Consider the following 144,179-nt stretch of genomic DNA (forward strand, 5'->3'; position numbering starts at 1 on the left):
GTAGAATGCAAGAGCTCTCAAGAATATATTTATAAAATATTGTGCGGGAGGTAAAAAAAAAGTAATGTTTTACTGTAGTGAGCTGGTGTGGCACCCGTCCGTCTCCGACAGGACCGAGCTTCCTCCAACCCCAGCGTGGGTGGAGCCACCGGGTCACGGCCCCGACCCGGAAGTATAAAAGCCCGCCAGCAGAGCTCAGTGAAGTCCAGACTGCCCAAGAGAGCAGATGTCCCGGGCTGAGCTCCTGCTTGGGAGACAGCCACAGGCCGCCTGCTATCTCCCTGCACTGATCAAGCCTACCTCTCGCCAGCTACCCCGAGGAGGACTGGCCAAGCCACTGAGGTAAGCCCCGAGGGGGAACAAGGAAGTAGCCCGGGGATAGCCGACCCCAGTCAGGCTGCAGAGGCCTGTGAGCCGATGTCAGTGTGTTTCGGTCAGGATACCCCACTGACCGGCAGCGGCAGTAACCGCTGCTAGGGCCCCGGGCTGGAATGCAGTGGAGTGGGTGGGCCTGCGTTCCCCCCTGCCACCCCGCTCACGGGTGGCAAGCTTCCCCCTCACCCAATGCTCAGGTGTAGGACCCTGGGCTTACCTTAACTGCTTGTTTGCTCAGCCCCTGCATCCAAGGGCCTGAGCTGTGACTGTTTGTGCCCTGCCCTGACCCAGGGCCTGGGCTCCTCAACTGCTTGTCTGCTCAGCCCCTGCACCAGAGGGCCTGAGCTCCTTAACTATTTGTTTGTTCAACCCCTGCCCCAAAGGGCTTGAGCTGTGACTGTGTGTGCCCCGCCCTGATCCAGGGCCTGGGCCTGCTTAAACTGCCGATTAGCGCTCAGCCCCTGTCTAAGGGCCTGAGCTCCCTGAACTGCTGGCCGCTCAGCCCCCGCGTAAGGGGACCTGAGCTTTGATTGTCTGCGCTATAGTGAGCCGGTGTGGCACCCCTCCGTCTTGGAGGGTAGAGCCCCAGCGCGACCCGACTACATTACCCATTTTGAAAAGTATATTTTACTCATTTTGAAAATTTACAAGAGTCTATTATGTGCCACTAGACTCCAAAGAAATCAAAAAGTTCTGTACATTTTATTGAAATTATATTTTCATGGAGTTGACATGCCAAATCTGTGCCTTATGAAAGTCCCTTTGTGATGTTCCTGAAATTGCAGGCAACTACCTCTTTAAGGGAGACAAGAACCTGGCACTCCTTTCCCTTGCTGGTTCTATTCAGTCACAATTGTGTAGCAGAGGGTGCTTTACACTCTGATAATGGCATCTGCTGTGTTAGAATTACCTACAAGGAGAACTTGGTGTGGAAATAGGAATGAGAAAATACAGAGATGAAACCTATGAGCTGAATATTCATGTGCCAGGACACAGCCCTCTATAGGGAATGAGAGCAGTAGACTTGCTGGGGCCAATTCAGGCCCATGGCCTTTGTGGCAACTAGGAACCAGGGCACAGAACTCCCTTGCCACATCTTAATCTATTCCAGAAAAGTCAATCCTATTGTTGGATGGCTGCAAAGCTGAAGGAGCTGGCTCTGTGTCTGGGGGTGTGCTATAGTCAAATCATGTGTCTGAAAAGGGGCCACAAGACAACTTTTAGTCTGTTAGTCAGTGATTTAAGAAATTAAAGGAGATCTGCATTTGGGAAATGTCACTATCTTAATATTTATAATTGTATTAGAAAGCAGGCGCAAATTCTGTCTTCAGTTATTGATTTCAGTAGTGGTGTATTTGTAACTGTGGGTACAATTGGGACAATACCATTATCTAACTACCCTGAATCTTGGACTAGTGCAATTTTTGAGGAGTAAAAACTTAATTCAGTGAGCATCTCACTTGTACGACTCTCACTGCAGAATGAGCCTAATTCTCGTCTGACTTACAATGGTATGAACTGTATTAACTCCATTGACTTCAGTGAAATTATTACTGATTTATAATTGGGTGGGTGAAAGGAATATAAAGTACAATATTTTTTAAAAAATTGGGACCAGACTAGACAGTCTTTGGTACCTAGCAAATTTCTAATTAATTTTTCCTTTATCCCTCCTGTAATCACCAGGCATCCATACCACACAGGATTCCAGTTCTGGGGTCTAAAATTGAGCTCTTCATGTGTTTTATGCACCTGTCTAGGTCCTGAAATATTTTGGGGCTATCAGATATATTTTCCTTATGGTATGCTTCTGACTTTCTTCCTACAGTTGACATATTTGGAATGGGCCAAAACAATATAAAATTTAATAGTAAACTACAGTTAAACATCCCTAGAAAAACAAACCACTAACAGGCCACTCAAAGGTGGCATCATTAAAAAAACAGAAGGATCATGTGTCCAAACAATAATAGTCTAAGCTTTCTGTAACTTATCTCACTAACTGCATGTGAACAATTGGTTCTATTTGGGGCATGTATGTGCATAACTCTTGTTGCATCAAAAAGATGGGTGGAGAGTGGGTGGAACCAATTTTCTAAGGCTTGATTTTTTTTTTTCCAATCCTGTCTCAGACAAAATTCCCATCAACTTCAACTGAAGTTCTGTTTGAGTAGGGAGTATTGGAGCAGAACCATAATTATGCATTTCTAATTTTCCAAGGGAAATTGTGAAAAGTTTTCATTGTGGCTAGGTACATGTAGATGAGTAAGTAATTTTGAAAATTGCATACTGCCTTTGTGTACTGAAAATTGTCATAAAATTGTCATATAATAGTCATATTATATATTGGTGTATTGCAAATTTAAGTCTTGCTAGTCTCTATTCACTGGCTGTAGTTGCTGAAATGCTTCTACATCTTTGAAGTGGAATTTGAAAGAAGATCTTCGTAGAGGAACCTAATTCTGATCTCAATTACGTCTGTGTAAATCAGGGGTAACTCTACTGAAGTCAACATTGAACTACTCTGGTATAAAATTCATGTAAGAGCCAACCTGGTTTATCAGAAGGCTTCTCCTGTGATATTCCACAAAGGGTAAATACAATGGCATGATGGGGTACAAAGTCTCTATGGTCCCCAGTAAACAAGGAATTAATCCCATCTTCCCTTTCCTTTTTCTTCCATGAGCTTTTTAGGTGTGGGTTTCTGGAGATACAGAAGGAAAAGAGGGGCTGGTTTATTTTGGTTGTAACTCTGTTCACTTGTATTACATTGTTTGATTTGTTTATAAAGATTTTCTCCTGCTAAATAGGCCTCTTAGTGCCTATAAATGGGCTTTGTCTGTGCTCACACAAGTGACTATCTTTCTTGGTTGTCATAGAAAAACAAATTCTAAGTGTAGGTACCAAGCAGCAGGCTATATTTTAACTCTCTAAAATTTTAGAAGTCAGACACTTGGGAGCTTTCCTCTGCCTGTAATAGCTCAAATAGCATAGAAATGATAGGGTTAGAAGGCACTACAAGAGTCATCTAGTCCAACCCCAGCCAAGATGCAGGATTTGTCCTATCTAAGCCATCCAAGACAGATGGCTATCCAGCCTCCTTTTGAAAATCTCCAGTGAAGGAGCTTCCACAACCTCCCTAGGCAGTCTGCCCCACTGTTCTTAGAGTTAGGATAATATTTAGCATTATCCATAATTACATCTTTGTGGAAGTGGTGCTATCCCCTGCCCAAATTCTATTGCAGTGGGTGACTTCATACCTTAGAAATTTTAATTTGGCATAAAATTTCATGAGATTCCTTATTTTTACTCTGAAAACTCCTTGGTTGCTTGGTTCTCCTAGTTAAGAACCACTCGGGTTTCTGAGAAGGCTCACGTTGATTTCCATAGGCTATGGATCAGGCCCCGAGTCTGGCAAACTAGGTCTACATTTTTGGACTGCAGCTCTAAGTGCTGTATGTAAAATTGCCTGACAGGGATGTTGCCAAATGCTGAAGAAGCGGTAGTGCAGAGACCTAACTTTTCTTTTTTCCCCTTTATCATTCTAGAGCCACCTCTGAGTCTTGATTTAAGTCTTGATTCAGTGAGATACTTAAACAGTGGTAAACTTTAAGCATGGGAGTAGTCACATTCAATAGTACTTAAGTATGTGTGTAACTTTAAGCACACAAGAGATACCAGTGACTTCATGTTTTAGGGGGGTTTGCCCGTGGTATAAATTGTCATAAGGGTAATTAGAATCTCAAGTAAAAACAAATGTGTTCTTGGTCTATATTGAGTCTGTCATTTTTATCAATGGAAGAGAAGGAAGTATGTGGCCAATTTTGATTTTTTTTTATTGATGCACAAACTATTGAGGGAAGTCACTGTATTTTTTTTGAGAAATCAAAAACTTGAAATGGGCACATTACAGACACTTTTCTAAGGAGAACTGCTTATATTTGTTTTCCTTCAGATCAGTGGCAATAATAAACCATGCATAAAGTTTATTAAGCCTGCTAATTTTCTATCATTTCTAGGAGCTATATATTTTAGCCATCTGCTGTAGATGACTTGTACAACCTCACACTAAAACAAATAAACAAAAAACAAACTGAAGTGCCCGTGCAACTTGCCAAATAGATTGTGGATATGCTTGATAGCTACAAGGAGACATAAAAAAATGGATAATAATGCAAAGCTTTACAGCATATCTTAAACATCTAAATTGCTTTACGTCCCAAACTCAAGATAGGTATGCAGTAGAAAATATGTGGTTCCATTGGTGTACAGGAGATATAGAGCCCATGCAGAGGGGATTCTGTCTGCAGCTTCCTGCATGGTACAACTCTGGTGGCTCTTCAATGTCACATGGCGGGCAAAAGAGTGTGCGCTGGGAGCATGGCCACTCGATTTTCACACAAAGCAAATTCAAATAACTCTTTCCGACATCACATTTCTTTTTCATGCTTCTCTATTTCCTGGTCCCATTAACAATGGAAGCCAGAGTAACAAAATACTGGAAGAAAAACTGTTCTCAGGGAATTTCCGGCTCAGTAAGGAATGGGAAGTACTGGATGTATCACAAGACAATTTGTTTCTATGATACTTTGATTGCAGTGTTAGAAGTCTATATGGTTCAGCTAAGTTGGATATTGGGTAGTTACCCAAGTAGAACCATTTCACTCTTTATGATTTGTCCAGGATCATATACAGATAGGATTACTGTTTTTTAAATTTTGTTCTCTGGAACAAAGTCATCTCACTATGATGTCTTGACATTTGCATCATAACTTATTAGTGTTATGTCATTACCTCTTACATACAACATCATGGTTGTGCAACACAAACACCGCTACATCACAAAATAGCATTCTCTAACATTGTCATGTTGCAATTTAATGTCACAAAGTGATGACATTGTAAACATCTGAGAAGATGTTTCAGGATTTGGTAATGCTTCAAAGGGGAAATTTTCCAAGTGGAAGAATGAAAGACCCAAAATCATTTGTTGCAGGGAGGTAGATAGCAGAACCCCCAAAAGCAAACACTATAGTCCCCTCTACCTTTAATGAACTAAGATATATAGTAGTACACTATATGGAAGCGTGTAGGCATGAAGAGAGACTGGCAGGGCATGGCCAGTGGATGTGCAAATTGCATGGCTCAATTAGCCCCAAGCCCCAATAGGAGATACTCAGACCATGGTCTCAGCAACTTTTATAGACCATGGCATGCATGTGGGCATTGCACCAGAGATAAAGATTTCTCCCCTAAAGTCCTGGCAGCTTAATTTAAGTTGATGTAAGATGGCTCTTTCAAAATTTGGAGTGTTCCTCATAACTTGGCATGAATGGAAACCCCATATAGAATCCTCCTTTGAATAACACAGCCTTGAAGCATGAAGTCCTCACATCTTAGATAAGTCGAGCAGCAAACCAAAAAAATAAATCACCTAAACAATGGCAGCCAATGAAGGAAAATAAATGATTTTGGAAAATCAACACTATTCTAAAATGTACCTGAAAAGCAAAGTTTATTTTTCCTACAAAATGGAAGTGTTTTGTTCTCTTTGCATTTAAAAATTGAATAAAATGGTAACATGATGCGTATAGACAAAAGTTACAAATGAAAACACAACTACATCTCCAGAAGATTCCAAGCAAAATGACATTTGATTCATGTCAAAAGAGCATTACGTGTGTTTGTCTTGTGTTGTCCATCGCTTGATGTAGTAGAAGTGATTAAACAGTGACTGTCCTGAGGATACAATGTCTCCTTCAGGTCCCCCAGGAGCTGTGCAATTGCATACTGACTCGATTACAGAATGGTACCCATCATGTACAATTGTACTCTGAATACCTTTCCCCACACCTGAAGGAGAGCTCTGTGTAGCTCAAAAGTCTGTTTCTCTCACTCACAGGAGTTGGTCCAATAAAAATATTTCCTCACACCTTGTCTCTATAATATCCTGAGACCAACACATCTACAACAACACTGTATGCACAATTGTGTCCTTTAAGTTTACAATAACTGTGCTGGTGTATTTCTGCTCTATATTCATCCAGAGGCGAATTGTGAGCACCTTATAAAGGAGAGCAGTTACTCACCAAAGTAGTACCATTGACCCCTTGTGAGAAAATTGTACATGGCAAGTACATTTTTTGTCTAGACTGTGCCTGACTGTTGTGGTGTTTATACAAGGCAAGGAGGGCACAAGAAGCATCCCGCTTTGTACTCCTCTTCTCTCCCCAGCAGTTTGGCACAATCCTGGTTCCTCCTAGAGCTTTGTGGGTGCACACATCACAAACAGGACAAAAAAGACAAATTTTTCAGAACATAACAGGTCCATTGGTTCACTGTTACAGTTGGAAAGTGACAAACTGGTTAAACAAAGTACATAGATATCCAATGCTCTTGGTAGCTGTAGTAGAAGTCATTCAGAAAACATCTGGCCCTTTTGACTGGATGTTGACTATGACCAAAAACCTATAATCTTTTAAAGTCCCTTTGCTTCCTTAAATGCAAAATCACATTCTTTAGTCCATTTTTATTTTTTCTTTGCCTGTAACAGTTCATGTAAAGGTGCCAATACTGTTGCTAGATTAGGCAGAAATTTACCATAGTCGTTAAGCATATTTACCATAGTCATTACCTAAGAACGAATGTAACTCTGACACATTCTCTAGTAGTGGTACTTGACAAACTGCCTTCTTTTTTTTGGCAATTTCCTTAAGCTCGTGTCTTCAAATACATGCCCAAGGTATTCAATTGAAGGTTTGAAAAATCTCACATTTGTCTTGGCAGACTCTCAGTCCATGGTCTTTAAAATGTTGCATGATGGAATCCAAATTTTGAAGATGATCTTCTTGATCCTTTCCTGTAACAAAGATTTTATCCAAATAACATTTCAGAATCTTATCCGTGGCTTTCTGGAACAAAGCAGGTGTCTGTGATACCAAAAGGTAACCTGTTGTAACAATATATGCCTTTTTGTGTGTTGATTGATTCAACATCTCACAAATATTTCAAAATCTCTATTTGTAAATATGTATTGAGCAAATCCAATCTACTGAAACACTGTCCATCACAAAAGGATAGCAAACAAACCTTCAATATGAGGTGGTGGATACTGGTCTGAACATAAAACTGGGTTCAGTGTCACTTTGAAATCTCCACAGTTTTGGACTGAACCATCCTTCTTGACCACTGTATGATGGGTGTAGTCCCCTCACTGTCTGAAACCCGTGACAGGACTCCTATGTTCACCAAACAGTTCAAATCAACTTCTAACAGAGGCTTCAGAGCATATGGTACAACTCTGGGCTTGCAATAATTTGGCTGACCGTTTGAGTCAGTGAAGCTCACTATTAAGTCTTTCATCTGGCCAATTTCTTTTTCAAAAACTTTGGAGCATCTGTCTGGTATTTCTTGAAGATTTTGAGGTGCTTTCATGATCTCCTTGATCTCCGTCTAATTCACCTTGAGATTCTCAAGCCAAGATCTGCCAGATAATTGTGGTTACTTTCCTTCAATCACATACAAAGGTAAAATGTCTGTCCATCTAGGTGAGCTTTCACCTGGAATTTTCCTTTTGGAACTAAATTTTCTCCAGTATAAGTCTTCAACACTGTGGAGGTTTCTTCCAAGGAAACTTATAACAAAGTCTGGTGTTGGTAAATGCAGAAATCAGTGAAACAGAAGCTCCAGTATCAAGCTCCATTGATCAAGGGTGTAATCCAGATGCCATCTCTGACTCCAACTTCCAATAACATGTGCTAGGTTTTGGTCAGTGTCACTAGAGCTCTTGTCTGCTTTCATATTGTCAATTCCTGACTTAAATCCTTTCTTAGGTTGTCTTCATAAGTGTTTTCTTGGGTATACAGTTAATCTGTGTTGCTGGCTGCTGAACTGTGTGACCAGTCACAGTGATATGTCCTTTCTTCTGTACTAATCTGGCATGCCCAGCTATCCTCCTCAGTGTGCGTGGTTTGTTTCCATTGTCAACACAGAAATTCCTTATGTTCCCATGGTCCCCTGTCTTGCAGATTCATGAGATGAACTTCTCAGTTCATACTAAATTCCAGAGAATCCTCTGCCGTTTCCAGTGTAATTGCTACTTTGATGGCCTTCTCGAATGTAAACACTGATACAGTCAATAATTCTTCTGAATGTAGTCATTGCGTAGTCCTGAGACTAATCACACAGGGCATCACTCAATGTTTATCCAAATGACAATGCTCTGACAACTTCCTTAAAGCACCAACAAACTGCTATTGACTCTCCACATCCCAGATATAATTTTGCTGTCATCAATTAGGTAAGAGGAAAAATGTCCCTGGGTTGCTGGAGCAATTACACCATACCTGGCAGTTCCAGACACAGTAGGAGATGACACAACTCTGTCAGCAAGGTTGATACTCTGGAATGGTGTTGCAGGTTACAAATTGTGCAAAACTATTAAGGTACACAACCCATAATTAATCTTTTATTGAACTCACTAATATTGCCCACGACAGGTGCCATTTCTCTGTTCCTGTGTTGGACTTCACACCACTTGGGCACCTTCTGTTCCACAGGGAAATTCTCCCCCCACCACCCCATTGTGCACTATTTTCATCTGATTGCCCTCTGAGTCTGCTGCATGTGTGCTTACACACTCCTTTGGATATACTTGGACTCTCTTGGACTTTGGCTGTTTATAGACCCTCAGTACAGTCTAAGCTGTTTCTCTACCTACTTATGCGAGGTCAGTCAAGATGGCTGCTTACCTCCACTTTATTGCTTCTTTATTTGAACAGTTCAGGTAGTAATTTAAGAACTTTTTCTTTGTTCTCTCTTTATTTGTCTGCTTTCCCCTCACTAGCTAGCTGGTTCATGCTGTATCAGAAGCAAAAGCAGCAGTCTGTCATTCTGTGCCTCTAGGTGAAATTAATCCTTTTCTATAGCATTACCTGCTTACTTTTTTTTCTTGGTCAGACACTCATGGGATTTAAATTCCTCATCACCAAATGTTATATTTCTGGAGCCATCAGAGGAGGAGACAGATTGAGACAGACAGGTGCAAAGGGAGCTGATAGAAACACAACAGTCTGCTGTGGTGGTGGTATTGTTCTGAAACACTGAAACTAATAGGAAAGTGAGACTTTGCTCAGGGAGAGGAGAGTTTAGAACCCCCTGAAAATGTAAAGGGACAGGACGTGATGGGGGTGGGGAGGTGAGGCTTCCATTGCAGGCAAAGGCCAACGTTTTCAAAAACTGCCATTATTTTTTCAGCCTCAGTTGCACCCATTCTGAAATCAATGGCCTAAATGCACAGCTGTTTGTAGTATATTTGCTACACAACTACTTTGAAGTTCTAAGGACTACAGATGAAAAGCACTCAAAATACTAAATAATGTTATCATTATTTTAGTTTATTAATATAAATAATGTTATGTACTAACGACTGCCCGACATAGCAAAATGTGGCTCCTTTTTCATAGATTCACAGAACTTAAGGTCAGATGGCACCACCAGATCATCTAGTCTGACCTTCTGTATATCACAGGCCATTAACTTTCACCCAGTTAATCCTATATTCAGCCCAATAGCTTGTCTTTAGCTAAAGCATATCATCCAAATAGGCATCCACTCTTGATCTGAAGACAACAAAAGATGGAAAATCCACCACTTCCCTTGGCAGTTTGTGCCAATGGTTAATAACCCTCTCTGTTTAAAAATAAATACATAAATTGTTCCTTATGTCTAATTTGAATTTGGCTGTCTTCAGCTTTCAGCTGTTGATTCTTGTTTCTCCCCTACTTTAAAGAGCTCTTAGTACATAGTATTTTCCCCCCAGTGAAGGTATTTACAGTATAATCAAGTCACTTCTCCATCTTTTTTGATAAGCCAACAAATGGGCTCTTTGATTCTCTTGCCATAAGTTATTATTTGAAGGCTAGAGAAAAATTTTGTGGCTCTTTTCTGCCCCATACCTAACTGTTCATAAATAAAATCTGGCTAAAATACCAAAAAAAAATTGTTTGGGTAAATACCCCAATACTTTTTTTAAACTGGTATATTCAGTTTCAGGAAAACCAAGGGGATATTCTTATTTCCATTTACTTCAATGGGAAGAGGATGGTCCTCTATAATCAAATGCACATATTTTAAACTGAGAGAATAGTAGGCAGGTGTGTGAGGGCAACAATACTATCACAAAAGTGGGCAGAGAGGAAACTAAAATTCTTAACACTAAATTCTTTGATTTTGTTGTTTTTCACTTTAGCAGGGGCTTAACAGGTGTAACCGTTTGGCACTTTATTATAGGTGTCCATCTACTCTTCATGAGATACTTGTGGCAGAGAAATGTAGACAGGGTACAGAGACAGCAGCTGATGAGTGATTGATTAGATAATGAAAATGGAATCAAAACATCAGGGAGGAACTGTCAAAAGATGTCTTTCTCCCCACCTCCCTGATTTTGGTTTGGGTAGTTTTGTTTTTCAGTGTGTGAGAATTGCATGACAGATTTCAGGACTGAGAGAAAAGGCTTCCAGACAGAGGATAAATATTTGTATTATTTTAATGTGATGAAATCACTTTTATATAGTGCCATGTATGTACTTTGCAGCCCTGCAAATCCTTACTTACGCATTTTTTTTCCTGTTGGCTTCATTAGGGCTATGTCTGTGTGGCTTCAGAACTGGGCTCATAAAGTAGAATGTTCTCTGCCCCATGATTTCAAAATGTCTGTCATCTAGTTTAGGTCATCACCTTAGACCAGACTCCCATTGCCCTGCACCTTGTGTTGTCATTTTCACCAGTATAAAGTGAATGTAAACCATTTCCTGGATCAGAATAGTAGCACTTTTTTGCTCACTTTGCACAGAACTTTAACATTTTGTACCCACCTGTAAATAACTACACAAGCTGAAGGGTAATGGTGAATTGGGCCCCAAATCCAGTTGGACATTGGCTGTAATGTTAATTTCAATAGTTGGAGTACTCTTTCCAAGCCAATTCTGGGATCTACAGAACATATGGTAGACTATTTTCCAGTTGGCATCCTGAAATAGTCATCTTATTGAAGAGAGTCTAAAAACTATGCTGTTTAAGAAATATATTGACTTATCAATAAACCATGTGCTGTCTGACACTTATTAATCAATACCTATCTGGCAAAATATAACTACTAGGTTTATAATAGCACTTGCTAAAAGATAAACCCCTTAAGATGTTAGTGTACATGCAGTGATCATAAAACAACATTAATAACAATACAGTATTTACAATTCCTATTTAAAGATTACTAACCCAATACAGTAGTGGAGTTCATTGGTTAAAGTGGTAAATTCAATAAGATGTGTTAAAAAAACACTGCTTAAAATTAAAATGTTCTGGGTCTGTTGTTCATTATGAAATTTATTATATTCATAAGGAAATTGTTATGAAATTAACATTGGATCATGATTAAATATTACCATCATGGAGTATTAGCATTAATGAATGAGGATAATAACTGCAAATGAAAGGATGAAGAAAAGCAAGAAGTAGATATAATAATTAAGCAACTGAATTGTAAAATGCATCATCCTCTAGTGTTCTGTGAATGAGTGAATAAGAGATTCTGTTTTTCCTGCAATTGCTAAGTAACATACAATGAAGCAGAGTTTTAGAAAATCTGCAAAATCCCACAGACTGAATTTGCAGATTCTGAAGACTCCTGATATTTCATTGCAGTGACTCTCTGCTGACGCAGATAAATAATGCTGCCAATGTTCACAGTGACTTTCCCCTTGGGATAAGCCTACAGGAATTAAGAATTCTAGCTGCTTGGAAGAGTGAAGTTTGCCCAGACAGAAAGCATGCCCATACCATTTAAATCCTGTGTTGCCCTACTTCAGAGGGCAGTTCCATCAGACACTGTCATAGGCTGGTACAGAAAGGGCCATTGGAAGAAAGATGAGATGGGGAAGGACTCATTGATCCATGAAGTGCACAGCTGCTATTTTACCTATATAGCTATTTAATATATTTATCCTCACAACACACCTGTAGGATAAACAGTTATCCCCATTTTACAGATGAGACAGAGAGAGACTAAGGGCCAGATGTACAAAAAGGCACTTTAAAATGTGAATCAAAGAATCATAGAACCATAAGGTGAGAAGGAACTGCAAGCGTCATCTAGTCTAACCCCCTGCTATGATACAGAATTTCTTGCGTCTAAATCATTCAAGATAGATGATTATCCAGCCTCTTTTTTGAAAACCTCCACTGAAGGAGATTTCACAACTTCCCTAGACCGTTTGTTCCATTGTCCTACTGTTCTTACAGTTAGGAAATAGGTGCATTGTGAGATGAGCTGGTTGGAAATTTTCTGGCAAATGTTTTTGTCAGAAAATGTCTATTTATCAAAACTGAAGCAGTTTGAGAGAGGCTGACATTCAATGACTCTCCTGCTTTGAAATAGTTCTGACATTTTTTTAGAAATAATCTAACTGCCCTATTTGGACACTTGGAAATGAAGTTTTATGTTTTCGATATAAAACAACTTCCTTTGGAAACTTTAGTAATTTATACTAAAAACAAAGATCAAAATTAAACTGATTTTTGGTTCAGGAAAAAAAGACTAGATTTTGTCCCATTTCAGGATGGGGAAAAATATCTGAACTCAAACTCTCATGGGACAGGAAAACTGTTTCCAGCCCAGCTCTACTCATAGGAATTACAAAAGCACCTGAGCAGTAAGAGTGTCTAATTCCAATTCATTTCCAATGCCTATTTGCAGCCTGTAGGTGCCTAAACACCAGTGTAAATCTGGCCCTTGGCAACTTGTCCAAGGTCACAGAAAGTCTGTGGCAGAGCTGGAAATTGAATCTTGTGTCTCAAGTCCCAGGCCACCACTCTAACCACTGGAAAATCCTTCCTTCCACAGCCTAAAAACTGTTAGTAGATGAAGAAAAGCCAGAGTGCAGCTTCACAGCCTGCTGGTTTATTAAGAGGAAAGGTTTATATTCCTCCCCAGCCCAGAAGAGTTTCCCACACAAAGTCTGACTGTTCAAGCTTTGTATATTAGGCATGTGGGAAGAGGGACTGGGGAGTTAATTTCACCCCAAATGAATGTTGTTAAATGTCTGTTTACACTTGACTCTGTCTCCCATTCCAGACAATTAGCATCTTATTGTTGTCATGTCATAAAGCCATGGAACACAAAAGTCATTACTGGTGCCCAAAGTGTTTTTTCCTGCTACTGTATTATTTCTGCTCACAACCAGAGAGAGAGAGGCTGGACACATGATACCAGATCCTCTGCTGACAGTGATCTAGTTCCACTGAAGTTAATGGAGCTATACTGTCACATCAGCTGAAGATCTGACCCATGAGGAATTTATTCTCACAGAGCTACTTAGAGTTCCATAGGGAAAAAATGAATTAGAAGAAAATGTCAGGTAAAAGTGTTGGAGAAAAATAGGTTTAATTTGATTATATAATTCTCAATGTGGTAATGATCATTTTATGTAGCGCTATCTTTGCATGACCAGATGGATCCCAAATACTTACTTTGTCTCAGAAAAAGCCATGCATGTTTACACTTTCATCTCCACCCCATGTGATGTTCCCTTTTGTGCAGATCAGCTTACTTGTTTTTAGTTACTTAATTCTTTCCTCGACAGCCTATCGGTTTGCCACAGATAGAAAATGATGACTTTAGGTGGGAGATAAACAGCAAGAACAAATGAGCTCTTCAGAAAAAAAAAATCTGTTTCCTTGTAAATCTTTTGGTAATATACAGCAAGGAAAGCTAAATCATTAATCACATTATTTAAGCAGAATGAGAACGTCTGTCAAAGTTTACATTGGGTCTTACACTCCCCCTAATGCCTTTGGTGCACAGAGTAGCACAACTTGTCTAGTAGTGGATTAGGTCTTTGCTAGCATCAGGAAACCTATTACAAGTTCTTTTGCACTTGTCCCTGACAGCTTAGGCATGTGAAAGTGTTGAAAAACATTTTGATTAATTAAACCAATGAACCAAAAGATATACATTTTTAATGGGGGAATTAGGTATATTTTAATGTCTATGCACCATGCTGAAAATGTACTTAATAGCATCTATGTATAGCATGCTTTTGTCTCTTCTGTCAGAGTTGTTTGCCACCTACTGCTTATTCAGAGGGTGTTTTCATGGTTAATAGTGACATAACTAACAACTAAAAGACCTTTCTTGCTGCAAGAACATTTGAGTGCTTTAGGGTTTTGTTTTGTTTTTAAATGTTTGAGAATTAACTTAGGAATTTTGGAAAATCAAACTTTTTAACTACTTCCAAGCTAACATGAGCTACTGTTCATGACTAGATAGTTCATGATTAAGGGCTGGGAAGATATCTTCCTCAGCCGGGGAAAACTTTCATGATTTCATAATTAATACTTAGCACTTACATATATTCATCACTGTTAAAATCTCAGCATTTACTTGCCTTAGGGATGTGCAGTAACAGTGGAATATTCTTAGAGCCAGAGTAAGTAACACTGCAGTAGTGCAATCATTGTAGAGAAGCAGATGTTGAATTTTTAACTGCATCCACAATGGTTTATATGTCTTCAAAAGCACCATGCATATTAAGAATGCAATTATGTCTTTAGGCACAGCCCCTCATAAATGGTGGCACATAGTTATGAAATCCTGGGAGGAGCCCAGAGAAAGAATTGGGACTCTGACACAATTCCTCCCCTATTCCTCACCCTTCATCTTTTCTGGGAAGTAATCCACCCCAATCGTTAACTAGGAGCAGATTACTTCTCCAACCGTGTATTGGCTGTAGCTGGCTGGCACATTGTGTGGGGAATGTAATGTATTGAAAGCTTAGACTATTGTAACACAGTTATCTCTTGAATTCTCATGGGTTTTCCTACTTGTGCTTGCAGGCTAGTGGGCTCTGTAGGGAAGTGTGTGTTCAGTCTGCAGAAATCGGCCTAGAATTAGATGGGTTGTATTATAGCTCTCTCTGTTTTAGGATGCAGCCTACTTTCACTCTCTTGGTTATTGAGTTCTTGTGTGGTGTTGTTCTGAACTCTAAGCAGTAGTGTTAGGTTGCAACCTTCCAAAAAGAGTACTTTTTAAAATCTAACTTTTCTGTGTGTATGCCATCAACATAACAGGGACAGCCAACACTCTTCCTTCTTCCTCACCCTTCTCCACCCTCTCTTCACCCATCAGCTCACAGTAGGGAGTACTAGCCATGCTACACTTTCCTCTCCCTCCCCAACATCTAGGGTAGCCTCACAGTGGGGTGGGGACAGTCAACTTCCTCTTAGACCCCTGAGGGGCCATGTTAGGGCCAGTCCTAATCAATTAGAAATGTTTTGCTTTTGGAGCCATTATTATTTATCTCTTGAGTCTGTGAATGTTAGTCACATAGGTGTACTTATGTACTAGCATGCTGCACCTTCCTCAGTCTGTTGAACTGCTGATTGCCTGATAGCTGCTGAAGCTGCCAATACTATCAGCACATAATTCTAGCAAGTGGAGATTGCAGTAGCCCCCACAGATTGCTGAAGTGTAGGGGTTTTTTGGTGGCTTTTTTTTTTTTAAGTGCTAATTTTGAGTTCCTGGTTTGATTTGGCATGGGTTATAATGTGACTCTGTGGCAGTACTTTTTCGTAGCAGAGATCAAAATCTACTGTGTAGTCAGGCATCTCTGACTGAATAGCACTTTTCATTTTGCTTCTGCTGCCATTCTGACATATTTCACCATTCATTTTGATCATTTTTTTTTATAAGGGAGCTCAATTCACACCTTTATAAAACACCACCTTAAGTTGATTCAGCTGAGCAAGGCAACTCTGAATGGAAAACTGTAACACTGTTGTTTCAGAGAGGAGTATATCTGGAGAACAAGATGCCTAGATTGTCAATGTCCTGTAAATACAATAAAAAAATAATTTGTTTTAGTCCTAAAACCATTGAGTAAGAAAAGATTCAGTTCAAGGGGTCACAGATTAGACTTGCCTGTATGTATATCTGGATGAGTTTGAGAAAAAACGATGATCCCAAAAATATTGCTCTAGTAGAAGGCCAGGTTCTTATACTCTTAGTTGTTTTGAGTAGCAGCTCATTCCATGGTTTGTTCCTCTGACTTCATTAGAAATACACATTAAGTAAGTAAGTACTATTTTGTGTGGGTAGGGCTATCGGAAGCTAGCCCACAGCGATCGCTAGAGGATCAGTATGTGAAATCAATGGACCTACTTGAGTAAGTAAATGCTTATTAGTGTGAGCTCCACAGTAGGGCTGAATTCCATGAGTTACCCTCTCCCCAGTGTACAATTGAGAAAGTCAGTCTCCTAGAATGCAAATTGGAGACTTGTGAGAGGAGTCTTGTGAGTCTGACTCAAATCCCAAACGCAATGTTTTTTCATATTTTTTTCTCCATCATTCACCATTCTCTAACTGAATAGATACAGAGCTACACCAATTTGACCAGCTGAGGCTCTTGCCTCTCATGTGTCATAGGAGCAATATTGACATGTGATATAAATGGGTCTTCATGAAATATTTTGAGATCTTTTCTTATTTATTCCATATCTCTCCTCATGCATTCCCAGGTCAAGAACCGTTCATATTTTTGTTTGAGTTTGGTGGAAATAAATATGAGTATGCAGAGGCCACTGACATTCTCACTGAAAGCCGATTGAAATCAATGGGAGTTTTACCATTGACTTCAATGGACTTTGGATGAAACACTAAATGTGCAAAAGAAAACAAATACAAACACAAATAGATTACCCTATAGAACTGAAGAAGGTAGAATGCAATGGGGTTCTATATGAAGCCTTGCTACATTTCTAGAAATTACACTGGAAACCTATAGAATTGAATAGGACAGCATTCTGTCTTTAGATTTATTTTTTTATTTTTTTTGAGAATCCCAAACAATTCTATAGCAAGGATAGAATTGTCTATTAGATTCCACAGAGAGCCTTTATTTCTGTTTTGAATCTATTACCATCCCATAGGACTTTTCCCATAAGGAGTACCTTTTTTAGGTGGAAGGGAAGCATTTCAAACATTTAATGTATTAAGAGTCAACTTATTTTAGTGCAGTTGTTTGGCGCCAGATTCTGATAGCCACTGCAGATTCAGTGGGTGACTACTCATGGAATAAGATACTATGCAGTGTGAAAGATGGCCCTTGGAGATCAAAAAACCTTGGTAATGTAGGGCATGCTGATGCCACTAAGGGCAGTAACAACACTCCTGTTGATTCAGTGGATCAAGATTTGGCCATGACTCTGTAGGGCCAAATTATATTCTCCGATACATTCTTCAATCCAAAGCAGAATTTAGGTCTGAGTTATAATGAATAAGGATTTGGGAGAAGATTGAATCTTCAGACTGATTCAGAACCTCCTTGAACACTGGAATGATTTCCTCCAAATAGCTGTACAGTTAAAAAAATTTAGAGAGTTTTTAAATAATGCATTTGTCGTTAATATCTAATTGGTCAATGGCAAAAATTCCTTTATTTTAAATGTGATCAGGATCTGATCATGACTGTTTACTATATTGTCATGTTGAGGTTTTTTAATTGTCCTTGGAAAAGATGGAATGACAGGTATGTCAGTGAGTTATTAACATGAGATGAATCTTGCATAAGTGTTACCAAAACAGCTAATGTGCAATGTATTTGTTTAGTTCCCAAATAAAAATCATTTATTTAAAATCAAGTGAGTTATGTTTTTTCATATTTTTGCATCTAATGACATTTAATTTTTCTTGTCAAGTGTATAAAGCCTTGAAAATGTGTGTGTAGTGGAAAGCTGCAGACAACTAACTATTGTCTAGTGGTGCAAATAGAAACTACAGCAATATTACTTTAATTTTGTTTAACTAAACTACATACATCTCAATTGAACTGAAATTCTAAATCATAGAAATTGCCTAGTTTAAAGAAATGATGGGCAACTGATTGAGTGAATATATTTACTTTAAATGGAAGCCCAGTTAAGTTTAATGAAATAGTGAAACATTGAATTGAAGCTGGGACTGGCAAGAGTTAATGTATAAAACTATATTTTGCATTAACACTGTTTTTTAAAAAAAGGTTAGATTCTTTTTATTCTAACATTCAAACCAAGTGAAACTCCAGGGAATTATTAGTGGCATAAATTAAAAACAACAGATGGACTTGCAGTTATATACATAAGGACATCATTTCAAACAGTCTCCTGACAATTTCAGACATTCCAAGTTATTCTATTTAATTTCAAATGAAGAATTTTTATTTTTCTGAAGCGCTGCCAATCTCAGCAGGCCTATATAAGAAGATGATTTTAAAACATCCTGGGGTATATTTTTCTACATTTTTTTGAATACACTGACAATCATCTTATAAAACTGGTATAAAATGCATTCTGTTTGTTTTTTTTAAAGAATGCAAAACATGAGCACTCAAATCTTTCAAACTGAGGCAACTGGATTGAGGTGTTTTACAGGAATGATTTTTTTTTTTTTTTTTTTTTTTTTTTTTTTTGGTAGTCAAATACATTGACATGGTCTTTGAAGACAAAATATCAAATTTCTTTCTCAGAAGGAGAAAAAGAACCTTTCTGAATGTGGGTGTTGCTGAATCAGATCAAACCTGTCTGAATGTGACTAGCTAAGACACCTGGCTTGGAATCATCTTGCAAATCCAATACTAATATTGAAAGACAACAAAATAGTTTGTGAGCCACAATGGAAAATAGACTCAATATAGCTATAACCCTCTGTCATACTGACATGAATTTTCAAATGTCAATATCAACCATGAGAAAAATAACAAAGGAAAAAAAACCCTTTAAATTACAAATGAATCCTCCTGAATAAAGTCTCTTTTTAAGAGCATATGTATAAATGTAAAGTATTTAACATACGTTTATTTAAATACAAATACATTATCATAATTCTGTGTAAAATAGATGAATTGGCATTAAACGTTTGCATAGGATGGGCACAGTGTAGCAAAGTGTTCAGATACTACAATTATGGGCATGGTATAAGGGCCTAGACAGTTGGACACTGATGCTTGGAAACCTATAGAATTAACAAATCTAGTTGCCATTAGTAAGGATTGCTGGCTATCTTAATCACTCTTTCCAAAATAGGATAACACTTTTAAATTAGATGCATAATTGAGTTTTTAGGACAGTTCATTTAATGATTTGTAAATAAACATGTGTTTAGCTCTAGTTACATGAGTAGTCCCATTGAACCCAATGGAACTACTCAAATGCTTGAAGTTAAGTATGTATGATCGACTTTGTGGAATCAGGATCTTAAATTGATGTAACTTCAATGGATTTTCACTGATGTAAGCATGATTAAATTCAGGTGCACTGCACTGAGGAAAAACTAGAGCCCTCAGCTGGTTTAAAGCAGTGTAACTTCATTGAGATCAATGGTGCTATACTGATTTACACCAGCTGAAGGTCTGGCTCATAGCCTTTAGGCATATGAATAGTCCCATTGATCATACGACAAGTTCCCATTACTCCTGGGGGAATCGTGCGCCAAAAAAGTAAAAATTCAGCACACAATTTTTTAAAATACTGGAAATTTTTTGTCAAAATAACACCACATAATCATGCCAGTTTCAATTATTTTGGTAATTTTTTTTCACAATACCTGTCAGCAAGTATGTCTGTAACAATCCAGACACACACACAAATTCCCCCAAGAGTAGAGAGTTAAAGAAACCCCTATGACAACCCTGTTCCTGTTTCTCTGCCTCTGCCCCAGCAGTGCTCAACTGGAGGGGTGGGGGAGGCAGAAATCCACAACCACTCCCCCCCCCTCCCCAGAGCCCAGCCATGGGGGCTCCCCAAAGCCAATGCACCCAAACCTCTATTCCCCCAAAGCCCAGCCACGGGGCCCAGTAGCCCAGATACTTGCACCCCCTCCAGGGCCCAGCCATAGGGCCCCCCTTGCCCAGATACCTGCCCCACTACCCCTCAGAGCTCAGGGATCCAGAGGGAGAAACAGCCTGATGCTTGGTCCCAGGCGTACATGGAATTTCCTGCACACTGCCGTCTCCTTCCCTCAGGGTATGCGGGGAACTGCAGCTGCTGGAAACCCTCCAGCTCCTCCTCCTCCTCCTCTCGCTCCCCCTGGCAGTGTCTTTTATGTGCAAGCTGGCTTCTGCCAGGTCCAGCAGCCCCTAGTGGCGTCCAGCAGTACTGCAGCTTATTTCTATGGGAGAAAGGAAATTCTGCATGAACAACATTAATTTATGCAAAATTCTGCATTGCACAGTAGCGCAGAAATCCGCCAGGAGTATCCCATGAAGTCCAGGCTTTTTGGGGTAGTACCATCAGTGTAGACAGGAAAACAAAACTTTTGTTGTATTTTTATACTTGGCTTCACCTTCTATTTCTTATGCATGAGGAAAAAGCTGTAATGTTTGCATTTCCAACAGTGTGTGGCAATGCTTAAATCTCTTCCCTCCTCCCCAAATATTTTATTGGAATTTAAAACAATCAGGAAAGCGTTCTGTTCAAAGTAATTTAGCTAACATCAAATTCTCTTGCAAAACTAATTTTTGAGACCTAAATTGCTAGACAGTCACATTTAAAATTAATAAATATGTTTCACTAATCAATTGTGGTATCTTATTAGTTTACAACTGACTTTATAAAACCAAATAGATTTTTTTATTTGAGATGCTGAATGAAAAATATGAGAGGAAACAAAGTGAGGAGACAAACGTTTTATTACAAATAGATGCTTTCTTAATTCTTTTCTTTTATTTTTAAATACACCCTAGTGGGATTTTCTTAGCACTCTAGGGAAAGTCAGAAAATATGCCAATATCCTTAGATATGAAATCTTCAAAGAGCCTTCAAAAATCACATGATGCATCTAAAAGTTGGCTCAGTTTATAACACTTAATATTTATAGTCACTTTTAATCTAATGGGTTAGGACTGTTTTATTTGTATTGTAGATTTCCCCAACCTTGGCAGTAGTGTAACTAATTGAGCTTGGAATGCTAATGCACTGACCCATTCGTAAGATGCTTATCTGAGATTTATAGCTGTCACAGTGCAGCAAAATTTTGCTGATTTACTTAAGACATTTGCAACACAAGATAATATGAAATGGTTCAATAGGTACCTACTATTACTGTTCTCATGTATTCCTCCTTATTATGGAAGTGAAGTAACTGATCAATGTACTGTTGCCCATTTGACTTTCTATAATAGCTTTTGAAATCCTTTTTGAGAAAGCGACATCATTTTATCTTTCAATTTCTACTCATAACAGGCATTTAAACTTTGAGTCTTTCCCCTTAAACTCTACTTTAAAAGATTTTGCAATATGTTAACTGAAATATATGCCTTTTTATTGTAGTAACTTAGTGACTGTATCTAACTCCATTTCTAATAACAAGCTTCTATTATTATTAAACATTATATACACAGTTCTGCTTCCTTTATAAACCCATGCAACCCCAATGATTTCATCCTGATTCTAATTTTGTAGTTCTTTAACTACAACAGTAGGTAGCACTTTTGACTTTAGGAGACTTACTCCTAACTTAGGCCCCAGTCCTGCAATGAGCCCACATAGAATTTTTTGCAGGATTAGGATCTTGGGACTTTCTTACCCAAGATGTTACTGCACCACAAGCCAGGGAGTGAATGTACTTTGTGCTAGCTTGCCATGCGATAATGTCTCATGTGGACACTTCTACAGCACAGTGGAAGTGCCAGAGTGTGTTTTTAACTACTACAAGGCTACTGCTACCTGTAAAATGTAGCAAGCCAAAGTGCACTCCAGACCTTTTAGGGTATGTGTACACTGCAATTAAAAACCCGTGACTGGCCTGTGCTAGCTGACTCGGGCTTGCCTGGCTAATTGCGGTATAGATGTTTGGGCTTGGGCTGCAGCCCAAGCTCTGCAACCCTCTCATCTCACAGGGTCCTAGAGTCCATGCTCCAGTCCGAGCCCAAATGTCTACGCCACAATTAAACTGGCCATTAGCCCGAGCCCCTTAGCCTGAGTCAGCTGGCCCGGGCCAGCTGCAGGTTTTTAATTGCATTGTAGACATAGCCTCATAGGAACTACAGGTGTTGGGGTTGCAACTGCATCCCCTGGCTTAAAGTGGTTGGTATGAACCAGGTTGGGGACCTCACCAACCTGGTTCATACCAAACACCCACAGCTCCTGAAAGGAATTAAAGGCATCTCAGAGGAGACAACTACCGGGGTTCACAACCTGTATAAGATGAAAGCCAATGGGAGCTTCAAAGTGCCAGTCATCAACGTCAATGATTCTGTCACTAAGAGTAAATTTGATAACCTTTTTGGTTGCCGAGAGTCCCTTATTGATGGCATTATATGTGCCACAGATGTCATGATTGCTAGGAAAGTGGCCGTTGTGGCAGGCTACGGTGATGTCAGCAAAGGTTGTCCTCAAGCCTTGAGAAACTTTGGAGCCAGGGTCGTCATCATGGAAATTGATGTTTCCAGTTTGTTTCAGTGGCTCTCAGCACCCCCCACTATACAAATTGCTCCTGCATACCCTTAGTGTTGTCCCTACACGGAACATTACTGTGCAGCAAGCCAGTGCATTGTAGATTCACACCCTGGCTTGCCGTGCAGTAGCGCCCTATGTAGACAAATGCTCAAGGTCTAAAACAACATTTATTGATGTCAGTTAAGACTGGCATTGACTTCAATAGGAGTTAGTTTGGGGGTCTTACACCAGTGTGATTTCAGAATTAGTCTTTGAACATAGATTTCTGTTTTATTGTGGGTTACATTCCTATTACTATACTGTAGCTGCAATGCTGTGTGAACAAATCTTCCTCTCATTGATGCTGATGGAAGTTTTGCCATTGACCTAAATTGGATCATAATTTGGAGCTAGGATAGTACTGTAATTGTAGCAATCATGCTACCTCTTTGAAGCTGCTGTAGACTATTCCAGGAAAAGCTGCTAGAGAAGATTTAATTGCTTGCAGGCACTATGGCTGAAAAAGAATTAGAGGGACTTTAGATGGAGGCAGGAAGACTTTTATACCAGCTAAAGAATGAGCATTTAAGGGATGTCTGTAACTTTACTGGAATTTCTGGGCCACATTGCTGTGAAATTGCAGCAAAAAGTCATTTTGCTTTAATCAAATATATAATAAGCTAAATGAGAAGGAAGAGTTGGAAGATCAGGGATTGTCTATCTTGGTGGCATTAAAAGATAAAATTGTACACCTAATTGCTAGAAATAAAGAGGAACAAACTAACAAATAAAGTAGAGACAACTCAGAAACAGTATGCTAAAACACTAAGATTTCTCTAAGTACAGTTTCATGTAAGCATGAAAGAAATGAAAAGCCAAAACCCTGTGGAAAATCTGTCCCCTCACACTCCAAAAAACAGAACTAATTTTAAAGAAATACTTTAACATAACAAGACAGATTGGAAACTCCTACCAAAAGAACAGGTTAAGTCTAAACAATTTGGTTTACCAAATGGAAAGTTGTATTTGAAAGGGGTACACTGAGGCAGAGACTCTGGAAACTGTGAACAGGGCAGTTTGACCATGACTGATTACAGGGAAAAAAACAAATTTGAATCTGCAATATCTGAGCTGTATCTTAAGAAAAAGGTATAACTGAACTTTACCCGCAGCTCTCAAGAGCAGTGCAAGAGCCAGAGGAGACATTTTAGGATTTTCTAGTCTGAACACTTAATTTGAAACAGAGTTTCTGTCTGGCTCACAAAAATCTCTCTAACCTAAGATATGAACCAGTCCTTGTACAAAACATGTTCCTCCATTTGGTCCTGACAGGCCCGCAGAAAGACAATATTCAGACTGAGATACGAGACCTTATTTAAAAGATAATTGGGTTGTAGATTTGAGCTTGTTTGAGACGCTGCACGCTGCTGTAAGTAATAAGGTCGAGGAAGAGGAGAAGTTGAGGAATGGAGCATGTGCTAAGGCAGTATGAATTAACAGTTAGGACACCCGTTTATCAATATCTAAATCCAACTGCTGGACTGGCAAATGCACCATGGTTTATTTCCATGTTTGTCTTACCAAGTGTCTGTTCCTGTACCGTGTTCTGCATTCTATCGAAGACTAATGTAATATTGACACTATGAAGTGTTTTATGGTTCTGATAATTTGTAATTATGTTAATTTATTGCATTTCCTAAATAGCTTGTCATATGCTGAATAACTTGGAATTACATGGTTATACCATTGATCATGTAACAACTGTTATTTCATAGGATATTCATATCTTTGTGGATTTAAGGTGTTCAGAGCTGACTATATAGTTGGATAGTAGGACTAAAATTGCAGAAACTTTCTGCTTAATGTGAAATAAGCTGAAGAAAGATGTAAAAACTTCCGCCATTGGTACCAGAACTTGTGACAGAAGAGAGACACAAAGACTCACTTCAGAATGACTGTTAACTTTTTGCAGTGTTGGTGTAGCCATGTTGGTCCCAGGATATTAGAGAGATACATTTCTTTCATTGGACCAATACAAATAAAATAAGTTGGTCCAATAAAAGTTGCGATATCACCCACCTGGTCTGTCTGTCTTATTAGTTTGTGGAACTTGTGGGTGACTTCTAATAAGTCAAATAGATGGACTGTATGTTATGTTTTGTTAATAGAAATATTGGAATGACATTACATTTACAAGGAGGGTGTGCAGCATTCATAAGAGAATGTCTGGGTTAGATTTTCCTGTGCACTGTCCCTTTAAGGATGGAAGATCTGCTGAGGGAGTCAAATGGAATAGCTCTGCAGAAGCACAATTGTATGTGCTTTAAAAGGTCTGAGAAGCAAAGGGGCTTGTGCAAATTGCATTTGTTTGCTTTTTAATAGTAAGTTTAATAAAACTCCAGCTTTAAAACTGTCCCTGGTCTAGGAGTGTAACCTTATGATGAGTGTGTACACTTTCAGACTTTTCCATTAGTAGTAAGTAATGAAGCAAGAAGGAAACAGGGTTACCAATCCTCCAAGATTGTCCTGAGTCTACAGGAAATAAAGATTAATCTTTAATTAAGATTGTCATGGGATGAAACCGCCAGGAATATGTCCAATCAAAATTGGCAGAGTTATAGGAAAGAGATCTTTATTAAGCATGCTGATTGGACAGTGTTTGCTAAGACTCTTCAGTTTGAGAGATAGCAGCTTGGCCTTTTCTTGCATTCCTGATTCTCTTGGTGTCACATTGAAATAGGTCCCTCTGAAAAATTGATCAACTTTCTCTGGTGCCATTCATCATAATACACAGAGAATTGCTCAACCATATGGCATAATTATTAAGGCTCCATGTTTGTCACGGAGGTTGCAGAAGTCATGGATTCTGTGACTTTCTGTGACTTTTGCGGCGACCAGTGTGGCTGACCCCAGGGCTGCCCAAACAGCTGGTTCTGTGGCCAGCTGTTCAGGTGGCCCTGGGGTCAGCCACACCGGCTGCTGCTGGAACGGCCCCGGGCCAGCCATACCAGCCACTGCTCGGGCAGCCCCAGGCAGCTGGCCACAGGGACCGCCTGAACAATGGTCCCGGGACAGTGGGAGCAGCCACAGCTCAGCGGCCCCCAGGAGACTGGAGTGGCCACTGCTGTGTCCCCACCCCAGCAGTGGCCCCTCCAGACACACAGCCTCCAGCAGCAGCCCTCCAAGGCACCTCCCCCCAACAATGCCCCCTCCAAGATTTTAGTAGGGGTAATTATAGTATAAGTCATGGATCGGTCACGGGCCATGCATTTTTGTTTATTGCCCGGGACCTGTCCATGACTTTTATTAAAACTACCCATGACTAAACCATTGCCTTAATAATTATCCTTCAACACATTTGTCAGGGGCCTGTGATTACAAAGCAGAAGTTCAACGTTCTAGCCCACCATTTCAGTGAGATGTTCACAGAGCAAGTGTGAAATCCTAGGTGTCCACAGATCTTGTTGAATAATTAGTAAAACTGGAAGAACGGATACAATTTCAGGAGAGAATTAATAGTGAATGTAACTGGGAGTGATGACACTTCAAGACAGGATGTAGGTCCATTATTATCCTGTTCCTGGTTTCATCCCAGAAGAAGTGGAATTCTGGGATTTAAAGTTTTCAGGGCTGATGGGAGTTGTAGGCAGTAATGGAAAGGAATGCTGGGAAGGGGAGCTAAAGAAGTTCCCTTTCCTCTGTGCTAGGAAAAGATAGAGAAGCTGTGGGTCTATATGGAGAGGGAGAGAGACATATGACATAGGGGTGGGAGTTCTGTGGGTCTCTGGTCAAAGAGCCTGGGAAGAGGTCTAAAGAAACAGTTTCAATGGCTGGGTAAAGTTATCTCAATGAATGGATGGCCAGAAAGTCCTATGTAGGTAATTTCTGAGAGGGAAGCCAAGGGACTGTAGTAGAGCAGAAAGAAGTATACTTGAAGAAAGAGAAGCAAGGAGAGTTTGGGAACAACCCTGTTGCCTACTTTGTCATCTAGAACCTGAGGCTGGCACTTGTGGACCAGAGAGGACTTTGGCTCTGATGTACCACCAGAAAACATTGCTGTTATACCCTAGCAAGGAAAGAAGAGATGGAATTCATTTTTGAACTCTTGTTATCTTGGATTTTATTCACCCTGGGGGGTGAGTGGGGGAGGGAGGCTGGAGTTTAACTTACCAGCAGGGGGATAAATGAAGACACAGTCCCATTTTCATGGTATTAAGGTAAGGCCCTGTAACAGTGTGGCACTAAAAGTGTGGGCGTACAAGACTAAAATTACTTTTGTATGAGAGCCTATATTATTCCCATTTAAATCAATGGTCGCACAGTATGTTTAACAAAGTAGACATTGTCCCCACAACTTTGCCTGCTCACTGTATCACATATCACTTATGAAACAGATCTTCAGACCTTTTCCTAAGGTACAAAGATATGTACAAATTTTATGTGGGCCAAATGACTGTTTAAAAAAAGGCAATAAAACAATGTCAACAAAATAGAAAAATACCTGGATCCCAAAACGTGCATAGATAACAGAAAAAAATAAATTGCTTGTTGGTTTGTACAGAATGTCACAGCTGCCTGTAACAAGATTGGTGAAAGAGACAATATTTCTAAGAGGAAAGAGGTTTGATGCTTGTAGACATTTTTATATGGAAAATAAAAACCTGTCAACAAATACATAACAGAATAGATTATATGTATTCTTTATCCATCTAGTGTATGTAATTTTCAGTGTAAAATCTGATAGGTTTTCCTCAAAAAAATAAATAAATGATTGTACCATGTAGATAATAGCTAGATCTCTCTCCTCTTTTTTCCTTCTGCAGAATCTAACCACCCAGAGTCTCACATATCAAGAAGGTATCACCTTTGTGGGGCAGTACAATGAACTGACTAACTCTCATTATGTTGCCAAGATATACACAATACTGCTGAAAAGTATATAATAACTTAGAAAACTATTAACGAGAAGTTTATGGTAGTCATAGACTCAGACATTTCTAGGTCACTAAGATTTCTGCTGTCAAGAGTTCCCAAGCCTCTAGATGATGCTGTAAAGAAAGATTCACTCACTGTACCTGAACACAGAGAAAGTGAGTACTTTAGCCTATTTCTTTGCTAGTTTGGTTCCTTATCTGTTTTGTAAAAGCTGCTGGAAAGCAACAGAGATTTAGCTGCCAGGTCTGAACTGCAGGGGTGGAATTGGCAGTAGTAAAAGCAAAAAGATTCAGCAAATAAAAGATAATATAGATTGTCTCCTGTTGTGCCTGTTTTCAAATTACTGTGTTTAAATGAACTTCTTGTTCTGCAAACTGTCTTTAATCTCTTGCTTGCTGGCCTCCAGTGACCTTTGTCTGATTTATTTTCCTCTTTTATTCTCATGGCATTGCAAACTTTTATCTACCTTCTAGTGGCTTAAATATGGGTAAATACAATGCATGCTTTTTATCCTCTTGGAAGCTTGAATTTCTGAATTTCTAGCCATTTGGACAATAAAACAGAATGAACTGCTATGCTCTGTTTCATATAGTGCTGTGCTTGATTTTGTCTTAGAGAATACAAAGGTTTATGTAATAAAATTTCTTCTATACCTTTTTCTTCCACTGCCTATGGCAATAAAAAAGACTGTTTATTTTAAAAATAATTTAAAAAGTAATATTGAAAAGTTGGTGTTCATTTTCCTATTTTTAATTCTCCATTTCCCCATCCCTCATCCACATTTTTGTTTGACTTTTGTCTGGAGAATTAAAAATAAGGTTTAACATTAACTTCTCCCTTCTATTGTATGAAATTTGAATTATTTTTAAATAAGCATGGTCTAACAGAAAGGTTTGTTAGACTTTAATCTAAATGTGGGTGTTAAGTTAAATATTTGTCCATGGGACTATCTTGCATTTGCAACCATCTTTACAGAGGTTACCTGTTCAATATAGGTTAAGTTTTCTTTGACTCATTTCTGGAATCTCAGGGTAACAAGGCCATGGAAGTCAATGAGAGTCTAAATGAGATACATGTTTGTCTCATCCTCATCCTGAGCTTACTGAGCCAACATAGGGATGGGAGAACTGTAGAGGTAGCATTCTGAGCTCCTAAGAGGCATCTTCATGCTCACACAACATCTTCTGCTCTTTGTTGTCAGTGTTGCACTGGTTGAATTTAGAAAAAGCTATGCTCCAAACTTCTCAGAGGAAGGGCCCTTCTAGGTGAAAGGAGAAAAGTAAAAAGGGGAGCCTCATCTGAGTCCCCTCACCTCAAAAAAATGAAAGATTTTCCAGCCGTAAAGACTGCATGAATTGGCAAATTTAGGACTCTTACTCCTCAGTGACTTGCAATGTAATGTGAACATGCTCCGTCCCCTACGGTAGGGAGTTGTACTGGCAGTTCAAAGAAGGACATTTAGATAAGGCTGAATCTGATCCTCAAGTTCTTCCACACTAAAACATTCATTTTTTTTTTAATTGGGGTTATGGAAACATGGAGACAGCAGCATGGAGACCATAGTCAATAAGAATGGTAGTCAGTAGTCGGGAGGAAACCTGCTAGTTCCTTGAGTAAAATCATTAAAGGTTGAGAGCTCCTGTTACATGGACTATTAAAAGTAGATCAGAAGAAAATCCAAAATAAAACTTGCAAGTCATAAGGCAAGTAGCATGGAGCTCCTGTTACATGGACTATTAAAAGTAGATCAGAAGAAAATCCAAAATAAAACTTGCAAGTCATAAGGCAAGTAGCATGGTTTAGAGGTTCGAGCAAAGGACTGGAACTCAACAGACCTGGATTTTGTTTTCGGCTTTATTACCAGGCTATTACCTCCATCTCTCTTAAGTACTTATATTGGCCCCCTTTATTGTGCTGTATGAGTACCTCGCTGTTTTTAATATATTTATCCTCAACACTCCTATGAGCTATTACCCTTCTTTTAGAGATGGGTGTTGAAGGAACACAGACTATATGAGTTGCCTACAGTACAAGGGAAGTGAACCTGGGCATAGGTGTTTGCAGGATAGGACTGCCAACTTTCTCTGCCCCTTCCCCCCCCCCATCAGTAAAATGGTCATAATAAACTATCATGCCTATCTGACAGAGATGTTGTAAGACTATATACCATGCAGTGGTTTAAGAACATTGGCTGGAAGGTGCTAAATTAGCGTGATTGTTTTATTATAAATGAATGCCACCCACTCTCTGCATAGCCTAGTTGATTTAAACTGGAGCAGAGGAGGGAAAAAGAAGAAATGTTTAAGAACACATTTTCATCTTCTCCTACTTCCCTTACTTCTGTTGGGAAAGGGGGGAAATGAAAATCATTAAATGAAAGGGATTGAGTGAACCACAGGAACTGAGGGAAGGGAGGTGTAAGAAATAAAAAATGCCCCCTATAAGAGAGCGAGCAGCTGATTATCCACCAGGACCCCCAACTCTTTTTCAGTGTCATTACTTCCCAGGAGAGGGTCCTCCATCCTATAAGTATGGCCGATAGTCTTTGTTACTAAATGTATAACTTTACATTTTGTTGTATTAAAATGAACAGCTTTCTTGAACCCAGCTTTACCAAGCAATCTAGACTGCTCTGTATCAGTGTTCTATCTTCCAGGGCAGCAGGTTTGTAGAAATTTTGGTGGTGCCCTGAACACCCAGAGCCTGCCCCCCCCCCCCCCCCCCGCAAACTCCGCCTCTCACCTGCCTAAGGCTCTGGGAGGGAGTTTGGGTGGGGAGAGGAGGTCTGGGGTGCAGGACCTGGGATGGAGTTTGGGTGCTGCGTGCAGGCTCCAGGCTGGGGCAGGGGGTGGGTGTGCAGGAGGGGGTGAGGTGTGCAGGCTCTGGGACATAGTTTGGGTGCAGGCTTTGGGCAGGGGCTGGGGGATGCAGGCTCTGGAATGGAGTTTGGGGGCTGGGTGCAGGTTCCTGGCTAGGGATGGGGGTGCAGGTGCTGGGAGAGGGTGGGGGGTTTGGCGCTTACCTGAGGTTCCTAGGGCGGGCCAGGGGGTCTCCATGTGCTGATACCTGCAGGCACTGTCCCCGCAGCTTCCGATTGGCCACGGGGGTGTTTGGGGCAGGACACAGACCCACCCCGCCCAGGGGCTTCAGGGAGGGGCCGGCAGCCCCATGGAGCAAGCAGGCAGCAAGCCGCTTAGCTCCACTGCCCTGCTGGTGGTGAGTGGGAGTCCGGGGCGGTTTTAAATGGCCCGGGGGACGAGCGAAGGGGGGTGGCGATGCCCGGGGCAGAAGGCGGGGCTTAGGAAGAGACTTCCTCAAACAATGCTGGAGCTGGGCCCATGGTGCCCAGGCACCACGGGCCCATAGAACTCGTTGCCCATGTTCTCTTCATTATTTACTACTCCCCCAATCATTGTTTCATCTGCAAACTTTATCAGTGATGATTTTATGTTCTCCTCCAGGTCACTGATAAAAAATGTTAAATAGTGTAAGGTCAAGAATTGATCCCTGTGGGACCCCACAGGAAACATACCTGCTCAGTGATGATTCCTCATTTACAGTTACATTTTTCTTCCTGTCAGTTAGCCTGTTTTAATCAATTTGTCACATTAATTTTGTATTTGTAATCAAAATGTTGTGTTGAACCAAGTCAAATGTCCTCCAGAAGTCTATTACATCAACTCTGTTACCATCAACACTATCAAACTAGTAATTCCATCTAAAAAGATATCAAGTTAGACAAGATCTATTTTCCATAAACTCATTTTGATTGGCATTAATTATATTACCCTAATTTAATTCTCTGTTAATCAAGTCCCATATTATTTTGCCTGGGATCAACATCAGGCTAACTGGCCTGTTATTACCCAGGTCATCCTGTGTACTTTTTAAATATTGTCATAACATTAGCTTTGTTCCAGTCTTCTGGAACTTCCACAGTGTTTCATGAAACAATTTAAAATCAACATTAACAGTTCTTGTGACCTCCTTGGTTGGCTCTTTTAAAACTCTTGGATTCAAGTTACCCAGATCTGCTTCTTTAAAAGCTCTAACTTTAGTAGCTGCTGTTTAATATCATCCTGAGTTACTGTTGGAATGGAAAATATTTCATCATACTCATATGATTTGCCTACATCTACTTTTTTCCAAATACAGAACAGAAATATTTATTAAACACCTTCTTCCATTTCTGCATTTTATCCAGAATCCTACCATTGCCATCTAGTAATGGACCAATCCCATTATTAGTATTCTTTTTGTTCCAAGTATGCTTAACAAAAACTCATCCTTCTTGTCCTTAACTCTGCTATATAGAGATCCAAAGTGGCATATATCTAGAAAAAACTTTATTTCTATGTCCAATATCAAGGTATGAAAGTGGTACAAAACTTTGTTCCACTCTGCCCTAGGCTTTGAGTGCATCTGAGGTTAGGAAAAAGACAAAACTGACCATACATAGGGCTGAGAAAGAACAGTGGAAACCACCATAATGAGAGAGATTCAGCCCTTTGCATTAATGCCCACTGAGTGATTCTCTGTATGTGGTGGTTTTATCAATTCCCCCATCAGAATGAATGTATTTGTGGGCAGCTGACTTATTCTCTGCCTTCTCCCTGGGATTCATTTATTCTGATAATGGGACAAGTTTGGTATGTCAGGGGACAGATTTTGTTAGTGTCCTGTTTTGCGTATGCCATGACTTAAGAAAATTCCCATATACCGAGGATACTCTTTTATCTCACTGTTAGGTTGTGTTCTTCTCACTTCAGATGATTTCAAAGTCCTGGACACACAATGGGTTCCCCAAACTGCTCAGCTTGTGCAAATGAAAAGGACTGCAAGCACGCAACAATATTAGGGACAATTTTGAGTTAAGCAAAGAAACTGTGAGACGTTTTCTGCTGTATATTTGTGTCCTTTGCAAATGTTCCTCTATAGATTACACCACCAACTGGGCAGTTTGGCTGTCTGCCATCTTCCCTGTTGCCCTGCACTAAGTCATGTTGTTCTGCGTGATAAGAAGGTGGAACCTAACACTTGAATTCTTTCCTCTTCAAGTGCTCAAAATCATCCTGAGAAATTATGTATATTTGGGTTATTTTCTCTGCTTTGATTATTGTATAGAGACAGTATAGAAATGTACCAAATCAGTCTTCTAGTAACAACATGATTCCATGTTTCTTGACCACTTTTGAAACTCTTTATTACAAGAAAGAGATGGGGGGGGATCTGAAAATGTATGTACACGTGATTCTCTGCATCCTGCTTACAAGAAATCTCTCCTATGAGACACAGTATACTGAAGAGAGCACTAAGTCAGACAGTCAGAAACCTGGGTTCCATACACCTTCTACTTATCTGCTGTGTGACTTTAACAAGTCACTTTCTCTTTCTGGGCTCAATTTTCTTAGGTGCTGAGCACCCTGGTCCTGATCCTGCAAAGCATTTAAGCACATGTCCCTTGGCTTCAATTGAACTGTTCTCAGGCTTAAGTGTTTTCCTGGATCAGTACCTAGAAATTTCAGCCCTTTTCAAGATTGAGCTCCCTGTGTCTGTTTCCCCTTCCACTTTTTGCCTGCCTTGTCTGCTTGATATCTCTTTGGGGCAGGACCCATTTCTCTGTGTCTTGATCTCAGTTGGGGCCTTTAGTTGCTTTCAGTGGGTATTCTGCAAGGATTTCCATTTCAGGCCCCTTCTTTTAGGTGATAATGGTGCTGCATTCCTCCCAGCCCCTTTAATTATTCTTTCAGGCTAAAGGTCCATCTAGCCCAGTATTCTGTCTTCTGACAGTGACCAATGCCAGGAGCCCCAGAGGGAATGAACAGGTAATCAGCAAATGATCCATTCCCTGTTGCTCATTCCCAGCTTCTTGCAAACAGAGGCTAGGGACACCATCCTTGCCCATCCTGGCTAATAGCCATTGATAGAGCTATTCTCTCTGAATGTATCTAGTTCTTTTTTGAACCCAGTTATGGTCTTGGCCTTCACAACATCCTCAGGCAAGGAGTTCCACAAGTTGACTGTGCATTGTGTGAAGAAATACTTCCTTTTTGTTTTAAAACTGCTGCCTATTAATTTTATTGGTGACCCCTAGTTCTTGTGTTATGAGAAGGAGTAAATAACACTTCCTTATTTACTTTCTCCAACCCAGTCATGATTTTATAGACCTCAATCATATCCTCCCTTAGTCATCTTTCCTTCCAAGCTGAAAAGTCCTAGTCTTATTAATCTCTCCTCGTATGGAAGCTGTTCCATATCCCTAACTATTTTTGTTGCCCTTTTCTGAACCTTTTCCAATTCCAATATCTTTTTTGAGATGGGGCAACCAAATCTGCACGCAGTATTCAAGATGTGGGAGTACCATGGATTTATATAGAGGCAATATGATATTTTCTGTCTTATCTATCCCTTTCTTAATGATTCACAACATTCTGTTCACTTTTTTGACTGCCGCTGCACATTGAGTGGATGTTTTCAGAGAACTATCCACAATGACTCCAAGATCTTTCTTGAGTTGTAATAGCTAATTTAGACCCCATCATTTTAGATGTATAGTTGGATTACTTTGAATTTCATCTGCCATTTTGTTGCCCAGTCACCCAGTTTTGTGAGATCCTTTTGTAGCTCTTTGCAGTCTGCCTAGGACTTAACTATCTTGAGTAGTTTTGTATCATCTGCAAATTTTGCCAACTCACTGTTGATCCCTCTTTACCGGTCCTTCATTTATGAATCTGTTAAATAGGACTGGTCCCAGCACAGACCCCTGGGGGGCACCACTATTTACCTCTCTCCATTCTGAAAACCGACCATTTATTCCGGCCCTTTGTTTCCTATCTTTTAACTAGTTACCAATTAAGTTCCCTCTTAATTTCACTCTCCCTTCCTCTGACTCAGTTTTACATCAGCATACTTTTTTTTTTTTTTTTGGCAGTCTGTCACCTTTAGGCTGCAATATTCAGCTTCCTAAGTAATTTTTGGGGGATTTATTGTTTTTGTTTTTAATTTTCAATTCCAGCAAGGAAATGTTGCCAAGTAAAAATCAGCATTTTCCCCCATGCCATTGTACTTGACTAGTAGGAATAAGAGTGGTATGAAGTTGGTAATGCAAATACCAGCGGTCCATGTTGGCCCAGGGAGGTTATAATTTCACAGTGTGTGTATTGCTACAGTATAATAGTATTAGCAGATGGAGATGGCCCTGAACCAAAAATGTCTGAGCCAGATACTCCCAAACTTTGGGGAAGTTTTGATCCAGATCCAAATGAAGCACCTGAAATAACAGTGTTATATTTTTAGGCCCACGTTGGTTAATGATGTTCTAAGCACATTACATAAAACACAGTAAAAAGTACTGAGGTGATAAAAATCAAATCAATGTGCTGTATTGTGGGTCATTTGGGGAAATAAAAGGTTTCTTTAATCCAATTTAGAATCAGCCAATTTCAAGGTCTTTGTAAGGTCTGGCAGGAGAGACATTTCACAAATCTGCAGCCAAAGAGGCAAAGACACGGAGTTACTGTTTCTGCCTTTTCTGATCTCAGGTGTCAAGAGTTCCAATTTCTGATTAAGGAGGGCAAGATGGTATATGGGGATTCCAGAAACTTTGGAAGATACTTGGGGACTTAATCTATTAAGTACTTTAAAGTGTGGGTATAGGCAACATGTTCAGGAGTGGTTGATCCAAGGTTTTGGTCTGGGTTCATCCCTAGTACTCTGTATCCATCATATGTTATGACTTTCAGATCAAAGTTGCTTATTTTAAAGTCAAAAGATGGTTTTTCTAAGTGCCAGTCCTACAAACTAGTCATATCTGAACCTCTTGACATTTCAGGTTCTACAAAACTTGCAAAGTCTATTTTGGAGGGAATTACAAAACTCAGTTATGTTTCTGCATCTCCCCCACTTGTCCTTCTAATTTGAACTGATGTTCTATCTAAATTGCCCTATGTATTAAGGATAAGAGATACCTCCAACCCCAAAAGCCAAACTGATTAAATTCTGTTCTTTTTTAGACTAGTGTATATCTGGAATAATCCATTGAATTCAATGTCACTTTTTTGGCCATAACTCCAATTCATATTTTCTCATACAGGAATTGGTTCATTTGCCAGATTTTGCATTTGGACAAATAGAAACTGAAAACTAATACAAATACCAGAGACTGTACTTAAAAACATATGTGGCAGTGGTGTTGGCAGCTGTTGACATGGATTTTGACTGTCACATAGACTCCCACGAAAGCTTATGCCCAAATAAATCTGTTAGTCTTTAAGGTGCCACTGGACTCCTTGTTGTTTTTGTGGATACAAACTAACATGGCTACCCCCTGACACTTGTCAGAATTTAAGGACAGAAAGCACATCATGCTAATCTACCCTGACCACCTGCACATTGCAGGCCACAGAATCTCACCCACCCAGTCCTGTAATAGACCCATAACTTCTGGCTGAGTTACTAAAGGACCTCAAATTTGATTTAAATATTTCAAGTTACAGACAATCCACCATTTACTGTAGTTCAAACCAGAACTTCAAACACTGTTCCAGAGGAGGTCTCACCAGGGCCTCATACAATGGTACTAACACTTCCCTAGCTCTACTGGAAATACCTTGCCTGATGTACCCTAGGATTGCATAAGGCTTTTTCACGGTCGCATCAAACTGAGTCATCTGATGATTGACCAGAACACCGAGGTCTTTCTCTTCCTCCTCTGAGGTTTCCAGCTAGTAAACCCCCAGTTTATAGCAAAAATTTTCATTGTTAGTCCCTAAATGTAGGACTTTACATTATTAAATTTCATCCCATTCTATGACTCTAGTTTTCAAGATTGTCCAAATCTCCTTGTATAATATCCTGGACACCCTCTTCATTGGCAATACCTCCTAACTTTGTGTCATGCACAGATTTTATTAGCACATGCCCACCTTTTGTGTCCAGATCATTAAATTGATCCAAAGACTTATCCTTGAAGAACTCTACTAGTAACCTCCCTCCAGCCTTAGAGGTCACCTTTCATCACGACCTGTTGTAGTTTCCCCTTTAATCAGAATCCCCTTTCAACTCTCTTATTAATCTCCATCTTCTCCAATTTAATTAATAATTTCTCATGTGGAAATGTATCAAATATTTTACTAAAAGCCAAGTACAATAGATCTACTGCATTTCCTTTGTCTAGACAATCTGTTACCTTCTCAGAAAAAGAGAGATCAGGTTGGTCTGGCATCATCTACTTTTTGTAAAACTGTGCTGTATTTTATTCCAATGATCATTTACCTCTGTCTTTAATTATTGGGTCTTTTGAAATTTGTTCCAAGACCTTACATACAATTGAGATCGAGCTAATGGGTCTGTAGTTCCCCACATAACTTTTTTTCCCCTTTCTTAAATATAGGTACTATACACGCTCACGCTCACAGCTTAACTAGAGGTACTCCCTATGGGTATATCTACACTGCAATTAGACACCCATGGCTGGCCCACACCTAGTTCCTCTATCATATCTTGATGAGAGTATCTGGCCTCCTAATTTGTTCCCATTAAACTGTTTGACTCTGGCTTCCATCTTACATGTGGTCATGTCTACTTCCATTTCCTTATTCCCATTAATCACCCGCCACTGCCCCCAAGTTCCTCACTATCCTTATTAAAAACTGAGGCAAATTATTTGTTTAGTTGGGCTATACCTGGATTATCTTTATTCTCTACCCTATCCTCAGAGCTTAGTGGGCCCATTTCTTCTTTCCTTGTTTTCTTTTTATTGATATGACCAAAGAACCTTTTACTGTTGGTTTTAATTTCCTTTGCAAGGTCTAACTCTGCTTGTCTTTTGACAGTTCTCACCTTATCCCTGCACTTTGATCTGCAAGAGGTATCTTTCTTCGCTGATCCATCCCTTCTTCCATTACTTGTAGGCTTACTCTTTTTCCTTAAGAACCTGTTTGAGATGCTTGTTCATCCTGTCTAGTCTGTAACCCTTCCTTCCATTTTTTCCCCTTGCTTGGGACACAGGTTCCAAATAGTTTCTGCAACTTTGACTTAAAGTAATTTCAAGCCTCCTCTACATTTAGATCCTTGTGTTCTTCAGTCCACTCCACTTCCCTAACTAATTCCCTTAATTTTCTAAAGTTTGCCCTTTTGAAATCAAAGACCCTAATTGAAGACCTATTTTTGTTTATCCTTCCATTTAATTTAAATTGAATTAATTAATGATCACTTTAACAAAGGTTGTCTTCTACAACCAGTTCTTCTATGAGGTCCTCGCTACTTACCAATACTAAATCTAAAATGGAGTCATCTCTTGTTGCTTCAGTGAATATTTTATGAAGGAATCTGTCCATCACATCCAGGAATATCTGTCCTATCATTATTGGTAGCACTTATCCTCTTAATTTATAGCTGGGAAATTAGTCTTCCATAATCACACAATCCCCATAATATTTATGTAATTAAAAATATTGGAGGTCTCTCTCCATATCCATTTTGGATTTTGAGGGTCTTCTGGTAAGACCACAAGCAATATTCCAATGGCACCTCTGTTACCATTCTTCCCCAAGGTGATTTTGACCCAAACAGATTGTGTTTTATCCATTCCATATACCCAGGTAACCCATTCTATTCCCTTGGCTTTCTGCTGTTACACGGCCCTAGCTCCAAAGAGCCTCCATATACTCCCTTTTGCTGCCTGGCTTCCGCCCTGCGTTCCAGTGGCCATAACTGGCTCCCTTCTCTAATTTCACCCTTCTCCATCTTCCATTTCCTCCTTTCATAATGACTATATCAGTATTTGTATTCAGTAGAGTTGGGCTGAAGTCTTATAAGTCTAATTTGTGTTTAGCCCAACCTTCAGAGGTGCCTGATCCAGGCTTCTGGCTTGAGTCCATCTCTGCATTCAGTGCCCCTCAAATACTGATAGTTACTCTATGGAGAAATTTTACAAAGGGAAAATTTTCACATACCTGATTTTTTTTTTTACATAATTTTTAAAATTATAACACCCCCTTTTAAAAAACAGACTCTTTAACCCAATTCATGCTTGCATAAGTAGCCATGACAACAGTTGAGCTAATGCCTTCTGCACCAGCTGCAGAGAACAGATCAGCCTCTTTTCATGACTGTAAGCCTAAAATGCATTTTAACCCACTTTTAACTTGGTCACCAGCTGTTTATACACATACTTCTAATATAATTATACCAACAAACAATGGTTATTTTAGCTAGTTCAAGGGAAATCAAAGCAGCTTGCAGGCAAGCATACACAAGCTCAGTTTTTGCCCAAGTGCAGTCAAGTACACTGTCAACAAGCTACAGGTGCACACCACATGAGTAGGTGAAAATGTAATTGGGAGGGGTGAGATGATTGTTCGGAGACAATAATATGTTCATCCCAGTGTGCATTTTTGCATCTGTTATAAACTGACACATTTTTTACTAAGGTTTTAAGAGAACTAGGGCAGGTGAGAGCATCATTCCCTCTTAAAGACTGAGAGGTGAAATGTTAGAAAGGGGCTATGCTGTCTCTCTAAGACAGCGGAATTGGATAATGAGATGAGCTTGCTGTGACTAAAAAGCCTTACTCTCTATTGTATTAAAATGAATGAGTTTTTGTATTTGATAAATGCACCAAACACCCACATAAAGTTTGATGGATAATTGGCAAAGCAAGTCACCTTTGAGGAATGGGTCAATCCTTAAACTCTTGTGTAACATCTATTTTAACTCCAGCTCTGCAGTCCTTTAACTACTTTTATATTTCTCAAAGTCAGGTGCTGAACTCCCCTGTTTTAATGTCTTTGATGCATTGTGAGACAACATTATAAATGTGATGCAATCCAATTTACTCCAACAATATGTGTATAGTGAATCCTCCATGATGTTCCATTAAGTGGAAAAGAGGCAGGACACATCTGTGTTACTAATTTTGTTTGGAGAATCTGCTCTAACATTAAAGATGGCTATTTTGAGCTGGAGAGACAGTTACCTTACACACATTTTTACAGTATCTGTTGGGGCATAGTGAGCTCTTATATTGAAAAAAACTGCACATACATCTGTTACTGTGTTCACCTTGATTTGTCCTCTTTTTGTATGGAAAAAAGTTTAAATAAAAAAATTATCCTTGAAGGCACATGGACAAAGCTCCCATTGTGTTCAATAGGACTTCACAGATATACATGATGAAAGAATTTGGCACTGTACTTAATCATAATGGGTGTCAGTCCCAACTACTCTAGTTAAGACTGCATACTGGTTTTCATTGTAATCACCTGTTCTGAGGTGTTCACAAATTTCTAGAACATTGCTATTGCAAGCTGAGATTTTTCTTTTCCCTTTCTTCACAAAGATTATTTTAATTTTTTTTAAGTTTCAGTGAAGAGTTTGGCTGGTTTTTGAATGAGGGGAAAAATATATATTTTTCTAATTTTTTTTAAAAAAAGACTTTTTTAATCAGCCTTATTGCTGCAAAAATAAAGTTCTGGGCACGCATGCCCAGGTGTTCAGTTCTGAAAGCTGTGAGGCCTTCTAAGTTCCCAGAGAAGTCGGTAGGAGGGTTCTGAGCACCTAGCAAGACTGAGCCCTTGGTCCATACCTCATGGAAAGCTACTTAAGACATGTATGTGTAATCAGCTATAACAGGGGTCAGCAACATTTGGCACGCGGCTCGCCAGGGTACGCACCATGGCAGGCCGGGCCAGTTTATTTACTTGCTGACGCGACAGGTTCTGCCGATCGCGGACCCCACTGGCTGCAGTTCGCCATCCCAGGCCAATGGGGGCGGCAGGAAGCTGCGGCCAGCACATCCCTCGCCCGCGCCGCTTCTTACCGCCCCCATCGGGGCCACGATCAGCTGAACCTGCCGCGTCAGCAGGTAAATAAACTGGCCCGGCCCGCCAGGGTGCTTACCCTAGTGAGCTGCGTGCCAAACATTGCCAATCCCTGAGCTGTAATGTCTTTGCTCTCTACATAACATTAACAAAATGAGGAAACCACAATAACAAAGTTGGACTCCAAATAACTCTGTTTACTAACTATTCTTTGCATTTCACATTCCTTATTTAGTGGATGCCACATAGCAGGCAGTCAAATAGCATGACTCTCCTGGTACAGATGAACAAAATGAGGCACAGATAGATGAAGTGGTTTGTCCAAAGTCACATATGGGGTGGGTGGGTGTGACTGAAGTGAAAACAAAACTCACACCTATGAGACACACGTGTTATCTACTTGACCAATTTTTTTCTCCCTGAGGGCTGGTCCCCACTTAGTCCGGACTTCGGACTAAGGTACGCAAATTCAGCTACGTTAATAATGTAGCTGAATTCGAAGTACCTTAGTCCGGACTTACCGGGGTCCAGACGCGGCCGGAAGTCTCCCCCCATTGACGCTGCGTACTCCTCTCGGAGAGCTGGAGTACCGGCGCCGATTGTGGGCACTTCCGGGATCGATCTTAACCAGACGCGATAAATCGATCACAGAACATCGATTGCGTGCCTCCGGACCAGCCGGTAAGTGAAGACTAGGAAAAGTTACCTCAGATTTGCAGACTTAGTCATGGGACTACTCTTTGTACTAACTCTTGACAGTGCTCTGAGGTCTACCAATGAAAAAGCGCTATGAGAGCAAAGCCTTAACATTAAGCTCCCATTTTACAGTGAGTACAGCCGTGCTTCAATTCGCTTTTGAATAATAATTTCCTAGCCCCCAGTTTTCAGTGACACACAACTTTCTGAAACTTTCACCTTTCTGACTGAAATTCTCCACGTTGGTCTCTGCATGAACATTAATTTGTTTCTAAAGTTTGAGCAAAAACAGTTCAGTTTTTAAACTTGAGGAAAATGGGGGGGAGGGAGGATACACTTTACCTAAATTAAAAATAGTTGCATCCTCCTTTTCAGCAGTTAGCTGAAATGGCTGTATTTTGAAAACTGAAATTTCTCATGGAGATCACCCTTCTTCAGCGAAACAAGAAGGAAACTGGTTTTGAGTCGTCTAGTTTGAATGGTCTAAAATTGAGTTATGAGCATGTGTAATTGATTCCCTCCTCCCACCATAACTTAAGTGCACATCCAAGCAAGGCTGCTCTGTGTGTATGTGCACAGCAAAGTTAGTTTGCCATAATTGGCTAGTCAGCCAAGGCTGGAAATGACACAAGTTCTCTCTACCACTTGAGAGATTGTCAGAACACCCTGGCCTTGTCTCTGGGCATCTTGTAAGGCTCTGACAAAGGCTTTTGTGTGGTTTATGAGGGGCTCCTTTGTCTACCTCTAAGTATTTTAGTATTTTTGAAATTGTATGCGATCATGTAAGTCAGGGGTCGGCACGTTCGGCACGCGGCTCGCCAGGGCAAGCACCCTGGCGGGCTGGGCAAGCACCCTGGCGGGCCGGGCCAGTTTTATTTACCTGCTGACATGGCAGGTTCAGCCGATCGCGGCCCCCACTGGCTGCGGTTCGCCGTCCCGGGCCAATGGGGGCGGCGAGAAGTCGTGGCCAGCACATCGCTCGCCCGCGCCGCTTCTCACCTGGCGAGCTGTGTGCCGAACGTTGCCGACTCCTGATGTAAGTAAAGATGCTATCATAATGCATATACTCAGGGAGGCTGTTTTAAGATGGGGATGGCAACTCCAACTTAGTCAACTCCTGATATTTGAATTCTTAAACTGCACCCTTAACATTCTCTTAATGTATTTATTTATACAAAATATGATATAATAAAAGGACAGAGTGTTGGTGTAGAACATTTTAAATTGGCAATTGCATTTCTGTGTAAATGAGTAGGTGATGACCATTACCTAGAAATAGATCCAATTCCCCTCCACAGCAGCAGCAGTAGTGGCGACTGAATGTTCCTTTGTGTACGTTCTTTTTTGCCATATGTTTTTCCCCAGAGAACAAGAACTGAAATTTCATAGAAGGTGTATTACAAATTCCTGTCATGTTTTCCAAGAGTCCTTTCGATTATCTAAAAAACTGTCCATCAAAGGACCAATTTCACATTTCATTTCATAAGGACTTCATAATGAAGACTCTACTTAAGAATATGTGAACAGTTTGCTCATGATTTGATCTGCTGCCTCACAGATAAAACTAATCTGAGCTCAAGCATGCTCTGTGTTGTGCAAATGGGGAAGAGGGCAGAGGGGACCTCTCCCTGATGCTTGAGTATTCAACTCTGTGGCCTTGATGTTCTACTGTGGTCAGTTTTTGTTCTTTCGTGTGGAACATCATATCTTGTTTACATTATTGTTATGGAAACGTGCTAGTTTCTACAATAGTTCAGTCTTCAACAGTCCTTCCCTAGAATGACCCCCTGAATTTTTTTTTCAGAATGTCCAGTTTGTGAAGAATTTTTAAAAAATGTACTGAATCCAAATTTTGAAACATAAAAATTTCCCCTGAATTGGAAATTCTGAGTTTTGTCCACTTCTATTAAAAAGTCATTTCCTCAGACTGCCCTTTTCAGGTCTTAGAACATTTATCTCTGGATCCCAAGAAAGCTATATTTTAAGTCTTAAGTAGGTCTGAAGTGGAATGGTGGCTTGTGATCAAAGTTAGGATTATTGAAGAGACCTGAACTGTGTATTCCCATACTTTCCACTGTTGGTGGCGTTTCCTAAAGTCTTTACACACTTTAAATAGTGTATATAACTATCAAAGTGCAAGTTGTTGGGAAATCAGACCTATAATATACTAGATGTAGAGTAAAAATTTCAAAGGTGCCTCACTCCAATTTTCAAAATGGATTTAGGCTCCTATGTGCCCATTTGAAAATGGGATTTAGGCTCCTAAATTGTGTAAGTGCTTTTGAATTATGAGTTTTACCCATGGAACCTTTGTCTTTTTCTCTACTCTTTTTGATGCTATATGCTTGCCAGCAAAAAACTCGTATGCATGCTGAATTTCCTATATAAAGTTGGTGGGAGTTTTTTTAAGTGCACAGCATGCCTACATTTGCAAATGCAGTAAGATATATGAATTAGGCTGTTAGTGTTCTTGTGGAAGATCACTGATAATCAGGAGGAAAACAGACATTTTTTTTTAAGGAATATCTAGAAGAATTGTTAAAACATCCTAATTAAAACACTCTCACTGTTACCCACTTCACCTCATCACTTTAGAACTGATCAAATGACTAATCATTTTTATCACTGGGCTATCTTTTGAAAGTACTACTATTTGTATGGAATTTCAAAGAGCTACATTTTATGCACAGTTTCACCCACCTTGCTTCTTGTTATTCTGCTGTTTCATCCATACAGCCACAGAAGCAGGTTTAAATGTTCCACAGTGCTCTCTCCAAAAATAAAACCTAGAGAGTTTGCTGAGAATCAAATGCAGGATCTCAGCATTGTGTATTGTATTCAATGTATGCTTCATGTTTCATTATGTTTTACAAGGTATCAGAATCCTGCTGTATTAATAGTGTATGCTAGAAAAGGTTTTAGTAAAACAAAATGAGGTCAGACCCCAAAGGGTCCTAATTTTTGCCATGCAGTGTATCAGTAATAACATGGTACTGCACAGACAATAAAGTGAAATGTGGAAACATCAAAATGCTTCTCACTGCTTCAAGTCGATATTGTCACCTAATCTTTGCAAGAGGTTATGTGACCTAAAAAAAAACCCACCTTGTTTTCTCCTTTTGGTTCACTTGGTAGCACTCTTGGCTCTGGCCTAAGTTCCTCATACTCAATGGTGACACTGAAGTATAATATTATACAGTTAGAATCACCATCCTTTGGATGAAGCGTATAAATGACATCCATTGTAATCACCCCAGAGGATATTAAAGATCCTGCAACACTTGTGTAGAACTGTAAGTAATAATCTTGATGCTGAGGACAGCATTTCATCAAATATATATATTGTTAATATCTAGTGTGTCAGGTGAAACAATAGGTGTGTGTGTGTGTGTGAGAGATCCTGCATTTGCATGTAGAAATTGTATTGTTACATGTTCAGCTCCAAATGTGTGAGCTTTGTTTGTACAACAAACTCAACTGCTGTTGTATTCTATACAAGTTTTTATGCAATGTTTATCACTATAGTATCAGAGCACCTTCCAGCAGGGCATTATGCAATATGAGCACACATTCGTCATTTGTTGTTTGTTTTCTCATCTTCTCCCCAGAGAGAGAAGTGTGTGCAGTGGAGTGTCTTATTTCTATACCTATAAAAATATACCTGCTACTTGTGTTTATGCTAGAGCAGTGTTTCCCAAACTTGGGATGCCACTTGTGTAGGGAAAACTCCGGGATGGGCCGGTTTGTTTACCTGCCATGTCCACAGGTTCAGCCGATTGTGGCTCCCACTGGCCATGGTTCGCTGCTCCAGGCCAATGGGAGCTGCAGGAAGTGGCGGCCAGTACGTCCCTCGGCCTGCGCCACTTCCAGCAGCTCCCATTGGCCTGGAGCAGCGAACCGCGGCCAGTGGGAGCCAAACCTGCAGGTGCGGCAGGTAAACAAACCGTTCCGGCCCGCCAGGGGCTTTCCCTACACAAGTGGCATCCCAAATTTGGGAAACACTGTGCTAGAGAAGATGAGGTCAAAGAAATGTGCCTTGTACTTGGAGTGGAAAGTGGTTAGGTTTGTGATGGTCCTTAGTTCCTGGGGGAGTTCATTCCACAATCTTGACTTCCTCTGGAGAATGTTCCATCTTCCCCACAGACTAGCTTTACCTTTACTGTGGAGAATTCCATTGTGGCAGAGGAATGAAGTTGTCAACCATAGTCTTCATCCCAAGCTATGGAGTGCTTTGGACTGATAATGATAAGGACTGAGACCCTGACTTTGATTCAAAATTCTATGGCAAGCTGGTATAGAGAGCAGAGTACAGGTGCAATGGGCTCACAGTAGCCTGTGTTACTGAGGACATGCTGCAGTGTTCTGTGTCAGTTGGAGTTTAAGTGCTAAAGGTTTCATGTCCAGTTATATCACATTGCTGTAATCCAGCTGAGTGTTGATGAGGGCCAGAGTAACTGAAGCTAGGTCTTCATTGCCAGGATGAGAGAGTCTCCTAACCAGCTGGAGATGGTAGAAAGCATTACTCACAGCCATTGCAATATAAGAGCTCAGCATCAGTGAGGAGTACTCTTAGACCATGGACTAAATTGGCCAATTGTGGATGTGAACCTTCAGTCAAAGGAGAGAGCACCATGGCTGCAAACTCCTCAAAATACTTTCCTTTGCCCACCAGCATCACTTCTATTTTGTTTGGATTCAGCTTCAGCCAGCTGTTTTTCATCCATTAGCTGATCTCAACCAAGCACTGGGCCATCTTGGTTGTAGTGATGTGATCATATGTGGTGAAGGGTAGGTAGAGCTGTGTCCTCTGCATACTGCTGGCACTTAAGTTCAGATTGTCTGATTAGTTTACCTAGTGGGTGCATGTAGATATTGAAGAGAACCAGAGAGAGAGAATTGATCCTTCTGATCAAGTGAGGGTCTAGTGGTGGACATGCAGTTTCCCATCACTATCCTTTGGGTATGTTCCTTTAGGAATGCCTCACATCATTTTATCACCTCTCTCAGGTGATACGGCAGTATCTCATAGTTAATAGTATCAAATGCTGCAGAAAGATCCAGGAGGATGAGAATGGATGTCTGTCCTCTGTCCATTGAGGAGGAGAAGATCATCCATCAGTGCCACTAATGCAGTGTCAGTTCCATGTCCTGGCCTGAATTCATATTGTGCCAGGTCTACAATATTGGCTTCAGTTAGATGAGTCTATAGTTAGTCTTTTGCTACCTCCTCTATCAGCTTTACTCAAGAATGAGAGGTTTGACATTGGGTGATAGTTGGCTAGGACCAAAATATCCAGGATGGTTTTTTTTCAGGGTTGGTCAGGATATTGCATGATTGAAGGACAAAGGGAAGATTCCTTCTCTGAATGAGGCATTCATTGGTGGCCCTCCTTGACTGAAACAGCCAGTCATTCATGACTGTCTTGTGTAAGCCAGGAAGGGCAAGCATCCACAACTTCCTGATGAGTGAATGTGCTGTACTCTGGGCATGCAGGAGGGCTGCTGGTTTGGTGGTTTCAGGTGGAGAAGAACCAATGATCTTTGAGAAGGATTCCCAAAGGTTTTCAGCAAAGTAGGATGATAGTTCTTCTCAGTGCTTGGTGCTGAGCTCTGATGCAGGTTGTAGGCACTCAGACTTGTAGACAGGTAAGCTCCTTGCAGTGGGATTTGGCAACCTCAGGTTCTCTTGGCCTCTAAGACCGCCTCAGCATAGGCTTTGAGAAATTTGTTTCATCCTGTCTGAATTTTGTTTACCGCCATCAGCTCTTGAGTTTACACCCCTCTCCTTTGATTAGGCGCAGGGTGCCAGAAAACCAAAGAAATCTGCGTGGGTGACAGAGAAGAAGGAGTTGTTTGGAGGCCAGTGTGTCAGTGGTCAGTACCAGTGTGGAATGGTGGTTATTCACCAGGTCCATGACTTTTCATCCTGTGGGTGAGGTGGTGATGTCCTTCAGCAGGCTTTGGAATTTGATGGCGTTTGTGAGTCTTCATGGTCATGCTTGGGCACTGGAAGGTCTCTGACCACTGCGTTTATGAGGTGTTGGTCTGGCCAAAATAGTGGCTGGGTAGTAATGTCCTCTATCTTGATATCTAGGCCAAAGATCAGGTTTAATGTGTGACCAACTGTGTGGGTTGGACAAGTGGTGAGCTGTGAAAATCCTAGCAAAGCAAGTGAGGAGGTGAGTTTTTTGGTTTTTGCATCTGAGGTATTTTACCACCATCACTGACAAGGTGTCAGTGAGCTCCTTTATTAATTCTTTTGTCTGGTGGTCTGTAAATAAGCGTAACATTTATGCCATGTTTGGCTCTGGTTTCCACTGTCAGATGAATGAATTCAAATGAATTTAGTTTACATGAGATATGCCTCGCTTGCATTCGCACAGCTTCCATGTGTGGGGGAAAATAGCCCCAAATGGCTGCCATATTTTTGTATTGCTACGTGTGTGTGTGTGTGTGTGTGTGTATATATATATATATATATATATATATATATATATATATATATATATATATATATATATATATATATATATATATATATATATACACACACACACACACACACACACACACACACACACACACACACACACACACACACACACACACACACACACACACACACACACACACACACACACACACACACACACACACAATAACTACCTCCCCTCCTCCCCTAAATACCTAAAGTATTATCTTCATTGTAGTAACTCAGTGTTAGGTTACTAGACCATCAATCACAAATCCTTGATTCTAAATTCTTTTGACAAGTATTAAACCCTGAAACAGAGTTATGGATTAGTTTTGAGGTATGTACACCTCTCAGTGAACAGCTTAGTCCATCCTATTGCCATATAGCTTTCAACCTCTCTCTACTGGGCAAAACAGGAAAGGATCAGTTAGACACTCTCTTCTTGAGTAGAAAAAGATGGTAGAGTTGCTTTGTTAGTCACTTTCTGGTTTTTGAACTATTGGGGTGCATTAGATTTTCCTGTATATAATCATAAGGAAAATGTCAACTGCTTAAGGGCTCAGTTGTGATTTTTCCATGAGCCCTGAAAAAGGGAGAGCAGAACATAAGGAAGAGATCTCCTGGCATTCCTACATCCATGTGCTAGCTGGTGCATTTAGTGGGTGGAGCCCAGACTGTGCCTGCTCTCCATCCCATCTTGCCCACTTGCAACAGGAAGCTGCTTCCCTCTCTATGATCTGGATAATGAATGAAAGGGAATCAGGGTGAATAAAATGTTGACATAACTGTAGAATGCTGTTTGTACATTTTACAAAAATCATATTGAAAAATTTGACAACTATTTTCTATTGAAAAATGCCATTTTATGAAACCATAACATTGGGGGGGGGGGGGGGGGATTGATGAAAATCTAATCAAAAAGGTTCCTCAGGTCCAGCATGGAATTTCTTCTCAAAATGAGAGCGAAAGAGACACATCATAGGATATTTTTCATGAAAAATTTTGAAAGGCTTTTTTTGTTCCACACTGAAATAAAAGAACATTTCAAAACCTCAAAATTTATGCAAAAATTGTCAAAGTTGTGTGTCTAAACTTAGGCACTTAAGTCCTTATTGAGATATTTAAATAAGTGGTCCTTATTTTTATAGATGCTGAGCAACTCCTAGTGAAGGCAGTGATCGCTTTGAGAGATCAGCATCTTTGAAATCTTGCTTGCCTTTGTTTATGTATCTAAATACCTGGTTTAGGTGCCTAGCATCAGGCATCCCTGTCTTATAATCTTTTCCATAACTCTGGTGTCCTATCACAGGAGCTGAAATCAGCAAAAATTCTCCTGTCAGTTTTCACAATAAATCTTTCTAGCATCAGTGGCATGGATGGCCCTTGTCTGTGAAACTAGCCCCTTCTGGTGACTTACCCTAGCCTGGGCTTGACAATTGTCAGAGAATGGCATGAGGTACAATATGCCTATCCACTCAGCCATTTGACTGATGGTCATTATCATTGCAGTGATCAGAGATTTGGGGCTGAGGCGTGAACCACCAACCTGTAGGGACGGTGGTTTGGCATTTTGATAATATATTTGCTTTTAAATAGTGTGTGGCATCCAGATGCTATTGTGCCCCATCTAAACAAAGAGAAAGGCACTTGACAATGTAAGCAGTCCCTTACTATTCCTCCTGTGCAAGAAGAAGGACATTCTTATTGTTAGGATATAATATAACCCAAAATAAACAATTTGATAAAGGTGCCTTGTTAATTTGGCAATGAACTATAGTCTTAAGCTCTCCTTGATGCCTGGCTTTAACTTTCAGTAGTAAGTGCTTGTTTTAAATTTTTTATGAAGGTAAGGTGAAGTGGAACTACAGATGCCTCTCCTAGCACAAACCAGGAAGTAGACTGGTTTTCTGGTTTCCTGCATTATGGTCAGGTAGTTCAGCACAACTGTATGACAAAGGTATTGATTACATTTATGTCATGAGGTACATAATGAACATGGAGGTAACTGATAGGAAAGGATATCATTGTCATTTGAGTTTTCTTCCATGTAGGTTGCTTGATCCGCTATTGATCCATGATTAGGCATGGTACCATATGTGGTCCTTTCCTATGGAGATTGATACCTTTTTTTCACATCTGTTTCATTCCCTGCCTCTTTCAGTAAGACTCATTGAGAGAATATAAAAACAGTTTGGAGAACAGAGTGAACAGCCAACAAAAGAATCACTTAAACAAATGGATTTGTAAAACTTGATTGTTCTAAGACTGTCCATGCCAGGACTACAATTTGAATTAAACATAAGGTGACTTCTTTCACTGAATCAATAAGTGCAAATAACATAGCTTGCAACCATGTTTTATGTCACAGACAAAAATGGTTCTTAACAGCTCTCTGAAGGCTATGCTTCAGCCACCTGCTGTTAAAGTTGTTTGCATTTTCTTAGAAAATTTGTTCTTCTACAACATTAAAATAGACAAGCATGCAGACAGCACACTTGGGGCTAGAATTTGTAGATGTTTGAAAGGCACATTTCTTAATGAACACTATAACTTTCTGCAAACTTCCTGGTACCAAATATAAATGGCAGGGAGGGAGTGTGGAGAGACTCTACTGCAGCTCTTTTTTCTTTTTCAAATTAGGGGTGGCTGGTTTGTGGAAAAAGACAGTTCCTATTGTTGTTTGGAAAGGCCAGTTTGCTGATTAAACCATGTGACTCTTTTTGTCACTTCCATAATAATGGATTCCATTGCAAAATACTGTTATTTTATTCCTGTTTGGTATGCCTGCTCTGCTATTTGGGTAGCTATAGGGACCTCCTAACATATATTTTACAGCAATTGTTTCCTTTCCGCACATATGCTGTGTGCATATTTAATATTTGTTAATTTTTTGCAGCTGGCATGTGATTGTATATTTGGTAGCTGCAACAGGAGAGTCATTGCAATGGGGGCACTGTCCACAGCTGTTTACATCAGCATTCCATTTCCCAATTGATGGCTTGCAATGGGGAAAAGGTTCCTAGAAAAAATTTTGATCTCTGCATGCATTTGACTTCCAATCTTTACCTCCCCTAAGGCGAAACCTTAAGGCATATTCATTCCTCATTTCCTGCTCCCATCTCTTTCCTTCACCAGACTCTGCCATGAAAACAAGTTCCTCTATTCTGCCATCCACTATGACTATCCTTCTTCTACAAACCCACCAAAGATGTGTCTACATCCCAAACCCTTCACTGTCTTTCCATTCCTAACCTCTAAAGAGAAGAAGGTGCTGAGCACCACCTATGGGATTTGACAGAACTCAGACTCACAAAACTGAAAATGCTCAGCATCTTTCAGGTTCCCCCCCCCCCCAAAAAAAACCCATATATTCCAGCTCCATTCCATTCTTCACTTCTACTCCTTCTCATATTGAATCTTACACCCAAGAACTGGCAGGTAAATAAAGGAAGAACGGACTTTCAAAGGTTTTGTTCTGAAATGTATTTATTTTTCCATTTAAAGCATACACCTATAGAACCGGTCCTTAGCTGGTGTAAATCAGCATACGCTAGAGATGCCAGTTTATATCCGATGAGGATCCTGGGTGTTAATATTCTGTAACTGATTAGTAAGTTTGTGTCTTATAAAACCTTTGCAGTTTACATTTAAGCGGCTGTATGAACAGCAGGCAAACTGCATATATTAACATGTTGTGGTGCTGCTGTTAAATCTAAATCATTTTTGGAGAGAAGCTTAAGGGGAAAGAACTTCCAAAACCAAGACCAAATGGAGTATTTAAAACTCAACCAGAAAAGAAAAAGCCAAACAAACTAAGCATTTTTTTATTGTTACTAGAAAGGCTATGAATCTGGACTGACAGCTTGTATACCAAGATGCAATTTGATCTGATTTCAAATGGCCAGGATGTTATGCCCAGATAAAGGACCCAGGGGAAAAGTATCACATTGTGTTAAATTATCAGTTAAGCATTTATGAACTTCATTTCTTTTCCTAACAAAAGGATTGTACACCCCAAAATAGAAAGCAAACATCAACTCCATTCTAACTAGTGTTGCATTAATAAACAATAAGGCAATAAAACAATTGTTTAATTCTTACAGTGACCAGAACTTTTCTTGATAATGAGACACCTTAGCAGGTGCATTTTATAGATGACTTACAAAAGCTTAATGGACATTTATTAATCCTCTACCATTAATTATGCATGTTTATAGAATACATAGTGTGTGTGTGTGTGTGTGTGTGTGTGTGCACACGCATGTGATCAGAAAAACAACTGCAATTTAAAATAAAATAAAGCTGGCAGAATTGTTGAGTTAGGAAGAGTATCTGAGTGGGAGAGGTCCAATATAAAAATGTGCTAGGTTAATTTGGTCACTTTAGCAGTAAGGCAAGCCAAGTACTCCCATTACATGTGACACTGTTGCCAGGTGTGACAGATATGGCAATTTCCTACAATATCTTTGGGAGATCTGACTGCATTAAATTTATGTATCATTGTGGGCCAGGGGCTGTATGTAATTCAATTACTCACAGCCCCTCCAGAAACTAAGAACAGTTGGCAGTGATTAGGCAAATTCACTCAGGCTGTAACACTTCCAGAGAGGTACCACCACCTGAAGAGTCTTGCATATACTATTTCAAACTAGATTCTCTGGAGACCAACAGACAGACAAAGGACTTTGAATAGATAGCTTGCATTTAAACTACTTAGGGCCACCTTTTGATTCAGCAAAGAGACAGGACCCTCTGTCCAAGGGGAGGACCCAACTCTCGTGTAAGGGGTGGAAGGGCTTACTAGGGGCCCATAAGACTGATGGCTGACCTCTGGTAAGCTTTTAGCATACATATAGGAACTTTTGTTGTTTAAATATATTTTCTCTGTAATGCTTTTACCTTAGGAATAAAAGTAAAGTGCTTGTATAGAAGGAGTTGTGTGGTAATTTGTAACTGCAGGCAATACACTGCTCATAGGCTCTGGAGAGAAAGCAAAGTGTAGAACCTGGCCTTTATATGCAATCTGGCTTGCTGGTGATATCACAGGGTAATCCCGGGAGCTGTGCAGTCTTAAAAACTCCAGTCAGGTGGAAGTGAGACATGGGTCTCTGCCCAAGAGAAGTAATGGCTGAGAGCTGTAAACCATTGGTGGACCATGAAGGAGAGAAAACAGATGCAGTTGTCCTGAGACAGTAACACCTCCGTTCCTAAATATTTATTTGAATCACTCTTACCAGTGATGGGCAGCTCTGTTGGTTACCTAGCCAGAGTCACTGCCCATACAGATTACACATTTGCTGCTTAAACAACAACAAAAAGGAAGGAAATATCTATGAAGGAAAACTATCTATGGAGTGTGTAGTGAGGCGTACAGGCCTCCCTCCCCTGGGGTGAGTGAGGGAATGTTACACGCCCCTTGGAGGGTGGAGCCTAAACCTCCCCGCCGCCTCACCAGAAGGAGGGGGGCGGGGCCAGGGCCAGAAGTATAAAAGACCAGATCCGCAGCCCATTCGGGGGGAAACCTGCAGAGGAGAAGGATGTTCCACTGGCTCCAGAGCAGCCCGAGGTGGATCCCCTGCCTAACTCGGTCCGCGGCCCAGACGCGGACGATGACTGGCCTGGAGTGCCCGCTGCGGTTTACCTGGAAGAGCCGGACAACGCCTGGACACTGGAGGTACCCACCCCAGGGGAGGCAGGAAGTGGCCCAGGGGCAGCTACCGTGGGGCTGGCTGCAAAGCCCAGACCCCCAGCATCGGCGTGTTGCAGCTGGATCTCCACCGACCTCGGGGCAGCTGGTGTTGCCCCTGCCAGGGCCCTGGGCTGGGACTCGGTGGAGTAGGGAGGGCCCGCATCCCCCTGTCCCTCCCCCGGGTGGCTGACCCTCATTCCTCTGAAGAGGAGTAGCCCCAGCCCCCTAGAGACTGTTATTTGCTGTCTGCCTGAGCCCTGCAAGCCCAGGCCCCAGCCTGTCTTCAAGACGGTGTTGTTTGCTGGCTGCCTGAGCCCTGCAAGCCCAGGCCCCAGCCTACCTTTAACTGAGGCGGTTACTGACTGCCTGAGCCCAGGCAAGCCCAGTACTCAGCTAAACAGAGATCAGCCTGGAGGCGGGCTACCGCAGCCCTCTAGGGGCCTCCCTCCCCCAGGGTGAGTGAGGGAGTGTTAGAGTGCTTAATTTTTGATAGAGACTTGACTTAGCTTCTAAAGCAGCATGTCCATCTTTGATTTACTTGCAGGGAGCTAAGTGACTTTACACGTGTTGTGATGCATAGACACTATGTTCCTTCTCTTTCTAAGATGATATTTATATGATATGTTATAGATTATGATATCTCTAACAGTCCCCAAAAGCCTCAGCGGAAAAGATATGTCCATTAACTTTATCTGAAAAATAAAAAGAACCCTGCAGTTAGTTACGGAAGTAAAAATTACCCTCGCTGACAGTGTTTCCTGGCGCTTGGTGGTTTTACTGTGCTATTTGCGATGATGGAGAGGGAATGTGAAACCACAAAGCTGCTGGAAATTAAAAATAACTCCATAAATGGATAATATGAAATTACCAATGTTCTATCAAATAAACATAGATACATTCAAAGGGCTCTAGCTAGCATGTTACTCTGATTCACAAAGAAAATACTTCATACAAATTGAAATTCATGATCCTCTGTGCAAAATCCAGGATGCCTCTTTAACAGTTACCTGGCCCACAACTGCAGCCCAGTGCTGTTCCCCAAGAAACTATAATGATGCAATAATAAAGTGAAACTTTTGAATGCATAGTTATACTAGCTCAATGTTAGTGCACATATATGTAGCATAATACTTTCAAATGTCAACTAGTGACACTTATAAATGTACCCTAAAATAAATACAGTAGATCTGATCATACTAGGGTGACCAGTCAGCAAGTGTGAAAAATTGGGACAAGGGGTGGGGGAAATAGGAGCCTATATAAGAAAAAAATTCAAAAATTGGGACTGTCCCTATAAAATCAGGATATCTGGTCATCCTAGATCAGGGATCGGCAACCTTTGGCACGCAGCCTGCCAGGGTAAGCACCCTGGCAGGCCGGGCTGGTGTGTTTACCTGCCGCGTCCGCAGGTTCGGCCAACCGTGGCTCCCACTGACCGCGGTTCACCGCTCCAGGCCAATGGGGACAGAAGGAAGCGCCAACCAGTACATCCCTTTGCCCATGCCATTTCCCGCAGCCCCCATTGGCCTTGAACGGCGAACTGTGGCCAGTGGGAGCCATGATCGGCCGAACCTGTGGACGCGGCAGGTAAACAAACCGGCCCGGCCCGCCAGGGTGCTTACCCTGGCAGGCTGCATGCCAAAGGTTGCCGATCCCTGCCTTAAATCATACTCCCATTGACTTCACTGGGAGATTTGCCTTGGACTTCAATTGAAGCTAACTTAGGTCAGTATGTGCAACATGGCCATCCCTAAATCAAGTCAGCACAACCTTCAGACCTCACAATGTCATCATGTATTCCACACATATGCATAATCACACAGTGTAGCATTGGGAGCAGGTTTGAGAGAGAATGGTAATAGCATATTGCGTGCAGATTATAGAAATTAGGGTTGGGCTCAAAATAAAACTCAGTATGCAAACAACCTGAACTTTGAAGTGCAAATCCAGAGACAAACAGTTACAATCCAGAACACTTTAGCTCTGAGAAAGTTAGGTTCTGCATTTAGATATGGAACTAGACAATTGCAATATATCTTGGGAAGTAGGCCATGTTGAACAAATGTTAATTTCCTTGTGACTCTTCCAATCGGTAAGCCTTTAAAACACATGGTGGACTTGAAGTGGGGTATGATTGCTTTTATTTAGTACAGCTTTCAAAGATTTGGGGAACACTGCTGTAATGTGACAAGGGAAAATTGAATGTGAAGTCTGGTAATCAGCCTACAATCAAGGCTTTCTCCTCTGGAAGAAGAAAAACAAGTATTTTTGAATTTGGGATTCAATAGCATATCCAGCTATAATAGCGTTGGGTAAAGGGGACCAGAAAAGATTTTCAGTCTTAAATAACCCATTTATTATTTCTTAATTATTTCTTGCTTTCATGGTATAACTCTCTGTGACTGAATGCACCCCTGTATTCATACCCGACACACTATTGTAATAATCTTTGTTCAAAATATGCATTGTGAGATATCATTTGAAAACTAATAACTTGCTACATACATTCCACCATGATAATATTGACTTGTAACATTGTGTAAAGTTATGATATCCCCCCTGTATGATGATAAAGCACATGTTCACACACTCATGTAGCCCTGACTAGGTAGATCTGGTGAAGCAGGGCTGTCTTAAACAAAGGGATGTGTGTTTACCTCAGTTTGCATATAAGCAGTAAACAGAGTTCTCAGACAGCAAGAGGCGGAAGAAAGAAGACAAAAAAAATCTGCATTTCAGCGTAGACTGGTGAAAAGAAACAACATGAAGCCTCCTTCCTCCACAAGACTCCATGTCTCCCTGACTTTAACTAGAGGTCACAATCAGGAAAATGCTTTTCAAAGGGTGACTGAACTATAAAACTGAGGGGCAAAAACACCCCAAGTTATCTCTCCTTGTCCATCTCTCTTTTAACCTAAGACAAAAGAAACAGCCATTGGACTTTGGGAGCAGACCCTGACTGGAAACTTGGTCAGCAATGCTATTGAAAACCTGTGGCAAGAATTTCGCCCTGAAACAAGTTTAGTTTGTTTAGTACAAGGAAGTATTTTATCTTTATTTTTCTTGTAACCGTTTCTGACTTTAATGCCTTAATACTTGTAAACCTCTCTCTTTATAGTTAAAGAATAAAACAAGTTTGTTTGTTTTTAAACTAATCCAGTGTTGTGAATTGCTTGGGTAACTCCATTTAAGGTAGCAGTCTGGTGTATCTTGAGCCCCTTAGAAAGGCAATGGACCTAATATATAGACTGTCCAGGAAAGGGCTGGACAGAACACACATTTTTGGGGGGGGAAATACAGGACTGGGAGTGTGCGGGGGTCACCCGGCAAGTAGTAACCAAGACAGGCGGAAGCCAGAGCTAAAGTCAGAATTGCTGAGCCAGGGCTGTGGCTATACACGGACACTCAGGGTGCGAGCTGCATGTTATTTGGCTGTTTGTGAGGAGCCCAAGTTCAGAGCTACAGCAGCAAAGCATCGTGAGCACTCCAAGTTGCAGGGCAGATGGTCTGGATTGCACCCTGAAATGTCCTAGGCTTCCTTTCTTCCTCTCCTCAAGCCACACTCTGAGAGAATCAAAGTCTCGTTGTTTTTTCCAGGAACACATCTTAGCTGTAAAATGTGGGATATGTCTACACTTGGAGCTCGGAGTGTGATTCCCAGCTCACGTAGACATACTCACACTAGCTCTTACCAAGCTAGCATGCTGAAAACAGTAGTTCAGTGTGTTAGCATGGGTTAGCTCTCCTCAGTACAATCCCACTTGGACCACGTGGGTACATAGTTGGGGTAGCTGAGCCATGGCTACTGCTGCCCATGATACTTCAGCTATACTTCTCTATGTAACATGCTAGCTCAATGATAGCTAGCACAAGTATGTCTATGGAAGCTAGGAATCACACCCCCTAGCTCCACGTAGATTATCCAGTCAGGGAGCAGATACACTGTCATGTGATTTTTAGGTGCTTGTTTACACACACTGGATAGTGAAAATAGAACATTCAGATACATTAGCACAGTAAACAGCTCATAAACAATCTACTAGCCTAAATGTATTCCCACTAAGTGTCCATGGAGCAATATTTGAATAACAGATACATTCGTACAAATTGCAGCTTTTCTGTGGACAATTGACACTTAGGAGAAAGGGCTAAATTCAAAGAATAAATTGGCTGCAACAGATTCACCCCATTCTAGATACTGCCTTTATATATGATTTTTTTCTCTTTATTCATTTTCTTTTTTGGTCACTGTTTGGTATTTCTATACAAGCTGTTCTCCCAGCCATAGGCTACTAGTGTGGACTGAAACTCAGCATCAATCTCCAATATAATGTAGGAAGGGAAAAATATACAAAAGCAAGCTAATAGCTGCAGGCAGTTGAACGCACCTCAGGCAGTGTGCAACAGATTCTTATGGTTCATCTAGGTGGTCTATTTCTCTTTCATATTCAGGCAGTAGTGCTGAATCATATAGATGAAACAAGGCTTAGTGCAATCCCATGCAATAATCTTTGACTCATTTTTGAGCATGCTTAACACCTATTCTACACCTCTTTTGTTCTACTTCAATCAATACAAGCCTAATCAGAACATGTCTCTCAAGAAATCAATTCAAGCTCAATGATACTTTAATAGCAATGATGGCTGCTTAGTGGGTATGATAATATGCTAAATGGAGATGCTACTAGTTATTTAGTGGAGTTAAGAATGTGTGTCTCCATCTCATCCTGGTTCTGTTGCTCTCCCAATCACAGAAACAGGAACTGACCTTCTGTATCAGACTAGTGATCCATCTGCTTCAGTATCCTGTGTCTGACAGTGGGCAGTGCCATATATTTCAGAAGAAGATGCAAGAAATCCAGCATCAGACAAGTAGAGAATAACTTGCCCATGGGGAAGTTTCCTCTTAACTCTTGACAGTTAGTGGTTAGATTATGCCCTGAATATAGGTATTTATATCTCCTTATTTTTGTTATCCTGGCTAATGTAATAGTGGATTTTTTCATTATCCACAGATGGGCTTATCTACATAGGGAAAAAGCCCAGAGTAACTAGTGCAGAGTAGCTAATGCACACTAACTATTCTGCACGAACTCCCCATGTGGACATTCTTACTGAGCACTAGGAATGCCTTTGTGCATTTTGCTTAATAAAGCACACTAAGCTAAAGTGCACAGAGACACTCTTAATTTACATTGAGGGTGACCACACAGGGAGGTAGTGCAAAGTAGCTAGGGAACTGTAGCTTATTCCACACTAATTTCCTGGTATGGAAAAGTCCTAAATGTCTAAACTTTTTAAAAACAATTTTAGTAACTCTAGACCTCAGTGCCACCTTGTGGCAATGAGTTTCACAGGTTAACTACAGATTGTATTTGGGGAGGGGGAATAGTATTTCCTTTGATCATTTTAAAGTGTTGCATTTCAATTTTTATGTTGTTTCTCAGTTCCACTGGATGCCACATTCTTCTTTTATGAGGGAGGGTTTCCCTGATGTAACTTCTCCGGACCATATTACTTTACCATGTTCCCTTTTAAAGTATGTCTACACAGCAAAGTGCCAGCTGACTTGGGCTCATGAGGTTTGGGCTGTGAGACTGTTTCATTGCTGCGTAGCCTTTTAAGGTCATGTTGGAACCTGAGCTCTGGGACCTTCTCACCACATAGGGTCCTAGAGCCCGGGCTCCAGTCTGAGTTTGGAAGTCTACTCTTGAATGAAAGAGCTAATTCAGTTTAAACTAAATGGAAGGATGACCAAAAATAGACCTACAATTAGAATCCTTGATTTCAAAAGGGCAAACTTAAAAAAACCAGGAAATTAGTTAGGGAAGTGGAGTGGACTGAAGAACTCAAGGATCTGAATGTGGAGGAGGCTTGGAATTACTTTAAGCCAAAGTTGCAAAATCTATCTGAAGCCTGCATCTCAAGCAAGGGGCAAAATATTCATAGGGAAGGGTTTCAGACCAAGCTGGATGAGCAAACAGCTCAAACAGATGATTAAGAGAAAGCAGAAAGCCTACCAGGAATGGAAGAGGGGAAGGATCAGCAATGAAAGCTACCTTGTGGAGGTCAGAAAGTATAGGGATAAAGTGAGAACTACCAAAAGTCAAGCAGAGTTAGACCTTGCAAAGGAAATTAAAACCAACAGTAAAAGATTCTATAGCCATATAAATAAAAGAAAAAAAGAAGTGGGACTGCTAAGAATTGAGGATGGGGTGGAAATTAAAGATAATCTAGTCATGTCCCAACACCTAAACAAATATTTTGCCTCAGCTTTTAATGAGGCTAATGAAGAGTTTAGGGGTAGAGGCAGGGTGGCTAATGGGAATGAGGATATGGAGGTAGAAATTACCACATCCAAGGTAGAAGTCAAACTCAAACATCTTAATGGGACTAAATCAGAGGGCCTGGACAATCTCCATCCAAAGGAACTGGCACATGAAATTGCAAGCCCAACAGCAAGGATCAGACCCTATGACTGGAGAATTGCTAATATAATGCCTATTTTTAAGATACGGGGGGAAAAAAAGAGATTTGGGAAACTACAGGCCTGTTAGTTTGACCTCAATTGAATGCAAGGTCTTGGAACAAATTTGGAAAGAGAAAGTAGTTAAGGTCATTGAGGTAAACAGTAATTGGAATAAAATACATCATGGTTTTACAAAAGGTAGATCATGCCCAACCAACTTGATCTTCTTTGAGAAGATAACTGATTTTTTTAGACAAAGGAAATGCGGTAGATCAATCTACCTGGATTTCAGTAAGAGACAGTGCCACATGGAAAATTGTTAGTTAAATTGGAGAAGATGGGATTAATACAAGAATTAAAAGGAACTGGTTAAAGTGAAGACTACTACAACAGGTCATACTGAAAGGTGAACTGTCAGCCTGAAGGGGGAGGTATTAGTGGAATTCCTCAGGGATTGGTCTTGGGACCAATCTTATTTAGCACATTTATTAATGACCTTGGCACAAATTGTGGGAGTGTGCTAATAAAATTTCCAGGTGACATAAGGTTGTGAGGTATTGCCAATACAGAGAAGGACCGGAATATCATACAAGAAAATCTAGATGGCCTTGAAAACTGGAGTAATAGAAATGGGATGAAATTTAATAGTGAAAAGTCAGGCACTTAGGGACTAACAACAAGAATTTTTGCTATAAGCTGGGGATATATCAGTTGGAAGAGACAGAGGAGGAGAAAGATCCAGGTGTATTGGTTGATCACAGGATGACTATTAGCTGCTAATGTGATGTGGACATGAAAAAAGGTAATGCAGTCCTAGGATGCATCAGGTGAGATATTTCCAGTAGAGATAGGGAAGTGTTAGTGCTATTATTCAATGTACTGTGAGACCTCATCTGGAATACTGGATGCAGTTCTGGTCTCATGTTTAAGAAAGACGAGTTCAAACTGGAACAGGTGCAGAGAAGGGCTACTAGGATGATCCAAGGAATGGAAAACCTACCTTATGAGAGGAGATTCAATGAGCTTGGCTTGTTTAGCCTAACCAAAAGATTCTGTAGCCTGCATTGTGCAGGAGGTCACACTAGATGATCATCATGGTCCCTTCTGGCCTTAAAGTCTGAGTCCTGCGAGCCCATGTCATCTGGCACAGGCTAGCTGCAGGTTTTTCTTTGCTGTGTAGACATACCCATATTGAGCTTATTCCTTAACTAAGCTATCTCAATCTTTTACTCTGTCCTCATACAGAAGTCTTTTCCAAGCCTTTGTTACCCATTTCTGGATTTTCTCTATTTCTGAAATCTTTTTTCATATTGGATAACCAGAACTGTGCACTATATTCAGGGTGAGATGGACCATTCATTCATATGATATTCTTTTGTCTTGGTTCCTATCTTCTTCCAAATGAATACTAATATTTTGGTTTTATTTTTGATAATCAGCGTTCACTGGAAAAAGGTTTTTTATTGAGCGATTTGCAGTGATGTCTGGGTCTTCTTCCAGAACGGTTTTTTTTTTCAAGCCCAGCAACGTGTATGAGCAGTTCAAATGATTCTTTACAATGTATGTTACTTTGCATTTCATCTGTTATCATGCTGTCCACTTGCCCAGCTTTGTTAGATCCCTCTAGAGCACCTTGCATCTCTCTCTCCAGTGTTAACTATCCTAAATAATTTTGTGCCATCTGCCTATTTAGCTATCTCACAATTCATTTTCAGATCATTCATAGATATTCTAAATACTACCTATCCTGCTATGGAACCTTGGGGCACCTGCTGGCATCCTTTTGATGTGCTGAGAATTGACCATTTATTCTTTCTCTTTGTTTTCTGCCTCTTGGTCTGTTTCTAATCTATGACAGGACCTTAGCTCCCACCCCATAACTCCCACTATAGCTGTATGACATATGGAAAGGGTAATAATTGCTTCAGCACGTCCTGCTCCTAGCTAGTAGTTTGTTCCTCCTGTATCAGCTACATGTATTGAGATACCATGCTGGGCTTCTTTCAGCTGCCCTTGTCACTTCCACTTAGTAAACAGTAGATTTAGTCCCTCTCCCAGTGCAGGCAGTGCCTCTGAGCTCCATGTGTCTGTCTAGTGACAGCACCCAAGAAAACAGCACTGGTATTAAAATGGTGATAATCAAAAACTCCTTTTAATGGGAAGAAAAAGGCATCTACCAAGGCAATCTGAATTCTGCTATACAAGATAGGTTATCTTAAGCTGTCTGATCACCTACAGCATTTGGACTGGTACACTAAGGTGCCAGTAACATAGCCAGACAAACAGGGGCATTTGATAACTCTCAGCTCAGTTGTAAGAATTCAGTGGATCTCCTGTTTGGTTGGTATACTGGTGTTGTAGGTAGCACTCAGCATGACAGAGCTGTTACGAACAAGCTAACAAGCTGTAGTGAATGGCTGCACTAAATAGAGGAATCCGGAAACAATGGTAAATATTAAAAAATAGTGATATGCGGGGTAAAGTGTAAATCAGCTCATACACTTCTAACAATTCTAAAACTTTGTGTCTCATGTTCTAGGATTCACCAGCATATTTGGCTGATGGGTAGGTTTTAGACTTATTCAGCCTGGCAAGAGTGAAAAGCACTCAGTAGAGGGCAGAGTCTAGTTCTTGAACTGTAATTGTTTTGTACTATATAGTTAATTAAAACATAGCATTCCTTGAATTGTAATGAGTACTTCGCACTTATAGCTATTCAGAAACTCTCAGGATCAAGCCCACACTGTTTTACAGCTTAACACTTTTATGTATAATCAGTTTTGCTTTAAAATTCTTAGTCACTAGCGCAATGCTGCAATATTGAGGTTGTAGAAAAATCTTTAAGTCCAAACAGAGAACTCTTTGCACTGGAATTTTAGAAAACCAAAAAGGTGACATTTCTAAGCTTTTGTAATCTGTGTTTTTACAAAACCTAAATTTTGGATCTAAGTTGACCTGATGTCTTTTTAAGGAACTTGCCCAAGGTCACACAGTGTCAGCCAGAATTAGACCTCGGGAGCTGTAGGTGTTCAGTCCACTAGACCAAGCTGCCTCTCATGCTGCCGTTGTAACTCCATGGGCCAGATCAGACTGATCTTTTTTTAGACGGGACTAATTTCTAAAAACATGTAAAAATCACCACCACACTGGAGAGTGAAATATCATTTTGCACCAACAGAGGGCAAACCCTTCATTTTTAAATAAAAAAAAAAAATACTTCATACAAGTATTGCACATAAAATAAAGAAACAAGGCACTTAAACCTCCAGGACTCTCACTTCCTTGTCTAATCTCACCACTTAAATATCACAAAGGAAATCACTTTAGATTGTGAGTTTGTTGTGGGAGGATCATGCCTTCATTTATGTTTGGACAGCACCTATTGCATTGTGGGCAGTACTGACACAGATCTGAGGAATTTGGCCCAGATACACAAAAGGACCTAGCCCCTACCTTCCATTTTTGATGCCCGTGTCCCAAATTTAGGTACCACTGAGATCCTGAGAAACTGCTTCTCACCTGCTGCCTAACTCTAGAGGTGTCTAAAATCCTTCAGTGCCTAAAGTTTCTCCATAAAAGTCCCTTAGGTACCTAAATTTCTGCATATGCACAATGCCTCAGTGTAGGTCCCTGAGTGTCTATCTCATGCCTGAGCCGCAGTGCAATCTTCAAAACAGGTGCAGGTAGGCTTTCCCTCAACGACTTTGCCCGTGGGACCTGATCCTCTAGGTGTTCTCAAAGCATGCCTAACTCCACACACAATGGGTAGGGAAAGGTGGGGGGAAGGATGAGGCCAGGGGTTAGGGTACTCACGCAGGATATGGGACACCCCTGTTCAATTTCCCCCTCTGCCTGATGAGGAGAAGGGATTTGGACTTGGGTCTCCCCCAGCCTCCTCAGGCGAGTGCTCTCTCCACTGGACTATAGAGTCATTCTCAAGCTCTCTGACCCAATGCCTATTAAATTATTTATCCACAGAGGAACAGGTTGAACTGGAGAGATTAAGATTGACTCACATCAGACTATCCCAGAACCCAGTGACTAGGGCACCTGAGCAGTGGCACCCGTGTTCAGATCCCTTTGCCATGTCAGGCAGAGCGGGGAACTGAACTGCATTCTCCCACATCCTTGGTAAACTCCTTAATCGCTGGGCTCAATGTTACAAGAGAGTCTCCCCCTCCACTGTTTTGTGTGGAGTTAGGTGTGCGCTGCCGCCATTCTTGCAAATAATTGCTTAGGTGCCTGTCTCCAGGAGAGGGTTCCCAGCTGTGGATTGCAAGCGGAGATAGGCACCTCCCTCCAGTTCAGACTTCTATGCCTATCTCCCTGAGAAGGGCTGGGATTAAGACACACCCCTCTTCTCAACATTTCCTATTGGCTCCTCTTCTTGCATGCTGGCTTTTGTGGATCCCATTCTTAGGTGCCTCTTCCCCGCCTCAAGCATTGTATAGGGAGCCTGGATGCATAACCTGGGGTTTGTGGATTTCACTGAGTGGCTAGGAATCTAAAAGTAACCCTTACAATGTGTACGTCCCATTATAGATTCAGGCCTGTGTCTGTTTCTTGTCTACCACATATTTTCTAAGAAACTTCCTCTCTGGGGCCTTTTAAAGTGCCAGTCCTTTTAAAACTCCCTTGCTGTCCACAAATTACTGAGCATAAGGGAGTAACAGCTCCTGCTCTGATGTTGCAGAAATTTATAATCCTCCTTTATATATTTTTTACAGTAAAGAGACAGTAACAGCAGGAGAAGTTCTTATCCTAATGTAATAACAATAATGCTTAGCACTGCTGTAATGCCTTTCATCTGAGGATATCAAAGCGTGTTCCAAACACTAGCTAGTTAAAGCTACACCACTCTTGCAAGGTAAATACTTCTAATGTGGGCAGCACTGAGCTACTGTAGTTCTTAGAGTTCAGAGGAGTACTGTCAGACTCCATGGGCTTTTGAGAGAGAGAGAGAGATGTAATTGTAGAGAGGAAGATGTGAGATTTAGAGCCCATGGATTAGGACCGTTCAGACAAAGGGCTAGCTAGCTAGGACCATTTTTATCCATTTAGGCCATGCTCTTGTCAAATTTCCTCTCTGCCTAAACTCTGAGTGGCTGGCTTCTCAGTACTGAAAGCATCTGAACATGCAGGTAGGAACAGCTATAAGTAATGCCCTGGCAAGGGGGTAGGATTGCCCTAATGTTGGGTCAAAGTAAAGAAGTATGCCTTTGTTGGCCTGTGTTTATAGCAAGTGTGTGGCAGCTGAAGTTACACTTGGACTTTCTTTATAGCCCCCTGGTTTAACCGGATAGATAGATAGATTCCTTTTTGCTTCCCTAAAAAAGTATTCTTTTTTGGCTTACATTTTCCATGCTTGGTGTCAGCCTCGAGGTATGCCTTTTTATTTATTTATTTATTTATTTATTTTAAATGTTCAGCAAAATCCCTTTGTCTGTTTGAATTATGAGAGGGTGAAAGAAATATACTTTTCTCATTATGTGAACATTTTCAGGTGTTCCCTTCTGCCCACCAAGCCTGATAGTATGAGATAAGGAGTTCCCTCAGCTCCATCTGATGTCTACTCAACTTCCTCTCAGGTCAATTTCCTGGGCAGGCAGGAGGGGAGGGTGCCCAGCACCTCCCAGGAGACACTCCGCATCCTGCAGCATCAGGCTCAGGTAACTAAAAAATGGCTGATCTTTCAAATCCGCAATGTTCATGTTAGCTAATGGTCTCTGAGGCCTTTCCTTAACTCTGAATGAATTACTGAACTCAAAGCATTTAAATTCTATTTGCAGCATCTGCAACAACATCCAGTGCTAGCTAAAGCTTCTATGATATTATCTCGGGCCCTGATTTTGTAATAAGCTGCATGTGCCTCTGTGCCCAAATGGAGCACCACTACAGCGGGGCTTGACATGAGCACAGGGGTCATCCACATGGAGCTTGTGGGAGGAGTGTGGCCTCAGATTTTGACCTAGATATTAGCTATGTTACTATGTAGTTACTATAGTAAGTTCAGCACAAAATCTTAAAGGCGTAAACCACTTTAAAGTGACATTCAACCATAGGAGGGATCCATTCTCTGCTTATAGAGACTACTTAATTTTTGAGAAGGCCAAAGGTTGACGATGGATATGGTTCTGGATGGCCTTAGTTAAGAGGATTGTATTACAATAAGGGTCAGAGTTAAGGTTCAGTCTTCCTCAACTTTCATATATCCTGACATCTCAGTCCTTATCCAGGTAACTTTAGCTTTGAATTTGTAGCATAATCCCTGAACCTTCAAACACTTACATAGCTGCTTGTCTTTAAGCATATAAACAGTCCCTTTGGCTTCAGTGGGACAAATGGCTTGTTTATTAAGCATGCCCATAAAGATGCTTAAAGGATTATAGCCATAGTTCTTCCTATGATATTACCTGAATGAATAAATAGGCATTTTGTCTCAGTAGAGCTGGAACACTGAAAGATGCAGCAGCCACTGTTTAGCTGCTGTGGTCCTGAGGGGGGAAGGAATTATAGCTGTTTCATATTTTCCAAAGGAAATCCAAACACCTCGGTTACACTGGGATCCCTCAACAGCAATGCCTTTAGCACCGCATGCTTGCAACAAGAACCACAAAACTAACAACATCTCAGTTAAGGCAACCATGCAATTTATTTTATGTTAATTGTGCAGTGATTATTATAGCCCAACTGCTCTAGCCACTTTAAAAATGATGCATGCTCCAACCAATGTTGTGTACTGACGCCAATGCCTGTTAAAGGGCACGGGCATGTGAATTGCTATTGAGGCATGTAACCTTGTAAAAATAGCACTGCCATTAAATTCTTATTTTTAACTCCTCAACACCTGGGTCATCTTTCAAAACTAATGTTGTATCTGGATTTTTTTTTTTGGCTGTGCTTACTAGGGAATTTTTAAAATAAAAACCCTCTCTGGCAGTTGCTTCCCCTGGTGATTACTGATTTTAAGGGTGAACTCTCATCCCTGATCCATGACCCCTGTTATTCATTTGGTTGAGTCTCCATACTAATTGGGAACCCTCCAGCAAGAGAGGGGTTACACAGAGTTCTAGCTTTGCTTGTCAAGAGCAAAGAAAAAGGCTTTAAGGAGCATTCGCACCTCATCACTGCTTTCAGCTGGAGTTGTGCCCAACTACTCACCATTACTTTGAGCAGCAGAGAACACAGAGTAGCCATCAATCTTTGAAGAGCATGGCTATTCAGCTACCTTCAGAGGTTGGTGCCAGGTTTAGAACAAAATGGTGTCTTAAAGCTCAGGCCAAATTTCTTTCACTCTTCCTTTTTATTGCTGCTTTTTTTTCTTTTCCACTAATTACAGTCCTCAGCACCCTACCAGTGACAACAGGGAGAGAGAAAAACCCTACATGTTCTGTACAGTGCTTGTTTTTTCTGTTTGACTCTTGCATCCATAGTATGCCTTTTGCAAACATAGTATAGTTCATTCTTGCTGTATCTAAGATGTGGTTTATTCTGTGTGAATATTTAAATGATGTTTCAATCTTTGAAAACAAATGTTTAACTTTGTTCAGTCTTAAACAACATACACCCAATTCAAAGTAGGAGGGAAGTGATAACTACAAATGTCTCTAAAGCTAAGTAACATTTAGTAACTAGCTGTCCATTGTTGACTCCCTTTGGTTTTGAATATAAAAATAAAAGGAAATCATTACAAAAGTATGATCCAATAATCCTAGTGTGCTACTTAGTACTAAGCTATCCTCTTGCAGTGTTAAAGTCCTTTGAGAATTATTTATTCTTGGTGGTGGGGAATGTTTGGCTTATCCATTTTATCATAATGATGATCTTTTTCACATTTATTTCACAAAACAAGGAAGCATTAATAAGAATAAATCCAAGAATTTTACTGTTCAAAACACATCGGGAGGGGGGGGGGGGGTGTCCAAATTTTTGTTGTCATAAGGCTCCTTTGTCCCACTCTGACAACACAAAGGGCTGTAAAGCCATCTTAGTAGGGTTACCATACGTCCGGTTTTTCCCGGACATGTCCGGCTTTTCGGCAATCAAACCCCTGTCCAGGGGGAATTGCCCAAAAGCCGAACATGTCCTGGAAAATGCCGGTCGGGCACTTCCCCTCCCGCGGCTGCTCTGCTCCTCCCCTGACTCTTCGGCTCTGTTTAAGAGCCGAGCTGCCCGAGCGCTATGGGCTTCAGGCAGCCCCCTGGCCTCCAGACCCCAGCCGCCGGCCGGGCACTTCCCCTCCCGGGCTCCGGCGGCGCAGGGTCCGGAGGCATGGGGGGCTGCCCGAAGCCGGTAGCGCTCGGGCAGCTCGGCTCTTAAACAGAACCGAAGAGTCAGGGGAGGAGCAGAGCCGTTGCGGCCGGAGGCTCTGCTCCTCCCCTGACTCTTCGGCTCTGTTTAAGAGCCGAGCGCTACAGGCTTTGGGCAGCCTCCATGCCTCCGGACCCTGCGCCGCCAGAGCCCGGGAGGGGAAGTGCCCAGCCGGGGGCGCAGGGTCCGGAGGCATAGGGGCTGCCCGAAGCCCAAGCGCTACCGGCTTCACGGTTTGCCGGGCAGCCTCCAGACCCTGCGCCCCCGGCTGGGCGATTCCCCTCCCGGGCTCCAGCTGCGCTGGGGAAGCGCCGGCCGGGGGCGCAGGGTCTGGGGGCTGCCTGGCAAACCGTGAAGCTGGTAGCCCTCGGGCAGCCCTTTCCATGTGGCTGGGAGTGGGAGGGAGGAGGGGGCAGAGTTAGGGCGGGATTGGGGTGGGGAAGGGGCGGAGTTGGGCGGGGCTGGGTGGGGAAATGGGCGTGGCCAAGGCCCCGTGGAGGGTCCTCTTTTTTTATTTGTTAAATATGGTAACCCTAATCTTAGCTAGCTACCACAGCGAATCCTTAGGTTAAATAGTGGCTCTACACCATGATGCAGCCCTTGGTAAAGGGGGCATGACTGGAGTAAAGAGGGTATGGTTAGCCTGGGCATGTGATTGTAGACAAATTTTCAGTAGATTAGGATAAAATTAATGTGTGACCCGCAGTGAGAAGGCTGTGAACCCACAAACACTTGTTCTTTCCATAACTGGAATATGTTAGTTACAATAGAGCTGGGACAGCAGTGGAAAGAGATGGATGTCAGGATAACTATGCATCATAGGACACAGATTCAAAGCCAGATATTCAAAACCTGTTCTTTACATGTTTGTGACAGGGTGTACCAGGTCCTTCATGCTCCCCTGCTGGAGGCCCATAGTCCTACTACACCTCGCCCCAGGAAAGGAGCAATGAAGGTGGCCTCTCCAGGCCTGCCTAGAGAGGCTGCACAGAAGGAGTCAAAATCAGAGCTCATCAGGCTGAGATAAAAGGAACTGTGGGGGCCTTAGCATCTCAGTTCCTGGCTGGGACCAGAGGAGAAGAGAGTGGAGTGTTCCTCTGCTCTGGCCACAAGAGCTCAACTGGCTGCATTCACTTTAGCTGGAAGAGGGAGGACCTGAGCACTTTAACCCTAAGGTAAGGGGTGAAGAAAAAGGGACCAGGTGGGAAGAAGCCCAGCCAAGTACCTGTAGCTAATTGCAGGAAAGCTGTAAGTGGCTACTGGTTACAAAGTCCCTTGGTTGGTGAAGTGGTGTAAACCTTGAGAAGGGGACAAGGCTAGTTTAAAAGCCTGAGTGAAGGGCTAAACTTAAAAGGACAAAAAGCAGGACTGAAGAACCTGGTGAGGTCAGACAGACTGGTTTTGTTGGACTCTTTGGTACCTCGGAGAGGGTTCATTTTGATTCTGGGACCCAGCCGGAAGGCTGAGCCACTGAAGACCTGCCAAATGAGGTTGGCAACCCGCAAGGAGTGCCAGGAGTGGGAAACGGCCTGCAGTACTGCACACAGCAGCAGGAGACACTCAAGAGGTGAGTGCCCTCTCTTACAGTGTTACAAATAGTATGTTAAATTATTGGAAATGAAAGAATTTTTAAAATGTAACTCTGATCATTTATGCTGTACTGGGGACCAAGCATTTTACTCTGTTTAAGTAATGAAAATAGACAAGTCAGTTTCTCTGATTTTATAGTCAGTTAAGTGTGGTTCTCAAGCATCAGCACAATGCTTCTATGTCTGGGTTGTAAACCCTGCAGGAGAATGTATCTTCTTTGTTTAACAAACCACAGACACACACACAATATCTACTGGAAACGTGTTAGAAAAATTCTTTTCTATAGATTTCGGGTTTTATAAAAACTTTTTTTTTTTCTGCAGAGTGTAAATTTGGGGCCACATGAGACCTGGAAAGCACCTATGCTTCACCCTTCAGTTTCATCAGCGTCAAATTGCAACATACAACCCCCCCACAATTTTGCTTAGTGAAAAAGAAAAGTGCTCGCAGTAGTTACTGATTCTCATCAACATTTCTAACCAGATCTTTAGTGTAAGTAGTTGCATAACAGCTTGGAACAAAAGTTATTTCAAGTCAGAAAATGTGTAATTTACCGCAAACTAGGTAGAAGGCAAGAGAGCGTCAAGTTTAAAATCAGGCTGCATTTAGATTAGCATAGGACAATTAGTAACATTGGCTGTGTTTGTGAGCACCTGTTTGGAAAAGTGTTACCTCATTTTGACATACTCCTAGTAGACATTGATTAAAGGTAAATCCTAATGGAGTAATTGAACTATGCCCTTGTGACCACAGTTTATCACACCTGGTGTCATTAACTCTATCAACTACCATGGCACAATGACGCTTTGTATTCCTGCAGTTTGTGTTTAAAGTACATGCCAAAGACAAGATAAAGGAGCGTTATTAACACAGAGAAATTATAGAGAGCACTTATCCTGTGAACACTTGTCAGCCCCCACATTTTCAGGATGTACTATACCTAGTTCTTAAGGAGGGGAACTAGTTGTAGTATTATAGTTGAATATTATTTTATAGGAAAGGTTTCCTCCAGGGAATAATGTTAAGAATGAGTTTGCCGCCTAGTTATTCCCTGGTTGTTTTGTAGTCTAACCGCCCTCAAGCCTTAAAGTCTGTATTTTAACTACATTTAACTAAAATAATTGTTCAGTCTCTCTCAGTAATATTTGTTTAAAGGATGGAGGTGGTGGGAGGGATTTGTAATAAGAGACTGAACAGAAAATTAAGGGCACCAGCTTCCTTCCTCCAATGTTTCTCACAATATTGCATTGTGAGGGAATCAGAAGTATGCTTTAAGACAATGCAGCAAAAGATTGTATGAAGTGACAAAATCGTGTCTTTTGAGGACCTCCATTGACACAGTAAAGCACCTGTACATCTGGATGTTAACCCAAATCCCCAGTTTTTTGAGATTTTCACTTTGCCGGTGTCAGGCACTTTAAAAAGTATCAGTGCATTTAGAAGCACACCCATATGGGCATTGTTATAGTGTACCAATGCAAGGTCTTGTTTTTATAAACTGTTCAATGTGGGTTCTGAAAGTATGGCAAACCAGCTATAACCAACATAAGCAAGCTATCTGCAGTGTGTACAATAATGCTTGTAAAAAACCAAACATACACACACAAAAAATCTTCCTGACAAAGTCCCCTATCAATCCCAATGGGGGCGGGAGAAATGTCAGCTCCCATGCTTATTGCATCAGACAGACAAAAGTTGGCATTTAAAACACACGTGCTAACCAGAAACAACCAGGTAACCCTGATTTCCAAATTATCTTTGGATAGCAGGGCAGTGAGCATATCTATGATACTGTGTTCCAGATATATTTGTATTTGCAAAACATGAGCAGAAAACTCTTATGCCCGAATAAGTGTCCTCACACCTCCTTCTATCCACAAAATGACTCCCTTGATACAGACAAATTACAAATAAAATGCAATGAATCTTAGTCATCTAGTAAGTGAGGTTGAAAGCACACTATGTCCATTCATGGCTCTGCTGTATATAATTGATTTCATTACCGTCAGTGAGCATGTAGGTAATGTAACATGCCCATTTAGGGGCCCAGTTACTGAACTAAGTGGGAATAGTTTTCCTGTCCTGTGAAAATTTTTGAGATTTCAAAGATTTTTTCCTCATTCTGCCTGAGGATGAAACCAAGACCTTTTCAATGTTGAGTACAGATGACAGAGAACCCCCACACTCCAGTAAAGGCAATAGTCCAATGGGTAAGGCACTGCCTCAGGCAGAGCAGGGACTCAAACCTGCATCTCTCATTTCCTAGGTCTAACCACTGGGCTGTTGGCTATTCTGGGAGAGGACGACAAGTTTTTCCCTCGCTCACATACTCCTTTTGAACAAAACTTCCATCCTGGACCTGAAAAATCATTCTCAATGAGAGTTTAACCATTTTGTCCAGCTCTACCCTTAACTGAGCGGCAGTGAAGGAGTTAGAGTGATGTTTGGCTTTAAACCTTTTTGCTGCAGCAGATGCAGCTTCTTAGACTGGCAGAGACAAACTCAGACTGGCACTCAAATAATGTCTCTAAAGCCAGCTTATTTAAAAAGAGAGAGAGAGTGCCATTCATCCATCTTGAAAAGCCCTTCTTTAGTGTACTCTGTGTGCCTCGAAATATACTGCAGACAAGCCAATGTGCTTCTGTGAGGAAACAAAACAATTCTGTGGTATGACTGCCCCTGCAAGATCCAGTGACATGGATGCACGAGAGAGAGGATGCTTTATTAAGGAGACTAGAGGAGTAGGAAAACAGTAGGCAAATATATTACTAAGGCCTTGTCTGCCCTGAGAAATGTAGCTAAAATGACCTACTTTTGCTACCATTGGCTCAGCTCCACTAGAGTAGACAAAGTGCCGCTGACCACCACCATGTCATGTTGGACCTCTGCTGAGCAACGTTCAATAGCACTGTACTTGAAACATGTGTAGCCACCTGGTGTCCTGCCTAAATTACTGGTAGCAATGGTGGGTAATTTTAGCTATTTTAGAATAGACACCGCCTATAAGGAAATCTATTTTAATGTTTGTTTTTCTTCTTCTGATTCTTCTCCAGCTTTCTACTGGGAGGCAGAGTCTGCTGCAAAACACTCAGAACTTAGATGCCTGCAAAGCCAAGTTGAGTTTGTGTTATTTGCATTCAAGGTTTCTGCTTTCAATTAACTCTTAAACAATTTGATTATCACTTGGGTCTTTTACTGATAAATGGAATTCATTCAGTGGAATGTGCGAATTAACTCATTTGCATTCAGTGCTCTTAATGGAGAAAGTGGGCTGAGTGACTCCTATCTTAGTCCAACCGGATATGTGCATCATGCATTCAATTGCAGCTCTGTGGTTGGGAGGTAGGTTAGCCATTACTGCTGCTAAGCATAGGGGAATATCATCCTTCATGAAATCTTTTCCTGACTCCCATAAACAAAATAATATGCTTCCTTTCTAGTCTTCTAGGGAGGATTTCACTTCTTTTCTCCTCTGCCAAACATTTGTTTCATCAAGCTAAGCTTTTGCTGTTATGTTCCTAATTAAGTTAACGAGTGAAATGTGCGGCCTAATTTGGCAACAGCATATCCTATTGTACTACAGACTCTTCAATACTAAAAGTAGCATCCTATAATGATTCAGTTTTTCAAGCTTTGAGTTTAGATCAAAAGCGAATGACATCTTTGAAGACATTTCTAATGCATTCATTAAAAACATGAAAACAATAATAGTTTGCTTTGCTCTGCAATAGACTGCGTGCTGGAAACCAACACCTCTTATTTGTTTTACTTTAGTTTAATTTACTAAGACTTATGTATATAATTATATCTTCCTTTTGTCTGTCATTTATATTGGAATAGAAGCACAGAATGATCTTGCACAGAGTACAAGAAGTAAAAATGACATCTTGTTGAGAAAATTTCACAGATTTCTTAAAAACAAACTCTCTTCCCAAATCAAAATGTTTTAAGATTGATTGAAGGTTCTAAATAGATAGGTAATAGGCTTTCTTTAAAAAAAAATTAGAATGCTATTGACATGTTTGGAACTTGGAAATTCAGAGTATACATAACATTTGTAAATGAGGGAAAAACATACAGCAAATGTTTGGAATTCAGGAAGTACCAACCTTAACTCTGCCTTATTTCTTTTAATTATCCCTCCATTTCAAATCCTATCGGTTGCCACATAAAATACATTTTCTTATATGTTGTGTCACACAACATGAATCACAATAATATGGTATCTTATTGTACAAAGATATAACCTGCACCCAATCTGTATCAGTTACAAGGGAATGTAAAGCATGACTTTCTTTGTAGGGGCATATATATATTTGTCAGAGGAGGGTGATCTGTGATCTGTTTGTCCAGGATGAAGTTGCCCTGAGTTAATCTCTGGCCTCCCAATTAGGAGACTGCTTAGGGTTGAGTGGGCTACCCAGCCCATAAAAGGGTGGTGGATGGGTCTTGGGTGAGTCACATGTGGAGGATAATGTGTAACTGTTGTCTCTGGCCTGTACGCTGAGGATAGGGGAGGCCATCTCCATCCTCGGTTTGTTAATATAAATATATATAGCTTCATAGCTGTGCCTGGCACTTTACGTATAGAGAACAGAGTCTTTTTCTCAAGGAATTTACCAGTGGGGTCAGCAAGCTGAGAGGTCAGTAGTGGAGAGTGTGTGGACTATAGTTGAAAGTTAGGTAGGTGAAGGTAATTGGAGATAATTGTCAGATTTAAAGATGGTGTTAGAACTTTAAGGTTATTTGTAGACTCATCCTTTATGATCCCTGACTTAAGGTAATGGGCTATTTTGCATAATGTGGGAGGAAAGAGGGTCAGATTGTACTGCACTTAAAAAGAGTGTTAGGAATATATAAACTATTCAGGACCAAGGTTCCCTCCTGTGGAGCTGAGAAGGAAGTCTTAGATCTTGTAAGATCTGCAGACTCTCCTTCTGGAATTTCCTTGCTGAGGAGCTTATACGTATCTTCAAAAGTGGGCTAATTATGGACAGCATTCTTCTCTCTGATCCATGTTACAGATCTCAGTTGCATATGCTGCATGAATTCCATCTGTGGAACTTTCATTCGTGTGCCTGGGCAGGCTCTCATGAACCCAGTCCTGAAATTCTACCACCATATTGGGGAAAATGGAGATAACTTTCCTGTGTTGTTTGGAGTCACTCCATCTCAGGGTAGTGTTAAACAATCCCAGCCAGAGATCACTTATCTCAGAGGCTTTTAAAGCACTATGGTGAACTTATTTATTTATTGGCTCTTTGTTGGACAAGACTGCACTAAATGGAAAGTAGTTTATATAAAATCCCAATTTACAGGGTAGGACACACATTCTTCACTCCCACATCAAATGATACAAGTTGGAACCCAGGCTGTATTATCAATATACTCAGGGGTGGTTGTTTTTTTTTCTGGGTCAAAGTGGAAGTATTTTCAGAAGAGGGACTTGTAATAAATTTGCCCAAGTGTCACTGCCTCCTTTTTTGGTTATAGTTAGGAGAAAGTGTTCTTGTTCAAATGGGAAGACCAAGGGAAATGGAGGAACACAGTCTCACTCCTCTTAGATGCAGGCCCATGTACCCTGGAACACAGGGGTGCCATTTAGGGAGGTGGGGAGGCACCTGTCTCCTCCCCCCTCCCAAGGTTCGTACCACATTTGGGTGAAGTTTGCGGCAGGAGGGAAGGTGCTGCCCCCCACACACACACCTTGCCCTGCTCTACTCCACTGCCATCTGCAGCCACAACACTGGCCCTGAACCCCCTACCATGGAGCTGTCCCTGGCCAAGCTGCTCAGGACTGGGGGCCTCCTGATCTGCTGCGCAGAGCTGGGCAGGGGCTGATGTTGGGAAATCCCCCTCTTTCCCTCCCCTGTACCCAAGTCTCCATTGAGCTAGCGTGTGCGGACAAGGAGCCTGTCTGTGCTGGTGCTTCTGCTTCAGAAATGGGAGCTGTAGGTGCTGCTGTACTGAACAAGTCTTCAGGGTCCTGAGTGCATGGCTTAAAGTGAAGTGGGCTGTAGTCCACGAAAGCTTATGCTCTAATAAATTTGTTAGTCTCTAAGGTGCCACAAGTCCTCCTGTTCTTCTTCTTGTAGCACACTGACACTAACTCAGGCACACACAGTTTCCCCCACACATCCCCCCCCATAATGCGCGCGCGCTCTCTCTCACACACGCGCACACACACTTCTCCAACACACATGCACTTGTATTATTGTTGTTACTACTTGGTACTTCCTGTCAAAATGTGCAATGCACATATGTTCTCTGTAACTTTTTCTTTCAAAATTTGTTAAGGATTACAGTGCTGTTATTTTAGTTTCTGGACTGGTGTATGCATTTCATAATCTTATTTCTCCCTCATGCTTAAATTTAATTCTTTGAGTAGTGAGTTCTAAAATGCTTAATCTGTCCTGGCTGGAGTAAGTATCATTATTACTTTTATTACCATATTGTGCTCTGTCATTCATTATTTAAAGTGTTACAATTAAATAATAGTATGCTTTTAGAGTTTGCATTTAGCTTGTACTCAGCTAAGCAGCGCCAATGTAAAACAAATAGCTAAAAAAAGAAACTTTAGACACTGTGCAAATGAAGGTCACTTATTTTCAACTTGTATTTTTAGTTATATCTATAAAACAACTTAAAATTAATTGAAAATGTATGCAGCTCCAAGTCTGATACTAATAGCAATGATGGAGTCAGATGTTAATGAGTCACATACATCCACTGTGATTGATAAACATAAATGCCAAAATAATTAGAAAAATAAATTCCTGTTCTTAATAAAAGAGGAAAAAAACATAATAATGGATGTTAAAATTAAATGTTTTAGTGGAGTGAAAAAACAATTGACTAAAATAGAATAGATAATGGCAATAACTCAGTGTATGTCTGTTAGAGAAAGTAAGCAGATTTTATTTATTTTTATTTATCTCTACTAAAGATAGTGTACAAAATATCAAACTTGTGTTTCTGATGTCTGTGTTAAGGCTCCAAAACTGATACCTCAAGGCTTGGGATTGGGAATATCTTGCTGAATTATCTCCTGATTGTTCTAAATTTACATATAAACTTAAAATATGGTTTTAGTTGGTGTTTGTCTATATTTTTTTATGTAGGAATTAGAATTTAGAGTTTTCAGATGCCTAAGTAGCCCCTGGGCTCATGGTAAAAATTGCTTCCCCCCCCGCCCGCCCCCAATAAAAAATAGCACCTCTGCTGGAACACAGGGATCTTGCAAGCTAATGGGCAAGATATTTAGAGAGCCTCATGTCAGAATCTCATCACTACATAACTGGGAAATTCCACTGGCGATAATGTGTTCCCAATTGTTGATTCTCATCATGGATATTGTTCTACTTGGGTGGGTGGGAGGTCATGGGAGTGGGGGACGTGGTTCATAAAGCCCTAGCAGAAATTACATGAGAATCTGTCTTCAATTTTCTAAAAAAGTTTCAATCCTTCATGGCTTTGCAGAAAATCTTGCAAACCTAACAAATGAACCCTAAGAAATCAGAAGGCAAGCATGAAAAGAATTCCACATTTATTATTTTGTTTAATCTCAGGATTTTAAATCCAATATGGTTTTTTTTTGTTTTTGTTTGTTTTTGTTTTTGGCCTGATGATTTTTGAACATTTGCATTCCATATGAATCAAATGCAAAATAATCAGTAAAGATCCACAGTGCCAATTAGAGATCTGCAGTGCAATAGCGGTGATGCTATTGTTAGAGGATGAGGGTGAGTAAACTTTATTAAAGGTAAGAGATGAATTCACCTGGCTTTAAATGAAACATCAAAAGCAAACTGGAGAGAACTCCAGTTCTGCCTCGTTCAAAGAAATTCCCTCATAGGACATCAGGTTACAAATGCAATTTTATTGGCTGAGCTTACCCCTAGGGATATAATAAGGTTTGCTAGGTATTGTTGAAAGCAGTAGTAGTATTGTGCAAATTAACCTTTCTGGGCACTGGTGCACCTTGGTCCTTCCTATTCTCTGTCAATGGCACATAATAGTCTAATCTCCTATGGGATGTAATACTTTGGTCTATTTTTGTGTGTTGGGTTCAATGTACTGATGCTGGGTGGTGGTGGAGACCTGTGAGATACAGGTCAGCCTACGTGATCTGGCGTTCCCTTCTGGCCTTAAACTCCATGACTTTGGTTCTTTTCATGGGTGTCACATGCACCCCAGTGCAGGTTGGATAGAACAGTTCTGTTTCTGTCTTGTCCTTCTCTACAACAAAAGGAGATTTGGTGTAAGCAGCTGCATCTTCATTAAAGTCCATGATTTAGCCAAGTTTACAGCTGCTTTACTTTGCTGGAGCACCCAAAACAAATAGAGCGCACTGGTGAATCTGATCCATTACTTTTAAATGGCTTTACCTTCTCAATTCATTTTTAATGGTGAATAAACCCTGTCTGGCTTGTCAGTTTCTACAGTGAGTTTCAGCTTTGTGGTATTTGATATAATGATTAATGAATATGAACATCAAAAAATGCTGTTACTTATCCAAGCTTTGATCCTCTTTTTATTTCTAGGTGTAAACACAGTATGGCAGAACTAGTAGCTTTTCCCTGCTCCAGCCAGCCAGCAGGACCAGTTGCTTTCTCAATAGTTTGTTTATTTAAAGCAAAACTGTGATTAGAGATTAAATAAATGTCCTGAAATATGAAGAGAGATTTTAGATGCTTCTTCTCCACTGCCTTGCACCTTGCATAATCATTGACATCAGTGCAAAATGGTTGTAAATCACCACCATTTTGATTTATTAGCATTTCACACTCTTTGTATGGGTGTATATAACTACACAAGGTCCAGAGAAGTGGAATCAGGCACAGTGTACTAGTACCTCTTTTTCAGACTCTCACACAGCAAGAGGAATGTAAAGATTAACCCCTTGGTGAGAGGAACAAAAGTGTATGCTTTTAAATCAGCAACAATAATCAAAGATAAAGATTGTTCTACTGCTGGTAATTTACTGATTATCATTAGGGCTGTTGAGTAATCACATTACTCATGCAATTAACTCAAAAAAATTAATCGTGATCAATCGCCCTGTAAAACAATAGAATATTAATTGAAATGTATTACGTATTTTTGGATGGGGGGAGAATTGTATGCCTCCTGCTCTGGTTTACCTGCATTCTGCCATGTATTTCATGTGATAGCAGTCTCTGTTGATGACCCAGCACATGTTCGTTTTAAGAACACTTTCACTGAAATTTGACAAAACACGAAGGTACCAATGTGAGATTTCTAAAGAGAGCTACAGCACTCGATCCAAGGTTTAAGAATCTGAAGTGCCTTCCAAAATCTGAGAGAGACGAGATGTGAAGCATGCTTTCAGAAGTCTTAAAAGAGCAACGCTCTGAGGAAACTACAGAACCCGAACCACCAAAAAAGAAAATCAACCTTTTACTGGTGGCATCTGGCTCAGATGATGAAAATGAACATGCATTGGTCTTCACTGCTTTGGATTGTTATCAAGCAGAACCCATCATCAGCATGGACACATCCTCTGGAATGGTGGTTGAAGCATGAAGGGACATATGAATCTTTAGTGCATCTGGTACATAAATATCTTGCGATGCCAGCTCTGACAGTGCCATGTGAATGCCTGTTCTCACTTTCAGGTGACAATGTAAACAAGAAGCAGGTAGCATTATCTCCGGTCAATGTAAACAGACTTGTTTGTCTAAGCAATTGGCTGAACAAGAAGTAAGACTAAGTGGACTTACATTTTACATTGTTTTATTTTTGAATACTTGTATTAGGTGAATTGAAAAAATACTATTTCTTTTGGTTTGTAGAGTGCAAATATTTGTAATAAAAATAAATACAAAGTGAGCACTGTACACTTTGTATTCTGTGTTGTAATTGAAATCAGTATATTTGAAAATGTAGAAAACCTCCAAAATAGTTAAATAAATGGTATTCTATTGTTTAACAGCAGGATTAATCACAATTAATTTTTAATAGCTTGATAGCCCTAATTGTTAAGTACATGTCAAACTATTGGATTTTAATTTCAATCGAATTTTTGTTGGGGTATTTATTTGCAAGAGATTGTGCTGCAGGGACAACCATGGGAAGTGATTCACCCCAGGATGGTATGGGGTGAACAAGAATGAGGAAGGATGGTGGACGGGAAATGGAAGAAACTGAGGAAAACCACTCTTAATCTGATATTTATAGCTAGAAATTACCAAAGAAGATAGATGCGAAGTATAATTACAAAAGCAAATGTTGAGTGAAGAGGGCTATCAGTTTCTAAAGACTTTTAAAGAATGTAGCAGGGGCAAAAAACCTAACATGCTTTAAGATTAAGCTTAATACATTTATGGAGGGGATGTATGATGAGACTGCCTGCAGTGGCATGTAGCCAAACTGGAACTCCTCCTAGCAGCAAATATCTCCAATGGCTGGTGATGGAACACTGTATGCGGAGGGCTCGGAGTTACTACAGAGAATTCTTTCCCAGGTCTCTGGCTGATAGGTCTTGCCCACATGCTCGGGGTCTAACTGATCACCATATTTTGGGCCAGGAAGTAATTTTCCCCCAGGTCAGATTGGCAGAGACTCTGGGTGGTTTTTTTTGTTTTTCTTTTTTCCCTTCCTCTGCAATATGGGGCACGGGTCACTTGCAGGTGGATTCTCTGTAACTTGAAATCTTTAAATCATGCTTTGAGGATGTCCGTAGCTCAGCCAGAGATTATGGGTCTATTACAAGAGGGGGTTGGCGAGGTTCTGTGTCTGCAATGTTCAGGGGGTCAGGCTAGATGATCACGATGGTTCCTTCTGACCTTGAAGTCTGAGTCTGTGAATGAATCCCATAATGATTTCTAGTATAACGTACTGCTCTTCAAAAATAATAAATCAGAATGATTTACTATTGATGTAGCTCTATAATTAATGTTTACCGAGCCCCCTTATTCTGCATAAGGGGTGCCTCCTGCTCTGCAAGATTTCCAACCTAAACTCCAATGACCCCCACCCACTGGGCCCAGTTCTCAGCTCCACTGTGGCCCCTTTGCACTATTCTGGTATCCCAAAGGGAATTTAAAGGTGGCCTAACCAGCTGCCTAGCAATTCATTCCACCTTTGCCCCAATCTCCTCAAACCACCTCAGCTGGTCCAAAGAATCTGGCCCTAAGACCAAGTAGAAGCATAGGTCCGAACAGAGGCCTAAGTCTAAATGGAATTTATGTCCTCTTCATTTCCTTTATTGGAATAGTTTCAGTTTAAAATTTAGGCCCCAGTTGTTAGGCCTCAAACAACTTCATGAAGAAGGACTTGTGCAAAGCAGATGGTAGGATTTGGGTCCATGATGGTTTTAAGAAGAACTCCGTGGATGTTAGTGGCAGTAACACATGAGCTCTGTGGAGAATAGAGGCTTGGAAGCTGTTTAAACTCATGATCCCTATTATGATCTCATGTATCTGTTTGAATATAACGTGGCTGGAGGGTTACTTATATTTTTGACCTGTGTTCACCTCTTTTCATCTGTGATAGTTGCAGCTACATAAAGACATGTTGGATTGGATTCAGATCAAGGTGCTTTTTACTGCTGACCTTAAATAAGATCATGAGATGACTCTGACTCTACATCTGATAAATGATTAAATTATTTATTTATTTTAATGTGCACACATGCAGCAGAAATCAGGATAAAATGGAAACATACTCAAGATACTGTTGGGGACAAGTAGAATAATATCAAGGATAGCATCAAAGATCAGTTACTGATATTTTACAAAAATAAGTTTACATGGTAACTGTGAAACTGTAATTTGATGCAACATAAAATTGTGTATGATTCCTGACTGCTTATTGTATCAACAAATTTTACAGTGATTCCATTAGTTACTTAAAATGCCCATATTAAACTTTGCAATTTATTGGCTATATTTTGGCTAATTTACAGTATCTTATATTTGATATGAATAGTGACATCTGTTGTTTTAATGTGTCCAGGATCAATAAAGGCTATTAAAGTCTTTACTTCTTAATAATATAAATGCAGAATGTCTTATTGACAGCTCATTATATTAGACTTCCTATGTAGATATGTTTTCTGGTCTATTTTCATCATCTTTTCCCTCATCCTCTGTATAATGTGCATTAATTGGTTCTGACTTAGCATCAAGTGCATGTAAGAGTGTCTTCTCTGAAATGTGTCTCTCAAAGGAATACACCTTCTCATATAGTTGCAAAAAACAAATATTGCAATTTGCGCTACCATAATTTACCCAGATTATGTTAGTCCCAAATAAAGTGGTATATTAAAGCATCAGTTTCCAACTGTAATAGTGAAGGACAAACCTCAAAGATTCAGTTTGGTTTCATTGGGTTCCCAGAGATAGGATGCTTATCTGAAATATTCAGACTTCTGGCCTAACAACTGGTTCAAAAATAAAAAATAAAAACTTTTCAAGATCATTTTTAGAGTATTCAAAATGGATCCAGCTTTATTTTTGTTTTTTAAAAACTGAATTTTTTTTTGGTGATCATTTTTCCAATTGGTTTTATCAATCAATGTCAAAACAGTTATCACATTTTTTTTTTCATTCACTGAAAAATCTTGTTTTTGGTAAACAGAAAACTTAGAAATCAACTTTTTTAATGAAAAACTTTCAGTTTTGAGAAACAGTTCAGGAATGCTGGGAAACTATTCAGAGGTAATAGGTAACTTATATTAGAAAAGAGAATGTAGCTTATATAGAAGTGTAAAGCCTGAGATTACGTCTTTTCTTTACGTTTTGTTTTCTGTGTAACTTGTATGTGTTTGCTTCTTTGCACTATTTCATTTTAAAGAGTCTAGGATTTTTCTATTAAATACACTTTTTGTTTTATTTTTTACCTCAAGCAGGTCTCTCTGCAAGCTGGGTGGAGTGTGTGTGACAAAGTGAACTGATAGTGGGGGGGAAGGTTTCACGCCTTCGGAGTTGATGAACCGGCGGAAAAGTCCAATTGTCTAGTAATTAAAAACTCAGGGAGATGGATTTGAGGTGACTCTGGATGGGTAGGCAGTGTTAAGGTCACCATGCAAGAAACAACTAGGCTGGTGGAAGCCAGGGTGGGACCTTATGCTTGTAGGCTGAATTACTGGTGGCAGAGTGCTGACCTATAGCAGCATAGCATTGACACCCCAAGTTACAAGGCAGGTGGTGGCAGAACCCCCTATTGGTGTGGGTGATACCCAAAATGTTACAGTAGGCAAGGATTACTGGCAAAGTACTCTGTTTATCAGGGCTACATTGCACCCTAAACTTATAGTCAACGTGCATCAGTCACAGGTAACAGGTTCTTTACGTGGGTGGCTATTTAGGGAATTTTACTGAGTTGAACTGGTGGCGCACACAAATAGAAACATGAAGAGTTTACTTAAAAATCCAAATACATCCAATCATAAGCATAATTATACAAAACCAGATACGTATAACAAAACACACCCGGGAATGTGCATGCTTAAAGAAAGCAATCCCCACAATGTTACCATACTTCACAAACGTGTGGAGACTGATAGAACAACGAAGGTAGTAGAAAAAGCAGAGATCACCACAACAGATTTTGTTCATACTCAGACTTCTGCTATTTTGTGCTCCCTTGTATCTCACCTAGGGGTTAGTCTGACCATCTGTTTATACCATTTTCCTTGCATCCTGCATGCATCCAGGACCGTATTTGATTTAAGTCTCAGCCTCCTTCCCATGTGTATCATTCCAGGGAACCATAATTAAGGTTCTGATTGCTCACAAAAGTTATTTGTGTCATACATTTCCCAATGGTTTAGATACAAACATGCAGTTTCTCCACAGTTACATATACCCCCAAATTCCCTAGAAATCCATTATTTTAAGTTTTTATGGTGTACTTGTTTATCACAGGCTACATATTGCAACATCTTATGACTTCAGGTCAAACACTTGTATTGAGCTTTTTACAAGGCCTTGCTTTGGCCTCAGCTTGTTGCTAAGTCTAAATGTTGATATTGTAAGTCCCCCTACTTCCATTTCAGCTATCTTGTATAAAATATAAACTGAACAGGTTCAGGCCATGTGGTAGCAGATCAACTTCAAGATATTTTGAGGGTTATAGGGTGTTAGAATTGCGTATCAGTGAAGCCTTTAAAAAAAAAAAAAAAAAAACCTGCGATGTGCCAGACCTCTTTATCTTTGCACCACATAGCACGTAAGCATATAATTGCTAGCACCCATTGGCATGTATGACCCCTCTTTGTCCCACAAAATTCATGCCCACATCACTGCACATGACCTTACAAACCTACAGTGTCTGCTGCGAGGAAAACCGCAATTCCACTTGGTTAGAGATATGGCCCACAGGATGATTCATTAATTTAACATTGTAGTAAATACCTGAAAGTCACATCAGCTTTATGGCTACAATAAAGTGTTCCACCTAACATAGAATGTGAGCACTTCACAGTACCTATCTACTACTGAAGTTATAATTGCGCTGTTTTACGAGGCAGTAATCCAGTTCCTGAGTGGATAAACTACAAGGCTGAAGGTTCAGTAGTTTATCTTGACAAAGAAACTGGATTATTGCTGAGCACAGTAGTATGAAGATACTACTGCCACTGTTCTGCTACTTTTGAAAAAAAAGGGACTTAAATGTGTTTGTCCAACTATCAAACTGCATTTTTTTTTTTAAAAAAGCAAAGAAAACTCTGTGGATTTGTTTGTTTTTAAAAGCTCACAAAAGAAAGAGGCCAAAAGCCAATATAGAACATCTAATGAAAACTGCATCTAGGTGGGTAGCATTAAAGAATGTAAAATGCAGGGTAGTGGTAACATTGGAGTGAATTCTTTTCTTTTTGAGGATTTCTGTTGGACTCTGTTATCTCTCTGCACCAATGAAGTCTTGTAGCAGAGGTAACTAAGGGCACGTCTACACCCGCAAATTTACAGCACCGGCAGTTATAGCGCCACTCAGAGAGTGCCGAAGGAAAACCACTGTTGTGTATTCACACTGACAGCTGCCTGTGCAATCGCGTGTTCACACTTGCAGCACTATTCAGAGTGGTGCACAGGTATCCCACAGAGCACCTCTTTCTCTTTTGCTGCTAAGACTTGTGGGAATGTGGAAGGGGTCGTGGGGCATCCTGGGTCCTGTCCCAATGCCCCGTGATGCATTGCTTCGCATGCCAGCAATCCCTGTGCTTCTGTCTGCATTTGGCGCCATCTTTCAACAGTTTGTGTACTGCACACCATGCCCTGCCTCTTTCGGTCTGCAGGAATGGATCCAAAGCTGTTGACCAGTATGCTGCTCGCACTGACCAACCGTCATGAGTAGCAATGGAGTTATTCGTTAAACTACAAAGGCAAGAGGAGTGAGACATTGATCTTGCCACGCATACTAGCTATGACACGAGATTGCTTGTGGCATTCACGGAGGTACTGACCCCAGTGGAATGCCACTTTTGGGCTTGGGAAACAAACATTGAGTAGTGGGATCACATCATGATGCACGTCTGGGATGAAGAGCAGTGGCTGCAGAACTTTTGCATGAGGAAAGCCACATTCGTAGGACTGTGTGATGAGCTCGCCCCAGCCCTGCGGTGCAATGACACGAAAATGAGAGCTGCCCTGTTGCTGAAGAAACGCGTGGCAATTGCACTGTGGAAGCTGGCCACTCCAGATTGCTACCGATCGGCCGCTAACCAGTTTGGACTGGGAAAGTCGACTGTTGGAGTCGTGTTGATGGAAGTGTGCAGAGCCATTAAATCGCATCCTGCTCCGAAAGACCGTGACTCCGAGCAACATGCGTGACATTATGGATGGCTTTGCACAAATGAGCTTCCCTAACTGCGGAAGAGCGATTGATGGAACGCACATTCCAATTCTGGCACCAGACCACCTTGCCACCGACAACATTAATCGCAAGCGGTATTTCTCAATGGTTCTCCAGGCGCTTGTGGATCACCGTGGGTGTTTCACAGACATTAACACAGGCTGGTCCGGAAATGTGCATGACGCACGCATCTTTCAGAACACTGGCCTGTTCAAAAAGTTGCAAGCAGGAACTTCCTTCCCTGACCAGAAGATTACTGTAGGGGAAGTCAAAATGCCCATTGTGATCCTGGGAGACCCTGCCTACCCATTAATGCCGTGACTCATGAAGCCATACACAGGGCACCTTGACAGCAGCAGGTTCAACAACAGGCTGAACAAGTGCAGAATGACTGTGGCGTGTGCATTTGGCCGTTTAAACGCCCGCTGGCAATGCCTGTATGGGAAGCTGGACATGGCCAATGACAATATTCCTATGCTTATAGCCGTGTGCTGTATGCTCCATAATATTTGTGAAGGGAAGGGTGAAATCTTCACTCAGGGCTGGACCACAGAGGCTCAGTGCCTGGAGGCTGAGTTTGAACAGGGATGCTTTGAGGCAGCAATTTGAAGCTGAAAGCCACTAATATTTGTTGCTATGTGTGGGGTTGCAGTGCTTGTAATGCTAGGAGGTGATTGGTGCACATAATGCAAGAAGGGGCCTTAACATAATTGTATGTTGCTTTGCAGTGCTCTTTTTTGTTTAACACTTAATAGAATAAAGATTGCTTTCAAACAAACATAATTATTTTATTGAAAGACAACAACCAGAGGGGAGAGTCAAATGAAAAAAAATCAGCAGCAGGGAGAGGGATGGGGGAAAGGAAGGTTATAAGAGGAGGAGGGGTCCCAGGATGGCTACAGATTTGTGTATGTCCAGGCATCATACCCAACCTTCTACTTTGGAGTACGATGCAGCGGGTGCTGTACTTCAGCAGGGCCAAACTGCAGAGGGATGGGTGTTGAGTGCAGTGGGTAGTGGGAGTCCACACTGCTGGACTGTGAGGAGGGAGGAGTGGAATGCTGCGGATAGAGAGTGGAGCCAGGAGGTTGATAAGTGTGTTAGTGGTGGAGGGGGCACATGGGAAAGAGTTTTGCGACAGCGGCTGCAGGGAAGGTCAGGCGCGGAGCTGCTCGGTTTGAAGAGCTAGTATCGCCTGCTTAGCGCTCCATAACTGTTAAGGACCGCTCCGTGGCTTCTTTCTGATGTGCCGCGTTCTCCTTTCTGTCCCTCTTCTCGCTGTCCCGCACCTCCTTCAATTCTTTTTTCTCTGCAGCGGAGTGCATCATAACCTCATGCATACAGTCCTCCTTAGTTCTTCTTGGATGCTTTCTAATTCTGCGCAGCCATTCTGCTGCTGATAACAAAGAGGGAGGCTCTGCTCCCAAGGTCATCTCTGTGAAATTTAAATGCAACATGTTACAGAAGCACTATTGTTTGCAATTCAGAGAACACTGTTTCAGTGTTTTAAAACACAGCCAGTACTCTCACATCTGTCACTAACTGGCTGACCCCAGGCAAGCACACATGAGCCACAAGACCCCCAAATGCTGAGTAGCCGCAGGGGCAGGGTAAATCACTGTTCCCGGACCCTGCTGTACACTGGGCACGTGGCTCTTGGGCACTTGGGAGAGCCAGCACTGTAGGGGGGCCTGATAATCATTCCTGTCCCCACACTTTCCACTGGAGGTGATCATTATGGAAGATGTCTTGCTGCTGAGGGTGAGCAGGGAATCAAGAGAGGGACTTCTCCAAGCCTGCAGCTTCTGCCCTGACACCTATGCAGCTTGCCTGTGTGCGGCAATGGTCCCCTCACCCGTCATTTCAAAGTGGCTCTGGAAAGTTACTGTTAATGGGGCAAGAAACAAAGCAGCTCTGTTCCCGAGGAACCTGTGGGAGGAGATTGCCCAGTATCTCCACAAGAGTTTCCTGGAGATCTCTGAGGGTGATTCCTGTGAAGTGAGGGAGTGTATCAACAGCCTGTTCCACTGCTCAGACTAGGCATGAGGTGGGAGACAAGCCTGCTTTCTGCAACCCTCCTGCCCCTAACAACTCACTTCAGCAATTCCCAGAATCAGATCCATTTACTAGGGGCCTCCTCTCCTGTTTGCGCTTCTCCAAGATCCGACTGCTGTGACTGGCTAGCCTCCTCCGGGATAGAAAAGAGCTCCTGACTGCATGCATCTTCTGCCTCTGGTTCCCCCTCCCCCTCCTCCTCCCCCTCTTCATCCAAGATTGCCTCCTCCTGGCTCGGTCCACTCTCGACTGGCATGTGAGCCAACGAAGTATCCACAGGGTCCTTCGCAATGGAGGTGGGGTTGCCATCGAGTATCACGTCCAGCTCTTTGTAGAACCGGCAGCTAATGGGTGCAGCACCGGAGTGGTGGCTTGCCTCCCGCGCCTTGTGATAGGTGTTCCGCACTTCACTTTGACTCTGCACTGCAATGTGTCCCAGTCACAGCCCTTTTCTATCATGCATCTAGAAATCTCTCTGTAGGTATCATAATTCTGATGGCTGGAGTGCAGCTGGGACTGCACAGCCTCCTCTCCCCAAATGCTGATGAGGTCCAGCAGCTCGGCATTGCTCCAAGCGAGGGATCGCCTGGTGCATGGAGCAGGCATGGTCACCTGGAAAGGTGCGCTGAGACCACTGCACGCATCATCAAGCAAACAGGAAGGGGACTTTCAAATTTGCAAAGGAATGTACTGGGTGGGGCTGATGGTTGGTCATCTGAGGGCAGGGCAGTAGAGTTCAAACCGATAGAGAGGTGAGAACAGGCATTTTGGGACGCCTCCTGGAGGCCAAACACAGTGCTGTAATCACCACAGTGTCTACACTGGTACCACAGTGCTGTAGCCCTGGTGCAGAAAGCTCTATGCCTCTCGTCGGGGTGGTTTTTTTAGAGCGCTGCATCTGCGCAGTTTCTGCGTACTAAGTGGCTTGGCAGTGTGTACACCTCAGGAGTTACAGTGCTCAAAGCTGCTTTACTGCACACAAACTTGCCAGTGTAGATGGGGCCTAAGGATGGAACGGGTAGGTCTTGGAAGCTGTGGAACATTCTCTGTACTCCCTGCACATTGTGAATAGGCTTCCAAGTGAAGTGCAAATCAGAAAGATTTGGGTATAGATGACAGGCAGAAATACTGGCTCTTGGATCTCATGGTTTAAGAGACTTAGTGAAGAGTGACAGCAGCCATTATTATAACCACTGCTGAAGGGCTGTACTAAAACCCCACTCACTGTCTGCCTGTCATGTTGCTGGTAGAGGTTTTACTCAGGCTTTCTGCAAGTGTATATTTGTAGTAAGTTCTGGTTTTCTTTTTATTTCAGCAGCTGCATCAAAGTGATTCTCAATAACCTGGTCATTCTTCTTAAGCGTCTTTTGGTTATGAAGCTTCTAAAAGGTGCTATGTAAAATCAATAAATAATATGATGGCATTTCATATCCCTTTCTTTTAAACATGCATCGTTTTGACATATGCAGAGAATGTTAAAATACACAATTCATGTGAACACAAATGGTAAATGGCATCCTCTGAGAAGTCTGGCCTACACAGGAGAAATTGAAGGGGAAAAAATGTCTTTCTGTTCTCATAACGCCTTTCTTTGGGCTTGATAGGAAAAGATAAAATGACACATTACAATGCCACTCAAACCAATTTGCAGGCAAAATATACTGCAGATGAGTGGGCATTTACCTACAGAAATAAAACCAACTTGAGAAATATTCCTAGTTACTATTAGAAGGAATGACCATACACCTCTCATTGGAATATTTTTATGCCAGCTATTTGTCAGTCAGACTACAGGCATTTCTTTGCTCTATTTCGTGTCCCCCCAGAAGGGATCAAATGGTGACATAGTAGAGAAGATTGTCCATATCATGCTACCTATGAAATATCTTTGCACTGAACCTAAAAAACTCTGTTCTTCTCCAATTGATGGTCCCTGTATGTATTCTATGTATGGTGTGTATGCGCCTGAGTCCAGAAGTGTTTGTTAGTATTGTCCGTTGACGCGCATGTGCACAGTGGATCCCCTCATGCTCGCAGCTGAGAGTATAATAGGCTGTGTAAATCAACTCCTCTCCAGTTCCCTCTTACCACTGCATGGCCTGAGTTGGAGCCCCTGTTTTTACGTGCTCTTATTTTTTGCTAAGAGAGTGACTTCTGTCCGCTTATTGTAGATTGTAGTTTTAAAGTACATAGTTTAGTTAGTGACTTTCTTTCCCTGTTTGGGGACCATCCCTCCAACCCCTGTGGACTATGCGCCAGATTCCGGGTTTTAAAAAATGTTTCTTCTGCCCACGCTCATTCTCTGCAAACATTCTCGACAAACACTAGGGGTGTCTTTACTGCCATGGCAAGGTTCACATCTTGGCTCGCTGCTCCATTTGTAAGTCCTTCCCATCCCAAACCTGGGAACCCTAATGGAGGAAGCTATAAGATTGCATGCATGCTTGAATCCAGGACACTCAGACCCCCTGTACAGTGACCGTCACCCATGGTGAGTGCCACACCAAGCTCCTCGCAAGCCCTGGTTCTTCTTCGAGTGCTGGCCCTGTGGATGCTCCACTCCAGGTGACGGTGCGTCCTGGCACTGTTGATTGGAGATCTTTGGTAGCAGTGCCTGGTCAGGACGCACGCGCTCAGCTGCTGTCTCGCAGTCTTGTTAGAGTCTGCCTGAGCGTGCGTGTCCCGCACCCCCCTCAGTTCCTTCTCAACCGTCCTCAGCTGAAGACAGGATTCGGGGCAGTGCTGATCCTCTGCCCTTGTCTCTGAAGGAAACAATTACAAAGAACATAGAAATAGTTAGTAACATCCCAGTTGTTTCCCCTCCTTTAGAATAGTTACTTAGTTTAAAACAAAACACAAAAATAAACAAAAAACCTTTTTTCCTCAAATTTGTCTCCCGCTGAGACACTCTTCCCTGACATTCTTAGCACAATAATGCCGGGGCTTCAGGATTCAAGAAATGTGTTTTCTGTCAAGACTCTATGCCAAGGTCCGATGGACACTCACATTGTGTGAAGTGCCTCGGCGAGACACACATCCCTGCCAAGTGTGTCCATTGTATGAGCTTCTAAATCAGGGCTCGTTGTGACAGGGACCTGCGGCTGAAAATGCTTCTGATGCAGAAATCCCTACAGCCGCCTCTGGAGACAGGCAATGGCAAACCATTTCCCTCATGCTCCCTGGCCAGGTCGGAATCAATTGGAAGCACGGCTTCACCCTCTCAGGCGAAGAGGCAGGAAGCCCAACTGTCTCTGTGCAGAGACTTTCACAAGGGTAAAGGGTCTCCTGCGGCGAGATCCTTACCCTCAGTGCTGACAGCGCCGAAGGCAGGCACCTCTGACTGTCCCAGCACCTCAGCCTTGGCTCCCGTGTAGTGCAGAGGCAGGGACCCGACTTCCCATACCTGGAAGGTCTCCTTGGCACCGGTCCCCTCGGCACCGAAAATAGACCCAGTGCTGAAAAGAACTTCAGCACTGAGCCTGCCTGTGGCTCTAAGGGTAGCAGCGGACCTCCCGCAGGACATCTACAAGTGACCTGCGGCACTGGGAAAAGCCAAACAAAAGTCTGTGCACGCTTCTGAGCACAGATCGCACTGAGCAGAATCACAGCCCAAGGAGTAGCAACAACAGTTCCTCGGTCAGGATGACCTCTCAGTGGCACCTGAGCCTAACTCTCCACTCCTGGACACACAGTACTCACTCTTTGACCAGCTGCTCTCCCCCACCTGACCTGGCTACCTTCACTGACAGTGAGCCTGATATGCAGCAGCAGGAGGAGTTCTCCCCACCTTCCTCTCCTCCTCCACCAGAACTTTTTGCACCTCCAGTCACGGCTCACAACCAACAGCCTCAGTTTCCCTACTTTACACACGCCCCACCCCATGGGTGGCACCTAACTTCTCTCATCCTATGCCTTGGCCTCAGTGGTACCCTTGGCCAGCTCCTACTGCCACTCACCCTCATGCTTCTTCCACCAGATCATAAGCTCCTTCTTTGCCTCTATCTCCAGCTCCGTCTACTTCTAGAGCTCCTGAAGCCCCCTCTGAAGAGGTGGGCTATGGCCCATACCCTGATTAACAGACTCCTAACTCTCCATCAGCTCCTGACGGAGCCCTCATGCCTCCGCCTCCACAGAATGCGGACGACTTTAAACAATTCCAAGAACTTTTCAAGAGGGTGGCACTCAGCCAAGACATCCCTTTAGAGGAGGTCCAGGAGACACACCACAGACTCCTCAAAATCCTCCAACCCTCTGCGCCCTCAAAGATCATGCTTCCCATAAATGAAGCACTCCTAGAACCAGCTGACACTCTCTGGCAGACCCCAGCCTCTATCTACCAACTTGCAAAAAGTCTGAACATAAATATTATGTTCCTGCTAAGAATGTAGACTTTTTATTCTCTCATCCACAACTAAATTCGCTTGTAGTGGATGCAGCGACACACAGGACGAAACAGCCACACTACTGGCCCACCCTGCAAGACAGGACCTCAAACACCTTGACATCTTGGCCTTAAGGTTTATACCTCCTCCACTCTGCAATTCAGAATTGCAAACTATTCCACCCTACTTGCAAGCTACGACTTCGATAACTACAATAAACTCTTTGATTTTACCTCCCATATCCCAGAGGCCAGGAGAGCAGACTTTCAGTCAGTCCTCGTCGAGGGCCAATTGGTCTCCAGAACAGCCCTACAAGCATCTCTAGATGTGGCGGACACAGCAGCCCACACTACTGCAACTGCAGTGGTTATGCACAGATCTTCCTGGCTCTCTGCATCCAGTATCCCCAAAGACCTGCAGACCAAAGTGGAGGACCTCCCCTTTGATAAAGATAAACTCTTTTCCAAGAAAACCAACAAAGTCCTTCACACCATGAAAGACTCTAGAGCAACCCTCTGCAGCCTGGGCATTTACCCATCCCTTCCCAGGAGACAACGCTATCAACCTTATCAGAGACCACGCACACAACAATATCACCGGCCTCAGCCCAGACCATACGATATACCCAGGAATCGCACTAGACCTCCTAGGCACAGACAAAACCAAGCGCAAATAGCTACCTCACACCCATCGGGAAATAAACAACAATTTTGAAGCATTGGTTGAGGGTCTACACGACCACTCCTTGACTCCGCCACCCACTTGCCCAAACTTTGGCCGCCGCCTGCAGGTTTTCCACTGTGCCTGGCAGCAGATTACACAGGACTGTTGGGTCCTGGAAATAGTTCAGTCTGGTTACTCCATCCCTTTTATATCCTACCCTCCTACCCTTCCTTCTTCCCCATCCCTCTTCAGGGACCCCTCTCACAAGCACCTACTTTGCATAGAAGTAGCTCAACTTCTACAGCTAGGTGCAGTGGAACCTGTGCTGACACAACATCGAGGAAAAGGGTTCTACTCCCACTACTTTCTGACCCAGAAAAAGACCGGAGGCCTATACTAGACCTACACCGACTTAACAAATTCATAAGGGTATAGAAATTCAAGATGATCACACTGGGCACAACAATTCCTGCACTGGAACAAGGGGACTGGTTCACAGCCCTCGACCTACAGGATGCCTATTTTCATATATCCATTCATCCAGCCCACAGACGCTTCCTACGATTCACAATCAGACATGGCCATTTTCAATACAGGGTACTCCCTTTTGGACTCTCCACAGCACCGAGGGTATTCTCCAAGACCCTAGCCATAGCCGTGACCCACCTCCACAGACACGGGATCATAATTTTCCCCTACCTAGATGATTGCCTCATCAAAGGCAACTCATATCACGAGACGCAGATTCCTCGCTATCTCACCTCTCATACGCATGCTCTCTGTTCATTCCAGGATACAGGCAAGAATTTGCCTACACCTCCTTGGCCACATGGCAGCCTCCACCTTCGTGGTCAAGTACGCCAGGCTGCACATGAGATGTCTTCAGGGCTGGCTCAACTCCAACTACAAACCCAACAGACACAGCTTCTGCATGTTGCTAACTCCTCCAGCGAACGTACTAGCTTCCCTACAATGGTGGACAAGACCAGAGAACCTCTGCATGTGCGTTCCCTTCCAGCAACGATCCCCAACACTCATGCTCACCACCGACGCTTCCCTGATTGGTTGGGGAGCGCATCTGGGGGGACACATAGCACAAGGCCGCTGGTCCGCGCCAGAGACATGTCTACACATAAAGAACAAATCTATCCGGGTCCTAACGGACAATATAGCATGTATGTTTTACGTCAACAAACGGAGAGGGGGGGGGGAAGGGGAGAAGAGTACGATCGCACTCCCTATGCATGGAGGCCATCCGGTTGTGGAATTGGTGCATACAACACCACATACAAATTATTGCTTTGTACCTACCCGGCTGTCACAACACTACTGCCGACGCACTCAGCAGACACTTCTCCACAGAACACGAATGGGAATGGCACCCCGCAATACTACAACAGCTCTTCTCCCACTGCGCCACCCCATCAATAGACCTCTTTGCCACAACCCAGAATCGCAAATGCCACCTGTTTTGCTCCAGAGCGGGATTCGGGACTGCATCCCTAAGAGACGCGTTCCTTATTCCGTGGAGCAGCTCTCTCATGTATGCCTTTCCACCGATCCCTCTGATACACAGGGTTCTACGTAAGATCAGAGACGACAAGGCCCGGGTCATACTTATTGCCCCGACTTGGCCGAGACAGACATGGTATCCTTACCTGCTCCACATGTCCACCCGTCCTCCACAGATTCTCCCCAGCAGACCAGATCTGCTTTCTCAGGACAACGGGCAGATTCTTCACCCTCAGCTCCAGAAACTCCACCTGACAGTGTGGTTCCTTCATGGTTCCAGACCCACGAACTAGCCTGTTCCGAGAAAGTCCGATATGTCCTTGAGCATAGTAGAAAAGACTCCACTCGTAAAACTTACCTGCAGAAGTAGAAGCGCTTCTTCCTGTGATGCTCACATAAACACTTAACACCCCATACTGTGACCCTCCCTAACATCCTAGACTACCTTTTGAAACTAAAACAGGATGGACTCTTGCTCAGCTCCATCAGAGTACACCTCGCAGCCCTCACCACCTTCCATGATCTGTTAGATGGCTATTCACTCTTTGCCCACCAGATTTGAATCTGAGCAATTGGTACCAGATTTGCGTGAGGTGAAAAGCTTTGCCTCCCTTAGCCAGCAGTTCACCAGAGTTCTTTTTCCACAGTGCACAGCAAATTAAAAATGCATATTTTTATTCAATATGTCAGTTTTCTTAAAGAATTAACAGCAATACTGGACTAAGCACAAACTGTATTACAATAACAAACATGTTATGTCACTGTGTTTTCAATGCAATGTACCACAAATGATAATATAGTGAAATTATAGTTATTTTAGAAATCTGCTATCCCAGAAATCCGCTATCCCTGTGTACTTATTAAAATTGTACTTGGCTAGCAGAGCCTGATAGTTCGTGATCCGGGACTCTAGTGCTGCCGAAGAATATACTTTCCCCCTCAGCAGGTCCATGCGCTTTGCTGCCTGGTTTGGAGGGGCTGACTTCTACATGTGCTGGTTCTGCTGCCATGTGAAGAAGAGAGCTGAGGGGGTGGATGGGAAAAAAAGAAAATCTGCCCTGTTAGCAGGTACAAAATACCTTCTTTCCACATGCTTAGGTCTGGGACGTAGGAGGCAGGTATGTGCACACTGCTTTTGCAGGTTGGAGGATAGCCTTGTTAATAAGTCATGCCACCCTAGAGGGCTCCTGAGGTTGGAGAATGTCTAGGAGCTGATGTTTTTGGTCCTAAACCACCTCCAAGGAAACCCCCAGGTCTGCTGGTATTCTCTAGAGCAAATCTTGATATTGCCTGTGGTCGTCACAATCACTGCTCACACTTCATATATGGGGATAAACAAGTAATTAAAAAAGAAAGTCAGGTACATCTGTCCTACCTCATTTTTTGCCTTCCCCCTTTCCTTTCCCTTCCCAATATGCTGAAAACTAGAGAAGATTGATATCTACTACTCTATGCTACTCTACAAACTGCTTTGGCTCGGAGGCAGAATTATTTTTAATTCTCCCTAAATAAGTTTGGGTAAGAACAGCGAGTATGTCTCTGAGCACAGAAATGTTCAGACTGAAGCAGATTGGTTGCTTTTTTTTTTCGTTTGTGTTTGTCTTTTACACTATAGATTCAACCTCCAAAATAATGACTTCCACCATCTCAGATGGTGCTGTTCCCAAAAGTGTTGTTCAGAACAGCACTGTCAGCAATGACATTGTATTGCTAGGGAACACTGATTTCGGGAATTTCATGGAAATGTCCATCAAATATACTCTTCTTGATGTACGAGTTTTCAGTAACTATGTGATGAGATGCCAGTCCTTCCCATTTCTACTGTGAATGAGGAACTATTTGGGAGCGCACAGTACTTGCAAGCACATAGGTGGGCACAGTATTCTCTACATTACCCTTTCTTTATGCATGTATCATATGTTGCTATAAACTAGTAGAATGGTCATGCTTAAAAGGTGCCTTCTGAGGTATTCCTGGTTCCATTAGTATCCCCCATTTTAGAGTTAATGAATATTTCTCAACCCTGTAGAATCTTTTAAAAAAGACATTTTAAGGTTTTCTACTATATCTGATCCCCACCCTGGTATTAATGAAGATAGTGAATAGAAAAAAAGTACATTTGGGTCCCTGTTTTTTGTGTGGTGTTCTTTTTCTCTTTTTGAAGTACTCTGTAGCTTTTCTTTCTTTTATCATTTCTTTCTTAATGTCTTGTTATGGGTTGTGACTGTTCTAATACCCTGGGCCAAATCCTGTCCTGTATCATCCTTAGGGTGTTTGTGGGGGAAAGAATTTAAGGGCCTGTATTGTTGCCACACCTCTATCTTATGCACTTACATGCTAGGACACCTATCTAGTGCTTAAGAGCAGAGATGGTATCCATCACTCCTCATCTCCAAGGCAGAGTGGTCTGACAGCTAGGGACATAGTCTGCCCTAAGCCTCCCAATATATATGTTGCATGTTCAGTTGCTCATTGCTCCCTCTTAAAGGGATGGCAATATTTGCCCACTACACTCCCTCTCTTGCCACTGTGAGCCATCTCACTCTGTACTTGTATAATGGCTAAGGTACGCACTATGTCTGGCGAGCACGATTCCGCTTACCTCCCTGACTCCAGTGCAGCTCCAGCATATAAGGACAGGATTTAACTAAATAGTTCTACTTTCAATAGAAATGTCCTCATGTGTAACTTGAGAATAATTATAATTGTGTATGTGTGTGTGTGCATGTGTAATATTGCTCACTGCTGGGTAGAATCAGAACTGCTCAACTGTGTGTCATTGCTTTTACTAGTATACGGCCTAACAAAGAGTCTTCTTGGCACTAGGGTCTGGGCTTCTGGAGCAGGAGAGCATGCATTGACCAAATTACTGTAATGTAACTCCTTTCCCAATGTTGAATTTATCCTTGGATGAGAGCTGAACACCCTAAGGATTCAAGTGTAACATCAGAAATGCAGAAGGTGATTATTAATCTCCCATGTTTTTGGATAAAAGGTAAAAAGCACATTTCCATTGCTCTCATTTGTGTCAATTACTCATCTTTATTGTTTCAACCCTTACTTAGCTAATTCATTTTCACAAAGTCATTTTTCAGCCAGTAAATCTTTTCATGTTCCGCACAAAAAAGGCCCAGGTATACAAATATGCTGCTCAGAAGTCGTGCCGCCTTTATTTTTCCTGGAAACTGCAGTATTTGTTAGAAATCCATGTTTCCTTTCCAACGTCCTATGCTAATGCATCATGCTCTGACAAGTCAAGGTATATCATGCCAGTCATATCATGTTATGTTATGTAAAATGGATTGTATAAATAGGCAAATTCTCCCTGTCATCTTGACATCTTTTTTGGTATGTGTTTGTTGTCTCCAGCTTCAGTTCAGAAGAGCTCAGGGTTAAGAAAGCTTCAAATCAATTGATTGTATACAACCTTAAAAAGTCTAAATATAATGACTTAAACCAGGTGAAAGAAAAACTGCAGTCCTTAGTCCTGTCACCTCTCCATTAATGAGCATAGAAATCACAGCTCCAGGTTCTATAAACCTCATTTAGATATGTCAGCAAGAACCAGAGCTATATTAAAGGCCTGAAACTGGAACAATAATTAAGAAGGCTCACTGCCAATTACTTTTCATCTTCAAACAACTGCTTACAGTTCATTCCTGACAAATACTGAAAGGTCATCAGGACTTATTTTCTTATGAATAATGGTTATTTAGATTTTCTGTTTATTCCTAGCACCCTGGTGTGGTAGGGAAAGAAAACCTTATATGATACAAGGCAAACAGCACACATGTCTCTTTGAAAAGCCATTTGAATTGAAGTCATACAAGGACAGTCCATTTTTCTTTTTAATCATGGGTAATATTCATAATAGTTTCTGTGCCTTCCATTTTCTTTCTTATTACTTACAGATAATGCAATGGAAATGTAATCATTTTTAATTATTTACTTTATCCTCATCCTTTATCTCTTTCCCTTTATGAAAGGTGAGTTTGTTTCATTCCGCTCCCTTTGTTCAAGTATTATAAAGCCATCAAATAGCAGCATGTCCCTTCCAGAGCTAATATTCACACATACACACATTATAGCAGCTAGTCCCTTACTTTAGGATCCTAATTGGTTCAGTCCTACCAAGCACATTTTTAACTATAAGAAGTCACTGCTCTTCTGTGACATGGCATGACCTTAGTGTTATGTTATAGTAGAGATAAGGCTTGTGACATGTCTCATTTCAATTATATGAATACATTGTACCCATTATTCTCTTCTGAGGTCTGAAGTTTCAAAGAAGATGCCAAATTAATTCTCATAAATATTCCTCAGTTTATTAATGCTGAAAGGTGTCTTCTCTTTTGATGTTTCAAAGTGCTGTTAATAGGAAAATGAGGTACAATCTCAAGTTAAATATCATATATTCTTTTTAAAAATGTCCTTACTTATCATAAATAGAGAAAAGTGAATTAGATTGTTAAAACTTCTTTAAGGTGTTAGTAAGATGTTTTACAGTTCCTTTTTCCATTTCACTTATTTTGGACCATGAAAATAGATTAGTTGGCTTCATTTTTGTTTCTAGCTCCTTTCATTTTCATCTTCCCATGTACTAACAATGTTTGAATTATAAACACTACAGGCAATTATACAACATATTTGCTTTTAAAAAATCCCCATTGAAATTTTAAATATTGATTGAAACATTTCTGTTTCTCTTACATCTTGTAAAAGATGGGGGAAATTTGGGGGAAAATTTGACCCAACAGTGTTTCTTGAAACAATATTGTCTCAGCTCCACAGCCAAAGTTCAAAGACTCTCAGTACAGGTCTGCTGCCAAACAAACAAACAAACAAAAACCTGTTGCATTCACTTGCCATGATATGCAATGTGTTCTGCTTTTACTCTCCTCTCTCTAACTCAGTGCCATTGTGGGTGACCTTTTCTTCTTTTCTCCAAGTTGTCTGGAAGCATGCCGCAGGCCAGAAAATGGGATAGGGTGGAAATAGAAATATAGGAGGCATTCACATGTTCATCAAGCAAATTATTCCTGTTCATAAGGGAAATGTTTATAACCTTGTCCAAAATGTGGACATATTTGTAAATGATTCTTGGCAGGGATGGGCAAAGTGCAACAGTGGTGCTGTTTACTCTAGAGTTCCGTTTCTTAGCTCATTAAAGCCTCTTGTGCCATGCTGAAATTACCCTGCCAAGAAGTGTATCTGGGTATTTTTTATGTTGGAAAAACATTCTAGACAGTCTAACTAGAAACAGAAACCCAGGCATCATTTCACCCAGTAGAGTCTAAGGGAAATATAAGTTTGTTCCAAAGGTTTGATTTCTTGACCCAGTAAAAAGTGGCTCTAGGCAAGGTCATTTAACAGCCAAATGATCATGGTTGCTATATAAGAGAAACAGAGAGAGAAGCTATAATGTGAGGCATGGGGTCAGTCATAACTAACAAAACAAAGTAAAATAAAAGCTTTTGAATGACAGTAGTGGCAGGAAAAGGAAAAAAATTGCCCCAAATCAAATGGTGGAGGTATAGAGTGCTTAGTGTTGTGTCAATGACCTAGAAATACTAGGGAAGGTCTCTAGAGACTGGGGATGGTAAAAACCAGGGAAATGGGAATTTCAGTGGGGCCAGAATTTCACCCTAGAAGAGTATCTGCATCCTGTACTCTAAATATAGTAGTCACATTCCCAAAGAACAGATATAGCTGATATCTATATAGCAGTGCTACAGCATTAGTCAAAGTAGCTGATGATGTAAGTGGCAACAACAGAAATTGAATGTCTCTTTCTTATGACAAATGTCACCAGAGTTAGTGATTATTTATGATTTTGACTTAAAATTTGAAACTAGAAAGAGATATTGGAGTCATTTATTCTTCGGCTCTTGATGACAAGTGTACAGGTAACTGATGTGCTTCACATCAACTGTTGATATTTTTCATATGATTAACAAGGATTTTAAGGTTCATGAGGTATGACTGAGGCTCATATGCCCACCTGGCACTATAAAAAGGAATTTATTTTTAATCCTGTAAAGAGAATTGTAAATTGCTTTGGTGGCTTTGACAAAATAACAGCTGCGGTGACTGACGGTGCTCCAGCTGCGTGTGGGGGAGTCAACAGCTTTATTGGTTTACTTAAAAAGAAATATGAAGTGAACTTTGTACCTTTTTATTGAATGAGACACCAAAAAGCCTTATGTGGGAAGATGCTGGAACTGACAAATGCCAGGGAAGTTATTAAAGTGATTAATTTTGTAAGAGCAAAGAATCGAGCTCTCAACAACCATAACTTCGTCTCTTATACAAAAGATGCTGAGTGGAGTCTGGGGATTGGTTTCTTCATGCTAAGGTGCTCTGGTGGAAAGGAGACATTCTGAGAAATAATAGATTTGTCCTCAGAGAAGACAATGCTAATTTTCATCCTAAAGCCTTTTAGAATCAATAACCTACCTGTGAACTCTATCAGCAAAAAATATTGTTTGAATATTGTTATTTTGTGTGATCTGGCATTTATTTTTAAGGTAACTCTTATCTGAGGTGATGAGGCAGGGGGGTTAGTGGCAAATTGATGGATATGGGAAAATAAAATGAGCAGAAGGCAATCTCCGCTCTTCAGCTATACAGTATACCAGTGGTTCTCAACCTGTGGCCCCTGGGCTGCTTGCAGCCCAATCAGCATATAGCTGCAGCCCATGTGACATCCTCAGATAGTGTTTCATGAGGTCCACATAACATATTGGTAAATAGGTTGAGAACCACTGCGATATACTCATGCTTCAGCACTCATCTGAAGAGACAATCAGTGAATTTTCTAGAGCAGGAACTCTCAAACTTCATTGCACCGCGACCACCTTCTGATAACAAAAATTACTACACGATCCCAGAAAGGGGGACTGAAGCCTGAGCCCGTTGGAGCCCTGCTGGGGTGGGGAAGGGGCAAAGTCCAAGTCTCACCATCCCAGGTGGAGGAGGTGGGGACAAAGCCCAAGCCCAATGACTTCAGCCCCAGGTAGGGGGCCTGTAACCTAAGCCCTATCTCCCAGGGCTGAAGCCAAAGTCTGAGTCCCACTCCCCCAGGCTTAAGTTTTTGGGCTTCAACCCCGAGGGGATGCAGCTTGGGCTTCAAATCTAAACACCAGCCCTGGTGACCCCATTAAAATGGGGTCACAATCCACTTTGGGGTCCTGCCCCAAAGTTTGAGAACCGCTGTTCTAGAGCAGTTGTTAATGCAACTTGTTTTTGCTGCTGTTGCAGAAAGTAGTTTTTTGCCATGTATTGGGGGGGTGGGGGAATTATAACTACAAGGATAGGTGAGCATTGGAAAAGACTTCCAGGAAAGGTTGTGGAATCCCCATCATTGGAGGATGTTAAGAATAGGTTGGACAAACACCTGTCAGGATTGTCTAGGTTATCATGAAGCAGGGGGCTCAAGTAGCTCACCAGGGATCCCTTCCAGCCCTACATTTCTATGATTCTGTGTATTGATCCATTCTTGAAACATGCCAAACCAAACTACCAGAAGATACCATTCCTTATTCAGAAAAAAAAATCACATTGACTTCAAGGAATACAGGATCTGGGCCTAAAGGAATAAAACAAAGGAGTTGAGGTATGAATAAAACAGGAATAGTTCTATCATTTGGATTATACTAAGAAATCGGAGTTCCAGACAGTTCAAAATCAATCTCTAGATTAATGGTAATAGTTTGTATAGTTATTAGAAATGGACACAAGCTGCAAAAATGTATCCTTAGATTTTGACGCCTACCCCACTTCACAAAATTAGGGAGGCTTTGGATTTAGGGCTCTGGTTTTATTCCATCTCCAATAGCTACTGTATTTACAGGGGGAAATGCCATTATATTACAACAGATATATTTATGTGCTGCAGAAAGGAAGAAATCAGCTGACGTCTTAATTTCACATATGCAAAGTTATAAACAAAATTGATGCTTTTCCAGCCTCATCTAAATAAAGGTCAGTTAACACATCTTCCATGGTGTGCAATGCAGTGTGCTGACCAAAATAGAACTTGTGAGCTTTAACTAATAAGAAAACCACATCAGTCAGCCCTCTGATCATCTCAGAGAATGATTTCTGAAGTTTCAAAGCAGCATGACATTCTATCTTTTTGTGATGACCCCATTCACAGCATTTCAGTTCTGAAGCAACAACTTAGCATTGTGTGAGCTGTGGAAAATGGCATCTTCCTGAGTAGAAAATATTCTGCATTTTAAAGAAGTTTGGGATTTTGGCATTTATTATTGTTTGCTGAGTACAGGCAATGTAGTCAGCATTGTAGAACATGGTGTCTTCCTCAAGGAGCTTATTACTCCATTTTGTCCTTTTAAACCAGAGCTGAAGTCTGCCCCGTGCATGTGCACACACATAGCATCTGTCCCAGTAAGTGGATTGATGAAGCAGGTGGGATGCCTGTGGGAGCATTGGAACAAGTTCTCAGAGACAGAATTTAAGAGCAGCTTTAGCCTTCCTTTATCACACTGCAGCAGGCATCCCATAACACCACCCTCACATTATGAGCTGATTTATAGTGTAATTCTGGTGTTGCCCCAATCAAGCCAAACCACGGCCTACATACCCCAATCATTCCCCTGCAACTGGAGTACAAACATCAGGATTCCGGCAACTGCTGAACAGGTGCATAAAGTGGGCACTGGCATACTTCCTGTCCATTCTTCCCTCTCCTCTCCTCATTCAGGGACAGGGAATATTGATTCGAAACAGTCTAACAATAGGAAACAATCCAGACCTTTAAAATGCTTGGTGACCATACAGTAGATTTGTCACATAGCTGGGCAGCAGGTGTTTGTTTTATACATTAAATAACAGCATATCTTTGGGTGACAGAATAACTCTGACAGCTTCATGGAAGAAGTAAGTTTTGAGGAGGGTTTTGGAAAAGGATGGGACAGGCATGTCATTTTGAGGCATAAGGGTGGAAGAATGCCGATGTGCAGGGAAAGAATACAGAAGGAGCACATAAATGGGAGGAGAGGACAGAGCAAAAGCAGCTATATGGAAGTCCCAGAGATACAGGTTGGACAAAAATTGTGTAGGACCTTGAACATAAGGATGCTGAGCTTAAACTTCATTTGGAAGGTGAGAGGAAACCAGTGGAGGGATTTGAAAAGATGAGAAGAAGATTTTTCACTGCCACAGTTTGGATGAACCCAAAAGGAGCAAATATCAAGGGTGCTAGAGAGAAGAAAGTTGTAGTAATCTAGTCAGGAAATTACCAGAAGATAGAGGAGGCTTTTAGCCATAAGGTAACACTATAGAGATATGCATGAAAAAACATGATTTGGGAACATCCTGGGCATGGTGGGGGGAAAAGAGAAAATGGTAGCAAGTGTGGGTAATGATAACTGTCTCACAAATGGTCCCCTAGGGCTAGGGAAGTTTGCTTTTTAAAATGTTCATATTTGCAAGTACCTACCTAGGTAAAAATGCTTTCTCCAGCTTAAAACTCATTAAAGCAAAGTACAAAGAATAAAGAGACTGGCTGATAAAAATCTTCTATATCTATTTCCCAACAACAGGTGCCAGTGTAGATGTAGATAGTACATTAAAGTGAAAGCTATTGAAGTAATCAAATCTCTGTAGCTCTTTGTATCACATTTGAAATATGTTTCTATTTTATTTTTGTTGTATTTCGTTCCTGTTAATATTCTGGAACTATAATTGTCCTTTAAATAAGTTATATGAGGCAACATGGGGGGGAAGCCAATATTTTTCATAATAATTTAATTTTATGTCAATGTTCTTGGTTCATTTGACAAGTTAAGTCATATTTTGGTTGCAGACAATAGCATTATTACAAAAAATAATCATCATCATTTGGCTTTTTCAATATTAGTCATCTCCTGTTATAAAGAAATTCCCTTCACCTTGAGGAAACGTTGGTATAAATTAGACTAGACAAGAAATTGTATCTTTCTTGAGAAATACCTGTGTAAATTTTAACTAATCCCAAACCAATTCAGATCAGCATTGTAAGGTTCCAATTCTTTAACAACACAGGTAGTTCTATTGAAGTCAATGGGACTATTCCCATGATTAAAGTTAAGCATGTGAATAAATCTTTGCAAGATCAGTTTACTATCGCCATGAGTTCTGCTAGACATGTACCCTGTCTGACCACATAATTGGTGCTAGAACTCCCTTCTCCTACTACTTCTTTCCTGACCCCACCTGGTACAGCTCCCACTTGCCCATTCAGTCTCTGTATCATATGGGAGGGCACTTCATTATCCTTAAAGTACTCCCTACTCTCTGGATGAGCACTGTGCATAAGGAGGGAACCACTTTCACCCCCAACCCAAACTAGCTTCTACTTCCATTGACTGACTCCCCCTCCCTCTCCCTTCCTACTCCCACTCCCTAAAGCATCTCCTAGTTTCTTCAGCTGTCTTTAGGGAATATATATCCTAATCTTCCACCAAAGTGTATGCTCCTTCCCCACAAACCAGCAGCTGCTTAAAAAGAAAACATATTTTTTTTTGCTAATGACAATTGTTTGTAATTACAGTCAAACTCCCCACCTGCTCCCATACTATGTTAATCCCTGGTGTGACAGACTCTGGCTGTGAGAGACACTAGCGCTGAGATCTAGCATCACAGTACCATTATGACTGTCACTAATTTGTACAAGTAGTGGCATATTTGAGGAGAGCAATATATATATCAATCAGTCTAGGGTTCTTCATGTTTGTGGTAAGTGCTTTCAATGAATTCAGCCCTGCTTTTACTTAGTTGCTAATTATTCTATTTCACACAGACATGCACCCACGTCCTCAGTAGGACTGCAAGATCTACAGCTTGAGTTGGTGTCATGAATAATAATCCTCTTTTAGCTCCCAGGGGCTTACAAAGAGTAATAGTGAACTCCATGCTTATTGAGGGGGTCACTCTGGTATAGAAGACTGGGATTGCTGAGTCATTCTTCCATCCAGAAAAAGCCCAGAGAGGCAGAGATAATCTTTTCTCAGAGCATGGTATATAATATACTGGTATCTTGGTTAGGTTACCTTTCGTTTGTTTTGTGGGGGAAGTAGCATGTTGCTTTCCAATGGCTGGCCCGTAGAGATGATTAAAAAATCTGCTATTATTGCTGGGTATGAGATATTTCTTTGCACTCAAATGATAGAAGTTGGTGGGATGTTTTTGCAGCAGAAGAACCAGAGTTCTAGGCCCAGATCTCCAGGTGTGTGTGGGTCTGAAAAAGAGATTTCTGTAGTAACTGTTTATTCTCTGCAGCACATGTAGTCATTACAGTTGTTGAGCATAATATTCCCTGCAGTTCCTCAGTAAGACATCAAGGGTAAAATATTCTCTGGGCTACCACAAATTGTTACACCTGGCTCAAGTTAAAATCTGTTTGTTATGCTTTATCCTTTGGAGCATGGACCTGCAAAGCAGCAGGTTGGCTATTTAGAGCTTATTTGAAATTTGCTTTTTTTAAAATTGTGATTAAATACACTCCTCAGGGACTATTACTATAATATTTCTGAAGTAGTCAGCAACCTTTATCCACAAGATATCAAGGTACCTGTATAGCTACCACTCCTGCAACAATATTCCTTTGTTTATAGAGACGTTGCTAGAATTTTTAATATCCAAGAATTTTTAATATCATTTGAGTTTTGCCTACTTACACCATGGCTAATGTTGGCCTGTTTACTAAGATTTTCAAAAGTAACTAGTGATTTTGGCTTCCTTGATTTTTGGGTGCCCAGCTTGAGTCACCTTAAAGAGGTCTGATTTTCAAAAGTGCTAAGTACCCACCCTCTGAAACTCGGGCCCTTTAGTGGTATCTCAAGTTGGCTACCCAAAAAAGGATGCACCTCAGATTACTAGTCACTTGACATTCTTAAAACTTAATTTTAGTAATCCAATAATCCATTCTCCCTGTGAAAAGGGGACAAATTAGGGCAGGATGATTTTTGGATTTGCAGCATCTAAACTGCTCAACATTTGACCTATCCACCTTTTCCTGGAACTATGAGGGCTACCAGGGGTGGCTCCAGGCACCAGTGCAGCAAGCGTGTGCCTGGGGTGGCAAGCCGCGGGAGGCGGCCTGCTGGTCGCCATGAGGGCGGCAGTCAGGCTGTCTTCGGCGGCATGCCTGCGGGAGGTCCACTGGTCCCGCGGTTTCGGCGGCAATTCGGCGGTGGGTACTCCGAAGGTGCGGGACCGGCGGACCTCCCGCAGGCATGCCACCAAATCCATGTTACCAACGGACCTCCCGCAGGTGTACCGCCGAAAGCCGCCTGACTGCCGTGCTTGGGGCAGCAAAATACATAGAGGCGCCCCTGAGGGCTACTATAGAGTTTCTGTACAATAAGTGCTGTTATTCTATCTGAGCTGGACAAATTCTGCCAAACTATTTATCTGATTATCCGTTCAAAAGTTCTGGTTAATTTCTTGTGCCATGTCCACTTTCTGCAAATGTTTGAGTGATTAAGTTTACAGGCACACAATTTCAAGAGAAGTGTATTTCACTATTTGGACTGGAAGTGCTTGCGCACTGATTTAATCAAGCAGCACAAACAGTAACATGTGTTTTTTTCCTTCACATCACCCCAGCATGTTCTCCTTCATCTCCATCCCAATCTTATTCTAATTCCCGACCCACCCAAACTACACATGGTTTTCTACTTTTATTACGCTGCAGGCAGATTGAGAGCTCTGTTCAAGCACTGCATTTTAATATCCCACACATCTTTGGAAGAAATCCATGATGGAGAAAAGTACAGCATCAGAGAACAGAGTTGACTCTGCTTTAAACCACTGATGACCATGATAAGAGCCTGTTTGAAATTTGTTTTAATCTAGTTTAAGACAGCAAGTATAATTAAACAAATCTGTCATTTTTACAGTTTTAATATGTCCTATTCAACTCCATCATCTTGTACTGAGTGCTGAAGAAAGCACAGTGAACGGAGTTAAAAGCTGCTAGGAAGATGTTAATAGCCAGACCCTTTACATTGTACCTTTCTAGTATAATGAAAGGAAAAGTTAGGAGTGCTGTTTTTGTCACTGATGCATTAAGCTAAATGATATGAGAGTTGTACAGAAGAAGCTGCAGTAAAATGTATTTTTAAGATATTTTACAGCACTACCCTATTATATCACATTTTTAAAAAAACTTGCTAGTTTGGGACCTTTTTCCTGTATTTATACAAGAACATAAGAATTGCTATATCACATCAGACAAATGGTCTTTCTGGTCCAGTATTCTGTCTCCGACAATGGCCAGTACCAGATGCTTCAAAGGCAAGTGCAACAATCCCCACAGTAGCAGAATATGGAATAGCATGCCCTCAGAGGATGTTTTTTCTTAACCCCCTCAGTTACAGATTGATTTAAGCCCTGAAGCATGAGTGTTCACATTTACAACCACTCCAAACTTTAAAAAAAAAATCCTTGCTAATGCAGCTCTGCATGTTCTCATTCACTGTGTACATTAGGAAAGATTTCCTATCAGTCTGTCTGTTGGAACCTGAAATGCCACTCAGTACAAGCTAAGTCACTTTTGGCTTTAATTTTAGTAACTCATGATCCATTCCCCTGGTGAGGCCTGGCTATGGGTCTGGATATTTGGGACAAGGGAGGTGCTGTGATGAGGTTATTAGTCATGTGCTCTGATATAGCATTAAACATTATTTGGAGGTGCAGAGAACAGAAGAGGATATGGACTTGTTCCCTATTCTTTCTTCATAACAGCTTCTGTTCAGCCAACAAGTGTTGGAGCTGTTCAGTTTAGTTCTGTTTTCTCCCTTGTGGATATGGCTCAATATCATCCATGCCGTCATGAAAATCTGCTCCATCAGTTGGACATCTACCTCAGTCAAAACTTTAGGAGCAGCCCGGAAGCCCTTCTCAGCTGGAGATGTGTTTATTAGTGGAGGACAATTGTGAAGGTGGCTTTTAGGCCTCTGCTGCAGCTGCTGGTATGCTCAGTGCTCCCCCTAAAGTCCTGTGGATGCTTTGGAGCCCCTTGTTGGAATATGTGCTGCATAGACTGGGGGTTGTGAAACAGCTGCTGCATGTGGCTTATTCATGTGGAAGATGAAAATGCTACACTGTCAAATGTGTCGCTGTGAATGGTGCATAGAAATGAAAAGAAGGTAAAATATATATTTCACTTTGACATTTTCTCCTCCTTGCCAAATGGGCCAACCCAGATGCCTCAAAGGCAGAAGTGTCTGTTTACCACACAGAATGGGTCTTGCCTGTATTATGCTTCACTTTCTGATTTTTAGTCTGGATAGCAGATTTTCAGAGTAAAATTTAAATCAGGTCAATTCAAATTATGGGGATTTGGGATTCCATTTGCATTCTGCATTAAAGACAAAAAATCAGTCTTCACACAAAGCACTTGATGCTAGCTGGTGTTTTTGCTTCACCCACCATTGTCACGGTGTGCAAAGAATTAATGAGGCACAACTCATAAATTAATGCTCATCTTTATTAGTATTTTATTCTTCACTAAATAGAGAGCACATAATCTTTGATAATCATTTGTTTAAGTTACTTTAAAAATGCAGCTTTAATATTATTTTCCCAGTAATCCATGACACACTGTAAAATTGAATAATTTCACCGTGACTAACCCAGGAAATTTGTCATCTTTGTCTCTGGCTTACACAGCACTGTAGTCATGGATATTACTATACTTAGCTTGGGTGCATGGATGATGATGATGATGATGATGTTTTTCTAATGGAGTGTTGGATGCATACGTTGTTATTTTGAAAGGACATTACAAGCACCTGAATTTAGGCTCTTGCATTGTTTGGCCATGAGGTCCTTATGTTTTTTCCAGTGCTTTATTTTTAAATGCAAGTACGGTTCCTGAAAGGTACTGGAGAGTGCAGTCCTATTAATCCTTAGGACAGGTACAGGCAGGAAGACAGCAAAGGGTGCAATAAGCTTGCATGCAGATCAGGCACCACCTGTGGGATGTGCAACTATGCAAATAACATCATGTCAAATCAACAAATATAGGCCAGGCTGGAACCCAAACTTACCTATATTTGGGGTGTATTCAGGATATTTGTCATTTCTCAGAGCCCAGTGGAAGATGGCTTTGAACTGGTGATCTAGAGATCAGAGGCTCTGAAACCCATTCCCAGCACACTGATTCCATCTTTCAAAATTCTTCTTTCACAAGCCACCATTTTCTCCTACATATTCTTAATTAACTAGAGACTGGTATCAAACTGGAAGCTCAAATTGAGCCCCACCCCCATCTGCTTGAATTTCAGAGGGGTAGATGGGTGAAGAGTTTGACTTAGCTTGTGAATCCAAATTCCACAGTTACCATTTTAGTTCTGGGTCAGATCCAAAACCAGAATTAATATTTTCTCAGCTTACTTTGGATGTAGCCCAACAAAGCAGCCTTGCCAGGGGTGCAAATGTGTGATCATTTGCATTTTCCATCACATAGATACAGATATAAGATGGTGGGAAGGAGCCCAAATATAAAATGCATCAGTACTGCAGCTACAATGAGGGGAATACCAATAGAATAATACATTTTGGGAGAAATTTGTTTCCTTTATCTCTCTGATTTTTGCATCGATAAGACCTGTTGTCCAATCAGCTGCTGGATGACAGTAGCAAGCCTCTATCCTAAGAAGAGGTAGCGGGTATGAGAGGAGAGGGTGAAGGTACTTAGGGTTGCCAGTTTTGGTTGGATGTATTCCTGGAGATTCCATCACATGACATCCTTAATTAAAGATTAATCTTTCATTCCTGGAGACCCCAGGCCAATCCTGGAAGGTTGGAAAGCCTAAAGGTACTGGGGAGGGTATGTAGAGAAGAAAGGAGGCACGAAGGGCTCCAGACTTAGTAAGAATAAGAACATAAGAATGGCCATAGTGGGTCAGGCCAATGGTCCATTTAACCCAGTATCCTGTCTTCCAACACTGGCTTGTGCCAGATGCTTCACGACAATCAACAGAACAGGTCAAATATCAAGTGTACCATCCCCTAGGTTTAGGGACACCCAGAGCATGGGATTGCATCCCTGACCATCTTGGCAAATAGCCATTGATGGATCTATCCTCCATGAACTTAACTAATTATTTTTTGAACCCACTAATACTTTTGGCCTTCACAACATTCCCTGGCAACAAGTTCCACAGGTTGACTGTGTATTGTATGAATAAGTACATCCTCATGTTTATTTTAAACCTGCTGCCTATTAATTTCATTTGATTCACATTAGTTCTTGTGTTCTGTGAAGGAGTAAATAACACTTTCTCCACACCATTCATGATTTTATAGACCTTTATCATATCCCACCTGTGACGTTGTGCAGTCTATATGGTTTTATAAAAACTTGATGATAAGTCAATATAATGTAACTGGGATAGTTTTAGAGAAAATATGGTAATAAGTGAATGTAACATAACTGGGATATACTTCATGCAAAAGGTCTCTTGTAAGGTATCATTACAAAGCTTATAATCTACTGAGTATGATCATCTGATTTGTATAAATGTACCACTCTTGTATCTAAAACTAGAAATATAAAATGTAACTCTGAGGGCCTATTTTAATTATGTAAAGTGTGGGCCATTAATGATGGTTTGGAATCTTGATGACTCCCATTGTCTGCAGATGGCTGTATTTACCTGGGAGTCTTCCTGTATATGTGTGTGCTGGCAAGTGAGTAATGAAGTCTTGCAGTGACATGTGATCATGTCACCTGAACTGGAATCCATCTTTAACCTGGTGCTTTTCCAGTAAGGGGGGGGTGGAAACCCAGAGAGACAAAGGGTTCCCGCCTTATGCAAAAGATATATAAAGGGGTGGAAGAGAACAAGGAGGGAGAGGAGCCATCATGAAGAATCCCCTAGCTATCACCTGAGCTGCAACAAGAGCTGTACCAGGGGAAAGAATTGTGCCCAGGCCTGGAAGGTGTCCAGTCTGAGAAAAACTTACTGAAACATCTCTGATGTTTGAAACCTCTCTGAGGGTGAGATTATCTGTATTTAGTTTGATTAGACATAGATTTGCGCATTTTATTTTATTTTGCTTGGTGACTTACTTTGTTCTGTCTGTTACTACTTTGAACCACTTAAATCCTACTATCTGTATTTAATAAAATCATTTTTTATTTAGTAATTTACTCAGAGTGTGTATTAATACCTGGGGGAGCAAACAGCTGTGCATATCTCTCTATCAGTGTTATAGAGGGCGAACAATTTATGAGTTTGCCGTGCATAAGCCTTATGCAGGGTAAAACAGATTTATCTGGGTTTAGACCCCATTGGGATTTGGGCATCTGAGTGCTAAAGACAAGCACACTACTGTGAGCTGTCTTCAGGTAAACCTGCAGCTTTGGGACAAGTGATTCAAACCCTGGATCTGTGTTAGAGCCAGACAGGAGTGGCTGGCTCAGCAAGACAGGGTGCTGGAGTCCTGAGCTGGCAGGGAAAACAGAAGCAGGGGTAGTCTTTGCACATTGGGTGGCAGCTCCCAAGGGGGTTTCTGTGATCCAACCCGTCACACCACCCTTCGTCATATCTTTTCTAAACTGAACAGTCCTGGTCTTTTTAATCTCTCCTCATACGGAAGCTGTTTCTTACCCCTCATCATTTTTGTTGACTTTCTCTGTATTTTTCCAATTCTGAGATCTTTTCTGAGATGGGGCAACCAGAATTACATGCAGTGTTCAAGGTTTGGGTATATCATAGATTTATATAGTGGCAGTATGACATTTTATGTCTTATTATCTATCCCTTTCCTAATGGTTCCTAACATACTGTTAGCTTTTTTGACTGCCGCTGCATATTAAGGAGATATTTTTAGAGCACTATCCATGATGACACCAAGATCTGTCTTGAGTGGTAACAACTAATTTAGACTCCATCATTTTGTATGTATAGTTGGAATTATTTTTTCCAATGTGCATTACTTTGCACTTATCCACATTTGAATTTCATTCGCCATTTTGTTGCTTGATGATAGCCGTCCAACACAAAAACAAAAAGTGGAACCAACTACTACCATTCCACAACCCACAGCACTCAACCATTGGGAGAAACCATGGCACCAGTACCCACCACATGAACAGTACATGACACTCGAACATTATCAGTTTATTAAGACTTAGCCCTAACTGGAGCTGAATTATCTGTACTTTAAGGGACTGAACATCTGCTCCCCCCCACCGCCCCAGAACTTGATACCATACCAACATGTGGAGAACTAGAAGAATTCTTCTGCCAACTCTGCCTCAAAGAATTATTTTCACAACAATGATGACACTACTCACAATTATCCTGGCCAAACCAACAATGGAAAGAAAAAAGAATCATCTGGTTGGACACCACAGAATGGAGGAAGCCACGCTCTTGATTGTTAAATTGACTGCTTCAGAAAAAAAATGACTGAAATCCTGAACAAACATCACATCCACCACTGAGAGGACAGCTATACAGTCCCTGAAACCTTACCACCAGATAGTGATCAAAGTAGCAGACAAAACGGGAATCATCATGGTCCTCAATAGGGATGACTATGTTAACAGGGCTAACTGACAATTCTCCAACGCTATCTACTATACAGAACTCAAAGAAGACCTCACACCACAATTTACCCAGTAATTTAAGGATATCATCAAATTCTTCCTCCAAAAACTCTGAGAAATTCTACAAACTCATCCCCCTACAAACCCACCCTGATATGATTCCCAAGATACACAAACAAGGGAATGCAGGCAGATCCATCATATCTGGCCAGAGCACTCTTACTGAAGGAATATTGAGACTCATATAAACCATTCTCAAACCACTCCCCACACAAAGAGCTAGCTTCCATAACCGACTTCCTCCAGAAACTCCAACATTAACAGCCTCCCTCAGAACACCATCCTTGGCACCATGATGTCATGATGTCACTTCCCTATACACCAATATCTCACAATGACAGCATAGCTGCCTTGCTCAAATATTTATAAGACAATGGACAACTCTCAGATATCCACCCCAAACACATTGCTGAACTGATCCATTTCATCCTTACCAATAACAATTTTACATTCAACAACAAACATGGGAACAGTCATGGATACTAGCATGGCTTCCCAATATGCCAACCTCTTCATGGGACACTTTGAAGAACAATTTCTGGACAAATGCACCACAAAACCAATGATATATCTGAGATACACTGATATTTTCATCCTTTGGACCAGAGGTTCCCAAACTTATTTGGCCTACCGCCCCCTTTTCAGAAAAAAAATTACTCAGCGCCCCCCTGGAAATCTACCTTCTTTAAGCGAACAAACAGAAAGATGCAGTGACAAATTTGCATTCTTTTATGTATCTATATTTCTACCTACGTCCTACAATATAGTAAAGAAAGATGTGTTATTAGAATATCGCCCACAACATCAGGTATACAGTGGTTTTTGCATAAGACGGCAAAAGACAACCAAACTAAAATACTAATGAAACTAATAAACTGGGTTTTGTTCTTTGCTCAGCATTAGATATATGTATTTGATATTAAATTGTCAAATATCAAACTAAATTTATCAAGAAATAATTAATTTAAAAAATAATCAATATGCAATTAAAAATCAGTTAATAGTTTTAATTTAGTTTGCCCTTATTTAAATAATTGTTCCTTATTAACTCACGCCTTATTTACCAATTAACACAGATGATTCGATAGATATAAATAAATGTTAATAGTTAACAGTTTTTTTACGATTTCATTCCCATTTTTGTTAATATTGTAATAAAAAATATGACAAATATATTGACTGTACACTTCAAATAGTACTGTACCGACACAAGCCTCCTACAATTTTATTATTAGTAAGCACTAGAGACACAGAAACATACGGTAGATATGTAAGAAAATGTATAAAAATACTCACGTGTAAATTGCTGTTTTATTGAAACAACAATAATACAATTTGCTTTGTATGTGATCCATAATCCGTAAAGATCGAAGGTATTGAATATGAATAAAAAATTTTAAATACTTATTGCACTATTGTTAACTGCTTGTTTCTGAGTTGTGTAAAAATCTAAATTAGATTTCATACATGTCGCCTATTTATAGTATCATATTGTAAACAAGTCATTACACGCACATATTCCTGCCGATGCATGCTGGACTTCCCGACAATGCGCGACACGCTCGCCTGCCAACACTTGCTTGTTAAGAGCTGTTGGCGGACTTGACACCTGATCGGTTATAATTTGTGAATTTATTTGGAAAATAAAGTAATCAGTACAACTTTAACTCTGTTACACAACAGATGAAACATGTACGAACGGTTTTTCAAAATTTTCTTATATTCTCTTCTTTCTTTATGCTTCCGCCGCCCCCTTATTTTTATTCAACGCCCCCCAATTGCACCCGAGGCTACTACTGCCCCCCTGGATCGTTCCAGCGCCCCCCAGGGGGCGGTATCGCCCACTTTGGGAACCTCTGCTTTGGACAGACAACTTAGATTTCCATCACCACTTCAACCACCACCATTAAACTCTCTCTGGAACATTCTCACATCAGCACCAACTTGCTGGACACCATGAACAGCTTCAACAATGGAATTCTGCACACAGCTATATCAAGAAACCCACCAATCACCACACCTACCTTCATAGATCCAGTAACTACCTCAGACACATCAAGAAATCTATGATCTATAGACAGGCACTCAGATATCACAGAATATGCTCCAAGGAGAAAGTCTAGGATATACATCTTAACACATTGAAAACTGCCTTCATGAAACAAGGACACTCCACCAGAGAAGTAGATTGCATCATGGAACAGGAACCCCAAATACTCCAAGAGAACTTACTTCAATACAGAAATAAAACTCCCTCCAACGCCATGCTGCTAGTTGTTACCTAAACCCATACAGAGTATCATCAAACAACTACAACCAATACTCGATGGGAACCCCATCCTGAAAGAAATCTTTCCTGAACTCTCTCTTCTGGTCTTCAAACAACCCCCCTCCCTCTCCAAGCTCATCAGAAGCAAGCTCCCCACAGACCAGGACACACCAACCCCAAGCAGCACCAGACCTGGCAGAACAACAGATGCAAAATCTGCAGGCATATCTCCACTGCTAAAATAACCAACACACCCCACAACACACCTTTCAAGTTCCCTGGGTCCTACACATACCTATCACAAAATGTGGTGTACCTCATACAGTGCACTAAATGCCCCAATAACAACTATGTCAGTGAAACCAGACAATCACTATGCTCTCAAATCAACTCACACAGGATAATAATAAAAAACAAAAACGTCCTATTACCTGTGGGTGAACACTTTTTTCACAAAGCGATCACTCTCAGTCTGACTTATTGGTCCTCATCCTCAAAGGAAACCTCCACAGCACTTTCAAAAGATTAGCCTGGGAGCTTAAATTTGTAACTTTGCTAGACACTAAAAATCATAATCTTAATAAAGACCCTGGATTTATGGTTTATTACAACAATCTGTAACCCACTAACCCCTCTTTTTGTCCTATTACTACAGGAGTATTAACGAGCCGCTTCCCCTTGAATGGTCCCATAGAATATGTGCTAACTACTTATGCTAAACTATATTTTGATCTTGTATTTAGCTGACACTATCTTTCCTAGACCTGAAGAAGAGCTCTATGTAGCTCAAAAGCTTGTCTCTCTCACCAACAGAAGTTGGTCCAATAAAAGATATTACAGCAAAACCTCAGAGTTATGGATACCTCGGGAGTGGAGGTTTTTGTAACTCTGAAATGTTCCATAATGCTGAACAAGACATTATGGACTTCAGCCATGGGGGGTTGGGGCTGCAGCTGTGGGGAGGGGGCGCTTCAGGCTTATGGGCAGGGGGGTTGGGGCTTCTGACCCTCGGGGGGCTCAGGGCTTCTGACCAGTGGGAGCACCGGGGCTTAGGGCTTTATATCTGGGGTGAGGGAGTGCTGGAGCTCAGGGCTTCAGCCCCGCATCTCTGTTCCTGGCTTCCACCCCATAGGGGGTACCAAGCCTTGGAGCTCTCCATGGCTCTGCTCCTGGTTTCAGCCAGGAGGAAGCATGCCAGGGCTTGGGGCTTTAGCTATGGGAGAAGCACTGGGGCTGAAACTGGCACGCCCCTCATTACTAAAGCCCTGACCCCAGCAACCCCCACAGAGCTGAAGCCAGGAACAGAGCCACAGGGCTGAAGCTCCGAGTCTCAGCACTCTCCCCGGTCTAAAGCCCTGAGCCACAGTGCTCCCAAAGGTCAGAAGCCCCAAGCCTCCTCCCCAACCCAGAGCCCTGCCCCCCCACTCTGTGACTGCAGCCCCAGCCCCCCCTCCCCCCCCATGGGTGAAGCCCTGAGCCCCAAGGCTAAAACCCCAAGGCAGATAAGTCAGTGACTCTGGTGTTCATATCTTTTAGGTTCTACATATCTCACCCACCTTGTCTCTCTAATTTTGTTGCCCAGTCACCCAATTTTGTGAGATCCCTTTGTAACTCTTTGCAGTTACCTTTGGACTTAATTAGCTTGAGTGATTTTGTAACATCTTCAGACTTTGTTGTAACCTAACTGTTAACCCTTTCTTCCAGATTTCTTATGAATATATTGAACAGCACAAGTCCTAGTACAGATCCTTGGGATACCCCGCTATTTACCTCTTTTCATTGTAAAAACTGACCAGTTCGTCCTACCCTTTGTTTCCTATCTTTTTGCCATCTTGATCCATGAGAGCACCTTCCCTCTAATCCCATAACTGCTTACTTGGTGTGGGACTTTGTCAAAGGCTTTCTGAAAGTCCAAGTATGCTATATCAACTGGATCATGCTCTGGAACCTTTTTAGAATATTGACGTTACATTAACTATTCTCCAATCATGTGAGACCAATTTAAGCTATTGGTTATATACCTCAGTTGTTAGTTCTGCAGTTTCATAGTTGAATTCCTTCAGAACTCTTGGGTGAATACTATCTGGTCCTGGTGACTTATTACTGTTTAATTTATCAATTTGTTCTAAAACCAGCTCCATTGACACCTCAATCTGGGACAGTTCCTCAGATTTGTCTCCTAAAAAGAATGGCTCAGGTGCGAGGATCTCCCTCACATCCTCTGCAGTGAAGACTGATGCGAAGAATTCATTTAGCTTCTCTGCAACACCCTTGTCTTCCTTGAGTTTTGCTTTAGAAGCTCGACTGTCCAGTGGCCCACTGACTGTTTGACAGGCTTCCTGCTTCTGATGTGCTTTAAAAAACATTGTTGTTGCTTTCTGTCCTTAGTTAGCTGTTCTTCAAATTGGTTTTTGGGTCTGCCTAATTATATTTTTACACTTGACTTGCCAGAGTTTATGCTCCTTTCTATTTTCCTCAGTAGTAATTGACTTCCTGCTTCATGGAGACCTGCAAGTTTAGACAGTGCTACTTGACAAACAGAATTTTGGGTGCTTGTCCAAACCGAATATTTCAAGATTCCTTGACCACTAACTTGATACATATATTTAGGTAGAGTTCTCTGTGACATTGGGCAAGTCTCTCTGCGCCTAAATTTCCTCATATGTATATTGGTGATAATGGTAACTTCAAACTAGTCCTGTAATGTTTGGTTCGTTATTTGTCATGTTCTTTATGTCCTCAAATGGAAGAATTGTGATTTTTTCCCCTAGTTTACTTTGTACTGGCTGGTTTATTGGTACAATAATACTGGGATGTAGTTTGGTAATGGGGCAGCCCTTTTAGGAGGCCTTACTAGTTTAATACTGGAGTTAGCATGTAGTTTTTGTTTAGATATTAACTTTCCCTTTGATACATTTCTTATCTGCTTCTACAACTACTGAGGGAATAAAAGTAATATTTCACTGTGAGAGTTAAAATTCTGCAGGGGAAACATGGAAAGTATAAAATGTTCCACAGCTCTACCGGCTATGAATCGTAATTAAGGCTAAAATTTAGTCATGGGTATTTTTGGTTAAAGTCATGGACAGGTCATGGTAAGTGAATAAAAATTCACGGCCTGTGACCTGCCAATGACTTTTACCAAAAATACCTGTGACTAAAACTCTACTTCTGGGGTCCCATTGCTCAGGGGGCCCCCTGCTGGGTGGGGTCCTGCTCCAGTGCTGGGGGTTGACTGCCCCCCTGGCCGCTGCTTCTGGGAACCATTCTCCAGATGGCTTCTGGGTGCCCCGGGACCGCTGCTGCTCAGGCAGTCCGTGGAGCCAGCTGCCCAGGACCTCTCGAGCAGCAGCTGGTGCAGCTGGCCCAGGGTCGCTCCAGCAGTGGCCGGTGTGGCTGGTCATGGGGCGCCCAACAGGGCTGGCCTTACCATGAGGTGAACTGAGGTGGCTGCCTCAGGTGCCAGATGGGGGGGGGGGGGGTAGGGGCGCGCCACTAGGACCCAGAGTGTAGAAAAGTGTGTCTGCTGCTGGTGCTTATGTGGTCTCTCTGCTCTAGATGCACAGAGATGGGGTGGAGTGCTGTGCTGGAGGAAGGAGGGTACAAGAGACATAACAGGCAGGTAGGAGAAAAAGTGAGAGGGAATAACACAAAGCAGCAGGAGCTGCAAGGAGAGAGAGGAGGAGGCGCCTCCTATGTACCTCTCTAGCACCTCCAGGAGCCTGGACTGATTAACACCAGTTTCTAAGGGAGCTTTCTGTTTCCTGCTGCTTACCTGAACCCACTTGAGGAGAACAGGCAGTCAACTGATGTAGTAGGAGCCAGTTAAGCCCTTAAGACGCTGATATCTTCCCTCACTCAGGCCCTGCTACCAGCCTGCTTATTTGTCCCCTTCAATTGAGTTTTGAGAGCTGCTATAGCTGGCACAGAACAGCAGTCATGAGTGAAAGAAGAAAACGCCCCTCTGGGGCAGCATTCAGAAAAAGAAAGAAAGCAAAGGAAGCTTTTCTATCTAAGCAGGAAGGAGCTCTCCTGAGATACATAGACACACGTGTTCACGGTGAGCCTTCCGGCCCCAGTGAGGACATGAGTGGTGAGGAGATGCCTGATCTTCCAGTTAGTCAGAGTGCAGGTGACCTGGCAGCTACTGCAGCATCCATATCTCCATCTCAAATGGATATAACCATGCACATTCCTGAAGAAAAGTGTAGATCAGAGAAGAGTGTAGTGGAGGCGCAAGAAACAGCTGCTGCTGAGTTTACTTCCTTAAGTCTAGATGATCCAGAACTATGGACCCACTTGAGCAGTAGCCTGAGGGACTTCCTTGTACTGCATGGGCCACAGCAAGTGAAAAACGTCATGTTCCCCAAAGACAATGAAAATAGAAGTTTCCATCCAACACATTACTGGCGTGAAATCCCCAATGGTGACAAAGTGGAGAGGCCATAGCTCATGTACTCAAAAACCCAGAATGCTGCATACTGTTTTTGTTGCAAACTCTTCCAGTCTAATGTTTCTGCCACATTGGGTTCTACCAGGAATAAAGGACTGGAAAAATCTGGCTAGAAATCTGGCATGCCATGAGAAGGCAGCAAATCACCAGTGAGCATTCCATAGGTGGAAAGAGCTTGAGATGAGACTAAGGTTAAAGGCCACCATAGATGATCAGCATCAAGAGAAGATTGCATCAGTGTCTCTTTACTAGCAAAATGTTCTGAAAAGTCTCATTGCCATTGTGAGAATGCTTGCTACCCAAAACCTAGCACTGTGTGGCACTTCAGATCAGCTGTATGTGCCAAACAATGGAAACTTACTTAAAATTGTGGAGCTGATGGCTGAGTTTGATGCTGTACTCCAGGAGCATCTCAGAAGAGTCACCACCCAAGAAATGTACACACACCACTACCTTGGAAAAACAATTCAAAATGAGATCGTACAGTTACTGGCAACAAAAGTCAAACAGAAGATTGTGGCAGATCTGAAGTCAGCAAGATATTACTCTGTTTTCCTGGCCTGCATACCTGCCATCAGCACTTTAATGGTGCGTTTTGTAACAACAACAGAACCCAGTGAAAATGTCCCTGCAATGGTGACTGTCAGAGAGCATTTTCTAGAATTTATTGACATTGATGATACTACAGGAGCTGGAATGACAAATGTGCTTCTTAAAAAGCTGGAAGATACAGGAATTGCAATAGCTAACATGAGAGGTCAAGGCTACGATAATGGTGCCAACATGACAGGAAAGAACAGAGGAGTGCAGACATGGATCCGAGAGTTAAACCCTGGACCTTTTTTTGTCCCATGCAGTTCTCATTCATTGAACTTGGTGGTCAGTGATGCAGCATCAGCTTCTAGTGAGGCTGCTGAATTTTTTAATGTAATTCAAAGCATCTCTGTATTTTTCTCTGCATCAACTCATTGATGGCAAATTTTGAAGCAATATCTGGGAACATCCTCTCTGACGGTGAAACCACTGAGTGCCACGCGATGGGAAAGTCGAGTGGAGGAGATAAAGCCTATCAAACACCAAATTGGGAAGATAGATGATGCCATAGTTGCCATTATGGAGGATAATGCTATGACAGGACTGTTCATGGGAGAACAGTGGCAGAGGGAAATGGAATCACCAGAAACATATATAACTTCAAATTTCTGTGTGGCTTAGTGTTGTGGCATGACATACTGTTTGAAATAAATGTTGTAAGCAAAAGACTCAAAGGTGTTGACCTTGATTTATCTGGAGCAATGGAACAACTGGACAAAGCGAAGTCATACCTTCAGTCTTACCGGTCAGATGAGGGATTTCAAAACTTTCTGAAGAGTGTACAGAAGTTGGCAGAGGAACTTCACACTGAAGCTATTTTCCCATCCATTCAAGAATACAAGAGACACCAAAGAAGAAGACATTTTGATTACAAGGCATGGGATAATCCCATAAGAGACCTCAAACAGCAATTCAAAGTTGAATTCCTTAACCAGGTGCTAGATTGTGCAATACAGTCAGTTGAAGAATGTTTCATGCAGCTCAAGGAACATTGCAGTATATTTGGGATGTTGTATGATATTCCAAAACACCTCACTATACCTGAAGAAGACCTACACCAGCAATGCAGGGCACTAGAGACAGTGTTGACACATGATGACATGCGCGATATTGATACGAATGATTTAGGTGATGAACTGAAAGCCCTTTCAAGACACATTTCAGTAGGATCAACTCCAAAGGCTATTCTGGAATATATGTGCACAAATAAGATGACCACCCTTTTTCCAAATGCTTTTGGTGCTCTGCGCATACTTCTAACACTTCCTGTAACAGTTGCCAGCAGAGAATGCAGCTTCTCCAAGCTGAAGTTAATAAAAACACATCTACACTCCACAATGACACAGGAGAGGCTGGTCGGCCTTGCAACCATCTCAATAGAGCATGAGCTGGCCCAGACTGTGGACCTTCAGGAAGCAGTTCAAATCTTTGCAACCATGAAGGCATGGAAAGCACCACTTTGATTATCCAAACAGATAAAAATGCCAGTGTTTACTATGCAGACAAGAAAAGTTACATTTGCTGTTCAGGCATTTGAAAATTAAGTGTTACTTAAAATTTTTGAACAAGGCATTTTAAGTTATTAGTTCTCCTTTACTGGGGTAGGTAGCAGAGAAGTACCATGAGAGGAGTAGAACAGGAAGAAGAGAGAATTGAGACCTTTCAAAATTTTGGCCCAAGCGAGAGGGCATGGGGGTGTCATTTGAGCTCCCCGCCTCAGGTGCCAAAATGTTGTGGGCCGGCCCTGGCGCCCGAACAGCTGGCCCTGGGGCCAGCTGCTCTGGTGGCACTAAAGTCAGCTGCACCAGCCGCTGCAGAAGTCACAGAGATCAGGGAAAGTTGCAGAATCCATGACTTCTACGACCTCTATGAAAGAATCACAGCCTTAATTGTAACAGCGCAGGTCTATACTAGAAGCTCTGTATCAACCTCTGTAGCACATCTGGTGAAGATGCTCTCCCATTGGCATAATTACTCCACCTGCATGAGAGGCAGAAGCTATGACAGCCTTGGTGTGGACAGCACTTAGGTCACTGAAACTTGTGTCACTTGGGGGTGTCTTTTTCACACCCCTGAGTGACGTAAGTTAGATCGACTTAAGTGGTAGCGCAGACCTGCTGTAAATACAAAATTCCAGATAGTCCACAATGGCAATCTCGCTTTACAAATGTATTGGCTATTAAATTTGACTCTGAACTAAAATGTATGTATTCTCGCTCTTCCCCCGCCCCCTCCTCCCAGTATAGACTGTATTTAAGTAAAATAGCCAGAGAGTAGTTCTATGCAGTCCTAGAGCCTTGAAATTCTGTCCTGCAGACAGAAGTTAATTTCTATTGTTTTTACAGGAACACAATGTTCTTCAGTGGAATTCACTCTATAGTGCAGTATTTAAACCACGATCTATGGACTACTGAAGTCAATGGGCTTTGGATCAAGTCCTTAACTCTATAGGATAAGTGAAATATTAAGGCTCTAGGAGTGCATACTGCATCCACAATGGCAGTAAGAGAAGCAGTCAAGTAGGCAATTGCCTTCCAGGTCTCCAGGTTTCTTTCCCCATTAGGTCAATTATGTACTAAGTCAACTTGTTGGATTGGCTGAGAGGAAACTATATTTATCCTTGCTTTGCCTATGGGTGAAAGTAACTAATATCTGGCACTAGTGTTCATCAAATATCTCTGAGGAATCTTTGGAACCAGAGGCAAAGCATTTGTTTGCTTTCCTTTATAATGTAGAGACTAATGTGCAGTAATTAATAAGAAAGGCTTAACAGTTCATTTATTGACAGAGCATTTTCATTGGCTAATGAACATTATAAAGTAGCACATTAATCTCCTCTACATAAACCTCACAGATCAATTGAAACTTGTTGTTAGCAATTTAAACTACCGGCTTCTACTTCCAACATTATATATATATTGGATTATAATTATTGGAAGTGTGTGTATATATATATATATATATATAATGTATATATATATATAAAATGCCTTTCCCTCAAAGTCTCTTACAGTGGAAATAAAATTACTCCAAGTACTAGTTATCATGATGCGGGTTAACACGTCTGTGCTTCCAAGCTTATGGTACTCCAGGGTATGTTTATCTCAGCTGTGCTTTATGGCTCACAACACTCAGGGGCATGGTGCTTCTCATAATGCCTGTACCTCCAAGTTATGCTTTATTTTTAAGAGAGTTGTTACAGTGGGTGATGATTGAATTTGATCAAAATTAGTCTTTTTCCACACTGTTCCCCAAAACCATTCCACGATTTGGAGTGTTACATTCCTTGAAGACAGAATATTTTGCAAGAATGATGGCAATCCTTATATAAGGGAACATCAAAGGCTCAATTTCCACGCCCCAATTTTAGGGGCTTACTCTGTGTGTGTGCATTGAAATCTAGTGAATTAAAATAATAAAGAATTATATTTGACAGTATCTTGGTGGAAGCGGCCAAGAATTTGGATACTTTGCATAGCAGTCATCAATCAAGGAGCCAGTGAAATTGATTTGGAGGCAGTGGGGTTGGTGGAATATTTCTGGAACCAGCCTTACAAGGTTCTACCATACAAGCTCTCCCCAGCTATCTGGAGATTTCCCACTTAGGGAGTGGATTCCTCAAGCTCATGCCACGGAGTTGTCCTGGCCCAGTTCCCTGTGCAATTATATTATTGCTGTGCTGTTCACTGGCTCCAATCTCACTGGGGTTTGAGCTTTGATTTCCCCTCTTGTTCCCATTTAAGGAAACAAAACCTTTGCACTAAGATGACCAGCTTCTAAAACCCTCCCCACCTTAAGTGTGTGGGAATGGAAGGGGATATACCATAGCAAAGCCTATGAGACCTAGGGGCAGCTCTGAAGCTTTCATGGGCTTCTGCAGTATGGGACTGAAATATAGCTATTGTTGAATTTGACCTTTTAAATAGGGGCTAGTACTCCCTTTTTATTAGAAATCCCTCCTTTCCCCCCCTTTTCAGTTAAAATGCCTGAAAATCCCCTACTCTGTTATTGCAGAGTTGCTTCTAAATCATGTTTGCAGAACATAAGAGGTAAATGGTGCTTTTAGGGATGAGTAATTTATATATATATAAAATTAAAATCACAGTTCATTCATGCTCTTCTGCAAGTTGATGTGATAATGCAATATCTAAATGTATTAGATTTTAATACACAAGCTTCTAAAACTGGAGCGTATCCATTAAGCCTTTGATGTTAGGCCTACAAAGCCGATTCAGGGCACAACAAAGTGAATCTAACTTAGTAGAATAGAGATTGCCTGGATGAGAAGCATGACTGAGTAAAAGAGAGCATTTAGTAGAAAAAAGGACTGATCTGTTCAGCTTTCAGCTTTTCACTTCAGTCACCATATAAAAGGTTTGTTATGAACTGGTCAGAACTGAACTGTTAGCTCAGACCAAACCTGGTGGCCAGTGAGACAGGAAGAAAGTAGATGTGCTGACAGTGGATAAACTGTGCCTTAGGACAAAACCATCCCATAAGAACTTGATAGATATGGCATGTTGGGTCCATGGTAAAAGCAGGGCTATCTACAACTTGCAATTTGTGTCCTTGCTATAAGTGTAGTGACTGGTAGGGGGTCTGGGACAGCACTCTGATCTGCTGTATACAATGGCTGGGTTAGATGCCAGACAAATGAGTGGTGGGGACAGGTGGGTCTCTGTGCTTCCTGCCATGTCCATCACAGTCTAAATTCTAAAACTAAAATGGTGCCTTTAATTTTCACACACTGAACTTAACTGAGTTGAGGAGGTGCAGTGGGGGATTATGACTCTTGGCATATTGTGCTATCAAGGGATTCAACAGGGTGCAGTGTGACATACATGTTATGCTGTATGAAAATATATTTTCCTTCTCCCCCCACCACCACAAAAAAGAGTGTGAAATAATTTTCTATAAAATACATATAGCAGCAACACATCTCTACCTACCTCCTCAGACATACCCCTAGAGAAGAACCCGCTAATATTGTTGTCCATGACACCCACGCTTGGGATTAAACCACCTCCCCTGTACAAAGTCAGAGTAGTTTGAGGTTTGCGCAAGGCACATTGCACAGAACTTGGATGGGCGGAAGGTAGCCTTCTTGCCCTAAACCATGAGATCTAACAGAGTTGCTCCTCAGTTGCTACTGTAAACTTGGATCTGTGCCTCTGCACCCCATATGAGGTATGGCAGGTGGATCTGTCTCATTTCTCATTCACTGACCCCTCTCTGGCCCCAGTCACAAACCCCTCATCAATGCTAACTTAAAAGCAGCCACCACAAATGACAGCTCCATAATGCAAAGGGATGTCACCAGCCCCACAAATCCTGCCCCATCTGTTACTTTTTGCAGAGCAACATTAGTGATTTTGCTGCATGTGAGGCAATGTACACCCATGAGAGAGGTGGCAAGATTAGTCTCCTTGTAGCCATTAAATCTCTACACCCTGGGCACATACAATGATGCACCTTTCATTGCAAGGGAACTGCGGCTGTTATCAACGCTTCTGTGTCCATTAATGGTAAGTGTTTGTAAGACCGTGAAAGGTACCCAGAGATTTATTTGATATACTCTACACACTAGTCATACTGAATGTGCTTGAAAATTGGTGAGCTCATATTAGCAGGTGAATTACACTCTGTTTTCCCTCTTTGAGAATTACAACTTAGTGAATCTTTGTTTGCTGAGAGTGGATCTGAAAAGGGGGTGGTTGTTGACTTCTGCCTTGTTACTCCATACATGCCCCTGAGATATTGGGAAAATTGAGACACGTCAATTAAATTCAGCAGACAAAATAATATGAACATCAATTAACAGTGTCCAAAATGTTTTTTATTGCAAGTTTTCATCAAATGTGCATGATTTTAATGATTGACACATTACAAAGACAGATGTTTTAGAGGAAAACTATATAACAGACTAAAAGATTGTGGTCTGCTTGGTGGGGAAATGTGGTTTAATTTAAAAATCATATAATTGTTATGGGAAGAGGCATATAAATCAAGCATTTTAATGTTGACAAGATTTTTATCAGGCATTCTAATCCCTTGCAATATCCCCTCTATTATCCAATAAGCATGTATAATAAAGTCGATTTTCAGGCTGCTACTGTAAGAATAATGCCATAAGTTTTCCTCACTCCTTTTCATCACTGGGAAAGTTTTGCCCTATTTTTTGAAATTGGTATGAATAGGAAAAAGTGCACACAAAAAAGAAACCATCTGCTATGCCTATGAACTCATCTATATAGCACATTGCCCGCAGCATAGCTACAGTTCTTAAAGTAGCTACAAAAATCCAATTCTGATTCTTTTCCTCTCTAGTTGAGTGTATGGAAGAGTCCTCTGTCTGACTGCCATGAATGTGAACATTTAACAAACAGCTTTCATGGGAAATATCAGTACCACCTGGTCAATTTCCATTTTCCAATTTCCATTTTTTCCTACTACTCTCCAATACATTATGCTTGCTAATAAGGGTCTGAGTTTATAAAGCTGTATGTATGCTGGTAGGCATGGCTAGCCTTAAGTGGAGGCTGGGAGGTTAGGGATGGAGTGGATAGGGATGGAGTGAGGGGAAGGTCCTTGTTTCTTTTTGTTAATCTGTTTGGCAAGCTAAGGAATAGTATTTACAGATTTTCACTGGGAAATTGATGTTAGAACTGCATGAATAATGGACTTTGGGGTTTTCTGGCAAATTTGAAAAATAAAATAAATATATGTTTTGTGTCAAACATTTTGGCAAATTGAAAACTGTTAAAAATCACTTGAGGTCGAACAATGTTTTGTGTGATGACAAAATGTTTTGTTTCGATTTTGAGCATTTTTAACATGTTTTAAATTGTTTTTTATAAAATTGAAGGAAATTTCAAAATACAAATAGTTTCAAATAATAATCAATGTTCTGTTTCAACTTTTTCAAAATGAAACATTTTGATTTTTTCTGATTATTTTTGGTGTTATGTATATGTGTGAGGGATATGGGTGGGTTTTGGGGGGGGGGGGTTTGTCTGAAACAATTCAGCAAAACTGACATGAATTCATGAAATGTTTCGATGTTGCCAAATTTCCATTCTTCTCAATCAACATTTTTCCCAGCTCTAGAGATTGGTCACCACATCCGACCTCAAGCCTGAGTTGACTGAAAATTACAGGAGAGAAAGAAGGCTTGAGGACTTCATTTCTGGCTGCAGAAAAGTCCCTGGTAAGGGGGAGAGTTGAGACATTTAAAACAAATTCACAAGCTCCCAAGGTTGTAGATTTTATTTCCAAATAAAATTAGCTGTGTAATGATAGTTCAGTGATCTACGTTTTAGACAACACCGTCCCACTCTCTTCACAAAGCAGAATAGAATTACCAAAGAAAATATATGATATTGGAGTGGGAAAGAATATAATTTTGTGGCAAAAAGGTCTTACATCAAGCCTTTCAATGACTGATTTCATGGAACTTGACTCTTAAATAAAAAGGTTGTGTCCCAGTTCCCTAGAATTAAAAGTGGGTCAAAAGGAAATGGCTTCTCTGAGAACAAGCTGACCGTTTTGGATAGACTAGACACAAGCCACCAACACAGCTGCCTGTGGAGCCAGCAATTGCTGAACTGCATGCTGTTGGAAGAATCCTGTATTTTTCATAGAGTAGCTAGCATATGGGCCTTTTGACAACCAGCTAAAACAGAGGAGGAGGAAAAGTGGAATCAAAACACTGGCATGTGGGTTGTTTTAATTATGGGGGAGGGGAGATCTCCAAATGTAAAAACAAAACAAAAAATAAAGTTTGAGTTGCATTTGAAAAAAGGAAGGCCTGGTCTACACTATGAATTTAATTCGAATTTAGCAGCATTAAATCGAATTAACCCTGCACCCGTCCACACAACGAAGCCATTTATTACAAAATAAAGGGCTCTTAAAATCAATTTCTGTACTCCTCCCCGACGAGTGGAGTAGCGCCGAAATTGATATTGTCATTTCGAATTAGGGTTAGTGTGGCCGCAATTCGATGATATTGGCCTCTGGGAGCTATCCCACAGTGCACCATTGTGACCGCTCTGGACAGCAATCTGAACTCGGATGCACTGGCCAGGTAGACAGGAAAAGCACTGCAAACATTTGAATTTCATTTCCTGTTTGCCCAGCACAGGTGACCACAGAGAGCTCATCAGCACAGGTAACCATGCAGGCCGATAATCAAAAAAGAGCACCAGCATGGACCGTACAGGAGGTACTGGATCTGATCGCTATATGGGGAGAGGATTCAGTGCTAGCAGAACTTTGTTCAAAAAGACGAAATGCCAAAACTTTTGAAAAAATCTCCAAGGGCATGATGGAGAGAGGCCACAATAGGGACTCAGAGCAGTGCCGTGTGAAAGTCAAGGAGCTCAGACAAGCCTATCAGAAAACAAAGGAGGCAAACGGTTGCTCTGGGTCAGAGCCGCAGACATGCCGCTTCTACGCTGAGCTGCATGCAATTCTAGGGGGAGCCGCCACCACTACCCCACCTCTGACCATGGATTCCGAGGCGGGGGTAATCTCATCAGCCACACCTGAGGATTCTGCGGATGGGGAAGAGGAGGAGGACGAGCTTGCAGAGAGCACACAGCACTCTGTTCTCCCCAGCAGCCAGGATCTTTTTCTCATCCTGACTGAAGTACCCTCCCAAGCCAGTACCCAAGACCATGACCCCATGGAAGGGACCTCAGGAGAGTTTACCTTTTAAAATATAAAACATGGTTTAAAAGCAAGCATTTTTTAATGATTAATTTGCCCTGAGGACTTGGGATGCATTCGCGGCCAGTACAGCTACTGGAAAAGTCTGTTAACGTGTCTTGGGATGGAGTGGAAATCCTCCAGGGACATCTCCATGAAGCTCTCCTGGAGGTACTCCAAAAGCCTTTGCAGAAGGTTTCTGGGCAGTGCGGCCTTATTCCGTCCTCCATTGTAGGACACATGACCACGCCATGCTAGTAGCAAGTAATCTGGTATCACTGCATGACAAAGCCTGGCAGCGTATGGTCCCGGTGTTTGCTGGCATTCAAGCAACATCCTTTCTTTATCTCGCTGTGTAATCCTCAGGAGAGTGATATCGCTCATGGTAACTAGGTTGAAATATGGGAATTTAATTAAGGGGACTGAGGTGTCCGTTCCTACTCGGCTGTTTGCCTGTGGCTGAAAAGAAATCCTTCCCTGTAGTAAGCCAAGCAAGGAAGGTGGGGGTGGGGATTGGTGTTAAGCTTTTCACATGTGGCTAGCAGGGATCTCCCCCGATACCAGCCATGCGGTGGGGGGAGGGATAAAGCGATCATCCCAGAGAATTGTATGGGGGGGTTAGTTTGTTTTCTGCTGCTGAAGATTAACAGGAAAACCTCAGCACTCAACAGGCTTTGCTTGGTATGTGGGAAAGGAGGACGCAGAAGCCGAAAGACAATGGCTTACTATGGCCGCATGCAAGCCAAATTCTGTTGCCTGGACCTGCGTCTGTGATCTCTAGCAGCAAAGCCACAGGCACTCAATATTAAGAGGCAAAATGCGACCTTGCACAGAAATCACATGTGCCATGTAATGTGAATAGTGTTGGTCACTGTGAAAGAGTATAAGCATTGCTCTGTAAAATGTATCTTTTAAAAAAATTATCTCCTTTTTTCCCTCCCTCCAGCAGCTGCAAATTTTTCAAGCCTCCTCCTTCATCCTGAAGGCTATCTCAGATAAGGCGTCGGAAAAAGAGGACGCGAGACGAGATATTCACGGAAATCATGAAATCCACCCGCAATGAAAGAGCTCGTCTGAATGAGTGGAAGGACACGGTTTCAAAGTATAGGAAAGATGCCAGTGAACGTGAGGACAGGAGGGAATAACGTGAGGACAGAAGGGACCAACATGAGGAGAGGAGAGACGCTCGAGATGAGAGGTGGCGGCAGGAAGATCAGAGGAGGCAGGATGCAACGCTAGGGCTGCTGTGTGAGCAAACAGACATGCTCCGGCGTCTGGTGGAGCTTCAGGAACGGCAGCAGGATCACAGACTGGCACTACAGCCCCTGTATAACCCTCCTCCACCCTCACCATGTTCCTTAGCCTCCTCACGCAGACGTGTAAGAACGCAGGGGGGACGGGGGGTGAGGCTCCGTGCACCTTCCCATTCCCAGTGGACAGCCCAAGCAAAAGGCTGTCATTATTTTAACCTTTTTTTAGTGGCCTTTTCCTTCCCTCCGATCCTCTTCCCAAACCCCACGCGGGTTACCTTGTCAGTTCTCTCCCTCTTTTTATAATCAATTAATAAAGAATACATTATTTTTAAACGATAGTGACTTTATTTCCTTTGAAAGAAAGCTGTGATTGAAGCGGGAGGGTAGGTTGCCTACAGCGAATGAGTCAATAAAGGGGGCGGGTTTTCATCAAGGAGAAACAAACAGAACTTTCACACGGTAGCCTGGCCAGTCATGAAACTGGTTTTCAAAGCTTCTCTGATGTGCCACGCTTCCTGGTGTGCTCTTCTAATTGCCCTGGTGTCTGGCTGCACGTAATCAGCAGCCAGGCAATTTGCCTCAGCTTCCCACCCCGCCACAAACGTCTCCCCTTACTCTCCCTTTACTTGGAGCACACAGCAAGCAGCAATACATCTCCCACAAACGTCTCCCCTTACTTGGAGCGCACAGCAAGCAGCAATAACAATGGGGATATTGGTTTGGCTGAGGTCTGAGCGAGTCAGTAAAGTGTGCCAGAGACCTTTTAAATGGCCAAATGCACATTCCACCACCATTCTGCACTTGCTCAGCCTGTAGTTGAACAGCTCCTGACTCCTGTCCAGGCTGCCCGTGTATGGCTTCATGAGCCATGGCATTAAGGGGTAGGCTGGGTCCCCAAGGATAACTATAGGCATTTGAACATCCCCAACGGTTATTTTCTGGTCCGGGAAGTAAGTTCCTTGCTGCAGCCGTTTAAACAGATTAGTGTTCCTGAAGATGCGAGCGTCATGAATTCTTCCCGGCCAGCCCATGTTGATGTTGGTGAAACGTCCCCTGTGATCCACCAGTGCTTGCAGCACCATTGAAAAGTACCCCTTGCGGTTTATGTACTGGGTACCCTGGTGCTCCGGTGCCAAGATAAGGATATGGGTTCCATCTATCGCCCCACCACAGTTAGGGAATCCCATTGCAGCAAAGCCATCCACTATGGCCTGCACATTTCCCAGAGTCACTATCTTTGGTAGCAGCATCTCAGTGATTGCTTTGGCTACTTGCATCACAGCAGCCCCACAGTAGATTTGCCCACTCCAAATTGATTCCTGACTGACCGGTAGCTGTCTGGCGTTGCAAGCTTCCACAGGGCTATCGCCACTCGCTTCTCAACTGTGAGGGCTGCTCTCATCCTGGTATTCTGGCACTTCAGGGCAGGGGAAAGCAAGTCACAAAGTTCCATGAAAGTGCCCTTACGCATGCGAAAGTTTCGCAACCACTGGGAATCGTCCCACACCTGCAACACTATACAGTCCCACCAGTCTGTGCTTGTTTCCCGGGCCCAGAATCGGCGTTCCACGGATAGAACCTGCCCCTTCAACAACATGATCTCCAAAGCGCCGGAACCCGCGGTTTGAGAGCATTTTGTGCCCATGTCCATGTCCATGTCCTCATTACTCTCGTCGCCGCGCTGCCATCACCGCCTCCTCCTTGCCTTGTTTTTCTGGTCCTGGTTCAGCATAAACTGCATGATAATGCGCGAGGTGTTTACAATGTTCATGACTGCTGTCTTGACCTGAGCGGGCTCCATGCTAGCCGTGGCATGGCGTCTGCTGTGTTCACCCAGGAAAAAAGGCGTGAAACGGTTGTCTGCCATTGCTTTCATGGAGGGAGGGGTATGGCTGTACCCAGAACCACCTGCGACAATGTTTTTTGCCCCATCAGGCATTGGGATCTCAACCGAGAATTCCAATGGGCGGGGGAGGCTGAGGGAACTATGGGATAGCTATGGGATAACTACCCACAGTGCAACGCTCCGGAAATCGACGCTAGCCTCAATACATGGACGCACATCGCTGAATTAATGTGCTTAGTGTGGCCGCATACATTTGACTTTATATAATCTGTTTCCAAAATTCGAATTCTGTAAATTCGGATTAATCCCGTAGTGTAGACATACCTGAAGAGAACTTGCCAAAAAGTGGGTAATCTTCCTTAGCACTTTACCAAAGGAACATATTCTGTATTGGGAATTCCACTTTTTATTGAATGAACATTTCAGAATGGATTCTATTCTTGTCCTTTGAGTACATTATAAAGTAGATAGGGAAACTGAAGTCATCTTTGCTGTCGTGCAGACACGAAAATGTACTGTTCATTTCCTCCCTTAACCCTCACCTTCCAGGAAGATAATCATAATGGAAAAATCTAATGATAGTTTAGTCACATGCCAAAAAAAGTTCTCATTATGGACAAGTAGGGGAGTGAAATTTTACAAGGCTAATGTAGTAATTACCTTTAGTAATTGTGTCTGACACATGTTATAAATAGTGCAGCTGGCTGTGGACAGTTCCAATTCCCACTGAAGTCAATGGGAGATGGAGCTAGATAATGGGCCTGCAGGATCTTGCCCAGGAAGCTGGTTTTTATATTTGTATGTGTATATACAGAAATACAAATAACTGTAGAAGTATTTGAGATACCTGAATGTCCTTCCAAGTGGAGAAATTTGAATGGATGTCAGAATTGTAGGATGTTACATTATGGCCACATTTTACAAGACTTATGTTAGAAAACTTGGTTAGAAATGTGTTGAAAATATGTTGCCTTTAAAGGAAAACTCAATTTAAATGTGGATGCTGTTTAGTAAGTAGAAAGGAAACTAATTCCAAATGGGGCCAGTTGCATCTCTTTAACATTTTTATAGATGATGTATTTTTATTTATTGTTCATATCTATTATTAAACTCAGACAATTCTTTAGTGCCTTTAATCTCAAAGGATCACCAAACAAGTCAGAATATATACATGAAGCACCTAAATGCAGCCACTTCTGGGGTCGAGGAATGCAAATAATTGGTGGTCAGCCTTGTGCACCACAGCTTGTGCAAGGGAGCCTCACTGCTCTAATTAAAAATTCCATGAATCCTTAGTGTCCACATGGAGCAGACAGGAGACAGATATTTTTTAAAGCTTTTATAATGTATTCATCCTTTTAAAATGTGTATCAATTTCAAATTAAACTGAATACACTGCATTATGTTCTTGCTATTTCTCTACTGGTAGGTTCAATCTCCATGGTGATCTATGTGCAAACTCATCATAAGGAGTGAGTCTAAAGAAAATGTTCAAAATATCCTCTTCTGAACTGTTGGGAATGTGAGCACGTAAGAGTTTGTGAGTTAGTAGAGCTGCGAAAACTAAATGTCAGAGCAAGAATGAGATCACAACCTTGTGGTCTTGTTCTGAATGTATTTTTATTACAGGAGATAAAGCTTAGCCCAAGGCTAGACTTCATTAGAAAGGGGAACGGGTCTGCTCCCCCCCCCCTTATAAAAATAGTTTTTTCTTTTCCTCAAACATCTGAGAAATTAAAGCGATCCTTGGTAACAAGGTTAGGGTGTGATACCCTTATTCATGCAGAATTCTGCCTTACACCTTGAAATCAATGGGTCTACTTGTGGAGTAGGGTACTACTTTGTGAGCGTAAAACTATTGCAATCTGGGGAAGGGATAGCTCAGTGGTTTGAGCATTGGCCTGCTAAACCCAGGGGTTGTGAGTTTAATCCTTGAGGGGGCTACTTAGGGATCTGGGGCAAAATCAGTACTTGATCCTGCTAGTGAAGGCAGGGGGCTAGACTTGATGTCCCTTCCAGTTCTAGGAGATAGGATATCTCCATTAATTTATTTTAAAAAATCTGCCCCTATGTGATCAAATACGGGTGTGGTCTACATACCAAGGTTCTGAAAATCAAACCCTATGCATTTTTCCCAGCCCTAAAAGGAAAAAGGGAACCCCAAATATTTACCAATGTCTGAGTTCAGAAATGCAGAGAGAATCATTGAAAAGCCAGCATTTGCCATCAGTGGGGGGGTCTTAATGGTTCCTTTCTCTTGCTATTGTTTTATATCCTTGAAATGTAGAGGTCAGGGAGTCAGGATTTCATGGTTCTATTCCTATCTCTGCCGTTGACTAACTGTGAGACCTTGGGCAAGTCTGTTAGAGCCAAATTTTCAAAAGTAGCCTCTAATTTTGGGTATCCAACTTCCAGAAACCTATATCCTGATTTTCAGATGTTCTGAGCAGTTAGCCATTGAAGTCAACAGGAGTTTCGGGGGCTCAATACCTTTGAAAAATCTTGCCCTTGGCTTGCGTGAGGCATCTAGAAAAAGAATCTACAACTGAAAACTTGGGCCTGAGCTGCTCTGTCCTATAGTTTGTCCATCTATGAAATGGGTATAAAAATATTTACCTACCTAACAGGTATATTGGTTTGTTTCTGTAAATCATTTGAGAGCATTGAATGAAAAATACTATATGCTGTACAGTGAGGCAAATTTGGCCCTTAATTAACCCATGAAACCCCTTTGAAGTTGCTGGGTTGCACAAATATAACTGAAGAACAAAAGCTGGCCCACCAAGTGTAAAGTGTTCCTATACCTCCAATTCTAAAGTGTCTGTCAGTTTGTTCTTTTTTTACATGAGGGAAAAATACTGTGATGGGTTGGATCACAGAAGCCCCCTTCGGGCTGCCAACTGATGTGCCAAGACTACTTCTGCCCCTGCTTTCCTGCCCTGGCAAGGACTTCAGTGCCTTGCCTGGTTTGAGCCAGACCCACTAGCCTGCTGCAAACCCAGACCCAGGTCTGAACCACGTCCCACAAACTGCAAGCTTAAGTAAAAGCAGCTTAAGACGTGTTCTTGTCTTTAACACTCAGATGCACAACTCCCAATGGGGTCCAAACCCCAAATAAATCCATTTTATCCTGTGTAAAGCTTATACAGGGTAAACTCAAATTGTTCACCCTCTAGAACACTGAGAGAGAGAGATGCACAGCTGTTTGCCCCCCAAGTATTAATACATACTCTGTGTTAATTAATAAGTAAAAAGTGATTTTATTAAATACAGAAAGTAGGATTTAAGTGGTTCCATGTAGTAACAGACAGAACAAAGTGAATTACCAAGCAAAATAAAATAGAACACGCAAGTCTATGTCTAACACAGTAAGAAAACTGAATACAGGTAAACCCTCACCCTCAGAGGTGTTCCAGTAAGCTTCCTTTTACAGACTAGTCTCCTTCTAGTCTGGGTCCAGCAATCACTCACACCTCCTGTAATTATTGTCCTTTGTTCCAGTTTCTCTCAGCTATCCTTGGGGGTGGAGAGGCTATCTCTTGAGCCAGATGAAGACAAAATGGAGGGTCTCCCAGGGGTTTAAATAGACTTTCTCTTGTGGGTGGATATCCCACTCTCCCCCTGTGTAGAATTCCAGCTACAAGATGGAGTTTTGGAGTCACATGGGCAAGTCACATGTCCATGCATGACTCAGAACTTACAGGTAGCAGCCATGGTTCACATGCCACCTTGAATATCCTCATGTAGACTTCTTATGTGGGTTGGAGCCTTCCAAGATCCATTGTCCGTTAAGTGCTTCTTGATTGGGCACTTAACTTGCAAATTCCTTTCTAAAGAAGCTGACCAAATGCCTTACTGAGGCTATTTAAAATCAAACAAGTATACAGCCAATATTCATAAATTTGAATACAACAATGACGCATACAAATAGGATGAATATATTCAGTAGATCATAACCTTTACATAGATAGGTTACATGGCATATGTAGCATAAAACATATTCCAGTTATGTCATATATACATTCATAAGCATATTTCCATAAAGCCTTATGGGGGACACGGTAACAAATACACCCTTTGTTTTGGCTTCATACTGTTAACTTTGGGTCAGATTCTCAGGTGGTGAAAGTTGGCATAAGTCCATTGACTTCAGTGGCACTAGACTGTTTTACAGCAGTTGAGGAGCTGGTCTGTTGTTCTTTTAGACTGGGAACTTTGGTCAAAACTTTGGGTTGCATGAGGGAGTGTGTCAGGACTAATCACTACCCCTCTTTCCCAGGTGTCAGCCTTTCTTCACATGGGTGTGGTCTGTTAGGGTCTGTCTCCAGCAGAGGATTGTGTACACTCCATCATAGCAAGTTGTCATAGCAATAAAGTGAGAGCAGAACCTGGAGTAAATTCTGTGCAGCCCACAACAGAAAGCACTGTATTTTCTGTGTGGGACATCTATTAGCTTATCAAAGAGAAAGTTAAATGGTGACTTAAACACAGTCTATAACTATTTACAAGAGAAAAAATGGATAATGGGCTCTTCAATCTAGCAGACAAAGGTATAAGAAGATCCAGTGGCTGGAAGTTGAAACTCGACAAATTCAGACTATAAATAAGGCACCGATTTTTAACAATGAAGGTAATTAATGACTGAACAATTTATCAGGGGTTATGGTAGATTCTCTATCACTGGGATTTTTAAATCAAGATTGGATGTTTTTATAAAAGATATGCTCTAGTTCAAACGGGAATTAATTCAGGGAAGCCTTATCGTCTATGTTATGCAGGAGGTCAGACAACATGATCACAATGGTCCCTTCTGGGTTCATAATCTCTGAATCTCTGACAAGCTGCAGAATGCAGCAAAACATACTGAAAGGTGGCAAATGTGCATAGTAATTGTATTTTATATTCACCTGGGAGAAATCCAGATTAATAACAATCTATCAAGAAAGCTCAGATAACTAATCACATAAAAAGAACCTGGTCTTCTGAAATCACATTTCCTTTGTTTGGCTCCTAGAAATGCTTGTGTTGCTTAAGACAACAAGGCTGAGCCTGGATTGTAAAGGGACAGGGCCATGTGATAAAACAAGCGCTCTGGGAAAGCAAAACAAAGCAGTCATTTATCTCTGAGGTTGGGTCCTTTAGCAGCAAGGGCATGGCAATAAGAAACACTTTTCACACCACATCTCCTCATGAGATTATCCACAGGGAGAGGAAAGTGGTTCCCGTTGTATCAAAAGTCACAACATCTGTCAGCAGTCCAAACACTCCTTCCCAGAAGGCTGTTGGGTTGCATTTCTTGGAAAGTCCTTGGAGTAGCTGAAAAAAAAATTGAGAAAATAAATTAATTTGATAAAAAATCGTTTGTTGGAAACATCCACACAGGATATGATACACTATGCCTCGTGTTAGTTTTAACCTTTTTACCCACAAGAGAAGCCTGCAGTTTGCAGACAGGAATTTACAAATGTGAATGCTAAAGGCAAGCTATCAGCATAATCTGCTCTGAACTGGCTGCTGCCACTGCTACTGCTGGAACTGGTACTTTGAGAGTTATTGAAAATATGTTCCTATATATATATATATTCTTCTTTTCCAGATGCCCCCTCTGTTTTGTTAGGGCCAGCTAATCCAAGAAGTGCAAATCTTCTGGGTTCATAATCTCAACAATTCCTGTCACATTTAAGATTCAATACTGGATCTTAAATGGTAACATTTGTCTAAAGGTAAATGTTTTAAATATGTCTTGTCTACTTATGAATTACACACCACATTTTCCAATCTCCTTCCTCACTTGTCATGATCATACCACAGTATGTTGGATACATTTTGTACAGTAATGGATTGTCCCAGCTAATCCCTTAGTAAACTCCTCTTGAGAGACTTCTGTTACTTGTTTGGCACAGCTCATGCATTGCAAAAGAATAGAATCATACAATCGTAGAACTGGAAGGGACCTCAATAGGTCATCTAATCCAGTCCCCTGCACTCAAGGCAGGACTAAGTAATAACTGGACCATTTGTAACTTGCTTCTGAAAATGTCCAATGATTAGGGCCTACCAAATTCACAGCCATGAAAAATGCGTCACATTTCCCCCCGTGAAATCTGGTCGTTTGTGTGCTTTTACCCAATATTATACCAATTTCATGGGGGAGACCAGAGTTTCTCAAATTGGGGGTCCTGACCCAAAAGTAAGTTGCAGGGGGGTCACAAGGTTATTTTAGGGGGAATCGTGGTATTGCCACCCTTACTTCTACATTGCCTTCAGAGCTGGATGGCCAGAGAGTGGCGGCTGTTGGCCTGGCGCCCATCTCTGAAGGCAGCGCCCACCAGCTGCAGCACAGAAGTAAGGGTGGCAATGCCATAACATGCCACCCTTATTTCTGCCCTGCTGCCTTCAGAGATGGGCAGCTGGAGAGTAGCGGATGTTGGCCAGGTGCTCAGCTCTGAAGGTGGCGCCGTGCCAGCAGCAGTGCAGAGGTAAGGGTGGCAATACCATATGATGCCATCCTTACTTCTGTGCTGCTGCTGGCGGCAGCTCTGCCTTCAGAGCTGGGCTCCGGGTGAGCAGCCGTCAATCTTTGACCACCCAGCTCTGAAGGCAGCACCGCCACTTGCAGCAGTGCAAAAGTAAGGATAGCAGTACCACAAATCCCGCCCCCACACACATACACAATAACCTTGAGATCCTCCCACCCCCCACAACTCCTTTTTGGGTCAGAATCCCTACAATTACAACACTGTGAAATTTCAGATTTAAATAACTGAAATCATTAACCTTACTATTTTTAAAAGCCTATGACCTTGAAATTGACCAAAATGGACCATGAATTAGGTAGAGCCCTACCAATGATGGAGATTCCACAATCTCCATAGGTAATTTGTTCTAATGCTTAACTACCCTAACAGGAAGATTTTCCTAATGTTCAACCTAAACTGCCCTGCTGAAATTTAAGCCCATTGCTTCTCATCCTATCCTCAGAGGTTAACGAGAACAATTTCATATGTGCAGAATGTGCACCATGTAGAAGTGGTCAGTAATCCCTAAGTGCTCATTCCTGAACATGCTTACTGTTGGGCACAGGACTTAATACTGTGAGTAGTCCCATGAATTTCAGTGAAACAACTACTGACACAAGCTCAGCACCCAGTTGTACAATGAGCACACTTAAACGTTTGTTACATTTATTCTTCTGCAGAGCAATTTTTGCAGCAATCTCCCCCTACTAATCTTTTGGGCTGTCTGCCTTCCTCCCAGCCCCAACCCCAGCCCCCAGTCCCCCCTTACTCTAGACTAATCAATAAAAAGGGTTTTTTTCTTCTATTTTGATCAGTAAGTGGTGATCATGCCCCCTTTGTTTCCAAAAAAGATCCCTTAAATCTACTGAGCAGCATCCACAGCTGGTGTAAATCAACATAGCTCCATACAAATATATTTTTACTCTCAAAAACTCTGTAGAATTCTGATCAGCTATGAGTTAAAAAAAATACAAAACAAAACATAAACCCCACAACAACAAACTAGCACTAAACCTCTTTTTCTGCCTGTAGAGCAAATAATGCAGTAATGACTGATGGCTGCTGTCTTTGTGCGGTGAGGGGATTCCCAACACCAGTAGGTGTCATTGGCTTTTTTTTCATTTTGTCTATGGATGCAGACATTCTCTATTTTATATTTCTCAGGCTAAAGGAACTGAAACCGTGTTACACCAAAGGGGCCTTGTGCTGTGATGGGTCTGGAGAGATATCTGCTCTCCTCCTCCTCACCTTGCAGCTTCCTTGAAACAGGTCAGCCAAGTATTTTACAGACACTGTAATTTCCTTTGCAGCACTGTCCATTACCATACTGATCTATGCTTGACATCTTACTGCAGTTACTAGTATACATTTGCATTGTGTCCTTTGGAGCAACCCCATGTTGATCCTGAGGGTCTTGCCCAAGCACTGAGATAATTGAATGGACTTTGCAATGTGGCTGTGAATGTTAGTAATGTTCCCTTACAATGAATGGTCCTTTACTATATGTGCTAACTACTCTGCTCCACTTTGCATATTGCTGTTACACTGGGAGTACCTTTCCCAGACCTGAAGATGAGCTCTGTGTAGCTGGAAAGCTTGTCTCTCTCACCAACCGAAGTTGGTCCAATAAAAGATATTACCTCACCCACCTTGTCTCTCCAGTAATGTTAATATTCATGCAAATGCTGATACAATATCAAGTAGTGTGGTGAAGTGTCCTCCACCTGTTCCTTGGCATGATGTTAGCTTATAGAATCTGAATCTTTTGGACACAACAAATCCTGCATCTTGGCAGCAGGTTAGACTAAATTACCCTTGTGGTCCATTCTAACCCTGTGATTCTATGATTCTATGAATCTTGTCTTTGTGACTGAGCTGCATGTTTCATGATGCCAGCTATAAAGCTGATGTTTACACTGCTCTTCTGCTTCAAGAAATGATTGTTACTGTTACTTTAGATTTGTGGTGTTCCACTGTAAATGTTGATGGGTCTAGTGGTAATTTTCACTTCTTATTAGTGTCAGGGCTAGACTTGATGAGTTCATTAACTGGATTTAATGCTGCTTGTTGCTGATGACAAGCAAAATATTAAAGTGCGGGTTAACACCTTCCTTGGCAGATGCTAAACTGTATATGGCGAGCATTTGATTTGCTTATTGCTACTCACGTTCCTGAGACACTGCTTGCGTTAATGATTATTATACAGTATATATATATATATTGTGTGTGCATGTATTTAGTAATCTTTACTGGGTTCTTTCCTGTGTTTGACTTGTTTATGTCTGTGAAGGTGACCAGAGCCTGAGTTTTGACAGCAAGTGCCAGATACTCATTGAAAAAGCCTAGAGGTGCTTCAGGATGCCTGGTTGTACCAGCAGCTATTTCAGTGTTCTGAGAGTACAGAGACAGCACAACTGCCACAGCCATGAAAGCTCCCCCTGAACATCCTGTTTTCATAGCAATGTTGTAAGGGTGCCATGGAGCCCAAAAGGCAATGAGGACACTAATACAAGCAGTCCAGGGAAGGGGGATGTTAGGGTTGGGGCCAGATTCTCATTCATCTTGGGATCAGTGACAGCTGAGCTCTCATGGATAACGTTGTGGGGTGCTTTAGAATACTTTGCTACACCTGCAGTCATTTCAGTGTTGTGTGACAGAGACGGCCCTTTATCCCAACACCTCTAGCCATGTAGGCCAAATCTGATGCTCGGACTCCCTTCCTTCATGGGGTATTTATGCTATCCAGAAGATTCCGGGGGGGGAAGGTGACACACTACACACAGCAGGAGTTACCTTTGCCTGTTTACAGCACAGTCAGGGTTCTATGGGTAAAAGGAACTAACACTACGCAGTTCTAAGTGGGTGGACGCTGTTAAAGACTGTTGTGTGTCACTGAGTGTTTTCTTAACATTTGCCATCATTGCACCAACTGTGCATCTCCAATAGTGGGAACTCTAGTATTGACCAAGTGCTGGCATTTTTACCTCCATGTTCTCTAGCTCTGCTCAGAATTGTTTAAATAACATGATGGTAAGAACCCCAGCAGCCACCAGCACCTTGATTATGCTAGAGCAGTGATTCTCAGACTGAGGTTTGCAAACGGCAAGCGGCTCTTCAGTATGCCACCTGGGGCTCTTTGCAGCACATGATATTAAAACACTGTGAGATTTAATTAGCCAGTCAGGATGCTTTTACTATGTTAACCAATTGTAGTTGAGAAAATAGTACTTGGTCAGTCATTTTGCTGTGGGAAATATCTATATAACATATATAAATAGTAAATGAAACAATGAATTCACACTATTGTGGCTCTTTTGGGTAATGTTGATTTGGCTCCTGAACCACTGAGGTCTGAATATGACTGTGCTTCAACCATTGCTACCAGTGGTAGAGTTGTACTAGCAACAGTGTGGGGGAAACTCTTGAGAGAGTTCAGCTCAGTTTGTGCAAGGGCTTTGAAGAAGGTATTCTGCTTTTTCAAATGCAGATTTTGCTCTTCCTATGGTGCTGTGTTCTCTGAGCCAGGAATACAAAACCAGACTTTGAACATATATTCCTAAGGCAGCTAATGTGCTGTGTTCCCTGTGCATGCTTAGTGAGGCGAGGGAAAGGAGGGTGAGTGTCAAGAGGTGCAATTTGACGCTACAATAGTTTGAGACCTTTTTACATGTAGACCAGCTGTTTATCCGTGTGGGTAAGGGAACCCAGTACATCCTGGCCTGAGATCCTTTTTTTATGTGGCTTAGTGAGAGGGCTTGGTAGAGGTAACATGACTCATTTTCTTTTTCTCTGAGTAAACCATGGAAGAGCTTTACAAGCCATTTATGTGTTCCTATTGACTGCCAATGCCTCTTTCTAAAACAATGCATTGTTGCCAGTGCTTAATTTGTAACGAAAGAGGTGCCAGGGCTCAAGCTATTTTTTTTACATTCAAAACTGACACAGCAAGTGCAGAGGTGCCGGGGCTATGAACTACCACTCCTAGAAGTGCTGGGGCTCAGCCCTGGCACAAATTAAGCACCATTTTCTCCAAGCTATAGCTGAAAATTGCGATTATCCTCAATATATCTAGTGCCACATACGTTTGAGAGGGTCTATATCTGATGTGGAAAATACAAAGGCTAGAGCTGGTTGAGAAACAAAAATAAATTTCTCAGGAAAATGGGAAGTTTTCATTTTGAAATGTTCAAAATGGATGGTTTCAGAGTAGCAGCCGTGTTAATCTGTATCCGCAAAAAGAACAGGGGTACTTGTGGCACCTTAGAGACTAACAGATTTATTATTCAAAATGATTTATTGTTCAAAATGGATGCACTCTTCATGTCTGCTACATTTTTACATCTAAAAAAATCATTTTTTTTTAGCAAAAACATAATTGAAAATATTATCAAAATTGTTTTGTATATTGAAAACTTAGTTTTGGTAAATGAGAATTTAATATAACTTTAATATAAAAAAGCATGACACTTTTCATAAAAAATAATTTTGAAAAGTGGTCATTCAATTAAAATCTTTCCATTCATAAAATATCCATCAGGTTTCTCAGACAAAAGATGTGTAATATTCAACAAAGCACTAATGTAGCAGTGTGCTGATCTAAAGTGTGTATTTACTAGGGCTGTCGATTAATTGCAGTTAACTCACGCGATTAACTAAAAAAATTAATCATGATTAAAAAAATTAATCGCAATTTTAATCGCAGTTTTAATCACACTGTTAAACAATAGAATACCAACTGAAATGTATTAAATATTGTTGGTTTTTCTATATTTTCATATATATTGTAATCTGTGTTATAATTGAAAGTGTATATTATTTTATTACAAATATTTTCACTGTAAAAATGATGAAAAATACTGTTTTTGTTTAATTCCGCTCATACAAGTACTGTAGTGCAATCTCTTTGTTGTGAAAGCGCAATTTACAAATGTAGATTTTTTCATTACATAACTGCACTCAAAACAAAACAATGTAAAACTTCAGAGCCTACAGGTCCACTCTGTCCTACTTCTTGTTCAGCCAATCACTAAGACATACAAGTCTGTTTACATTTACAGGAGATAATGCTGCCTTCTTCTTATTTACATCGCCAGAAAGTGAAAACAGGCATTTGCATGGCACTTTTGTAGCCGGGTAGCTAGGTATTTACATGCCAGATATGCTAAACATTCGTATGCCCTTTCATGCTTCAGCCACCATTCCAGAGGACATGCTTCCATGCTGATAACACTCGTTTAAAAAATAACGTGTTAATTAAATTTGTGACTGAACTCCTTAGGGGTGAATTGTATGTCCCCTACCTCTGTTTTACCTGCATTCTGCTATATATTTCATGTTATAGCAGTTCTGGATGATGACCCAGCACATGTTGTTCATTTTAAGAACACTTTCACTGCAGATTTCACAAAACACAAAGAAGGCACTAATGTGAGATTTCTAAAGATAGCTACAGCACTCGACCCAACGTTTTGTAATCTGAAGTGCCTTCCAAAATCTCAGAGGAATGAGGTGTGGAGCATGCTTTCAGAAGTCTTAAAAGAGCAACAATCCAATGTGGAAACTACAGAACCCAAACCACCAAAAAAGAAAATCAACCTTCTGCTGGTAGCATCTGACTCAGATAATGAAAATGAACATGCATTGGTCCGGAC

At 41.6% G+C, this 144,179-nt stretch overlaps 1 long non-coding RNA gene across 1 annotated transcript; it reads left to right on the top strand.

Annotated features, from left to right (window-relative positions):
* The first annotated feature begins 212 nt into the window (after positions 1 to 212).
* LOC135981600 (uncharacterized) lies at positions 213 to 75,851 on the top strand. Its single transcript, XR_010598685.1, has 6 exons — positions 213 to 342; positions 65,428 to 65,593; positions 69,111 to 69,801; positions 70,148 to 70,273; positions 71,956 to 72,034; positions 72,878 to 75,851. It is a non-coding gene; the product is annotated as an uncharacterized LOC135981600 (long non-coding RNA).
* Positions 75,852 to 144,179: the final 68,328 nt, after the last annotated feature.

Source organism: Chrysemys picta, chromosome 2 (assembly GCF_011386835.1).
Source record: "Chrysemys picta bellii isolate R12L10 chromosome 2, ASM1138683v2, whole genome shotgun sequence".
Lineage (NCBI taxonomy): Eukaryota > Metazoa > Chordata > Testudines > Emydidae > Chrysemys > Chrysemys picta.